At 45.0% G+C, this 121977-nt stretch overlaps 3 protein-coding genes and 1 long non-coding RNA gene across 5 annotated transcripts; 1 reads left to right on the top strand and 3 right to left on the bottom strand.

Annotated features, from left to right (window-relative positions):
* The first annotated feature begins 11426 nt into the window (after positions 1-11426).
* Positions 11427-11805, top strand: LOC135390160 (uncharacterized). The gene is made up of 3 exons (XR_010421739.1): positions 11427-11504; positions 11656-11717; positions 11785-11805. It is a non-coding gene; the product is annotated as an uncharacterized LOC135390160 (long non-coding RNA).
* A 43701-nt stretch (positions 11806-55506) lies between these two features.
* Positions 55507-67135, bottom strand: LOC135388390 (uncharacterized). 2 transcript variants are annotated; one of them, XM_064617943.1, is made up of 8 exons: positions 64951-67135; positions 64731-64803; positions 64476-64671; positions 63622-63800; positions 63292-63534; positions 63052-63223; positions 60214-60338; positions 55507-60082 (listed from the first exon to the last, which is right to left on the bottom strand). In XM_064617943.1, the coding sequence occupies exons 4-8, from the start codon at positions 63740-63742 to the stop codon at positions 59907-59909; spliced, it is 837 nt and encodes a 278-aa protein (XP_064474013.1). In that variant the 5' UTR covers positions 63743-63800; positions 64476-64671; positions 64731-64803; positions 64951-67135; the 3' UTR covers positions 55507-59906. The 2 variants fall into 2 exon arrangements, with proteins under 2 accessions (XP_064474013.1, XP_064474014.1); XM_064617944.1 differs by having other exon boundaries at positions 64567-64671.
* LOC135389270 (THAP domain-containing protein 1-like) lies at positions 64526-65256 on the bottom strand. The gene is made up of 3 exons (XM_064619335.1): positions 64951-65256; positions 64731-64803; positions 64526-64671 (listed from the first exon to the last, which is right to left on the bottom strand). The coding sequence occupies exons 1-3, from the start codon at positions 65254-65256 to the stop codon at positions 64526-64528; spliced, it is 525 nt and encodes a 174-aa protein (XP_064475405.1).
* An 804-nt stretch (positions 67136-67939) lies between the features above and the next one.
* Positions 67940-113447, bottom strand: LOC135388388 (fatty-acid amide hydrolase 2-like). The gene is made up of 7 exons (XM_064617942.1): positions 113006-113447; positions 95939-96152; positions 95045-95254; positions 84408-84527; positions 82421-82578; positions 70875-70970; positions 67940-68746 (listed from the first exon to the last, which is right to left on the bottom strand). Exons 1-7 carry the CDS (start codon positions 113192-113194, stop codon positions 68159-68161), a joined length of 1575 nt encoding a protein of 524 aa, XP_064474012.1. The 5' UTR covers positions 113195-113447; the 3' UTR covers positions 67940-68158.
* Positions 113448-121977: the final 8530 nt, after the last annotated feature.

Raw genomic sequence — 121977 nt, 5'->3', positions numbered from 1 at the left:
TACAGCTGGCAGAGGAGTACTGCGGCAGACTTACGTCCCAACCCCCCGACGGCTCAGCGTCAGCCCGTGACATCCCGGTTGTCCCGGAACCACCAACTGAGCCCTCTCTGGATCAACCGTTCTCGCTAATGGAACTGGAATCGGCTTTGCGTCGCTCACCAATGCACACATCCCCCGGGGCAGATCTCGTCACCTACAAGGCTCTCCACAACCTCCCGCTGCGTGGACGACAGCTGCTTTTGCAGATACTCAACGAGTCTTGGTGCGCCGGCGCTGTGCCCCAGGAGTGGAAGGTGGCGGTTGTTGTCCCCATCCTGAAACCCGGAAAATCCCCTCACGACATAGACTCCTTTCGGCCGATAGCCCTCACTAGCTGTGTGGCGAAGACCATGGAGCGCATCATTCACGCACGGTTGAGCTGGTACTTTGAAACCACGAGGTACTTCCCCGAAGCCATGGCGGGCTTTCGGCAGGGAAGATCGTCCATCGACAGCGTGGTTGATGTTGTGTCTAGCGTTCAACAAGCACAGTCTGAAGGCCAACTCACAGCCGCTGTTTTCCTGGACGTCATGAAAGCCTATGACAGCGTCCTCCACAGCGCAGTTGTCGCAACGCTGCAAGAGTCGGGTGTCGGGGCCCGCATGACGGCGTGGATCCGCGACTTCCTGTCAGATCGGTCTCTATTTGTGCGCACCACGCAAGGTGACACAGCCCCGTTCCCTGTCCATCGCGGCGTACCGCAAGGCAGTGTGTTAAGTCCGCTCCTATTCAACCTCATCATGGCTTCACTCCCGATGCACTTGTCTGAGCGTACCAACATTACAATTTACGCTGACGACATTTGCATATGGACCTCTGCCATGCGACGTGACGCCATTCAACATCGCCTACAAGACGCCCTCAACACCATCGTGTTATACCTTGCCGATAGGGGACTACGTGTCTCCCCGAGCAAGACAGTCGGTATGGCGTTTACCGGGCGGTCATTCGCCCGCTACCCTCTTCATGTCTCTGGAACCCCTCTCCAATTCGTGCCGCACTGCAAATATCTCGGCGTAATCATTGACAAACGCCTGTCATGGTCCCACCACATCAAGGCACTCTCGGCCAAGACGTCCAACTTTGCGAACGTCCTGCGACGGGTCTCTGGACTGTCGTGGGGTCCGTCTTGTGACGACCTGCGCCGAGTACACCACTCCCTCGTGTTAGGCCTGCTGCGCTACAGCCTCCCGGTGTTGCACGGCCTGAGTAGGACTGGCGAGCATGAGCTCCTAAATATCCAGGCCCGCAGCCTTCGAGTGTGTCTGGGCTTGCCTAAGACGACCGAAACATACTCAGTCCTCGCGGAGGCACGTGAACCACCTGCAAACATCCTGCGTGACAGGGAGACCCTCCGAGTCTACACGCGGATACTAACGCAGCACCCCTTCCACTATCTCCGACTCATAGGAAGTGACTGCCCCGACTCTGCCTTTGGTGGCGCTGTCGACCGCCTGCGGGTGGTTGTACCCCAGCCCTCTTCTACCGTGTCCTTTGCCCCTCCTCTGTGGGCCCTCGACCGGCCCTTCGTGTGCTCCACTATCCCCGGCCTTGGGCGAAAGAATGACACTCCTTCCGTTGTCGCACGTCAGCTTGCCCTGGAGCACCTCTCCACGCTACATGACCAGCGGCTAGCAGTTTACACCGACGGGTCGGTCGTACCTGACAGAGCGAGCGCAGCATTTTATGTGCCCCACGAGGACATCGAGCGCACCTTTAAACTTGCAAACGAGACGTCATCCACGGAGGCTGAACTCTTTGCCGTGTACGCGGCGCTTGAGCACATTTCCATCTCGCCACAGGGAAACTGGTCCATCTTTACAGATAGTAAGGCAGCGTTGGAGGTCATCAGCTCACACGGATCCCAGACGATCAACGACCTCCACGCAATGACTATCTCGTCATACAACTCCGTTCTCGCCTCCGGTCATACCGTCTGGCTCCAGTGGGTTCCCAGCCACATAGGCCTCCCTGGGAATACTCGTGCCGACGCTGCTGCAAGGCGCGCACATAGCTGTGACAGCCCCATCGCAAACCTACCGCTCACGGCATCAGCTTGCCACCTTAAAATCCGTCGATGGTCTGCCTCTGAAACCCGCCACTTCATTGCAGACGCTATTCGATGCAACACATTTCTCCGAGCCATCGACCCCGCGATGCAACTTTACCCCTCCCAACACCAGGGCCGAGGAAACCCTCCTTCATCGCCTCCGCCTTAACGTCGCCTACACTCCGTCACTCCTGCACAAGATGGGCAGACGCGGCAACGCAAACTGCGATGCCTGCGGCGCCATCGCTGACGTAGCCCACCTCCTGCTAACGTGCCCGACGTTCTCGGCGCCCCGTGCCGCCCTCGCCCGACGCCTCCAAGCCTTGGGCCACCACCCCCTCTCGCTCGCTACACTCCTCGGGCCTGTCCCGCGCCCTGGCCAACGGGATGTTACCAAGGCACTCTTCGAGTACCTCAAGGCCACAGAAATGATGACCGCCCTCTGAAGCACAGGCGGCAAGCCTCAGCGCCCGCAGCACATCGTTCCCATCGCGGCTTCTCCCGCACCTGTTTTTTCCTCTTTCTCTTTCTTTTTTAAGGAGTAGCAAGCCGGCACTTGCCTGGCTGACATCTCCTTTGTGTGAATAAACATATACCCCCCCCCAAAAAAAATGTAACTGCCGTTTACGTGCATTTGACAACCTGCATTTTTATTGCTGAGAGGCTCTCTTCGTAGCAAGAGGGAAAGGGTGCTGGCAATGTGGCACATGTTCATAAGATGTAGAACCAGAGACACAGAAAAAAATTGACAGCATATCATGATCTCAATCATGTCATTGTGTCCGTGTTTCTGTCTCCTGTTCTGCATTTGTTAATCTTTTTGTGTAGTTGCTGGATTTTAGCCCAACAGCAGGGGTCAGCAATTAGAGCACATCCAGAACATGCAAGGCCTACATTTCCTCATTCTCCGCATTCCTCATTCAAGTAACGTTGAAGAAGTAACCATGCAAAGAAACAATACAACAGTGAAGCTGGCTTCAGTGCACTACAACATGTAACAATATACAGTATGCCTCAGTGTTTCCCAGACCGTGTCAGGACCCCCATTGAGGCCGCGATAGCCCAAACGGGGCCCAACAGAAAGCAGATGAAGTGAGGGCAATATGCCACAAAACCAAGGAAACTATCTCTCTACGACTGCATTATATTGAAGTTGTTTTACAAAAATGCAAGTTCAGTTCAGCACACAATCAGTCGGGAAACAAGCTAACTCGCAGCAATGCTTTGAATCAAGTGTGCCGCAGTATTCCTCACTGTATCATGACGAGACCGTGGACCTACATCAGACGCTACTTGCACGCACTAGTATAACATTTATATTTATTTATTTATTTCGAGAACCCCAAGGGTCCGGAGGACATTACATGGGGGGTGGGAACTGGAGCGTAAGATACATTTACAGCAACTTGATAGAAACAAACAAGCAAGCAGAAAAGAACAACACAATTAGCAGTAAGTAAACAGGAAAATAAAGAAACGACGACAGTACAATCTTATATGAAAACAAGTATTAAAGCGTGGAACAGGGAGTTGGTTGACATAAGTACAGATAATTAACAAATATGATAAGGGGGAGGTGAAAAATTTCATAGCAACTGACATACAAGCGTGGTGGTCTTGTGGGTGGAGTGAACGGGAGAGGGTGTTACAAAATAGTGTATGGTAGATAATAGTTGCGAGAGGTGATATGAGTAGTAGTGTATCAGCTCAAGTATCCGGAAACTCACACAGTCGCCTGGACGCCATTAATTAGCAATTAGAGCAATTTGGGACCCCCCACAGTAATTAGGATCATTCAGGGAGTCATTACACTAATTGGGGATCATCTAAGACACGTCCAGACCACTGTGTGAGTTTCCGGCTACTTGAGCTGATAAAAAGATAAAAAATATAGGTAGAAAATAAAATAAAAAGATAGAGATAGAGTGGAGAGAAGGAGTTTAGTTGAAGATCAACGACGCCATCTTGTAGAAAGCGGTCCGGAACGGCCGCTGACTGTCGCTGGGCGACGGAGCACGGAGGCAGGTTGCAAAGCATCGCAGCACCAGTTCCGGACATCCTGTGACGTCAGCTGTGACGTCATCATGGCATGTCTGGGCAAGTTAGGACAGCTCTGGACATGCAAGGAGAAAAACACTCGTAATACAGAGGCGGGGAAAGCAAGAGTATGCAAACCATCAATAGCTAACAAGTTAGAACAGAACTAGTTACACAACAAATGATCCCACCACAACAGGAGCGCAGAACCATGCGACTGCTCCATCCGAGAGGCAGGCAGAAACTGACTCGTAATGCTTTTTTGTCCTGTATAAAGCCCCGCAGCTGCACCCCCTAGCGGCTACTTTCTCAACTAATCTCACAACAAAATTATTAAGAATCACGCCAGCGCTACTGCCGTTCCCAAGGCAGAAGATGATAGAAAATGCCGGGGATGCCCGGTCAACAGCAACCAGCACTGGCACGAAAATCGCAAACAAAGCGGGAACAAAGTTGACGAAAGCATTAGTTACGCAACAAATCACCTCACCACAGCAGGAGCGCAGACCGATGCGACTGCTCTCCGTGACAACCAGCCAGAAACTGAGCGAGCGCGGGGAGCGCACGTCTGCTCTCTGCGACAGCCGGAGAGAAACTGACTGGGGCGCCGCTCCGCGGCCGCTACGCATACGCGCTCCTAGCGCCCTCTGGGGCGACCACCTCCGAGAGGCTAAGAGTGAAGAGCATTCCTGCGCCCCCTGCTGGCAGTTCTCATTGGTCGTGAGGCTAAGAGAGAAGAGCATTCCTGCGCCCCCTGCTGGCCGTTCTCATTGGTCGTGACGTCATCCTATTGTCTCAGGGCTACCCTGTTTTTTTTCCACTAATGCTCCTTTGGTCAATCTACAATGAAGCCACAGTATGACGTCATCATGCACCTGCGTGGCTCAAGGACGCGTACACTGTAGACAGGGGACCTATTATTTATTGAATCACTATCCCATGATTATTTCCTTTATTCTTCTATAACGATTGCATAGGAAACTATTGCAGAAGAGCACCATGCATGAAAGCTGATCGTAGGAATTCCAAAGTCTTACTAAATGAGACTTGCAAAAGAACAAAATATCCTAACACGTAACTCCATCAACGACAAATAAGAGGACTAGACACTCAACAAATCAGCACAGAGTACGGGTAACCAGGAGCGCAGAACTCAGGGCAGCACTATCGTCAAGACAACAATGTTCCTTGTCAAAAGAGAAAAAAATACTAAGTGTCAACAAAGGAAAGCATGCATATCGGGGCATGTCAGGACACGTCAGGACAAATCGTACGACTGCTGGGCAACAGAGGAAAACAAACACTTGAACAGAGTGAAAAAGGCACTCACCATCATTTTTCCTGTTCACAGCATTCCCTCATTGTAAATCCGCTCGTCACAAAATCCACCTGCATCGTCGAACACCATTCACCAGTGACGAACCACATCCGCACCCCATCAGAGGCAGACAGAACCCCACCAAAGCTACGCTCTTCCACTGACGGCCAACGCCAGGAGCAGAATTTGCGTGTCGAGACCCGTCAGTGTCCAAGAGAGAAGTGAATCCTTGCGCCCCCTGCTGGCGGTTCTCATTGGTCGTGACGTCATCCTATTGTCTCAGGGCTACCCTGTTTTTTTCCACTAATGCTCCTTTGGTCAATCTGCAGTGAAGCCACGGTATGACGTCATCATGCACCTGCGTGGCTCAAGGACGCGTGCGCTCTAGACAGGGGACCTATTATTTATTGAATCATTATCCCAAGATTATTTCCTTTATTGTTCTATAACGATTGCATAGGAAACTATTGCAGAAGAGCACCATAGACAAGAGGAGATTGTAGCATTTCATTCCCAAAGTCTTACTGTACAGGAAAAAAAAATGGTTCAGCTAGACATAAAGTCACACACCTGTCCCCCTCGCGGTTACTCTCTGAACTAAATGAATCGCAAAATTATTAAGAATAGCTCTACTCCCATTCAAGGCAGCACTATCGTCAAGAATATGCCTTGTACAAAAAGAAAAAACTACATGTAGAAGGAAAGCATGTCAGAACAAGCCCAGGCATGTCAGCACATGTTTGTCAGACAAGGGGGGAAAAAGCGAAAAGAAACAAAGAAGGAAACCAGCATCAAACTATTTCTAAGCACACGCACTCCTCTTATTCAAAAACAGTGTTCATCATAAATCTGCCCGGGACAATACACACTATTTTTCTATTGCCACACTTTTTTCCAGTAACGGTCAATGCATTGCTACAGACTGCGTGACGTCATCACATCCTGTCTGAAGAAGACACCGACAAAGACTCCTATTATTTATTGAATCGCAAGATTATTTCCTTTGTCCTACTCTTAATGACATTGATTCTCTCATTAAAATTCAACAAAAAAGCACCCCGCATATTAACAATTTTCACCCCAAAGGCTCATCATGGTCATTAGAATTACAGTAAACTGCCACTGCTCTTTTAAAATAATAAGTGAGACCACTCAACATCACCTCCAGGCTTATGTAATACGTGACCCTTTCTATGCTCATACATTCGTTGTCTGAGGCTACACCTGCGAGCAAAAGAGTGGGCTCGGCAACGCGATGTTGTGCAAGTCTCGTCTAACTTGTACTCTCTTTGTTATCCAGTTGCTGATATACAGATCAGGCTTTGATGCTCCTTGTGAACCTATCCAGCTTCTGCAGTACATTGCCACTGATTACGATAACGCCAGTTTACCTGGTTGCACGTGGAACACAAGCCCTTTGGGACTCTCTGGAACTGAACTTCGAGCGACACCTACATCTGCCTTAAAAGAGCGGCACCGAGATGACAACATCAGTGGGCTCGGCAACGCGATGTTGTGCAAGTCTCGTCTAACTTGTACTCTCTTTGTTATCCAGATGCTGATATACAGATCAGGCTTTGATGCTCCTTGTGAACCTATCCAGCTTCTGCAGTACATTGCTACTGATTACGATAACGCCAGTTTACCTGGTTGCACGTGGAACACAAGCCCTTTGGGACTCTCTGGAACTGAACTTCGAGCGACACCTACATCTGCCTTAAAAGAGTGGCACCGAGATAACAACATCAGTGGGCTCGGCAACGCGATGTTGTGCAAGTCTCGTCTAACTTGTACTCTCTTTGTTATCCAGGTTAGTAAACGCAATACCACGTCTTGCACAAGCAATAGTCTAACCCTAGTAGTGTTGCCGAGCCCAGAGTGTTTAAAGAATGAGTTTTGTGAGTGCATTGATATATGTAACTCGTTATTGATGCTGGCTGGCGATGTGGAAACCAATCCAGGCCCTATAGATGACGTTATTAAGCAAATTGCGAGTGATGTTAAATCTATAAAAGTCTCCCAATCCAGTACCGACTCAGCACTGACGGCTATAGATAAACGGTTGTCTTGTATAGAAAACCAAATGGTTGAGTTCGGTTCCTGCATTACAGCTATCGAGGACTGTAAAGTTGAAATTGAGGCATTAAGAAAGACTGTTCTTAACCTGGAGCTGAAGATAGACGATCTAGAAAACCACTCACGGAGGAATAATTTGATTATTTACGGGATACCTGAGGAGGCAGGAGAAACTACGACTCAACTTCAAGCAACAGTGTCCCACAAATTGTTCTCAGAAAAGTTGGGACTGTCTCCCTTGTCGATCGAAAGGATACACAGAGTTGGGAAACCCACGCCCGCCAGGACCCGTCCTACCATTGTTAAATTTTATAATTACAACGAGAAATTAGAGGTGCTCAAACACTGCTCAAAACTGAAGGGTACAAACTTCTCTGTCTCAGAAGACTACTCAAAACGAGTAAGGGTTATTAGGAAAAAGCTATGGGACAGTGCAGCTGAAAACCGGAAAAACGGTGATAGTGTGCGGTTATCTTTTACACGACTCAAGGTAAACAACACTGTATTTGAGTGGGACCCACTGATCTCGATTGTAAAAGGCTGGATCGCGGATGGGGAGCGCGAGCGTGAGGAAACCGGCCGCCATCTTACTGTACCCACAACAGTCGCCGCAGCGATCATGGCAACTTCTTGCAATTACGGTCGTACCAACCGTACTGGCAAGGATACAGGGCCTAAATTTCTACAGGTGAGTAATTCTTTATCAAGGAATAAATAGGCGTCCATTCTGTATATTTAGTTGACCATTATGAAGTGTTTTTTTGTTCAAAACGAGCACTGGATGCAGGTTGTTTGATCGCTCTTCCGAGGTTCAATCGAGCACACTTGCATGTTACCTGGTGGCAAATACAGTTTGAGTGCATAATGTGCTTTAAAGAACATGTTATAGTACACTGATAGTGTTGTCATCAATATATGTGCGAGCACTCGAGCGCTTTTTTGCATGCATTGCTAGCATGGTACACTGTGTTCTCTACGGAAGCGAGTGCACATTCATTTCTTTGAATTACCTTCGCGCACAAGTTCGGTATTACGTCGTAACTAGACCAAGATTGTCACCTTTTTTCATGTATTGGTATTGTTTTGTGCCTTGGTTTGATTTGTGACACAGAATGCTACGTGACGGTGGTGTGGCGCGACTTGGATAACGCCTTGTGTCTCACCTGTACCGTCAGCTTGTTACGATAATAATAATTTGTAGCGTGCCGTGCTATTTGTAGCAGTTTTAAGGCAAAAGTGGTGTCTCGTCAATACAGGTTTCGTCATGTGGGCTACCCAGTGAATAATCTGTGCAGTGTGATACGACTGGGTGTACAGATGAGTATCAAGTTTCTCATCCACTGGTTTCTACTTTACAGGAAGGAACCACCTCAGTGCACGCACTGTGGTTAGCCTCTCTCAAATTTGCACATTTTCATACATGTTGACATCAGAAACACACCTTAGGCTCCTTCACCCAGCAATATAATAATTATAATTCTTTTTAGAAGAGTTCCCCATATTCTTTTTAGAATAGGTTTTAATATTTTCAATTTTTAGAAGATACAGGGATTGTAAGCCATGTTTTAAACTGATGTTTTAACATTTGTCCAATGCAGTTATTAAACAACATTCATTTTTAACTGGTTGCACCCAAACCAATGTTCTGATGTATTATATTGCCTTTGTTGTCGATGCACCATAAAAATTGAAATAATCATCAATACAGGTTACTTCACAGCTGCCTCGACGTACTCAAGAAATGGGTGCAGAACCTTCGTAATGCCCACAAACTTTGACTACCACAGCACCTCCAGAAAGTAAAAGCATATGTGTCACATGGGATTTTTAAAGGCATTCACAGTATATAATACCTTGTGTGAACTGTTGTAGATCTAAGCAGCCTCTACAGTACACTCTCAGAAATTAAAACATGTCAGGGAACTGTGATAATCGTTTCAGTTAATAGGCATGCACATATATGCTATAAGAAGAAATTTATTTATTGAGGATGCATTTCTCTGGTACTGATGTTCTTTACATCTACCGTTGATCACATTAAATTTAAAATTCAGCATATATGAGAAAATATCAGGAGGGAAGTTGCTATTCTTTGCTCATTCCAACCTAAAATTGAGTGCTACAAATTTAGAGGGTGTACCTGCCCATTGTCATCCCTAAAATATATATTGTCATTGTAGGAAGGTCACAAAACAATAAATGTAGTCTTTTGCGACCTCCCTGCACGTTCATTGTATCCTGAAATGCATAAGTGCAAGAAATAAATGTTGAACTTGAAAAATGTATACTCTCTTTACTCATCATCAGTGATCATCTTTACAAAAGCATATCGTGTTAGACTTTTTTGTTTACGCTTCACAGACAATATATACGAGGTCCAAAATGACAAAAGCACAACTGTTTCAAGCTCCAAATCGTTCTGTTGCAATTTGCAGACCATACATGTGTAGTGCAAGAGGGCCCCTGCACATCAAAGGGTAAGATGGGAGTCATTAATGAAAGTGGTTCCTATGAGAGACTTCGATGCTGAAGAAAATTGTGCAAACTGCGGAAAGTGCCATAGAAGATCTCCAGAAAGCGTGTCTGGTCTCACAACGGTGCCCCTTTTAGATGACGATGATACTGATTGGTGTTTCAGATGTGGAGCTGCATTTTTTTGTAACGTGCTTCACATAACAAACATGACAAAGCCAGTGCTGGATGGACATTCAGTTTGGCACAACCGCGCCTGCAAATACGCAGAACAAATGAAGGAAGCAACAAACAAACATAGAAGGGCTGTACTTCAAAAAGAGATAAGTCCTGTGTCTCAAGCAGGTGTCACCACTTCCTAAGTAAGTTAATTGATTAAGCTTACATCACAACCTGACTAACTGTTCTAACGAGCGCGAACGAATTGCGTGAAGTAATTATTTGAGCTGCTTGACGGTGTGTCCATATGCGCGAGGCATGGCACCCATGTCGTTCACTAAAAGACTCTTTCTGCGGCGATGCTTGATATAAATCATACTAAACGCATACACGGCTAAAACAACGGCTGAGAGTCTACAGAACGATATCTTTCTGTCATGCGAGTATATCTTTTCCCGGACCGTTCGTGACGGAAAAATATTTGTCCAGAACGCAGCACAGGATATTATATACATGGTTGTTGTTAACCTCACATCGTTTCTGATTGAAATATTGGCTGGGAAACGTGCTGTAGTAAAATTCCCAGCGCTGCACTGCAGTGACAGTCTAGTTTCGGAATGCAAAACATAACGTTATTAAGAATCGAAAAGCAGGGCACCTGCAAAACACTCCCAGTCAACACACATAGTTGACAGAATGTAAAATCCACGTTGAATATCGTTGAACAATGTGAAACGTGAATTGCGAACATCAATTTCACGCAGATTTTACGTAAAATTTCATCGTGCGAATTGTAATGCAGGAATTTAACGTTGATTCAACACTCATATACCAGCAGTTGAATGGAGCACGTTATGACAGCGTTGATACTTACGCTGGAATTTAACGTAACCGAAAACGTAGAACGAACAACGTTGTTTTTGCACAAGTTTAACTTTAGGATTTCACCTGCAAAGTGCACACGTAGAAATCACGTTGGTTTATCATACGTAAAGCAACTGCATTATCCAATCCAATCCCATCCAGGATCCAATTCAAGTCAGTTCCTTTCAAAGTGAGAATCGGGGAAGCCGCACCAGACGCCATTCTCCTCAGATTGTAATCGCCATTAACTGATGCTGGCGTTTCAAGTTTATTTCGCTTTTGCGGCTCCTTCTTCTTTGTTTCGTGGCTTGTTTTGGTTTCGAACCGGGTTGTGCGGTGACTGTAAGCACAGGTTTCACTGCTGGGATATACGAATCGGTTGTGACGGTTACAAGGGGCTCTCTATTACCAGGAAGCTGGCTCAGAGATTATCGCCGCCGCAAGCAAGTCCAGTGTGTGCGGTTTATGAGTGATTCGTAGAAAGCGCAGGTATGTGCACGTCAGATTTAAGTTCATAATTGTGTTTACATTTGTCGAGTGTGCAAATAGGGTCACTATTACATGGTGGGCTCCCGAATTCTTTTTCAGCGTTGTTGGCCGTTTCAAATTCGTGTGATAATTATCGTCACTTGTATTTCAGGACAGAGAGCGATGCGTGAAAGAAAGGCAGATGTTGAGCAAATGGCGAGCCTGTACACAGATGTAACGTAATTTTTGTCTTGGCTGTTCGAATTGATCTTTTGCTTTGTTTGTGTTCACTTTTACGCAGGCGTAGTCGCAAAGAAAGAAGACAGCCTGGATGCCGACACGACGTGGCTTCCCGCGAGGTTCTAGTGCATTTCAACAATTAGAACGGTCAGTTAACTGCCTTTATTGTTCACAAGGGAGAGTATTGAAAAATGTAGCAGTGCTAATCAAATGTAAGGAGAATAAAACCTTACGGCAAGCATATTCTTGTGTCATTATTTACGACTATTATCAGGACATTATGCCTATTTGTGAAATAAAAGCATCGAGAAATAACATGTATCAATAATAATTAAAAATGTAGTTACGTGTAATTTGCATTTTCATCGCATGTTAATTATATGTTGTCAGTTTGCTGTTGATTATTCCACTTTTTCAACATTGGTATACGTTGAATTCACGCGTAAACTACGTTTCAGTTACGTGGAATATGCGTTCTGGTCGCTGTTAATTTAACCCGTTTCTGGCTGTGACATTAGCCAGGTTGAATCAACGTTAATTGTTAACGTCGACCCTGCATTCACATGGTTGATTTTGAACGTGTTTTCAGCGTTGAATTTGCAATGTTGTGTTGACTGGGACTGTTAGGATACATCAGTATACTGGCACCTTACAAAATCGCGTGACGACAAACAATGATCAACGCCTGTAGCGCAATAAATACTCACAATCTCTGTTGCCTCCCATTGTTTCCAATGGGCACACACAGCGTTTTAGGGTCCACCAACATGGCGGCCCGAATGCGTACCTCTCTCCCACGAGCCCCTCTCCCATACGCGATCCAGCCTTTATACATAGAGATCAGCGGTGGGACCTGAAGACAGATAGGAGAGTGGAAGTCTCTTTGCACACGAACGACTGACGGTCGGCACGTGCAGAATCTTCTGTTGCTGCCACAAATGATCTATATAAAATCTTGCATGTCAATGCTAGAAGTATATTAAATAAGAAAACCGACTTAGAATGCCTATTAATTGAACACAAGCCTGACGTTTTAGCAATCACTGAGACATGGTTATCTTCTGACATATCTTCAACTGAGTTTGCCATTAACGACTATGACGTCCTTAGAAGGGACAGGGGGGCTCGTGGTGGCGGTGTTGCGCTTCTCATATCTAAGTCACTGTCGTATTCTGTAATCGCACCATCTTCATGTGATTGTGAAACACTGTGGTGTAAGTTACAGACTGACAGAGGGAACGTATATGTAGGTGTTGTCTACAGGCCACCGTCTTCAAATAAGAAAGTATTAGACAGTTTACGTCGATACATGTTCAGCTCACTTGGTGTGGATGCTAGAATTGTACTGTGTGGTGATTTTAATCTCGACGGTATTGATTGGGATGCTATGTTCACTGGAAGTTGTAGGGAAAGAGAGAGTGCGGACCTTCTGCTAAACATTATGTCAGATTTCAGCTTGACCCAGTTACTGAGAGAACCCACAAGAGTAACAGATAATTCATCGTCCCTTCTAGACCTCGTGTTTGTGAGCTGCCACTTAAATAATTATACCTGTGAACTTGTAGATGGCCTCGCTGATCACAAAATGACTATTCTATCCTTACAAGTAACACCAGTTTTGAACCAAAAAGGGAAATACCTGTTCTTTCCTAATTTTGCGCGTGCTGATGACGTAAGCATAATTGATTTCTTGGAGAGGGAATTTGACAGATTCAGATCTCTTTCGACAGACGTCAATATTAATGATCTCTGGTGTTCTTTTCGAAACACCGTTACGTTTTGCATAACCAACTATGTGCCCCTAAGTAAAAAGAGGACTCATCGAAAGAGTCCCTGGATTACCAGAGAAGTTATCCACATTAAGCGTCGTCTGAAACGACTCCACAAACGGCGTCCTGCTAGTCGCATGGCTATTGTGAGTCTACGGGCAGAATTGAAGGCAACAATAGCGAGAAATAAACAGCTTTTTTATAGAGTTACCTTACCAACTTTTATTCAGTCCTCTCCAAAAAAGTTCTGGAGGTACCTCACTCCTAAGAAAGCTCCGCAAACCCAAATTATGACAAGATCTGATGAGTACCTTCCAGATACTTTCAATGCCTATTTTTCTTCCGTCTTTTCGGTGGAGAACGGAATTGTCCCTTCCTTTGCAAGTCATGGTTTTCCTGCTATGAAGGACGTTTTGTTTTGCAGCGAGGGCATACTTTCTCTTCTCCGAAATTTGGATGTAAAGAAGAGTCCAGGCTATGATGGGATTGATAATCACTTCTTGAAAAGATACGCCGATTGGGTGTCCCTGTATCTCCAAATAATATTTACTAGAGCTTACACAACAGGTCAGATACCGTTTGATTGGAAGGTTGCAAAGGTAATACCAGTTCCCAAGAAAGAGACAGCAAGAGATGTTCAGTCTTATCGACCTATTTCTCTCTTGTCCACAAGCTGCAAAATATTCGAACACATTCTTAGTAAACACATGGCTTCGTACCTTGCGGAATACAGACTTCTTTCTCGTTATCAGTATGGTTTCAGATCTGGTTCAGGTACTGTAAACCAGTTAGTCGAATTTGTACACGACCTTTCTATTTCCGTTAATCGAAACAAACAAACTGATGTTATGTTTCTTGACCTTGAAAAAGCTTTCGACAAGGTGTCACATTCTAAACTTCTACTCAAGGTCAAGGCCATCTTTAAAAACGACAAGCTATGTGGTTGTTTGCAGTCTTATCTATCTGATCGTTTCAGTTTGTCAGTTTTGAAAACAGCCCTTCAGCTATGACGTCGGTCACTTCTGGGGTCCCTCAGGGTTCAGTTTTGGGTCCATTACTATTCATAACTTTTATTAACGACATTGCTGAAGGCATTAGTGCTAACATCAAGTTGTTCGCGGACGACTGTGTGTTATACCGTGAAATATCTTCAGGAGACGACCATGAAGCTCTGCAGTTATCATTAAATAAAATTTTGAGCTGGTGTGACTTATGGCAAATGAGCATTAATAGGAGCAAAAGCGTAGTTATGAGCGTGACTACAAAACGGTCTCGGTTGATACATGACTATACTATAAACGGTGCGGTAATGAATCGAGTATCAAATTATAAATATCTAGGTATAACATTTACCGACAGCTTGAACTGGAATAGTCATATAACAGAGACTGTTCGGAAGGCCGGTACCCGCCTCAATTATTTACGTAGGACCTTAAAAGACGCAGATTCTCACACGCGGCTAATTGCGTACAAAGCACCAGTACGATCAGTTATGGACTACGCTTCGGTGGTATGGTTCCCTGAGCAGCAGAATAAAATACATATGCTTGAAATGATCCAAAGAAGAGCTGTTAGATTTATTTATGGCAGATATTCGCGTTATGACTCCCCCTCGCAATTACTCCACCTCGCGGGACTGACACCATTGTATCAAAGGACTCGAATTCAGTGACTTAAGCTACTATGGCTCATAATAAATAACCATACCTGTATTAGGCCTTCTGATTATGTTACATTTAACACAACTGATAGCCACCGAACGAAACATAGCAAATCCATTAAACAATTATTTTCTAGGACTAACTGCCTTATGTACTCTTTCTTTCCGCTGTCCATTCAGGCATGGAACGAACTGACGGAAGAAATGGTACGGTGTGACACCTTGTCGAGTTTTATGCTGGCGATCGCAAATTTATAGGTAGAGTGTGCTGCTACGTTTGTTGTAATCTTATGTGAAGATTGTATGCGTGTGTAGATGGTTTTTGATATATGGTATATACATGTGTTCGAGGTTCATCTAAATTTTCTGTATTATCTTTTATTCCAGCGCCGGTAGAATGTATTCAGAAAAGGCTTCGGGTGTGTAAGGTCAGTCCAAGGCGTGTTGATAACAGCGCGCTGCTCTGTTGGGTACCCAAGGTTGCAGCCAGCGATGCTGGAATGATTATTTTATTTTATTTTATTTGGAGTCATTATCGGCTCACCTATTTAGTGAAGACCTATGAACACGGTTTGGTTTAAAAATGATGAGAGCTACAGTGTGTAGCGAATGATGTTCACATTTACGCGTCTGTATAATGATCGCTGCGTAGAAGCACGGCACCGTTTTCTTCGTAGCGAACATGCATTCCTTTCTTTCTTTATTGGTTCGCGCCGGCCGAGTGACGATATCCTATTACATCCGGAACGAGGACCGATTGTCTTGCGTAAGCATACATGTCTGTGCCGTCTTTTGACGATGGCAGGATAATTATTGACCTGAGGAATAATATGGATTTATGTGGTTGTGAAAATAGACTTTGTGTTTGTGAGTGTGAAAATGTTAGTGTGTGTGTGTGTGCCTGTGTGTGTGCGCGCGCGCGCACGCGCTGGGACCCCACTTGACAAGTAAGTGTTTGCCTTTTCGTGTGGCACGAGTGATACATTTATGTACTATTGCGTGAAATAGTGGTGTAAAAAATAAGAGCAGTCGCGTTTGCATTGCTATCTGTAGGATAGGACGAGCGTTTTTAATGGAATTGCCTCGCGAACCTTGCGAAGTCTTTGTTTTGGGCAGGGTATTTTATGAGTGCCCGACGACGGTCCTGCTGTTGTTTGTTTGTTTGTTAGTATGTATCTGTCACGTTCGTAGCGCTGTTCAAGCGCTAGCCGCGTAGCGATACGCGGTGATTCTCCGATTATTCCTGAGCGGTACGACTTAAGCCTTTTCCCTGCTCACTTAAGGAAATTTGTGTATCCCTGTCCTGTGACACAAATGCGTGTAATTTTTCGCGGTTCTTTTCTTCTGTCACTGCTTTTACTCAGAATGTAGGTGAGGGGGGAAAAAGTCAGCATCCAGGTAGAGCAGGAGAAAGCCGCTCGGCTGAGGAGAGTTCATGAGAATGGAATTTGTTTGTTTTTTGTTATATATCGTTGAGTGTCAGTATTCACTAGAGGTGTGCGAATATTCGAAATTTCGAATATTGCTCGAATATTGTTGATATTCGAACCCTATTCGCATTCGAAAATTTGATAATCGAGAAATTCGAATATTCGAAAATTTCGAATAATGAAGCACAAGCGCCAGCATTCCCGCTAAAATGAACAGAATTCCAGGTATTGGGATTAATGTTGCGAAAATTCCACGTTTGGCACGTCCTTAGCGCGATTTCCAATTGGAATCGGACTTCATGTGCATCCAGCAAAACCGCAAGTTGGCTTCACAGCATGCTTTCGCGCATTGCGTGCAGCCAACTTTAAGGCGCAACGTCTGGTAGGCTACCTAGCCGATTTGATTTTTTTTTATGTGTGCTTTCGTTATTTTTTAAAAGATAATACAGACTCGAAGAAGTGTTTGTTTGTTTGTTAGTATGTGTCTGTCACCTTCGTAGCGCTGTTCAGACTTTATTTTCTTTGCAAAAATTCAGACTTTATGGTATTAAGCTGTTCGAATAGAAGTGACTTCCTGCGCTCGCTTAAGATAGATCGTGTATCCCTGTCCTGTGCTTTCTTCACGCAGGGCCAATGCAAATGAGTATTTAGCATTATGCAATAATTATCTGATAGCAGAAAAGGGTGTCTCTGTCGCAGTTTATTAGCGTGTGCGTCGTTCTTTTATTTATTTTTTTTTCTCTTATAGCTATGCGAGCAAAGTAGTGCGTGTAATATTTCGCTGCTCTTTTCTTATTTTCTCTACTTTTTATGTAGAAGAAAGCCTCCTGCGTAAAAGCTGAATAGTGTTCTACCAGTGGAAGTGGGGTTGTTTGTTTGATTTTGTTGGGTGTTCGATATCTTGACGAAGTAAGCAGAGCTTAATTTTGCAGGTTTTTGAGCAGAAATGCTGGTATCTGAGCACGGAGTAGAAATTTATATATTTCTCTGCTCCCTAAGAAAATTTGTACGTCGTTTTCCAAGCAGACCGCGTTTAGTTTACGCAAAATAGAAAAATGAAGTTATGTATGCTCCATGATGATCCGCCGCAGGCTTAGGCCTTTTCCCCGATCACCAGTGTTTTCGCATTCGATGTCGCATATCTAGACTTGTTCAGTAGTGTTGCAATTTTTACCCTTCGCTAATATCTTGTTGCTGCCGTCTTGTGTTAGTCGTTGAGCTTCGTAGCGATGTGCGGTAACGCTACGATTATTCCAGAGCGCTCCGTGTGTTTAATGCGTTGTCCTCTGTGCGTGCGTGCGTGTGCTTTTTCCCCTGATTTGTGACGTCATCGTGGCATGTCTGGTCTTGTTTAGCAGTGCTGCAGTTCTTCCCGCTGCTAGTATGTTGTTGGTGTCATGTTGTGCTAGCCGCGTGGCGATGTGTGGTGACCTGAGGTCTTAAGCCTTTTCCCTGCTCACCTAAGGAAATTTGTGTATCCCTGTCCTGTGCTTTCTTTACGCAAGGGTAATGCGACTGTGTATGTGGCATTATGCAAGAATTATCTGGTGGCAGAAATAGGTGTCTTTTTCTCAGTGTATTGGCGTGCGCTACGGTTTCTTGCAGTTACAGCTATTGGAGCACACATGCGTGTAATTTTTCGCGGTTCTTTTCTCCTTTCACGGCTTTTACTCAGAATGTAGATGAGGGGAAACAGTCAGCATCCAGGTAGAGCAGGAGAAAGCCGCTCGGCAGAGGAGAGAGTTCATGAGAATGGAATTTGTTTGTTTTTTGTTATATGTTGAGTGTTAGTATTCGCTTTCCTCGATATGTTGAGGAAGTCAGCCGATATAGGTATTTGTGCAGAAATGCTGGTATCTGAGTGTGTGGAGTAGAAATTCCTATAAAGCACCTCTCCTTGTGCATTCCTGAGCTGCTGTGTGCGCGCGCGTGCTTCTTTTTCCTGGTTTGCGACGTCATGATGGCATGTTGGGGCTTGTTTAGCAGTGTTGCAATTTTACCCGCCGCTATTATCTTGTTGTTATCTTGTGTTAGCCGCGTAGCGATGTCCAGTGACTCTGCTATTATTCCTGAGGTCTTAAGCCTTTTCCCTGCTCACCTAAGGAAATTTGTGTATCCCTGTCCTGTGCTTTCTTTGCGACAATGCGTCTGTGTATGTGGCACTATCAGATACCAGACATGAGTGTCTTTTTCTTGGTTTATTGGCATATGCTTCAGGTTTTTTTAAGTCAAGCACAAGTGCGCGCAATTTTTCGCTGCTCTCTTCCTCAGATCACCGATTTTACGAAGAAGACAGTCGCATGGTACAGCTGAGAAGAGGGTTTCTCTGATTGTTTGTTTGATTTTGTTGGGTGTTCGATATGTTGAGGAAGTCAGCTGTTAAAGGTATCCGTGAAGAAATGCTTGCATCTGAGCGCAGGATAGGAATTCCTGAAGCACGGCACCCTCAGTGTAAATTAATTATTTTGGATATGAGTCTGCTTCCCTGCATGACAAGGCTGAAATGGGAAGAGAGAAAAAATTGGAGCGCTTCATTAGTAGCGATCCAAGTAATAGGGCAATTATAGTTTCCATAGAAAGTAGAATTTTAATGGGCTCCTAAAATTATAGTTTAGTTGTAGTTTTTCTAAACTGCAATGCAATAATCATTAATATAGTATAGGGATGCTATCGTGTTCCCGTAAAGGCGTTCTGTCTTGTGCTTTGGAATGCGCGAATAGAACTTTGCTCCCAGGCTTTCCCGCCTTTATGCTCGCAATGCGCGAATGGAACTTTGCCCACCCGGCTTCCGCGTCTTTTTTGCTCGCAGGTGTAGCCTCAGACAACGAATGTATGAGCATAGAAAGGGTCACGTATTACATAAGCCTGGAGGTGATGTTGAGTGGTCTCACTTATTATTTTAAAAGAGCAGTGGCAGTTTACTGTAATTCTAATGACCATGATGAGCCTTTGGGGTGAAAATCGTTAATATGCGGGGTGCTTTTTTGTTGAATTTTAATGAGAGAATCAATGTCATTAAGAGTAGGACAAAGGAAATAATCTTGCGATTCAATAAATAATAGGAGTCTTTGTCGGTGTCTTCTTCAGACAGGATGTGATGACGTCACGCAGTCTGTAGCAATGCATTGACCGTTACTGGAAAAAAGTGTGGCAATAGAAAAATAGTGTGTATTGTCCTGGGCAGATTTATGATGAACACTGTTTTTGAATAAGAGGAGTGCGTGTGCTTAGAAATAGTTTGATGCTGGTTTCCTTCTTTGTTTCTTTTCGCTTTTTCCCCCCTTGTCTGACAAACATGTGCTGACATGCCTGGGCTTGTTCTGACATGCTTTCCTTCTACATGTAGTTTTTTCTTTTTGTACAAGGCATATTCTTGACGATAGTGCTGCCTTGAATGGGAGTAGAGCTATTCTTAATAATTTTGCGATTCATTTAGTTCAGAGAGTAACCGCGAGGGGGACAGGTGTGTGACTTTATGTCTTGCTGAACCATTTTTTTTTCCTGTACAGTAAGACTTTGGGAATGAAATGCTACAATCTCCTCTTGTCTATGGTGCTCTTCTGCAATAGTTTCCTATGCAATCGTTATAGAAGAATAAAGGAAATAATCTTGGGATAGTGATTCAATAAATAATAGGTCCCCTGTCTAGAGCGCACGCGTCCTTGAGCCACGCAGGTGCATGATGACGTCATACCGTGGCTTCACTGCAGATTGACCAAAGGAGCATTAGTGGAAAAAAACAGGGTAGCCCTGAGACAATAGGATGACGTCACGACCAATGAGAACCGCCAGCAGGGGGCGCAAGGATTCACTTCTCTCTTGGACACTGACGGGTCTCGACACGCAAATTCTGCTCCTGGCGTTGGCCGTCAGTGGAAGAGCGTAGCTTCGGTGGGGTTCTGTCTGCCTCTGATGGGGTGCGGATGTGGTTCGTCACTGGTGAATGGTGTTCGACGATGCAGGTGGATTTTGTGACGAGCGGATTTACAATGAGGGAATGCTGTGAACAGGAAAAATGATGGTGAGTGCCTTTTTCACTCTGTTCAAGTGTTTGTTTTCCTCTGTTGCCCAGCAGTCGTACGATTTGTCCTGACGTGTCCTGACATGCCCCGATATGCATGCTTTCCTTTGTTGACACTTAGTATTTTTTTCTCTTTTGACAAGGAACATTGTTGTCTTGACGATAGTGCTGCCCTGAGTTCTGCGCTCCTGGTTACCCGTACTCTGTGCTGATTTGTTGAGTGTCTAGTCCTCTTATTTGTCGTTGATGGAGTTACGTGTTAGGATATTTTGTTCTTTTGCAAGTCTCATTTAGTAAGACTTTGGAATTCCTACGATCAGCTTTCATGCATGGTGCTCTTCTGCAATAGTTTCCTATGCAATCGTTATAGAAGAATAAAGGAAATAATCATGGGATAGTGATTCAATAAATAATAGGTCCCCTGTCTACAGTGTACGCGTCCTTGAGCCACGCAGGTGCATGATGACGTCATACTGTGGCTTCATTGTAGATTGACCAAAGGAGCATTAGTGGAAAAAAAACAGGGTAGCCCTGAGACAATAGGATGACGTCACGACCAATGAGAACGGCCAGCAGGGGGCGCAGGAATGCTCCTCTCTCTTAGCCTCACGACCAATGAGAACTGCCAGCAGGGGGCGCAGGAATGCTCTTCACTCTTAGCCTCTCAGAGGTGGTCGCCCCAGAGGGCGCTAGGAGCGCGTATGCGTAGCGGCCGCGGAGCGGCGCCCCAGTCAGTTTCTCTCCGGCTGTCGCAGAGAGCAGACGTGCGCTCCCCGCGCTCGCTCAGTTTCTGGCTGGTTGTCACGGAGAGCAGTCGCATCGGTCTGCGCTCCTGCTGTGGTGAGGTGATTTGTTGCGTAACTAATGCTTTCGTCAACTTTGTTCCCGCTTTGTTTGCGATTTTCGTGCCAGTGCTGGTTGCTGTTGACCGGGCATCCCCGGCATTTTCTATCATCTTCTGCCTTGGGAACGGCAGTAGCGCTGGCGTGATTCTTAATAATTTTGTTGTGAGATTAGTTGAGAAAGTAACCGCTAGGGGGTGCAGCTGCGGGGCTTTATACAGGACAAAAAAGCATTACGAGTCAGTTTCTGCCTCCCTCTCGGATGGAGCAGAGTCGCATGGTTCTGCGCTCCTGTTGTGGTGGGATCATTTGTTGTGTAACTAGTTCTATTTTCTTGTTAGCTATTGATGGTTTGCATACTCTTGCTTTCCCAGCCTCTGTATTACGAGTGTTTTTCTCCTTGCATGTCCAGTGCTGTCCTAACTTGCCCAGACATGCCATGATGACGTCACAGCTGACGTCGCAGGATGTCCGGAACTGGTGCTGCGATGCTTTGCAACCTGCCTCCGTGCTCCGTCGCCCAGCGACAGTCAGCGGCCGTTCCGGACCGCTTTCTACAAGATGGCGTCGTTGATCTTCAACTAAACTCCTTCTCTCCACTCTATCTCTATCTTTTTATTTTATTTTCTACCTATTTTTTTATTTTTTATCAGCTCAAGTAGCCGGAAACTCACACAGTGGTCTGGACGTGTCTTAGATGATCCCCAATTAGTGTAATGACTCCCTGAATGATCCTAATTACTGTGGGGGGTCCCAAATTGCTGTAATTGCTAATTAATGGCGTCCAGGCGACTGTGTGAGTTTCCGGATACTTGAGCTGATACACTACTACTGATATGAGGTTGTTCCATTCGATGGCAGTTGAACAAAAGAATGACCTGGATAATGCATTGGTATGACAATGAAAGCATGTGACCTTATTAGTGTGGTGGATGCGAGGAAAAATGACACTCGGGCGGGTGATGGGCGGTTGGTGCGGTGGCAAGATGAAAAAGAACTAATGGAAGAGGGCTAACTTCGCAAGACGGCGACGATGTTCGAGTGAGTCGAGATTAAGGTTTGATTTTAACGCGGTTACAAGGGATCGAATTTGTAGTCGTTGGAAATGAAACGGGCAGCCCGATTCTGGATGGCTTCTAGGGCGTCGCAGAGATACTTTTGGGGAGGGTCCCAAAAAAGAGCCGTGAAGGTTAGGAGCTTAAGATGGAGCCCGCCAACCTGAGGGTGTGTCTAACAAAGCCTAGGGAGCGAGAAGCGTTAGTTATTATGTGGTTGATGTGCTCGTTCCAAGTTAGGTTGGAGGAAAGGTGGATTCCAAGATATTTGTAAGAATCTGCTCGGGTTAATGTGATATCACTTAGAGTGTAGGGGAAGGGAGGAAGGCAGGAGACCCGTCTTCGAGAAAACGACAAAATGCGACACTGTGCAATGTTCAGAGGCATTTGCCACTCATTGCACCAACGCCGGATTAGTTAAAGGTCGCTTTAAAATTAGTTGGTCAGAAGGAGAGAGGATTTGCCTGTACACTACACAGTTGTCAGCAAAGAGACGAATCGCCGAAGATATGCCTGAAGGAAGGTCATTTATATAGATAAGGAAAAGGAGAGGGCCGAGGACTGAACCCTGAGGGACACCAGAAAGCACAGGTACATCTGGGGATAGGTGGTTGTTGCAAGTAACAAATAACGTACGATTAGTCAGAAATTGAGCTATCCAATGGACGACATACGGGTCTAGGTTAAGCAGATAGAGTTTGTATAGAAGCTTAGAGTGCGGCACCATATCGAAGGCCTTGCGAAAGTCTAAGAAAGCGGCGTCAGTCTGATGATTATTGTCCGCGTGGAGAAATATGTCGTGAACAAAACTGACTACTTGAGTTTCACATGAAAAGAGGTTTCGAAACCCGTGCTGCAAGTGATAGAAGAAGCATTTTTCTTCAAGGTACTTAACTACGTTGGAGTATGCGTTCGAGAATTTTACATACTATAGATGTGAGTGAAATGGGGCGGTAGTTATTAACGATGTGGCAGCTGCCTGATTTGTGAATAGGGACAATCTTCGCCATCTTCCAGTCCTGCGGTATGGCAGAATCTTGGATTGACTGAGTAAATATGCAAGATAGAATCTTGCTGGGAATAGATCTCGTGTTGTATAGAACCTTCGGGTTAATAGAGTCCGGACCAGCACTCGACGACAGCTTAAGTGACTCAGTGATTTTACAAATGCCACGAGTGCTGATATGAATGGGGACCATAGGTGACAAGGCGATTACTGATAATGGAGTTTGGGTGTACCCGTTATCGGTGCCGAAAACGGATGAAAACAAGGAAGCGAAAGCGTTGGCGCAGTCGCTGTCGGCGGGTGTCAGTTAGACTGATACGGTGGGATTTTGGTGGAGATAAGATTTTCCAAAATTGTTTTGGTTTATTCGTCAAGAGGGACAGGAGGTCGATGATAAAGAACTTATGTTTCACTTCCTTGATCGAGCGCCTGTATTCCCATTCACAGTAGTGAAATTTAGCCCATGATACATTGTCGCCAAGACTCTTTGCTTTCCTGAATAAGCGCTGTTTCTTGGTTAGCAAGATTTTAAGACTTTTCGTGAACCAAGGATTGTGATCATTAGATTTCACTCTTATCTTTGGAACATTGTAAGGTAGTTTATGTTGTCACGAAAGAGGGACCAGTTATCCTCAATGGAGTGAGGCAAGGTGCCATGAAATGAATTTTCATACAGAGCTTCAAGACCCTCGTTGATGGCTTGGAAGTTAGCTCGAGCATAGTCGTATATGGTTTTATCGTTGATTATGAACATTTGGACTACTTGAAGAGATATCTTAGAAAATGGCCTTGTGGTCACTGAGACCATCAGTGACATGCAAAGAAGTGATGTGCTCAGGATGGGAGGTTAAAACCAAGTCAAGGGTTGACTGCGTGGCATGAGTTATTCGGGTAGGATGTGGAACGACATGCGATAGATTAAATGTAAGGCATAAATCCACAAACAGTGATTGCCGTGGAGCAAGTCCCAATTTATTGACCGTATATGTATCAGCGTATATTGAAGGTGTACATTACTGTATATGTATCAGGGCAGATTTCAAGCTTCCTGAGCGCGCACAGACGGTGATCTCAGTTGTCTCGCGACGTAACAGACGGAGAAAGACACCGGCTGTCACACACACAGACATCCCGACGGCTATGCCCATCTTTGTTGATGCACCCACGAATCCACAGGAAGACTGCCGAAGCTCTCCCACTCGTATTAAGTACCTGTAGCTTGAACTACAAACAGTTTAGTGCACACTCCACAAAACGAGAACAGCTGATTGCTGCTTTCATGGGCGCGGCCATGCGAGCGGCCATGCGAGCCGAGAAGGACCGTTCAACAGAGGAGCAATTTTAGGTAAGTTTGAACGTGGCGCCAGTCGTCGGTGCAACAATTTCCAGAGTGAACCGAGTTCGATCAGCTCAGATAACGCTTTTTTCATTCTTTTTCTTTCTAGTCATATATATCATTCTTTTTGATTCATTTCCAATTCTAATTCCAATTCCAACTCAACCGCTCAGCGCGCTGACACTAGTGCAACGTAGAGTCAATAAATCTTTCGCTTCCCTAAGGAGAAGAGTACTAGAAGTATATTCCTGTTGTGTGATTCCTTTTTTCCGTCTTTACGTTCCAGAAACATACGGTTTCTGAGCCAAGACAATATAGTTGCGAGCTCAGTTGACTTACAGAAGTATCCCATACTGATCCCGTACCGTGAAGACCACCACCCCAAACGTGGTTGCCACAGTTTCGGTTTTGGCCATTTGCATGGCAAAATTCAGGGATTGATATTTTAATACACGTACGCGTTTCAAAATTTTTAAACGTGGATTTTAACTAGGACAGTGTCTCTCATATCGGTATCTGGCTTTTGTTCAAGACGTCCTTATTAGAGTTAATTAATGAATTTAATTGATTAGTCATCCTTATTAGTCATTATATAGTCTCTCTTGGAAAAGATACGCGCCCGTAGAACTCAACTGTGAAAATGACGTGCTATCGTGACTAAGTTTGTCCCCCCAAGCTGAAACACACACACACACACAAAATAAACGGGGTGCCACAAACGCATACTCCGTGGTCGTAGCCATTTTAATGGAGATTTTAGGACTATGTGTACATTAGTTTCGCACGTACGCGTACGCGAGTGGAGGAAAACCTTATCTGCGAGGTATTTTGGCATTCTAATTTGCATAATTCACTAAGATGTATTTTTTTTTTTGTGTGTGTGTGTGTGTGTGAAGCTCTTTTTCTTTCTTCGAGAAACAGAAAGAGCAGAATTGCAATCGGTTTAGATATGAGATGAATCCTTCATCTATATCCTTCAAATTATTATCCCCAGAGGTGACATTTGTTTTTAGTGCACCGTTTCAGATTTTCCATTATTGAGATACTTCGCTCGCACTAACTCGGAAGTCGCCAAGGGGGAGCGAGCCCTAACCTAACCTAACCCAACCTAACCTAACCTAACCTAACCTGAAGGAGAGCACTGCTGGACATGGAGTTAGAGATTGAGAAGTACGGCATTTTCAAAGAGGTCCTCGGAGGGAAAATTCGGGGGAGGGGGGGTAAGAGCCCAGTAAACCATATATGTCTCAGAAACGTCCACACGATATCCCACTTGGGATTTTGGGATATCCCAGGGACTAGGCTCTGGGACAGACAGAGGACCCGTATTTCTTCCACATTTGCTGATCCAGGGAAGGTTCCAGGAATGTCTCTCAGGGATATTTGGACATATAGAGGACATATACAGGACGTATTATTATTATTGTAATTTGTAGCTTTTTTTGCAGTTTTTACTTATTCTACGGAAAATACTACTCTGCAACAGAGAACATCGTACCAACGAACTCTTGTTTATTGAACACAAACCAAGTACAGTGATGTTACATGCACTGTAAGAAACGCTCTTTCTAATAGTACAAAATATGATATTACAACATAAATAGGCTAATTATTAACCATATAGGGTGACACGGATATGACACATAATAAGACAATAATGGTCATAATAATAATAATCACGTGATTGCTACGCCACTTCGCAACCGTCATCCCTGAAAGATAACCAATAACATAGTTAATTCCATCTATTGGGATAGCAGCTCAAACACTGCCATAAATAGGCGTAAAGAACAGCCACTCTGCAAAAAGTGGGAACAAATACAAGACAGTGACTTACCGCAGTTTCTCTCGCAGTATAGATGGTTACATGCGGAAGCAGCCTAATCACTGGCAGACCCAAGCGACGTCTTCCGGTTTATGCCTGGCTCTTCAGTGTTGTAGAGACACCAGTAACTTTACACATGTGTGAGGCTATCCATGGTTGTGTGTGGATACTGTAAAACAGTCATGTTTTATTAATCTAGAGTCATATCGCGTCCATGTGACATTTAAGAAAGATAAGCGGTCATGCAAAAAACAAGGAACTTTGAAAAACAGTGCAGTCAAACGTGAAAACATAACTGCTATCCTTTATATGAAAGACAACTGTAGCTGAGCCAAGCTTATCTACTAGCAGGCTGCGCATAGCTAATAGCATTTTCTTCACCATTGCTTTCATCATCCCCAATCAAATCCTGAATCAAAGAGATGTGAAGAATTGGACTTGCACTTTGTACCTGTACACACACAATCTCACACAGTTCCGCCGTTCGCATGAGTTCGTCAGTGATACGCACCAGACTCCGCAGGTAAAGCAAACTACAGCTGTTTACTCAGATACAAAGCTGTCATTGCTCCACACCTCTACCACATGTGATTGTTGAAAAAACAACAACGCACAAATCTTAAGTGAGGCAAAAGGAAGAACGAACTCACCTTAACTGCAACGCCGGAGAACAAAGGAACGCTAGCTCTCGCACACCACGGCAATCGTTGTTATGCACAACGTTGTTGTTCGACGTACTGGCCAGTACTGCCTCGATGCTCCCGAGATTCCAGTACAAAATACGCATGATGCTGAGGTTCCAAAGACCCTTTCGTGTAACATGTCATATCCTACCGAACCGCTACCAGGCTCCAACAGCTCCCCATAGAGCCCATAGTTTGAGATAATTCACACAACACTGGGCACACGACCAATGAGAGTGCAACGTTGTAGAAATTATGCAATGCCAGTCGGGCAATCAGGAGCCTTAACTTTGGCTGGGCTTTCGGCCGGTTCTGGCTACCATCGGCTTCTACCGGATTTCATGCCTATCGCCGTTACCCGATATTCAAAATAACTGAAGCTTCTTTTGGCTAAAATAAATATTTATTTGACACAAACCACTGATTCAAAGATCTGATACATGGGTTCGCTATGAATACAAAGTCCACTGTGTTGTTGATGCACTGTAACTAAGTTCGAACTTGAAGCAAAACGAACAGCCCTCGAAATCCCACACGGCCCGAGCGTGTTCTTCACTCTCCAACCGCTCCAACTCATGAAGCATTCCAGTTCCGGAGTTGATAGAATGTTCGTGGAATAATAGTTGTGTCCAGGAACAGCACAACACAGGTTGAATCACATCGACGCATGAATAAACCAGCGAACACTTCCACAAACTTCTGCCCATTTGACATCACTGAAACACGGAACACAAGAGGACGCCGTTCCGGCCAATTTTATGATGAGCATCTTCTTTCGTTGCTTTCAGAGCGGAAGGCACTTGTGTGGCACGTAATCGTAATCCTGTCTTTGTTGTCAGCCCTCAAAATCCAACGGCGCACGAACGCGTTCTTCACTCTCCAACTCACGAAGCATTCCAGTTCCGTAGTTGATAGACTGTACGTGGGATAATAGTCGCGTCCAGGAACAGCACAACACGCGTAGAATCACGAACTGTTCTGCCGATTGACAAAACATGGAACACAAGACGACAAACTCTGTGCCGGCCGATGCGAGTTATTTCGAAACTATGCTGAAACCGCTGAAACGGTCGCCGGGACGCTGCACGCACATGCGCGCGTAGAAAATGCGATTGCAAAACATTGTCGACCAATCGGAGCGCGCGCACAGTCTAGGCCAATGAGCTTGCAACGTTGTAGATTGGCGTAGTGGTACATACTCTACAGCCGCATCCTCGGTTACCTGAGGAGGACTGCCGCTACGACGACGCGCCTCGCCTGAAACGGCGGTTGGAGAATGTCGATGGCGATGAGGCAGACGTCGTTACGCTTCGGCTCGCGCTTGTTGGGAACTTCATTCTTGTTATATCCCTCAACATACGTGACCGATCATTATAATTCCCGTGGAAAAGGTAAAATATGTTTTTTTTCTCTCTCTCTGTTTTGTTTATCGACTATGGTGCGATACGTGATGAGTCGTTACAAATATGATTAGGAAAGGTATGGATATGAGGGCATAAATTCAATGCATAATGTAAAAAACCCCGAGACTAGGGAACACGAAGAGACAGACACAACACGAAGTCTCTTCGTGTTGTGTCTGTCCCTTCGTGTTCCCTAGTCTTGGAGTTTTTTACATTATGCATCATCTTCACCAGCTCGCTTGCTTCCTAGCCATTTTTTCATTATAAAATCAATATTATTATTATGAGGAAAGAGTGAGATAAGTACCACATCAAACAGGCCTTCCTCTACATGCGAACGGCACATGAACAAATTGGGTGCGCAGTATGTTGAGTAAAGACGCAACGACTTTTCCGTTCGTGATAAAAGTTGACAATATGTTGGAGGTGCAATGCAGAACCCACGCAAATATTTGCTGCGTAAATCTTTAGTTGAGTGACTCTTGAAAATCAACGTTGTTCTTTATGTTCACAATCCACCATTGACCAGGTACAGTTGAAATAGCGTTGATTCAGCACTATCTATCTACATACAACATTGCTCAACATTAGTCAACATTAGACAACGTGCATTCTACGTTACACCAACAGTCGGTGTTGACTAGCAGCTTATTCTGTGAAAGCTTTTTTATTTGTTCTGTTGTACCTGTCTGAAGTGAGAAGTGATTTATTTAAGGATAGTTTATAACCTTTTTATGCAAAAAATGAAATTGCCACGTCTGAGAATGCTGGAAATGGATGTTATCGACACAATAAATCCTTGTAAGGTAAAGAAATGTCATTGTTGTGATATTCGTAGTATATCCACAGAATATTCACTGGGGGATATTTGTGACGTGTCATGGTGGATATACAGCGGACGTTGTGAGGATACGCGTGACATCTGTGATGTGTGAGACCAATTTGGGAGGTCTGTGGGATATTGATGGTTTGCTGGGAGCCAGCACTGTGAAAACTCGAGGAGCGGTGGACTGTTCCCCCCTGCCCCCACATTCCGATTTATACCGAAACTAAACAGGAGCAGCTTTCCAAGCTAGGGCTCCAGAACGAACCGACAACAGTAAAAAACAATAAAAGAAAAAGAAAAAAAACAAGAGAGAAAAAAGAGGAAGGAAGCACAAAAAAGATATATTCGCTTGAACCGCAACGGGTCAAAAAACATTGCAAACTCGTTTTTCTTGTGCCAGTCATCGGCATTTTTAGCAGCTTTTCTGAACCGTGATGTGGATTACAGGCCCAAATAATCACAAATGAGCAAGCACGCATCCTCGCTGCTTAATTTGTGGTCACTTTACGTCGTATGAAGTGCAAATTGTTGCGCCTACCACTAGCGCCACATTCGCATTCAAATTGCTCCTCTGTTGAACTGTCCTTGTCGGCTCGCATGGCCGTGCCCATGAAATCGGCAATCAGCTGTTCTCGTTTTCTGGAGTGTACACCAAACTGTTCACAGTTCAAGGTACAGATACTTAATCCGAGTGGGAAAGCCTCGGCGGTCTTCCTGTGGATTCGTGGGTGCATCAACGAAGATGGGCATAGTTTTCGGGATGGCTGTGTGTTCGACAGCTGATTATCTGTGCGCTGAACTAACTTCTATTTTTTTAAAAACAACTTCAATATATTGCAGTTGTAGCGTGATAGTTTCCTTGGTTTTGCCGCATATTGTGTCCATTTCATCTGCTTTTTCTTTTCGCCAACTGGTGTAACCCCCGCTTTGACTATTGCGGCCTACCTAAGGTTTATGTGTCAGTTTTGGAAACACTGATATTGTTACATGTGACACATTGTAGTGTACTGCAGCCAGCTTCACTGTTTGTCTGATAATTTGCACGGTTACTTCTTTAATATTATTTGGATTACTTTCATCTGCTACTGTACCAATAAATAGGATAGAAATCCATTATGGTTCAGAATTATTTTTCCTTTGCAATGTTCCCACACTGATCTTGATGACAAGTTGTCTCTCATTAAATTCCTTTTGGGTTGTATTTCACACTGCTTACAGCATAATGTGAGAATGAGAAAACCTATGCTTCACATGTTCTCAGCATCCTCTACAGCAACTGCTCCTGTGCTTAAAATCCAGAAACTACACACGAAAAAAAAAATTAAAAAACTGTAGAACAGACGACACATCAAAAAGGACACGACAAAATGATTGGGACTGTGTTATGCTATACTTTTTTTTGTGTGTGTGTGTCTCTGGTTCTGCATTTTTGTGAACATGTGCCATGTTGCCGGCACCCTTGCCCTCTTGTCACAAAAACACCCTCAGACATAAAAATGCAGACAAAAAAGTAGAGAACTCCAACTTAACAAAACAAGAGAGAACAAAGATGGGGACACAGGAAGCTTCTAGAGTCTCGGAACATACGCAGTGACCCCTCGGTTTTTAAGAAAAACCGTGGCCCTTCCCCAAACAATACTCCCATCTCCTTAAATAATGACCGGTTGTGCAATCGCTCATTCAGTTTGGCACTGATGATGTCCGTCGCATGACGGATGAAACGTCTGAGTAAACCTTGTTATTTTGTTATGTTAAGTTGGAGTTCTCTACTTTTTTGTCTAGTTATGTCGTCTCCCGGCTTTTGGAGTACTTTTGCATAAAGATGCAGGTTGTGAGAGGCACGTAAACACTGCTTACATTGCTAACCTGTCTATCACAAGACATGTGAAAGGATTGCCAAATTAAAATTCAGTAATACAAAAATGATTCTGAAATACATAATTCCAATAGAAGGGAGAGTAAACATTGGAATAACAGGTAAAGGTAAAGCACTGAAGTGTTGGCATTCTTCTGATGTGTATGATATACTGCTCTATTGAACCCATGACATATATGTTGTCAAACATTAACTTCTTGCATTCAACATCAAGATGCTGTACCTATTCCATCTAAGCGACTCGTCTTTACACGGACACGTGGCACACCATTTTGGCACAAAGATTTGATATCTCTGCATGTTGGACATATCAAGCAAATACTGTGCCAAAATTGTGTTACCTACATGACATACTGCTTTGCTGAGATATGTTACGGAAGAAATACTCCTGAAGCGATTATAGGAAGTGCATACGAGTACATATGCTTTGCAAAGTTGTTCCAAAGTTCCAAGTGTTGAATTGGCAGAGCATTAGTCATCTCATAACAAAGTGATGAAAGAAACTAGTGAGAAATGCGAAGCCGCAAGCACTGTTGCATGGCCATGTTCACAATGGGCAATAACGCTTTTCACTTTGCGTACCGCGGACTGACTATGCTCAATGAGTGGTTTGCAGTATCTATGATTGATGTAGGCCATGGCAACTACCGATGCACTTTGCAGAGTGTGCAATGATGTCTTTTTGTGAACGAGACAAACCTCAATATATTCCCACGTAATTTTTATCCTACAATTAATTGAGTTGAGGGTTTCAGGTATTTAAGTGTGCACCTCTCTTCTGATATTTAGTGGGAATCACACATTAGTTACGCATCCTCTAAGCCTCTTAAAAAAAAATTGTTCTTGAAGTGGACACGGAAACTACCTTTCGCAGACAGTACACTGCTGGCATACAAAACCCTTGTACAAAGTGCCTTAAAAACGGTACAAATGACATCATACTGTCCATCATAAAAACAAATGACATCATACTGTTCAACAGTGCCATCAATTTGGTGCAGTTGAGCTACGCTCAAAGCTAGGGGGGACGAGTTCGCATCAAAAAGGCACGGTCTTGAGGGGATTATGGTGGTCTTTGACAGAGCACGCGACTTTCGGTCCTACTTTTCTTTCAAGAGGAGGCAGTGAACAAGTGCCCATTCGTGGAACCCAGCCCTCCCCTTCCGATTTGTTTCGGTATCAGTCTGTCTACCAATGTCATGATGACATTTATATTCTGTTGAGTTTCTTACATGCTGTCCAGGACATATATGTAGGTAGGTAGGTATGCCAAGAATTTTTTTTATTACTAACCTTTTTTTGTAGTTCGAATCCCTCGAAAAACCATTGCACAGCACCAGAACACAAAGGCTACATGATGACCCAGTTTCACCAACCTTTTCAGCATCTGAACTAAGATGAACGGTCATTAAACTATCTGCTTCACCACATAACCGATGGAAAAAAAGAAGTGTCTGTTAAGTGTCTGTTTGAGGATTGGCAACCCTTGATATTGGTTCAGTTAACCAGAGTTGGTGAAACCGGGCCTATGGAAGTCACTGAAACATTCATCACATCACAAACCAAAGTTTGTAAAAAGAATTGAGTGCTAGCATGAAGTTTTGGCAATTCTGAGTAGCATTTTAACTGCTGCCTATGTAGCTGCTGCATAATTACAAGTAATTCAGAAAAAGTAGTACAAAATTTGAGGGTACTCTACTCTACTCTACTACTCTGCATGGTATTGAAAACTGTGATGATTCCAAGTGCTCATTATCTTGGCCCACATTCTGTAGCAGATTTATCAGCCATTTGTGTTCCTATTTGTGGTACTGTGGCAAACTAGTCACTCCACCCACATACCAGCATTCCTAGGTTACACATACCTGTGGTTGATATACGAAGAGGGGAGTCAAGTCCTGTAGATCGCATAAACAAAATACAGAAACCGACACTGAAGATTTTTGTTTAAGTTTAATTTGTACAAGGTTTCGCATGGAGGTCCACGCTTCCTTAGGTCCTACCTGAGGAAGTGTCGGTTTCTGTATTTTGTCTGTATCATGTAGTTATAAGAGTGGTTGAAACCACCTCACAGAAGTTGCAGATGCTGTTCATCAACTTTATTTTGAGATGGACAGAGTTTCATTGCCTGGGGCGGTACTCTACCCCATAGCTGCTTGTGGTGTGAGGAAGGAAATAATGTCCCATGGAGTCCAAAATTGCCAAAAGAGCTTCGAGAGCAGGCATTCGTTGGCTCGATTTAGCTATAGGCCAAGAAATTTTAGAGAGAGGGGCAGGAGTTCAGATTATTGAGATCTCAAAATGGCAGTTTGGAAAGCTCAGTAGTGTGGGCAATGACAAAGAATATACTCTGGATCTTCTACAGCACTGCAGTGACAGCACCTGAGAGAGCCAACTTGCCTCATGTGGTAATGACACTGAGCTGTAAATGCCCCATTGAGTCACAGTGCACCACATTGGCGAGAAGTGTTTTGTAGCATCCAGAAACCAAGCTCTGGGCCAACATTTCTCAGTATAGACGGGACGAAAACGTCAGTTGTCCATTGACAGGAACACTATTTAAACAATCCATTGATATGTTGGTGAACGAGATCTGCTTTCTACATGACCAGTAACATTCCTTTGCTATCTTTCACTGTGATTTAATTAAACACATCCCTCATGTGACGGCGTTCCCGGCACAGTTTTACCTTGCTAAACCACTTTTCGCGGCGCTTATCAAACATAACATTAGCGGTTCTTCGTAGGCCGAGGCCGAGGAAAGCAAGAGACGTTTCCATGATGTTTACCGTGATGTACGTGATTACCGTCGTGACAAATGGTCGACACAGCAGTTTTGCGGTACGTTTTCCTATCGTGGACATTTTTCGCTACCAGATTGCCTGTCCAAAACAGCTACGACTGCATCAATGTCACTTTACCAATGAATTTCTTCATAAGTTACACGCGCGTGTTAGCACACCAAGTCGTTACACGTCTGAAAAATACCTGACGAAATCGGCAGAAGAAACATATGCTTTATTAGAGCTTGCAGTGATTATCCTTTTCATGCAGCACATCACGCAACACCATACAGCTCCGTCGTTACTCCATTTTCTCTAATAGCCTCGTCCCCAATAGTAGCCGAACGGCCGAACCTCTGAAGCGTTGTTTTCCTAGTATTCATAAGCGTAGTTATTTACGCCTCTAACTTAATTAAATTAATGAATAATTGAGAGATACATGCTGAATACCACACAGAATTGCATAAAGACTCGTTATTCTGGAGTGTGACCTTCTTAAACACTGATTTTCTCACGTAAAACCATGCTTAACACTGGACTGCATAGACCCATTGTGATTTATTTTGACAGTTTGAATTTGAAAGGATTGGAATTTGAAGGGTGGATTTCTTAGCGTGGATTTCAAAAGTTTTATTATTAAGAGTGGGTAACAGGGTACACCAGACATTCTGAAATTGTATTTCTTACAGATGAATCTCGTACGAAGCGACAGTTGGCGAGAACCGAAGGTGATGAGAACCCAATCTCGCCAGTTAGTTGGCGTATTACGCAAGCAAGGGAAACTAGACGGTGCATCGCGAGTCCCCAAGTATACGTAAAACAGACGAACTTGATCACCGAGAAGCAGAGTTCTTCAAGAATATTTTTCAGCGCCGCTGTACGGACATTGCGAATATGTGTCCCATGAGTTCACGCTTTGTGGAATACCAGAGTACGTGTTGATGATGACTTCTATGCCTTCGTAGACATGTAAGTGCTAAATCTAGTTTTTGTTGCTGCTAGTTACCGTTTCGTGTAGTTTCTTGCGAGCGATCCTTCAACAAATATTAGATATTCACAATTCTGCAAGACGTTTGAAATAACTGTTAGATAATCTGATAGCAGTGTGCATGCCTTAATTGAGTGTATCTGTACAATCGAAGGAACTCAATATATGTGGAGTTTTGTGACATGCACTTATCTGTATCTATCTCTGGTGTATCATAGCACTGTATGATTGTACCTCTCCGACGACAGGTGCAGCGTAGACGGCGAAATTGAACATTGATGTTCCGATGTCAGATCTGGGCATTAGCTTCTGAGAGGTCTTGAGAGGTCCTGTCAATCTGAGAGGTCCTCCCAGCTTGAGAGATCCTCTCAGTCCCATAACATAATACACCTGAGAGGCCACTCAGATACATTTTCACTAGTTCCAATGTAGACTTGTAAAGTAAGGGATCTTACTCAGTATTTTCAATACAATTAGTCAGTGCATGTGTACTTATACTATTAATGCTATCAATAAGCAACAGTAATTTATATTATATTTTATATATATTAATAGTATTTTATATTTTAAGGATTAGTTCGTCCCCCGGAGAGCGAGATTTTTCGGTACAAATAGCAGAAAATGCGTAAATTAGGGTTCATAGCCACAACTGGATAGAATATAAAATGATAGCGGCAAAGAAAGTTCGTGGTTCTACATCGCACGAGTAAAGCTTTCGCTATCTTCACTTCAGCTTGAAACCGAAACTTTGATGCTATCATCGTCATGTCTGACGCAGCGCATCGGCATCACCCCAGAATCTGTTTGAACAAGTTTCCGTTGGCGTTCGTCGCGTCGATTGTGCAGCTCCGTGAATGAAGCGTTTCGTCTGGTTTTTCAAGCCGTGTAAGAACGCGAACATAATTGTATCTGTGTCGTGAGCTGCTGTGTTATGCGTAGAACTTTCTCTTCGCACCCGTGCACCAGCTGAGTTATGAGAAAGGACACGCGGCCCGTGTATGACAGTTGTGAATTTCCTGAACTCTCAAATCCGAGCTAAGGTGGGTGATAGTAACTCGATAGATATGTATGTTTATCTGAACCTCCCTTATGACGTGTCATCGCCTTGCGCCAGATAGCTAATAGCTTTTTAATGAAAACCTGTTGTATTGTTTTCGTTTGGAAATGACCATTGTAAAGTACTTTGTTCTGAGCAGTTCTAATCAACAAGACTAGTCCGAAACGTACAATAAACAACAAGTTGTTACCTCCTGTTCGTGTATGATATTCTCTGATGAAACCGTAGCTGTAGCCCTATGTGGCAGACCCGGTAGGGCTACTTGTTTCCAATTGGAGACCCTATTGAGTCTACCTGGACCATTTGGTTAACCATTGGGATTCACTTGGTTAGCTAGTATGGGACCAATTGGTAAGCCTGAGTATTCCAGTTCTTTGTGATGGGGGGACCAATTGATTTCAAATGGTTTCACCCCAATGGGTGACAAAAACACAACTGGAATTCCAATTGATTTGAATGGGAAAATGTCCGATTGAACCAATTCCTTTTTTTCGACTGGGTAGTGTACTAGACTCGTGCAAAAGCCTGACTCATTGGCCCCGTCTGACGCGCTCATTAAGCATCAAGATAGAGGTGGACTCTTCTACCCGTCTCAACAACTACATGTGGTGCTGCATTGCTTGAAAATCTACATTCAAGTGATGCTAGCAAAGAGGAGGAACCTGAAACATCCTTTTAAAGCAGCTGTGGAACATGCTACTGCAATATTAAGCGAGCGGGAAGTATTAAAATGCTCGGTTCCCGAACATCACCGGTAGTTTCTGGAAGTGTTGCTTACCAAGTTTTTCCGCCCACTGTTCACAAATTTTGCTCTAAGAGTAACTGACAAGAATGACATGGCAAAATTTTTCGCCTCCAAGCCACTCTCACGGGAGGCACTAAAACTATATGAAGAAATGCGATAACAAGAGTGGCAGAACATAACCCGAATATATATATAACCGAATAAATAATTTGTCTGTTTTGTTTTTTTGTATTTTTAGTGTAATTTTTGCGTCGCACGTACGTTCTGTGCGTATTATCTACACGGCTGCACTATGATGATCTGTGCATTGGTGAAGCTCGCTCAGGTCTTGGAGCATCTATACTAAACATCGTCATCATCAGCCCTTTTCACTCCCTAGTCACAATACAACATGTCCGCATAACCTCCGTGCTTCATAACGTCTGCTACAATTCGACATAAAACATCTTACTCCGGGCAAATGCATATTTTTTTGCGGCTCCGACGTTTGCACCTTTTATCACTAAACACCCTCGAAAATAACGTGACGCTTATTTTGTTCTATTATCAACTTCTCAACTAATTATCATACGCCCTAGTTCGCGTTGCAGGATTAAAATGTCGAGAATATGCCACATAAAATTAGTTTCGCAATGCAATATCGCTCATATAGAGAAGCATGGCAATCGCAGCGCAGTATATCCCAGGGAGGCAGCGCCTCCTGCGGTGGGCGCCGGAAACAGATTGGGCGGGCGGTGCTCTTTGAGTTCGGCGCCGTTGAACAGGCATTCTCAAATATAGGAGTTATGGCCTAACATAAGACGCACTTCATTTTTATTGTTACTTACAACAACACACCTGTGGAGCGTTATGCCCAAGGTGTCACTGATACACTGTGTGCCCGTAGTTATTTCCAACAGAATGTTGTAGAATAGAGAATTTATAGTTTTGATAAGTAATTTGCAACAGTAGTCTTTTTCGCGTCTCCAAAAATCAGGAATTTAAGCACGCGCGTGTTGAATAACGATGTTCTCCACATCAGTTGCGAATTCAAGTTTTCTATTGTCGGCTGTTGTGATCACGCGTGAGTCACCAATCAAATGGGAACTTATCTTCCTTCAGAATTTCAGATTTAAGCTCTCCACAATTTATTATTGTTCTCTTATGGCACAAACTAGAGACCCGCCCTGCCCAAATCAGCTTGGCTGTACTGATGACGCATATTTCCAGCACATTGTGGATGAAATTGCGCGTTTGTGACGTCTTTCTCTCTCTCTCTCTCTCTCTCTGCACCATATGGTCTTATACTTGTTGCATGCTGGATCACCTCGGTCACCTCGATCGTTCTCTCCCCTGATTTGATGAAAACGGGACGCATCCCATTTCTGTGGCTATTATGAACTGCATAACACTACAAACATGGCGTACGCCCCCGATTTCAGCGAAGCAAGGGAAAGCACGAAAGAAAAACGGAGAACGAAGAACATAAGCCTAACCCAATCAAATAGAACCTTGTCTCACCTGATCTGAGTCAATAACCTAACCAAATCTAACTTAACATGTCATTTGGGGATCTTTTCCCCGGGGAGATGCCAAAATTCGATGAAACGGCTTTGGGTGAAATGGACGACAACTCCGAAGCATACTGCAAGAGGAGGAGGCCCACTTTAACTCTTGACCCGTGCTCTTTGAACTTCGCTTCTCAGGGTTCAGGTGGGTTTCTCTCTCTCTCTCTTTTCTTTTCAGAGTCTGGAATAGGTATTTCTCAACGCGTTCTTGAACTTTATGAAAGTTAACTAATTCATTATGCCCAATTAGGTAATTATCAGAGATGGGCAGTAATTACTTTTTGTTTGTATTTTCACTACAGCTTCTAACTACCCTTTGAAATTGTAGTTTAGAAAAAAGAACAAACCCCAAAAAATAAGGTCTTGATCTTTCGCATTCTAGAAAGCGCCAACCACAAACGGCAGATTTAAAAAAAAAAAAACATGTATTTGATGTTACGATGTCGCGTGACATTGCAACAAGCTTCCACAATTTTATTAGAACCTGTCGATTTCGCCAAAAGGCATTCACGCGGAAGCTTTTTCGTACTACTAGCAAACTGTGAAAACAGACACCCGATATTTAATGTCTCTGACGGAATTGCGTGCAGATACATGCACACCGTGTCGTTACATCGAACGAGCCATTACATCCAATGCGCCGTTGCATCTATCGATGGATGTAACGTCACGCTTTATGTAATGGCTCTTTGGATGTAGTGGCCCGTTACCGTTGTCCGGGTGGTCTAAAAAAAATTAATGAATTACAAACAATTTGACTAAAATATTTCAGATATCGATTCGACATTCGGCAGAGCACAAATTTCTCTGAGTTCAGCTTTAACAGCAGCTAAAAATGACAGTTTATGATTAGACAATCATGAAAGGCCCAGGTCAGTGATGTATCCTTGAACAGACGCATCTGATTGGCATTTGGTGACATTTTCTAGTCCCTCGTTGTGACAAGTGTTCCCACTAGTTCTGGATATTTCCTCCCCCCCTCGCAACTACTTCTTTTTTTTTTCAACGAACTGCAGGTAAGTGGTCCGGGGTTGCCAGTCTGAGTTCGTCGTGACTTCCGCCCCCATTTTTTCTTCGTCTCACCGCATCACCAGACCACACACAATGTCGCCGACATCCCCCCCCCAAATGTTTGGCAACATCCCCCAATTTATTTTTCCTGTGTACCACCGTTACAATGTCACTGCACCCAATTTTTTTCACAACCTCGTCGGAACAGTGGAAGAAATGAAGCATCATTTTTTTAAAGAGTGCGAATTCCACGCTGTCACATGCAAGCTCTGCAGGGCTAAGGTGCTTCGTCGGGATATCGCGAATCATTACACGCACCGCTGTCAACACAGAGGGTCTTCCCCTGGTGCATATTATTCCTGTGGTGATCGTGTGGAGCTCGAGACGACACCCGACGCCTCAGTGAGGAAATATGAACAGAAGATAACTTCGGTGGAACGGCAGATAACTTCGGAAGAACTGCTCAAGAGAATTCTCGAAAAACTGGAACGCTTTGATACTGTAGTGAGCAACGCTGGAAACGAATTTCACGAGCAAGTGAAAGAGCAAACGAGATTCTTGGGAGACGCTGTGAACAGAACAGTTGTGACATAGGCGCCGAGTGCGGGGGGGGGGGGGGGCATCTTGCAATTTGTAAAATATGTATCCGCCCACCATACTCATTATCATAGAAGGTGAGGCGAAGAAACACAGAGAATGACACAACACATAGCCTGAATTTCGCCCAAAGCAATCAGATCAATAAAACGAAGCAGTCGAAAAGGTACCAGTAGCTGCCAGTGAGGCCAGCTGCCATCTTCGAAACGCATATCCGTTGGGAGCGGGTTCAACTCCCGCTGCTCCATTTCATTGACCATATTCATTACATTGCGCGCATTTCGGGTAAAACACCGAGGATTCAATGCATTTTGTTCCTTTGCACTCAGTTTTCAAGGGCGTAATGCCTTCAGCTGTGCACATGTTCACTGTTTACGTTCTCTCTGTTTTTTCTTCTTTTTTTTCTGTTCTTCCTTCCTCTTATCTCTATACCAGTTCTGCATACATCATAGTATCCCGCCAGAGAGTGTGATTCTTCAGCTTTAGTTTTGTGGTCTTCATTTTTCTTTTCCTTCCTTTTTGTTTTCTTTTGCTTTCTTCCACCCTTTGCCTTTTTTGTCTTCCCCCTTTCACTTTTTTTGAGTAACAAGCCGACATCCATCTGGCTTACCTTTCCTTTCTTTGTTTTCTTAATAAACATATCCCCCCCCCCGCCAGAGTACTTACTTCACGGTCCGCCCTTGCCCCCCCCCCCCCCCCCCCCCCCCCGGGAAAATGAAAACTCTCCGCCTCTGACTGGAGAGATCGCTGGGAGATACGAACAGGAACATGTCGGCGATAAAAGAAGAGACAGAGAGGATACAGAGGAACGTGGAACAGCCGGAAGTCGTTCACGGAGGCTTGAATGGTTTGATCGAAAAGCAATTTAATGAACAAGCAGGCGCGATAAGAAAGAACGAAGAGTTGCTAAAGAAAGTTCTTGAGAAACAGGTCGATGCAACTGCTGATGTGAATAGTGTTGCAAGCCAGTTGCAGGATCGTCAAGAGGAGCAAGCGAAAGTTTACGGTGAGGCCTTAAAAATCGAAGTGCTGCTAGAACAATCCGTGCAAGGTAACAGTAAGAACGTGTCTGATATACTGGATAAGATAAGCTGCCAATCAGAGGAGATTTTCAGTACAAGGGAGTCAATGGCGTCGAATGGAAAATATGCCTCAGGACAACTTCAGACACTTACAGGCAGCATAGCTGACATGAGCTGCCACTTGATAAATGTGGACGCCACTCCGGAAGATCTGAAAAAAGGTGTCAAACGAGACCTGAATACGTTATTGAAGCAATCAAAAGAAGGAATGAAATTTATTAAAGGTCAGCTACGCCGATTTCCCGATGTGTTGAAACGGTTGTGATATTCAGAACGAGCACATCCAACTGCCCCCGAAACGCACCTTCGTTTCTCAATTTTGTGTTCCTATTACGAAAATTAATTCATCAAAGAAACCAAAACAAGCCATGGGCGCAGCCATTTTTGTGACGTAGATGGGATAAACCTGCTCCATCTACGTAGATAGAGAATCGTGCGTCTGATTGGATGAAAGCTGAGGCTTTCTCTGACTTCCCTGCAGTCTTCTCCCGTTTGCGAGGAAATCCAGTTATGGCCGCCGGCTACGATGAGCGTTTCGTCCGACGTAATCCCGAGAACTATTGAACGATGGAAACAACAACCGCGAACTCACCTCAACATCATTTTCGGCGTGAAATTGTGATTATGTGCTCGAGAACTTCGCAGTTCAACCGTTCGGCTGCCATTCACGTCAACCCGTTGGCTGCTTTTACTACAAGTACGGGAATGGGAGCGATTGAGCAACAACGTGAGACTTGGTGGTCGTTTGAGCATATACCTGCAGAGGACTGGTCTTCAAATAAAGAAGGCCGTATTTCTGCCCATGCACATCGTGCGATTGCCAGGCTTGTTACACGAGATACATATTGTGCAGCATCATAGCGCGACTGCAATGAACGACGTAGGAATGTATCGTGACCACTCGAACTGCATTCGTTGAACCATTCGTCGGTTATATGAAAGTGTTCATTAGAGTTGCCCCGAACAAAAAGTGTTGGATGTAGTTTTGTGGTGTGTTGTTTATCTCGTAGAGCGCATCGCGGCATGTAGGTCAAGAGCCCTTATACGTATTTTTGCATGTTTACTTTAGTGTGCGCATTGTTCTATACCACACAGGCCATATTTCATTCATAATAGTTTAGCAAATAAACACGTACGGGTAGATCTCGTATTGCTTTTGAGTTAGGCATAGTGTCTTCAGATCAGGGTATGTGTACCCTGTTTGCTGGGCCCAACAGATGTTATTAAGGGTAGTGCAACATTTCCCACTTCTTGAACCATGCTAACATTGCCAGAATCAGGAACATTACACTGTGCTGTGTATTCCACACTCAGTTGTCTCGCGACGTAGACCCCCAATTATTATATTTGGTACTCCACATGTTCAACCAGTCAGCACTTCCCATATCCTATTTTTTTTTAAACATGTGCTTAAAATTGCACAACTGCCACTCAAGTAACTTTGCCACCAAATTAGTCAGTGACAAAAGGTATATGTATTGTATCACAAATTTAATAACCTTAGTGGAAATAGTTGATGTTGTCCTCTGCCTTGTACGGTGCACTTCATAGCAAAATACACAATAGTCCAAATGTTTTCCTTGTCCCCAAATGCCCTGTCAAAGCTGAAAGACTCTTATCAAAATGGGGAAGCGGGCTTGCTTGTCCAGAGAAACAAATATGAAACTGCAGTGCTCACGTAAATAACTGCATGCTCAGTAACTAAGGCTGGTGATGCCGAAGACCTAATATTTCTAGGTTAAAAGTAAAAAAGACCACTGCAGCGTATTAATGTTGTTTCAAAAGTATAACACCACAAAATTTGTGAGAGTCAGTTGGTGTATTTAGTTATGTTGGTCACCTCCTGCACCAATTTTTAATAAAATTCAAATGCGTTGCTACCAACCAGGACCTAAGCCTGACCTATGATCTAATAATAATAATAGTATCTATCTATGACCTATATGGACCTTCACCACTAGTTTGGTCTAGGTTTCACACGTGGCTTCTAGTGAAATTCGAAGCTGCTCTGTAGAGCTGACAGGAGACTTGCAGAGTAGAGAATTTTTTATTCATATTTTCCAAAGAACATGTAAAAAACAATGTGCTGTACCAACTGTATTCAAAGAAATACAAATATACTTTGTTTTAGCTCTGTGCATATTAGCAGCTTATAGGTGACCGATGACACACAATGGGCGTCAAGGGTGAGAACACAAGAATACTACCACTGCAGGCACTGTCCTGAAATTCGAAGTCACCATTTGTCAGAAAGCAATGACCACGCACAGCCTAAGGATCATCTTGAGCTCCTTCCATTATTCTTTTTATTGACAGCATGTTGGCTGCCATCCAGTCCATGAAAGTGACCCTTATCGTTGAAAGAACGGTTCAACAGCAAGCTAGCTGGTGATAGTGTCCATGGTGGCGAGACCTGAAGAGGAGATACAAGAAGGGACATAAACAAGCTATGTTAAGACATTGTGTATGTCCCTTCCTATCCCTCGTCTCAGGGTTTTTCGCTATGGACCTTCATGATATTTCCTTCGGCAAACTTTACATATTTTTATGTAGAATTGTGAAGGTACAGCCAGGCGCTGTTAGCAAATCACACAGTACATTTCTTGAATCAAGAATCCATAGAAGGTACACAGTCATCTTCAGCATTGCACACATCTATGGGACATGTTAATCACTTTGGAATGTCACAGACATGTCATGGAGGCCGGCACATGATTAGTGGTGCTGAACAGACAACTATGTATTTGTCATAGTTTAGGCATAAAAAGCAGTTTTGTCACCTGCATGTTGAGACAGATGTATCTCTACATACTTTGCCATGACACAAATATATGAAGCAACAAATGTACCCTCTACTTTATTACGGTTATTAGTCAACACTGCCAAGAACGTGGGAACACAGTCTTGTACCACCTACACTCTTCAAAATGACCTTCACACACGACACATTGTAGGTCAACGAGACTCCAGAATGATGTCCTCCCCCTTCCCATTGGCTGAAAACATTTTTCTACTACTTTGCATAAGGGGAAGTTAGTACAAGAAACGCACAAATTCCTTTTTTGAGCAAATCAGTATTCAGAGCGTTACCATACTGTGGTAGGCCTGCAGTGCATTACGTGGTGCAGCACACACTGTAAAAAATTTCACCGTAGAATATGTCCCCCGTTCTAATGACAGTCTTCTCCAGTTTTTCAAACTGCCATTACCCATAGTGCTTTATGGTATGACACAGTATTTCTAAATCTTTACTGTAATTTACTGGTTGTAGCAGAAAAAAGACACCACTGTTTCCGATCACAGGACGCAAGCCATAAGTGCTATACGGAAACAGCACATGCTGCTCTCTAGCAGTTGTTAGTGTTTGGACATGGTATGGTGCATGCAGGGTGAATTCCTTGGTTAAAATATCCAAACGTGAACAACTGTTAGATTACATGATGTAGAATGCTCTATAGTACAGTAAAACCTTCAAAGTCGGACACCTCCCTACCTCGGACAACTCCCCATGATTTCATTGCACGGGCAGGCTCCCATTGAAACTACATGGGGACGAAATTCTCTATGTCGGACACCTCCCTATCTTGGAAGTAAGATAGGGTTTTCCCTGCAAAGTCAGACAAAACCCTGGCCAAATTACCTCAATATCGGCCCATCTTTGCACCAAAAGGCCCAAAATGAGCCAGTGGCCTTGACTTTTGCTCCTTTTTTCCCCTATACTGGTCTCAGCATTTTGTTGCTTTAGTTTTTAGAGTCCAAAACAAGTGCTGTCAGTCTACATTGTAATTCTTTATGGGAGCACTTGTCTTCAGTTTGTCTAGAGCCTTTTAACGAGCACTGCACCAAAGCTATGAGAAGTAGGCTGACGCTTCAGAGACAAGTCCTTGCTGCTCGAAAGGCTCCAGAGGTAATGCCATTGAGTAGAATCTGAACGGAATTGAATATACCAAAATCAGTAATAATTATCAGTGAGTGGGTAGAGGTACCACTACCAGGCACCACCACCAAGTACCACTAAGGACCTTAAATTGAAGAAGGGGGACATTTCTCACAGCTGTGATCTCTTCCATTTTTTGTTGCCGTCATAATCTGTAACTCGGACACCTCTATAAGTAGGAGACGCTTCGGCTGCACCGCGGGTGTCCAACATAGGAAGGTTTCACTGTATTTATGTTCCGTGTCATGTGACCACAAACAATATATGCTTTTGCTCATGCTGCACAGCACAGGCGAATTGAGCTGCATGTGAGGATAATAACATGAAACCCGAGGCACGGAGGAAAAGGCATGACTTTACGGTCCCTGTGTCAGTTGTTTCATGTTGTAATTGCGTACCAGCTGGCCTGTACCTGAGAAATAGGTTTGATGCATTGTACACGCAGCATAGACATTCAGTATGTGGTGTGTTGTAGTGCTCCATGTGGATTGTTTCGGTACAATCTTGAACTATGCATACCAAGGGGTAGGGCATCTGTGACAGGTTTACCTGGAAGTAAGAATGTAAATATTAGCTGAAGTCATTGAATAATTAACATTATCAATATACTGCTGCAGATCATACCAACAATAGCACACAAGATGCTCCGATATGTTATGCAGGAATGTCTCTGTACTCACAATATTAGTACAGCAGCTACAGAAAGGCATAAAACAAGTTTTTGTATACATGATACCACTTGAATGCAACACAAGCTTCTGCTGCACTGCCAGAACACTACGGCGGACAGATTTACCTTACTTCACCTGAGAAAAAGTATGTACTGTTGCACATATGATGCTGTTTGAATGTCTCGAAACACATAATTTATGACCGAAAGACATCAACTGGAAGATTTCGATTTACCTTAGTCAAAACTGAGAAAAAGTATGTGCTGTTGCACACATGAAACTGCTTGAACTGCCCTTGAGCGCTATGGAATAACACCTTATTGGTGACCAAAATACAACAGCTGAGTCAACATTGAATTTATACCTTACTCAAAATACACAAGGTGTGCTGCTATGCATATGATACGATGATACTGCTTAAATGTACTCTGAAAGCGCTGGCACCTCAGGCATGGTTGCTCTAAGCTGGCGAGCAACAGCAAGGGTATACGAACACAAGAAGTCGAGCACAAGTGATGGAATGCACTTGATTAATCAGAAAATGAAATGTCTCAGTACCAGGTGTCACTGTTCCGTCAACAAAAACATATGAACTTTGAAGGGGCGTCTAGTTGGCACTGGTGAAAGCCTTCAGCTTGAAACCCAGACGGCGATAGTTGAGACGTGGAGTGCAAGCTTTTCGGTGGTGCCAGAATGCCTGCGAAATTATTTAACAAATAAGGCAATTCCAAATCTGTACTGAGAATACACCCGCTGGGGCGTAATCTCTAAAGGATGAAGCAGTAACTGACAGATAGCGTATTTTTCTCTTCTACGCGATGCAATTTACACCGCATGACTGACTTGTCTAACATTACGCGTCTTACCTTTATCTGCTGCCTAGTCCTGCCCCTGCAATCTCCTGCTGCAGATAAGGTTGGCACAGCATCCCGGACGAGACATCTTCAGCTTCTTGTGAAACAAGTTGCGCATTGCTTCCGTAACATTCGTATGAGCCAGATGAACAGATCAAATCACTGCTTTCGAAGGTGGCACCCAGTCGGAGTTGTAACCGATTGTTGCACTCAATAGATTTCCCTTTCGCCTTTCGGAAAATTGTGGTTTGAAACATTGGAACTTCATGCTGAAGTGTTCTTGCAGACGGGAGCAAAACGCTCACGCATTCTCGGCACGCAGCGCAAAACACGAATGACACCAGGAAGTCTGTACTGGCCTAGCAAATGCTTAGCAGTCGAAGGAAGCAAAACTCACGTTCCTCGTGGGTTTAGTGAAGTCCAGAAATATATTGGCTCCCTAATAGCGAACTGTTTATCACTTCCCCAATGTGAATCTGCGCAGCAGACGGCTCGGCAGAAGAAACTGGCCGGCTTGGCGGAAGAAACCAAGGCAAAAGTCATGCCAAGCCGGAGCGCGGGCAGACCACGAATGTGTCGTCGACACAGGGTTTGCGTGCCACAAGACGGGATGTCAGTGAAACTAAAAATTCACTTTTTCGGAAAACCACGAGGAGTTTGGGATAACTATTTTGCATACATAATCAGTGTTCCCTTATGAACACATCGTGTGAGTACCATTCCATTCTGTAACACTCGAAAATCGGCGTAGCTGAGCTTTAACGTGGTAAAGGGCAAGGAAACTGAAATTAAACCCATCGCAATTTTTGACATCAGTCAGAAAACGGAATCCCTGGAAGAAGCTGTAAATAACGTGCACCTCGCAGTGTTTTCAGATTTTAACCAAGTATTCTGTCACATTCAAGGGTTTTCAAAGTCTCGAAGGGAAGGGGAAGGAAAAATAACGTTTCGCTATCCTGATGTGTTCGTTTTCTGTGAATACTCTGGGAAGTTGATATTACAAATCTGCAAAATTGATGATGTCATGTACCTCGGTGAATTTTTCAGTGATTCAGTTGATTCAGTTGATTCCGTTTCTAGCAACTGCATTGGCAGCTAGTGGAAAAGCGTAGCCTCAGTGGGATTCACTTTGCCTCTGACGGGGTACCGATGTGTGGCTCGTTACTGGTCGATGGTGTGCGATTTCGTGAACGGATTTACTATGAGAGCTGTTTTTGAATAAGAGGAGTGCGTATGTTTAGAAATAGTTGGATGCTGTAGAGAGTCTTTTCTGCTTTGTTCAAGTGCTTTCTCTGTGCTTGCTTTCTTTTGTTGTCTAGCAGTCATGCAATTTTTCCTCGTGTGACAGTGCATGTTGAGCAATGTCCTGACGTGCCCAGGCCTGTTCTGTCTGATGTATGCTTTATTTTTGTTGATTGTCTGTATTTTTTCTTTTTTGACAAGAAAGATTCTTGTTGATAATTCTTGTCTTGACGATGACGATAGTGCTGCCGAACCCTTGATCTGGACGTAAGTAGCACTGGCATGATTCTTAATAATTTTGCAATTAAATAAGTTCCAAAAGTAACCGCAAGGCAGATAGATGTGTCACTTTCTTCAAGGGGAAGAAAGCATCATTATTCATTTCTCTGCGTGACTTTCGAATGGAACGGACACATCGTTCTGCGCTCCTTGTTACCCATGCTCTGTGTTGATTTGTTGTGTACCTAGTCCTCGTTATTATTCACTGATGGTCTTCCTTGTTGGGATATTTTGTTCTTTCTTGATTTTGGTAAGTCGCATTTAGTAAGTCATTTGAATAAGAATGCTTGCTATGATCAAGTTTCATGCATGGTGCTCTTGTGCAGTAGGTTTTCTGTTTTTCTATGCAATCATTATAGTTGTATAAAGCGATCTTAATAATCTAGCGACAGTGATTAAATAAATAATAGGTCTCCTGTATAGAGCGCAGCCGTACGCGTCCTTGAATCATGCAGCAGCATGCCTGAGTGATGACGTCATGCCATGGCTTCATTGCAGGTGGACCTTGTTCCGACGAGTTGCGTTGGCAGTTAGTGAAAAAAAAGGCACTGCAGGCTTGTGACATTGGGATGACATCACGACCAATCAGCAAGGCCTACAGAGAGCGCAGGGGTTCACTTCTCCCTTAGCCTCTCGCAGGTACGGTTGTTATTTTTCACTGGTGGTCGCCGCAGGTGGCGCTAGGAGCGCGCGTCAGCGCAGAGGGCGCTAGGAGCGTCCGTACATGCGTAGCACACGTAGAGTGGCGCTTGCGTCAGTCCAGCGCTGGCTGTGGTGGGTAAAAGACGTGTCGGTCGGTCGCGCCGCTGTCGGCGCGCCACGTCAATTGAGCCCAGAGCCATTTATAGGGAGAGTTTGGCCATTCTTTGATCTTTTGCTGCCTCATGGGAGGAGCTTATTTTGACGTCAGAGTCGTCGTTGCGCCGCCAAAAAAGCCTGAATCCGAGCGGAATCTGCTTATCAGCCATCTAGTCCGCGCCATATTGATGCTGTCCGCCAGCTGGTCGACAACTTCGTGCTCGCGTTGAATGTAATCTACAGGGATAACCGGCTTATGACCCACTGGCGCCAGTGATAAGGGGGTTTTGTTGCCAAACTGAAAGAGTTCAAGGACGAAAGGCTTTCGAAGCAAGAAGTATGCACGTGTCTTCTCTCCTTGGATTGTAAACCACGATCAGCATCAATATGGCGTCGGCGACCGCTTGACGACTGCATAACAATGGAGCAGGACGAGGGAGGTCGTTCAGCCGTGACGTCGCATGACGCACTTTAAGTTAGGCTCCTCCTAATGGCCAAACTCTCTCTATAAATGGCTCTGGCTGGAGGAGCGAAGCGATACGTGCAAGTGGCCGTGACAGTGCGCTCTGGATTCCACTGCTAAGCTGCCGTGTCGCACTGAGTCACGCTCAGACATACTGTGGTATTGTAACTTCAGATCAGATGTGAGGCTACGGCTGAGGGAACAACAGGCGTCGAAGGAAACGGCTCTTTATTCTACGACTTACATTCGCCAAGATGGCGTGGCTTGCATTGCGCTTTGTTCTATCACGCGCTCGTCTTCTCGAGTCGTCGTCTTCTACGCTTGCGCTGCTTCCATACTCACATCCTACCCTTCTTGAAAAATTGACGAGCCCTCTCGGCATAAAACAAAATAAACCCTTTAAAATTACGAAAACTAACACAAGTTAGTCACACAAAGTCACAGTAGAGTTCTCGTTTATGAGATTGGTTGGTGTCGTCCACTTATACGATGTCCCTTTCGTGGAGGTTGCCGGCGGTGTTCATGAAGGTGCCGGGTACTTCGTCGCTTTCGTGTGGTTGGCTTGTGTGGCGGAACAAGAAGGGGTCTTGATAGGGTGCCTTGTAAGGCTTGATTTGGCTGATATGGACTATACGCTGTTCCGACTTGCTTCTTGGTGAGCTTGGGTTTATGCGTACCACCTTGTAGGTGTATGGTGTTTTCCTTTCGAGAACTGTGTAGAGGCCCTTAAATCGGGGAGCCATCTTCGAGCAAATGTCTTTGACTGGTTCTTGTCGTTGTATCCAGACGATATCTCCAATGGAGATTTCCTTGTGACGGTGTTCGCGGTTGTATCGTCTCTTCCGATCTTCACGGGCTGTTTCAGACGTTGTCTGAGCTTCGCGGCGGTCCTCGCAAAGCTGTAGGAGGCGATCTTCGAGTGTGCGTTGGTCTTTTTGGCATATCTTTTGCTGTGGTAGCTTCGGTGTGTAGTCATGTAATAACTGGAATGGCGAAAATCCGAGTGAAGCATTGGTCGACGTGTTCACTGCGAACGCTGCCTCTTGAAGGTACTTTTCCCATCTTTGAGGGTGATTTTGGCATATTTTCCTAAGCACTGTGATGAGCGTGGCATTACTGCGTTCAATCATGCCGTTGCTAGCTGCGCGATATGGGATTGAGTGATGTGAACTTATGCCGTGATGTCGCATGAAGTTCGTGAACTCTGTTGCTCCAAAACATTTTGCGTTGTCTGTGAGGCAATGGTCTGGCGTTCCGTAGAGGTAGAATACGTTGTGGAGGTGTGAAAGTACTGCTTTGGTCGATGTGTTTGGCACTGCTGCTGGCACGATGTATCTCGTAGTGAAGTCTATTACATTCAGAATATACCGTGCTTTGTTGTCTTCTGACATTGTGATGTGGTCCATCGCGATAATGCTGAAGGGAATGTCGGACATTGGCATTTGCCCCATATGTCCCACTGACTTCGTTATTGGGCGATTGTTGCTTTGGCATGTTTCGCAAGCTGTGACGTAGTCTTTTACAGTTTTCTTCATTTGGTGCCACCAGTAGCGATCTTGTACTTTCGCTAATGTGCGGTCATAATCCATGTGACCGTTTTCATCGTGGGATAGTTCAAGTGCGGATTGTCGCATACTTCTTGGCAGAACGATGACTAGAATTCCTGAGCCTGTTTTGCGGTACTGTGTGCTGTCGATGAGTGTGAAAGCGTCATCGCTTTCTTCAGTGCTTTGGACATCTGAAATGATGCGCTCAATTTCCGGATCTCCTTGTTGAGCCTTACTTAGTGTCGATGAGCTTAAGGTTGTGTACGACAGCCTGGAAAGCATGTCTGCTATATTGTTTAAACGGCCAGGGCGGTGCTGAACTGTGAAATCAAACTCTGTGAGGTCCATTAGCATTCCAGTGAATCTTCTGGACGGCTTCATGCTTGACGTTAGACATGCAACTGTCCAGTTGTCAGTCAAGATGCAGAATTTGATTGTTAATAGGTATGGTCTGAATTTCACGGATACTGCCCAGTGCACCGCTAGGCATTCGAGTACGTTGCTATGGAGGTTCTTTTCGTGTGATGTCAGCGAACGGCTGGCGTACTCCAGTACTACTTCTTTGCCTTTTTGCTGCTGCGATAATACGGCTCCGAGTGCAACGCCTGAGGCATCTGTGGCTACCGTGGTTGAAGCCTGAGGGTTGAAGTGACCTAAGATGGGTACATTTGTCAAACACTTCCGAATCGTTTGGAAAGCTTGCTCGCATTCGTCGGTCCAAACGTATTGTCCTGATTTCACGATGAGTTGGAGAGGAGCACCAATTTTAGCAAATCCTTGGATAAATTTTCTGTAGAATCCTGCTGTTTGGATCCAAGTGGGGACAGCTTTGGCTGTTGATGGGGCTGGCATCTTCACTAGTACCTCTACTTTCGCAGGATCTGGAGATTTTCCTGTCCCTGATGTGATGTATCCGAGGAACTTGATGGTTGTGACTGCGAGACAGCATTTTGTTGTAGATATCTTGAGTCCACTCTGTTCTACAAGTGTTAGCACGTCTTGAAGAAGCTGTAGAAATTCTTGAAAGTTTTCGGTGAACAGCAGAATATCATGGAGGTACACTCTAACGCCACATTTTCGATGTCGTGCTGGAAGATCTTCAAATATTTTGTACATGACTTTTTGAAACGTTGCAGGCGCGTTGCGCAGGCCGAAGGGCATTCTTGTCCATTGGTACGTTCCAGTGTGAGTTATGAAGGACGTTTTGTGCTGATCCTCTACTTTTAGAGGTATTTGCCAGTAGGCGGATTTTAGATCCAGCGTTCCAAATAGTGTGCAACCGCAGACGTCTTCCATGAGATCCTCGGCTCTTGGTAATGGCTGTGCGACCGGAATCGTAAGGCGATTCAATGGAATGTAATTGACGCAGAGCCTCTTCTTCTTATTTCGCGTAACAACTACGGCCGGAAAAGCCCATGCACTTGTTGAGCGCTCGATGATACTGCTTGCTAGAAGTCTGGTTGTCTCCACTTCAAGGTATCGTCGATAATCTTGAGAATAGCGGTAAGGTTGTCGGCTGTAGGGCTGGTGTCCTGCTACGAGCTGAATTTCGTGCTTCGCGCCCGTGTAGCAACCGAGGTCGTCGTTGTTTTTAGCGAAAGCATTTGTATGCTTGATCAGAACTGCTTTGAGCTTGTCTTGCTCGTCTGTTGACAACTGTGGTCCCAATTTGACTTCAGAGAGCGGTAGACTGTCTTCTGTAGCTAACTCATTTGACTCAGCTGGCCCGTGTACTGAACAGTTTAGTTTTGTCCACTCTGTCTTCTCCGCTGGGAAAATGCGTTCGGAGCGGAGTCCTTTGCCCTGGCTAGGTGATTCAGTGAATATGCCCAAAGCTGGTAGCTGTAAAACAACTGCGTTGAGCATTTTTGGGGACTAGTTTCTCCTCGCAGAGGATGGCAGTTCCAGACGGCGGGTGACGTATTTCTGAAGGGTGGGGCGGTTTGACGTGAAGTTCTGCTTGGGCGGCTAGGAACCAATCTTTACCCAGAATGAAGGGCAAGATGTTGCGGTGAAGGATAGCTGCTTCTACGGTTCCTGATATTCCTGCAATGGTTACCGTGATGGGCGCAGTCCCTACAGGAGTAACGTGTCCACCACCAACTACAGACAAGGGGGGGTCCATTCCATGGAGTTACTGGTCTGTTAGTGGCGATGATGTCTGAAATGATGGTCAACTTGGAGCCACTGTCCGGGAAGGCATGAACGGAACCATATCCTTCTATGTTGGTTGGTACCGCCGGACACAAGACTTGTGATCCTTCCAGCATATGAGTGTGACAAGCTGGTAACGTTGGGGCTGGGGAGTTTGTGCCGTCTTGTGCTGTTGCTTGTTGCTGTCGGCAATGTGCCGCCAAGTGCCCTTTCTGTTTGCATTTATAGCGAACTGCTTCATTAATGTCTTGTCCTCGGCGAAAAGCTGGTGCTCCATACTTCTCCGAGATAGCTGCATAACGTGATTCTTGTTGTGTCGCAGGTAATGCTGTGATGCAGCGCCTAGCGTCTGGCTGGGCCTGTTGTTGTCCTTCAGGACGTGGAGTTACTTGTCTACCCGGCGCGCTAGCTGTACTAACTGTACCTGTCGAAGTTCGAGGCATTTGATGCGTCGCGGTATGTCCACTGCGTGGTTTCACGTGAGCTAAAGTGTTATCGAGCTCCGTGACGATTTCGATAAAGTCATCGATAGTCTTTGGTCGTTGCGCACATATTGATGCTACTAACATTGGGTCATTAACTCCTTGCAATAAGTAGTCGATCTTGTGCTTGTCTGAGAGGGTTACCGGACTTCGTGCCAGAAGCCGCAACTTTGAAAAACTATACTGGTGGAGCGTTTCTTGCGGTCCTTGCTTCCTATCTGCAACTCTAGTTTGCCACTCTACAATCGTGAGTGTGTCGTCAAACTGCTTAAAGGTCAGAAACGCCGATTTCCCGATGTGTTTAAACGGTTGTGATATTCTGAAAGAGCACATCAAACTATCCCCGAAAAGGATCTTCGTTTCTCAATTTTGTCTTCCTAGTACGCAAATTAATTAATCAAAGAAATCGAAACAAGCCATGGGCGCAGCCATTTTTGTGACGTAGATGGGATAAACCTGCTCCATCTACGTAGATGAAGTGTCCTGCTTCTGATTGGACGAAAGCTGAGGCTTTCTCCGGCTTCCAGCGTGTGCGAGAAAATCCAGTTATGGCTGTCGGCGAGGCAACCACAACAGAGCTGTGGAACGATGGAATCGGTGTTACTACAACTGCGAATTCGTCTCAACAACGTTTTCGACGCCAAATTGTGAATATGCGCTCGAGAAGTTCGCACCTCAACCGGCTTGTTACTTTTACAAATTGGTGCAAGTACGGGAGCGATTGAGAAACTGCGTGAGCAGTGGTGGTCGTTTGAGCATATTACATGTAGAGGACTGTTCTTCAAAGAAAGAAGATTGTAATTGTGCAAATCGTGCGATTGCCAGACCAAAATTCCATGAAAAATATATACGTTCTGCGGAATCCTTGCAGGACGGCAATGAACGACGTATGGGTGTATTGTGACCATTCGAAGTGCAGTGTCTGTTATATGGAAGTGAAAGTTATACAAAAGGTGTGCACAGTCTACTAGCGCGTTGTGCCATGTTCATTGGGAGCCCTTATCAAGTTTTGCTTGTTTACTTAGATGTACGTACGGCTCAACCCACACATAAATTCATTCACAATGCTTTCGCAAATAGATAGGGTTCCACGACGTTGAAAACTGCTCTTGCGTCAGTTTTCAGACCAGATATTCTGTTTGCTGAGCCACGGATGTAATCAAGGGCAGTGACACACTTTACACCCAGTATAAGGAAATGCACAGTGTGCTGTACTACAAATGTTCAGCCTGGCAACACTTCCCGTAGCAAGTAACACTTCAATGCAGTTTTGCGACCGAATTTGTCCGCGCAAACATATAACCTTTGTGTCAAAACCAGTAACCGTGGTGGAAATGCCTCCGCTGTTCTCTGCCTTGTATGATATGCTTTGTTGCAGAGTACAAATATTCTCCCGGTGCCGCAAAGGCAACCTTACCAAAATAGGGAAGTCAGACCTTAGTTGTCCAGAGAAGCAAATATAAAACCACACCACTCTATGCAAATAATGGCATGCTCAGTAAAACTGGTCATGCTGAAGACCTAATAGTTTCAAGTTACAGCGGATGAAGGAGAAAATGGCCTTTGCATGGAAGGATCAATGCGGTGTATAAACATTTATTGAAAAGCATAATATCATGAATTTTGGTGAGAGTCAGCTGGTGTCTTTAGTTATGTTGGTCACTTATTGTACCCCTCAGTTTTGACGAGCATCATTTATGTTTCCATGGAGCAGGAGGTAAGCCAAACGAACGATAACACGTATGTAAACCTATCACATACTGATGTAATGTATTAACTTCTATAACCTGTAAGAACCTTTAGCATCGGTTTTGCAAGCTCTTACCCATGGCTTTTGATGAAAATCAAAGTAGTTCTGTGCAGTTGACAAGAGTGTTGCTGAGTGGTGAATTTGTTTATTTATATTTTCTACAGAACACATATAGTAGCCAAGAACAATGCACTGCACCAAATATATGCAAAAAAATACAACTATCATAATTTATTTTTATCATATACGTGTTACAACACTACAGGTGACACAATGAGCGACGGGATGAAGACACAAGTATACAATATAGCTATGGGTGTAAGATTTTTCATGTAGCTACTGTCCCGCAATTCTGAATTACTGTTCCTTGGAAAGCAATCATAACACAGAGCATAGAAATCACATTGGGCTTCTTCCAGTTTGGCTTTCGTCCGGTTCTTGAAAGTAACCTTTATCATGTTCTCTTTTGGAACAACAACAACTTTATTTCGAGACGATGAATGATGAATGCGGAGTTCCATCGCCAGGGCCGTTACTCTACCCCATTGCAGGTGGTGATGCGGGGAATGAAATAATAAGCCCCTTCACAATATTGACCACAATGATATGGTCTTATGTAGAACTGTGAAGGCACAGCCAGGCACTACACCCTTCACAAATCACACAGCACTTTTAACTACAACAACAATCACGAAAGTTCTCTCTCTCCAGCATCGAACACAGGCAATTGTATACCATTAGACCCTAATAATGTAAAAACAAAAAAAAATCTGTCTTTGGCACATGTCATAGGCATAACAAATTCAATTTGGGCAATAAAAATGGCACTACAGGCACTATAAATTAATTCACTTTTTCGGTATTGCCAGTTCTAAAAGCACAAAAACAAGTGTCTGTCCTTTTTATTCTTTTTTTCAATCAAGGATGAGCCCAAGTCTGTGGGATATGTAACACCTACACAATGCTACATGGTAAAACTTCTCTGCAGGTGTTGCAGAATTTGATATCGTCATGTTTTTCGTCATCGGTATAGTGGACGGTTTTTGAAAACCCCATATTTTTTAATGATCCATAGACGTTCTTAATGTTCCAAGCACTGAGACTGATAAAGATTATTTAATTCGTTGTTTGGCATGTGGCATGTGACATGGCTGGCAAAAGCAAACTGCAGCAATGAGGGGAGCCTGTAGTAAGAGATGTGTTGAGCTCAGTGCCATTCACTTGTAGAGTCCTTTTGCACAGACATCACCTTTGTTCCATACAGTGCTGAAGACAGCTGTAGCAGGTTTATTGACTGCATTTGAATGCTTCTACTAATATTTTGACATATGACCCTCATGATTGCCATTCTAATGAGCCGTGGAATTCTATTGATGAGCAGTGCAACACAAATGCAATCGTCAGCACACAGTGCAGCCAGCCCTGTTTGGTCGCCACACTATCAAACATTACTCGAAACTGTTTTCAGTCGGAGCAATTGATGCCTAAAAAAAATACATTGCCTGTAAGTACTCGTTCTTGCTACTTTTTCTTTCCTTTTTTTTACCCATTTTAAGAATGTACCACTTTTGCAAAACTCCTAAGAACCGCCTGTTCTCAGTTTCTGTACGTTAGAATGCAGGCTAAACACGAGTGCTGCCATTGGTTATCTTTTCTCAAACCCCAGCAGTGTAATATTTCTTCCAGCGGTCTTCTTTACAATGTTTGCTCACCCGAGATCTCTCAACGGTCTTGGTCTCCTGTGACGCTCCGACTGTACATCGCTTCCTTTTATATTTTCTTTTTCGAGCCCTCTGTCCTCTCTAACAAGAATTTGTATTTCCTCCTCACCACCTTCGTTGTCCCCTTTCTCTGATGTACATTAGTATAAATATCTCTATACCAAGTGTTCAATGTATCGCACCTGATGAAGGACTGACTCCGTCCGAAAGCTTGTTTTTTAGTAAAATAAATGTTGTAACCTCTTTACATATTTATTTTATTCATTTGCGAGTGCTAGACTTCTCCCATTTTTGCCTGTAAGATTACCTCTACTAAGATTACTCTATTCTCTAAGATTCTGTATCCTCTAACAGTACTACTCCTTCGGTTTAAGTTTAACAGGGAAAACGCTAAATATGAAAAGCAAAACTTACTATTTAGTGGAAACGAATAAAAAAACCTGAGTGCAAGGGAAACAAATAACAGGGTGGACAAACTGAAATGAACGTGGCACTGAAGTGTCAACGAAGCGTTTGTATTTGGGACATCATTTCATTTTAAAGCTAGTCACACTCTTCCGTGATGCTCAGAGATTCCTTTCACCTATCTGGAACCCCTGTACTTTTGCGTGAGGAATTTATCTATCTTGTCTGATAGGCAAACAAATGGCTTACTTATGAACGTTTCACCTCCTTTTTTTTTCTTTCTGACTTCTAGGTATAATAATGCGCCCTGCTTTCTGCTCCTGTGCAATACCTTTGTTTTTCAAAAAATGGATTTGTATATATTACAGGGTTTCAAAGGATATCCTAAAGTGGTATATACACTACAGCTATTCTTGTGCTTCCTCAATTGAATTTTCACACATTGAGATATTCGATCCAATCTGGCCAATTTTTAATCATCTTCAGTGTATTATTAAACTGCCAGCTAATATTCCATTACTTTTCTGAAGTGATAACTGGTTCTGAAAAGGACGTGCGTCACAATACTGATTCCAGCTACAAGGTTAACTCTAGTCAGTCATCAAAGTGCTATTTTGGGCAATGTTCCAAGTATAAATGTGTCACGATTAAAAACAGTAAAGTCATTTACGGAACCTTTAGTAAAATGACACGGAGACACACAGCATGGGTAAAAATGTGATTTGCAGCATTAAGGTAAAATAGGCAGTAATGCCAAAATAGACATTTCCAGGCACAATAGAATCCATGCATCTGGTTTACCCATCTCCCAATTTGGCCCAATACTCTTATATTGAAAGGCACTTTTAGTACTCAGGAAAAAAAGAAGGGATTAGTCTGGCATCCGGGGTCTACATATCATTGCTGTTCCTTCTCCGCACTTGAAACTCTGCAGAGGTACCGTTCAATTCTGTCCATTTGTTTTGTTCTGCATGGGTTGCTCAGTTTTGTTTGTAGGCTTTAGCAATGACAGTAGCACAGAGAACAAGAAATGTGTGAAGAATGTGCTTGAGAATTTCTACTATGGGTAATGTCCACTGGGAAAATCTGGCAGGGTCCAAAGCCTCAGGTTTCATAGCTCATCACAGTTTTGCATGTTACATGACACGCTTATCATTTGCCTAAAATGAACTGCATTAAACTATTTGCATCATGCACTGAACAAGATAAGCGCCCTACATACGTATAGAGTGTATTGCAAATTGAACCACTTGTAATGTTCAAGAATATACAAATTCATGTAAAATTGACACTGCTTACAAGGTGCACTTGGAGCTACTTTGTTATGCTGTTATGCTGCATGAATACAGTGGGACTTCATTAACCATACCACACGTGATATCACAGGTAATGGACATAAATTTCAAGACTTATATGTATTGTATCAGTATCATCAGTGTCATACAGCGCATATATGGAGGCCTTCTTCAGTGTGGACAAAATCCTGATGCACAAAACAGGCTGCACCATTACTCAGTAAAAGAGGAGACATTGGTAAATTACATTTAGGAGTTCATGTGATTGAGGAGGTAGGTAGAAGCATAGCCGGAAATTTTTTTCGGGGAGGTGGACCTCTATGTGGGGGAGGGGTTATCGGAGGTGGCACATAAAAATAATTTGCCAATCCGTGCACATTTACCAGGCAAAACGAGCATTACCTGCCAGTCGTGATCACATTTCCTGAGCGCTTGAGCGAGGGGGAGGGTGTCTATCCCCCCCCCTAACTTTGACCCTTTGCTGCCGCTTTGGCGAAACTGCAGCTCAACATAGCACAAGTGAGTCCGTGCAGCTAGGGCTATTGTTTGTGAGCATAGTTGTGACAAAAAGAATTACGGGTCTTCCTTAAAATGTACATCGAACTTCAATATGTAATTAGAAAAGACAGGAAGGCATTTGCAAGTCCAGAGTATTACGGGGTGAGGGACTGGCAGCCACATTATCAAGTACACGATACATGTGATCAGCTCGTTTGTACGAAAAGTCTATACACTGCTGGACAAGTGAATCGTCATATGAAAAAGGCAGATTTACATTGTGAGGAACTGATTCCAGAGCAAAATGATCGCAGAGCAAGAATGTCAGATTAACAAGTGTCCTGTGAAGTACGATTGTCTGACACTCATCTTAAATAAAAAAAATTGTACGTAGTTCAGCTTGACAAACTTATTGCACACTTACTGCTTTGTACTCACTTTCCACCGCAAAAAATATTCCTTTTGACACAACAGAGGTACGTGAGTAACCTTGTGAAGTATGCAGACTTGACGCTACTTGTATGTTCTGTTAAGGCTGTGTGCTGTCAGTGGGAGAACCTTTCCTTGTGGGCGTCCAAGGCTTCTTGAAGCGGAGGCCTCGGACCTGCCCTGCTGCACAGAGTTTCGTAGCTCGTAGGAGCTGAAGCAGCAGCAGCAGAGGCATAGCTTGGCCATTGTTCGCAGAGGTCCAGCACGCAGTCGATGAGCTTTGTGACATACTCTGAAGTTACAAATTGGAATTGGAGAATTGAATACATAGAAACAATTCCCTGTTACCAATACTATCTTTCTTTCTGTGACATTACTAAACAGGTTCATCCACTACAATCTTATGCATAATGTTGTACTTACCAAGAGTGGGCTTGGTTCTGACCCCAGCAACTGCCCAAGTTTTCCGCGCTTTGGAAAACTTTAGTATGTAGTCAGCAATCTCCCTGTCCGCGTTGTGATTGAAGTGGAGAGCTGCCAACTTTGTCCTACAGCAAAGAAAAGTGAAACAACAAGAAAACACACTGCTATTACTTTGAGAGAAATTCTGTCATCCCAGGACGTTGCACAACTAACCAATACAAGTTAATTTTTCTGCATCATATCTTGTTTTTCCTATGCTAATGTGTGTAATGCATTGGCAAGTGTCAACCACAACTTCATCGCAAGCACAACGAAAAGAATACAAAATATAAGTAGAGAAAAAGGGAGAAGAAATTTACCAAAATCGAGTTTAGCAAGCATATATGCCTAGCTCAGTGTATCAGACATCTCGAACAATGCGCGGTGGCGCACCCCTAATGCGCAGAATATGTTTAGCACGTGCAATTATTAATAGTGAGTTTTAGTATGTACGGTCGCGTTTGCGTACGTATGCGATTGCGTGGTGGATTATTTGCGCAATGCGCAAAGCACTGCTTGTGTCTTGAGTGTATACGTCCGCAGAACCACCAACACTGTTCTTTACGTGCGTAAGGACGATAGTGTACGATATACTGAAACTCAGTATTGTTGCCCTACCCAAAAACTTAGTTATTGGAGGCAGTCCGCTGTCATGAGGCAGTTCGCGACCCGTTAGCAAAGAAATAAAATACGTTATTGCAATGGGGCGCCGGTGGAAATATTTACACTGGCATCGTTTCGTGTACAGACACCACGAAACACACGAAATTTGCGACCATGTATAAATAAAACTGTACGCCAATAACATAAGCATCGCGAAAATCGCAAAATTCCCATACCGCACACTGATTGCGTAAGTCAGCGCAATGCGACGTTTCGAAAGTAGCGAGGCGAGGCGCGATATGGAAGGAGCTGTTACGCCAGAACAATATACGGATGGTTCATCAAGTGAAGAAACTGTCGAGGACGATTTTGAAAGTGCGTGGTTCTTAGACGACGATCCCGAAGATGGTCCATTCCACATGGACCCCAGACCGATCGCGAACCAGCAGCACCTACCTGCCTCACCAGATATTGATCCTCCTCCTTCAGAGGATGAACTGCGCACCGCTTTCAGGTATCTTCAAGTGCTGTCAGGTATAATTTCTTATGCTTTTATCTGCAAAGCATTCACGACACGTTTACAGGTGCCACTGCGGCTGCTGCAACCCCGCGAACCCAGATGAGTATATGTGCTGCAGTGAGATAGAGAAAATGCGAAATGCGTGCAGCGACGCTGGTGTAAGTTGCTTAACGTTGCAGCCTCTTTTCCATCCGTTATGTCTGCATCCAGAACTGCTGGAGGTTCACATGAGGTATATCACTTATTACACACCATCGTACATGGAGTGCTGCACTGATAATAACAGGTACTGGTACCGCTCGCAAAACAGAGCACAACCCTATATTTTATACAAGCAACATTACTGCTTATAGTAAGCTACGCTTCACAGCATATTCCAACTTTACATTTTGGATGTGGGGTCGCCTTGGACGAGGAAGGCGCAAAAAGATTCCTGGATGCTGTGTTTCCAAAATACGGTGCACATTTCCATCACCATCTTATCGAGGGTTCATTGGTCTGTATACCTCCTGATATTGTGCGCCTTATGATATAATATTTTCTTCCTTTTCAATTTAGATGTTCCGCTGCAGTCCCAGCTACTAAGGGGCATCCTGCTTGGCTAATGCCCCTGTACTTGTTCCTTGTTGATGCACCTTGTTCTTCCACTTGGCTTCAATGTTATGATTATAAAAATAAATTCTTCCGTCAATGACTTACTCATCATATAAGCTACACCCTTGAGATAAAGCTAGGTTTCAAGTTATGATTCATTGAGAAATTTGCACTATTTTAATACTCCTCTCACTGCTGCACATGCAATTCCTTGTTCTATGAACCTTGCCAGCAATTCTGCTTACAAACATAGAAAACTGGTAGCTTTTTAGGCTAGCGAAACGGAAAGGTGTGACACATGAGTGTTACCATTCCCTGCTGAAATGTATAAGGTACCAGACTTGTACCTATAGCACATTTTGCAAACATAAATGATCTTTGCAGCAGCAACAGCATTACAGTGCAGGAAAAGGCACAATGTAAAAAACAGGTATTCTTTTTCATTTCCTATGTCAAAAAGCAATATTAAGATGTAACTTTCGATAATTTCATAGACAATAAGCCCGTCTCAATAGGTAGGATGTAACACCACTTCGCTCGGTGTGATCTGATGTGTGTTACAACTTTGTCTTTGTTGACAATAAATGATGATCACAAGTAGGAAGAAATCGTTGAATGCAGGCAGATTCACCAGGAAGGCAGGTTGAAGGCAGGAAGCGCATCTGCACTACAACCTTCATCTGCCCCAGCTGCCAATACATCAGTTCTCTCATGCTGTATTCGTCTATTAATTTTGTCATGCCAGACAAAGCTGCGCTTTTTTTTTTCTCCTTTTTTTCTGCTATCTCAACTTTTATATGACACGATTCAAAAAGGCAGGAATGCATTACACTGAAAGGATAAAACTTTATGAACTTACATACTTAAAAATCATTACTTTGCTGCTGTGCATTTCTCGAATTTTGTACAACCATAGTGGGTGGGGTAAATGTTTTAGTGCGCAAATATTGTATGCAATATTGTACAAGAGCAGTCACTCCAGAGGGTAGCAATCCTTAATTGCCTTCATTTGTGAAGTCATCTTTTACCAGTTTAAGGAGCGCAGAACTATCATCACAAGAACGAAAGTTAATTATGCTTACCGAGTACACATGCCATCAATCGAGAACTTTGATGCCTTTGGCGCAAAGTGGATGATGACCGAGTGGAAGGCCTCCAGTCCAAATGTTTGCTTATGTGGTGAAAGCTTTGGGACGTCTTTGAGAAGGTAGGGAGATGCAATAACTTTCTCCAACCTTTTGAAAGTCTCTGTTCCTGTTGTATCGAATCAGAAAATTGAGTACCGTTGTACATCGTATCCAACAAGAAGCTTCACCTCGTACCTTCGTGCAGCCAAAGCCTTTCACCAATGTCCCCGTGTGCGCACCTTTCATGTAGGCTGCCTGGGTGTTCATGAATGTCAATGACATGGCGGAGGATAGTCTGCCACTTTGCCAGAACTAGCTCGCCATCGTCATCACTCGTTCGTGCACACCAGTACAGGTGATTGATTATGGTTGGTGACCACTTTTGAAGAACCTGGTGCTGCTTTGAGTGAGATGCAGCAATGATCTTTTTTCGGATACCTGGATGTACATAAAGAAACATGGAATAACTCCCAGTGGATGGTACAAAATGTGATACACCAGTGAAAAGTAGCATAATAGTGGCACCTTTTGTTACATGCCACACATCGAAACGGTGCTGCACGTCTGGATGTGACGTCATCATGAAGGCCTTGATTTCCGTGTGCCTGTCGGTGATCAAGGTCTTCACCTTCATCTGCAAGTGCATTTAGTGCCCGCTCCAGTCCCTCCTTCTCCATTTTGTTGCTGGAGGACACTTCAGTAGACTGAAACAACAAAAGCAAGACTTCAGGTTATTACAACTGTAAAACATTGCCACTGCAGCACTGTCAAAAGAAAATGAAACTTGGAGTTATAGTTGCTATTGGTAATTAATATAAGTTTCATGCACCTTTTTATTTGTATAACGCAAATATACACAAATCTATACGTGGACACATTATGCTGCAATTTATGTGGGGAAAGTAGGGTCTGGACAACCGCAGGGTTAAACAGTGATCACAATTATCAAGCAAAGACAGAAACTGGGAAAAAACTAAAAAAAGATTTGTATGAGATTGGGAGCTACCAATTGGGAGTCATTGAGTTAATATCTATGTTAGGCAGAATCTCTAGATATTTTGCCATGCCACAAATATATGCTGCAATAAATATAATCTGCTATATTGTGGTTACTAGTCGATAGTGCCAAGAATCTGGAAACACTCTCTTGCACCACATACACACTTCAAAACAGTCTTCATGGCACAATACACTCTAGGCGAAACATAGTCCAGTACGATATCCCTCTCTCACCCCACTGAGTGGAAACATTTTTATACAACTTTGCGTAAGTACAAGGAAAGGTTATGTTCCCCTTTTCAGATCATTGGGATACATAACTATATTATTCAGAACTGACTGCCTGCAGTACATAGTGAAGGACATTTTTAATTGCGTACTTTCTGCTTTTGGGGAATCTGCACAAGCACTTCTGAAGCAGAACCGCCATTTAAGCGGGTGTCACTGGCTTGTAAGGCAAAGTACACAAACTTGGAGGGAGCAGCTGACCACAGTGGTGGCAGTACTCTCCAGAGTGAAGTACAGGAGGACGAATTTCAGATGTGGATGGCAAATTTTCCATCGGTGCCAGGGTGCCTGCGCAGTCATTTAACAAATGTGAGAGGCACTAAACTGGTTATAACATCCAAATATACCTGTTGTGGTCTGAACGTCACTTTCTTTCTGCAAAGGAGGCATTCCAGCTTCACTCCCACCTTCAGCTTGTGTCTGCAACCATAGAACAAATGGGTTATCATTGCTTCGGTAATCAAGACGAGTCTATAAAGTAAAGCAGAAACTGACACATTTCTTCTGCTCTATCAATGCGATGGCATTTGCACAGCATGAGTGCAAGGGAACATTACTTCGACTTACCTCCATGCGCTGTCTTTTCCTGCCTCCGCAATTTGCAGCTGCAGATATCGTCGGCACAGCATCCCGGTTGAGATACCTTCGTCTGGAGACTCCAAATTGCGCTTCTAGTTCCGCGTTGCTTCCGTAGCATTCAGGGGCGAAATGATCGGAGCAAATCGTTGCTCTCGATGGTGGCACCCAATCGGAGCTATAACCGATCGCTGCAATCCACAAGCTTCCCCTTTCGTCTTGCGGAAACTTGTGGAACGAGACATCGGAATTGCATGCCGAATTGTTCTTGCAGCCGGGAGCGAAACACTCACGCATTTTCAGTTCGCAGCACGAAACACGAAATGCGCCAGAGGAAGACGTTTGTGCTGACGGCCAAGCAAATGCTTTCACCAAGCCACTGACTGCGATGGGAAAACGAGGAGGAAAGGTGATAGCACTGCCTGTCACTAGTAGAAGCCTAAACCTTCTTGTTCTATCGTTGTTTTGTTCGCCCACGGTGCTCTCAGACGCAAGGAGATGTCTCCCTTGGATCTTAAAACCAGCAAGGTCAGAGCAAGACATTTCGCTCTGTAGAGAAATATTCACAGGGATAGCGTGCTCACAATAGGTACACCGGTAAGTCACTCTCCAAGGTGAAGGTCGTGAAAGGCACTTGCATCTACAGCCTTGACACGCATTTGTCGGAACCGAAATATCCACTTCTCCGTGGGAACAAATACACAGCAGATGTCTGGCGTCGAATCGCAATTTCCTTTTATGTTCTCAACTGAGCGGCCCAATCGAAGGAAGCTAAAATTGCGTTCCTCGTTGGTTCAATAAAGCCACAGAAATATAATTGCTCACGAATCCCACATCACTGTTACATCACTGTTTCGGTCTCCGGAGCAGACATCACGGCTCGGTGGAAGAAGCCAAGCCAAATGTCATGCCAAGTGAAAAAATCCCGGACCTCGAGTGTGACGTCCACCCAGGGTTTGCGAGCCTCAAGGCGGAATCGTGGTGAAACTAAAAATTCACTTTTCTCAAAAACCGCGAAGAGTTTGGGGTAATTATTTCGCACACATAATCAGTGTTCCCTAATGAACACGTCGTATGAGTACCGTTCTGTTCTGTAACAGTCGAAAATCGGCGTAGCTGAGCTTTAAGAAAGGCGGCTTTCCATTGGGTCCACGTGTCGAAGTTTTGTCCCGTCGAGAAATGCCAATCTTTTGCTGTTCCACGAAGTTTACTAATTGCGATTGCTCGCGCCGTTGAATCCTGCCATGCCGCTAATTGTTGCGTCTTTTCCATTTCCTCAATCCACCGCTTAGGAGACGTGTGTTTGCAATCTTCGAAGGTAGGGACAGAGGCTGATAAGTCTGGCAGTGTTGCTACCTGCAGTGGTTGCTGCGGTCGGGAAGCTTGTAACATTTGTATAAGTTGGGCATTCTGCTGGATGCAAGCTGCCAGCAACGCGGTAGTATCCGAAGGCGCCTGTGACGTGCCGGCGGGCAACGACGGCGTTTCTGTACTGTCGGCAAGCTGTGTTCTTTCAGATAAAATAGCTTCATGAAGGCGCTGCACTATTTCATCGTTTAGGCCAGTAGTTTCCAATCCACGGCGGTCAAGCTCAGCTCTGAGAAAGTCGATTGTCAAGGCATGTAACTCACTGGGCGTTGCGTCGGTCCAGTTGAATAACGGCATGCTGTAGGTCTGCATGACGGCATGCTGTCTGGTCGAGGGAGTCCATTGTCGACTGCGCCAGATGTAAGGCTACGGCTGGGGGAACAACAGGCGTCGAAGGAAACGGCTCTTTATTCTACGACTTACATTCGCCAAGATGGCGTGGCTTGCATTGCGCTTGGTTCTATCACGCGCTCGTCTTCTCGAGTCGTCGTCTTCTACGCTTGCGCTGCTTCCATACTCACACAGAAGAACAGTCTCTATTCGAAATATCGGCGGCTCTCATCCTGAGGCAATTCCCTTCATACTTTCCTTTCCGGTTCGCTAGACTTCTACCAGTCTAACGTCGGATAAGTTTCCTTGATGATTGCACTCCACGGTATATGCGGACCAAACCTGTTGTCCGCCAACCAAATTGTCATATTGGCCTCTGTCAGCCACAAGAGAGTTTACGACCTGCTAGGATGGCAGAAGAAGACATTGAGAAAGAATTATTCATAAAAGTCAACCAAAGTGTCGTTCAGCTGTGACGTCGCATGACGCGCTTTAAGTTAGGCTCCTCCTAATGGCCAAACTCTCTCTATAAAGGGCTCTGGTTGAGCCCTGGCTGTCGACGGAAGCTGACGCTCCGTCGCCGCGGGAGAAAGGCGAGTGATTTGCCGCAGCGGTTAGGCTTTTTCCCCCGATGTGTCTCGTCTTGACACACTTCTACTTAAGCTTTTCCCCCACATGACCAGTTTTTTGTATGAGCTCCCGCATGTTTAGACTCGATTAGCCAACGACGCCATCTTGAAGATGGGGTCGTTGATTTTCAAATAAATTTTCTCTCTGTCTGCTCCCTTTCTATTTAGTTTTTTCCTACAACCCAGTTTTAAAATCCACGACAAGTATTGGATTGAGTCAGATTTTGCACTATTTAAAAATAATTTAAAGTAATTTTAAAATAAAAAATGCAATACTTGCTGTGGATTTTGTGTAAAACTTGGGTTGAATGATTACTACTCATTTCCATAGTAAGTATTAAGCTTCTATTTCACGCCATCGGGGAGGAAATACATACGAGAAAAATTGGAATGGAACGAACATAGATTCTTCGGGCCCATGCAGTTTACGCATCTGTGTTACCCATCCTTTCCAGTGTTAGATTTTTCAAGCAAGAGCACAGTTGAAAACTATTCTGAAAGGCTCCGCCAATGCAAAGTAAGCAAAACTTCATCTTCTCCACCACCTTTTCTGTAATTCTAATCTAATCTATCTTCATCTTCAGAGCTGCTGAGAGCCAGACGATGTCCATACACAATACACACAAACCTTGTCAACACACTTGGTTCTACAATTGCAAGATATCAACACTGCTTTATTAGGCAATTCTCTGCGATTAGAATCTGTGTGGAATAGATTCCACGCATATTCCATTAGTGACGGTTTCCGTGTCAGTTTCATGAACGTTCTGGTGCGTTACACAGTCTCGTTTCTTTAGCTATCCGTGTCGCACGCTTAAGCGGTAGCAGGCAGATTCTTGGAGTATTCCTGTATCGTAACAAATCATGGGTATTTACTGTGTGCTCGGCATCTTCCATCCACCGAAGCCTTTCGCTAATTCTTTGGCAACAGCAACGCAAAGTCGATCCTGGTTCTTAGATGCCACCACCTGAACCGCGATTGGAAGTCCTTCCTTGCTTGTTGCAACAGGCACGGCTGTCACCGGCATGCCAAGCGCATTGAAGAGACACGTAAAATTGATGAAATAACCAAGCCTGGTAAGCCACTCGTGGTGATAGGGTGCAGGTGCAGAGTTAGCAGGGATGATCAAGACACCGTCATCACGCAGGATGTCCTCTAGCTTTTCGCTGATTGATCTGCTCTTCGCTTCGTACTTTTGAATACGTCTCTTGGCTTTGAAGTATCGTCGATTCTCGCGGTATGCGAACATAACTGATGCCAAATTATGCTTCGATCTACCGAGGGCTGTCAGCAGGAATTCCTTTGCTGGACGCAAGCGACCTTTTCCTGCTTTAAAGCTGACGGCGATAGGAGGGCAATGAGACGATTTTGCCATCCAGATCATGAATGCGTGCTGCATTTCAGGGAGGCTGAGTCGACGTGATTTGGATCCGGTTGCCTCTTCAAGGTAGGCAACAACCTGAAGGACGATGTGTACAATCAAGTAAATTTACGTGTTGTCCGCGAGGAAATAGAAACTATAACCGTGTTCAAGTTAAGAAGGAAAAGAAATGTAGTCCTTCAGCTCTATACGCCGCTGGAGATAAGGAGAAGCAATAGCGCACCAGGAGAAATACAGCAGCGCCACCACTGGCCACCAGTGTCATGTGGCCAGTCTTGACAGCCAATGCGAAAGCAGAGGGAATATGGTGGGTTAGATTACCTGGCGGAGGAACGAGCGGGGCGTCTCTATGTCTAGCCATCCTATCTGGTGCGCAGTAATATTTTGAGAGCGAACAGACCAGATTTCTTTTCCTTCTTAAATTGAATACAACTATACTTTGAAATGAGTCTTTCTGTCGTTCTTTATTACAAGACGCTTATGTTTTGTTCACACCGTGAAGCTTTTGCAGGGCATAAACATGAAGGCAGCCCTGAAGCAAACTACGCATTATGATTAGGGTTTCTCTTTTCTAGTCGTATACAGGATGTTCCACGAGAGGAAGTCACTAAATTCATCAAAATAGGTTTTACTTCAAAAAATTATAAAACTACGTAGGGTACACTCATACAGTCTTTTGTCACAGATTGGGGCTATTTGCATTCTTGTCAGGTATTATGCTAATTCGCATAATTAAACTCGAAAAATTTTCAAACAAATGCAGCATTTGTTGGGAAATTGCATGCAGCATTGGTGCACGTGTTTTTTCACAAGATTTCTATAAAAATTTGACAGCCGAAAATCACTCGGTGGACAGACACAACCAGACACAGACACCACAGCGCTGTGACCCGCACAATGCTAGGTGTAGAAATGGTGGTACAAAACTAGTCGACGTCACCCCGAAATGTCGACTCGTTCTGTACCGCAGCAAGTACCACCATTCTTGCCTCTAGAATTATATAATTCAAACACCCCATTAACATGTAACTGATTACTCATACACATGACAATTAATGTCATCTCCTCCTTAATTGTGTAATATACAGGGTATTTCTTTTTAGCTGCAACAAATTTTCGTGAAAAGGGGAGCTGCCTTAGGACGCTCTTACTTTTGTCATTGGATTAGTCGACGGGGCTACTACTAGGAAACCGTATTTTTTACTCAATCAAGGGACAAATTAGCATGGATATTTTGATCAACTTTCTAATGACTTACTTTAGGGAGCACATTGCAATTGCGATACTAAAGCCTGATCTCACACGATGCGCTCAAACCACTGATTAAGCACAAAAGTAATCACACCGCGCGTTATAAACCTAAGTATTTTACTTCCGTCGTCTGCTGTGAACAGCAAGTAATCTGCGAACGAGCGACAGTGAAGTCGATATCTCCGCCCTCACTTAACGTCACAGAAAGACGTCACACGCAATTTACACAAACCCTTTTCGCCGTACGTTTCACGGTCTGTCTTTTCTTGTTTTATTTTTTGCTTGCAAGGAGCTTTGGGCATCACCGCTAGATATCAGCGCTTATCGTACCGGGGAAGGGTAAGAGCAGTGCCCAGCAGAAAGAGGAGTGACACGGCGAGCGACTCCAAACAAAACGAGGAAGAAAAGAAATCAAGAAAGAAATACCAAACAAAGAAGGAAGAAGAGAAATCAAGAAAGAAATACCAAACAAAGATACTGAAACATACCCCGATAAGGGTTCCCTACATCACGTATGACGTTTTTCTGTGACGTTAAGTCAGGGCGGAGATATCAACGTCGCTGACGCTCTCTTGCCGACCACTTGCGGTTTCGAAAGCGGTGAAATACTTAGGTCCGTAGTGCGTGCTGTGATTACTTTTGTGCTTCATCAGACGTGAATATCGCAATTGCAATGCGCTCCCTAAAGTCAATAATTAAAAAGTTGATTGAAATACATCTGCTAATTAGTCCCCTAATTAAGAAAAAGTATGGTTTCCGAGTAGCACCCCCGTCGAGTAATCCAACGACGAAATTAAAACGCCCTAAGGCAACTCCCCTTTTTATGAAAATGTGTTGCAGATAAAAAGAAACACCCTGTATAACACACTTCCAGAGTAACTTCTAAAGAAAAGCGTTTTACGCGGCCCTCCCCAAGTGCACGAGTAAATTGACAGAGAAACGTAATCAGGCTCACCTTGTGGACAGTTGAAGTAACCTCCGGTCTTACGCGGCTGATGAACTTGGCGCCGTCGTCCGGAATGTAATGCAGCCGTACCTTCTTCAGGGTCACCTGCTCATAAAATGTCGTTTGAGCAAATTATTACGTTACCAACAGTTGTTGTTGAAGGAGCAAGGTAACGGCATTGAGGTTTGCTCGAATTTGCGCTTAAGTCACAAAGCAGTCTCATACAGTAACTGAGAAAATGGCGTAGATGCAGTTTAGCTCATGGATGAATTTCATAATGTAAAAGCCTGAGTCTGGGCACACAGAGGGAGGACACAACATACGACTCAGTAACTTCCTCAGAAAGCGACTCGGGGGGGGGGGGGGTAGCCTCTCAGGGGACGGGGCTATGTGTTCGCAGGGACACGTTCATGGGTAAATGTATTGGCAACCAAGCTGTATTGGGCAATCTCCGAAATTCAAAGGGAGGGGGAGGTGTTGAGAAAAACCAGGGCGCGTGTATGTAGGTCCTTGGTCGCATATTACATTCTCATGACAGAACCGTTAGCAGAATGATATTAATTATCACTCATGATTTTTGAAAAGCGTGGCGCACCTGAGAGATTCATAACTTACCATACCATACGTTACATAATTCATGTAAAAGATAGTGCAAACACCGGTCATGTGCAATACTGCAACGGCACTGCAACAATACAGAATGCATAACTTCGAAAAGGGTTTCGGAGCCAGTTCGGGCTCCATAATCAGAATTCTAGTTCAACTCTGGCAACTCGGAGTTGCTCTAAGCGGGCGAGAAATAGGCAGAGTAGGGGGGAATGGAGTCATAACTTTGCTTTGAAAAATACCCAGAGTTAACCCAGGGAACAGCACTTTTCTTTTTTTTATTCGGTGTTAGCACCGCGAAGCAACGGTGGCTATGAGCGGCGTACAGATGTGGACAGATGGGGAGAGGACAGGTGGTTTCTATGCGTCCTGGGTCGACTTCAGGGGGAACTGTGCCGACATTCGTCTGAAAAGTCTTCGGAGTGCCCAGGCAAAACCTGAGACAGCAAAGCCGGTGGTAGGATTCGAACCCACCACCTCCCAGTCTTCAGCACAACCTTGGCTACGACCAACGAGCGGGACACCTTAACCCGCTTGGTCATGCCGCTTGCGGAGGTGGGGAAATTACTTTTATTTTGTAATGCATTACCATTACTCATTACTTGTATAAAGAGCTAATGCATTACATTACTCATAACTTTTTCGATGTTAGTAATGCATTTGTACTGCCACTACTTTAACGAAGTAATTGCATTACTCTGGCATTACATTTACGTTTTAGGCCATAAGCCTCAAAGATTCTATGCACAAGTTTTCTTCCTTGCTTTTATTGTTATAGGCAATAGCCACCCGTGTATCCCCCAAATCGGTGCCACTAAATCCCCGCAGAAGCGAGGCTGATAGGCAAAAACTATAGATAACATTTGTTGCAGCATAGTAGGAGTTGATTCTCAAAGTTGTCATCCGCTAGCCTTGCTCGCTTCGGCGAGCCATCTTTTGCCGTACCGTCGTTCAGCGGGAGCGGATGACGGAATTTCCGTGTTGTACTGCACAAACAGTCTCTTGGTTTTCGGGAACTCATCTAGCGATTCTAGGCTGCGATCCTTATAGCTTGCACCCAACCGTGAAAGGTCTCTCATCGCACCTAACTGGCTTGATATACGCACTAAATTCGACCCACGAATGGGACAAGTCTTCACCCGCCGGCTCTATGATGGCTTTGTTTATAGAGGCATTGTTTCTATTTCGTTCATTATCCTTTACTCCAAATGGGTACGGGACAAAATCGGTGATATCATAATGCGGACACTTGTGAGACACACCGCCAACTGTTGAACTCTTGCAGAATTCCCCAGGCTGGGCCTTTCTCTTTCTTTGTTGCCCTGAGCTCATTGTTAAAGGCGGGTTGAAAAAAACCCGGATGTTCCCATTGTTCACGTGGCGCAATGAACATTCGACAAAAGTAATGAGTAATGCAACCCTGCATTACTCAGTCGAAATATAATGCATTACCATTACCCATTACTTGCTGGCAAAATTAATTCATTACCATTACTCAAAAGTAATGTACCAATAAACGTAAGTTACCGGTAACGCATTACTGTGTAATGCATTACTCCCCATCTCTTGCCGCTGGTCTTCTCTACTCTGCTCTGCTCCTAAGCAGTGTAAGCTGACAAACATGCGCGTGTTGCTTTGTTGTCTGCTATTACTGATGTCCCTGGATTGGGAAAGGTAGCGACATCTCTTGATCTTGCCGCCACGACATTGGATCTTTAATGGCGGCCGCACCTTGCAAGCCTATGCTGTGGCCGCCATGAAAATTCCAAGGTTGCGGTGGCAAAGGGAAAAAGATGTCGCATGACAGTTGGCCTTTTTCTGCTCCGCCTTGACAGAGCTTTGAAGGCGATGATTCGGGTTTTTATGGCGCACGGACAACTAAGGTCATAGTGGGCCAAATCTATGGTGAAATTGTGACTAGTTAAAATTGTGCAGGCAGAGTTTTGATATTTTTATGTTTAGAGTTATCGGAAATTGTTCCAGAGTTCTCTGTGTGGCCTACCTAAAAGATTTCTGCCTAGAGAAAAGATTGGACCAGAACCGTAGAGCAGTTTCAAAACGTGCACAGCGTGACCGCGTCGACATTAAATATGGTATGATTTTTTATTCAATTGGACAGTAATCATTTAGGATTAAACGCAAGCCAGGTTACACAGAACGTGGTTCTTATTCATATGCTCTGGTCTCCCAAATCTGCGTACGCGGTGGAGGGAAAAGCCGGTCGTTCATATATTGGAGAAGGGCCCATTGATAACACGGTCCGCCCCCGAGTGAGCCGTATCCTTGATTGCGCGGCCTTGTAAAACAGTCGTTGGGGCAGTATCCTTTGCGGTGCTATTCCCGGGAAGATGTTTTCTAAAATCTTATTTATAGTGTATATTTACTTATGAGTGCCCGGATATTCCCGGTTGCAAAATTACTTTTGTTTCATTTTCTTTCGTGATAGTGCCGCGAATCAACTGTGGCTATGAGCTGCGTACAGACGTGGACAGCACTTTCTTTGAATTGGTACTGCTCACAGAGTAATTAACGTCTCGTAGATCTTGAGAACCTAAAAAGTTTGGTTTTTCTCCCGTTACTTTTCATCTGCCACTTATTACGCCAGTTATGAATAATATTTAAGTCGTACTGCAATGGCCCAAGGAGTGGCCCAAGAACCGACCCCTCAGGCACTCCTGATATGGCCTTGGAATGACCTGATAATAATTCTCCCCACTTTACACACTGCGTCCTATTTCGAAGAAATGACCTTTACTACGATACTACCAATTTACTACGCTATAGTTAGGGCTCCGCGTTTTCGGTTTTAATCGAAAAACATCGAAAAACATACGCCGAGTAAATTTTCCCTCATTCGGTTTTAATCGAAAAACCTCGAATACAGAGGAACGTTCCAGGAGCCATGACGGATAAATTGCTGCCCAGCTTGAGAGTCCAACATGCCGAAGCAGGCTTTCCTTTATTACTCTTTTTTTTTCTCATTATTTGCTATGGTTGGATGACCTGCGACCACATTGAGTGTTCCAGGGTCAATCCTTTTGTCCCGGATCGGGTGCGCTGGTCGGAATCTCAATTCTTCTGCCATTGTAGGTGGCCTACCGCGCTTGTGAACCTTTTAGGGACGAGACATCAAAGCTAGAATCTCGGTTACCGGCCTTTAGGTGTTTAGTAGAGAGGTTACGAGAGTACATACACCTCCACTTTCCACGTACGGCGGTCCTGTCTTTCCGCGGCACCCGAGATGGGAAGAAAAAGGAAGAGGGCCTCAGACTACATTTGCGAAATCAATATTTTGAACTTTCTGGCAAGGAAGATGTTGTCGTATGCAAATATTGTTGCGTGACACTTAATGTGAGCTGTAGAAGAGGTGCGATGTGCATATCGGAGCACGTGGAATCGTGCGCCACGTGAATCTGAAGAATCCTCGTGAAGAACACGGTGAGTAAACGTTTTCCGGTCATTTCTTGCAGCACTTATGGATCTCGCGAACTAAAGAGCGCGCAGCAATGTCTGAGTAGAACCTCGACAAGTATGCTTGCATCTATTACAATAAGCTTAAGTGAGGTGTGCTTTCGTTGGTTTCGTCAATGCGGCATCACCTCGCTGTGGAGCAATAAAGTTTCATTTTGTGACGTCACAAAACTGGTAATTCGCATTGGTTGTTGTTGTTGTTGTTGTTGTTGTTGCTAAAGCAGACGTTACGGCTGCGTAGACGCGCACAGCACTGAAATTACATTGCTATCCACCGATAACTGTAGGGTAAACCATGTACACGCAAGGAAAAACATCGAAACATACGCCGAATCCACCCAGAAATAAACATCGAAAACGCGGAACCGGGCTATAGTGTCGACTCATAGCATCAAAATGGCCGTAAGCAGGTATACAAGGTGTGCATTTCTCGGTGTTATATTATTGCAACTTAGGCAGTGAAAGCTCGTTGCAATTACTAGCGCTGAAAACCAAAATGCGCTTGTATACGGATGAAATATTCACTACACTCTAACTTTACGTTATTTTGACGTTCAAGGGTTCCACGTACGATTTTATTTGACTTGCGGAAATGAACTAGACGAATGTGAGTCTTATTCTATTCAAAACCTAAACAGCTACAGCCTCAAACTGAAAAAGAAATACATGCAATTTACATATCACACGCTCACTACGTTTTCCGCGCAGTAGCCCACGGAACACCGCGAGCGCGAATGAATATCCGGCGCTACAGTTCCGGAATCTTAGCGAATTCAGCTGGTCGCTTGAGTGCAGGCCAGTGCCGTGCGCCGGTGTATGGCGCGTGCAGGAAAATCGCGCCTGTGCCGTTTACAACGAGCCGCACTTGCAAATTGTTCCGACGACTGGGATACCGTACTTTGGTTCGAGCCACGCGGCATCGCGTCATCCGCTCGCGTAGCACAGTGGTTAGCTTGCTGGGCATGTCGCGTCGTGACTGGGAGGCATCCGGGTTCGAATCTCGTCATATCATAGCAGCCCAACTGTTGACGTTTGCGCCAGCCGAAGATGTTGGGGATGTCATGACGCTGAATTTCGGAACCACGGAGCGCAAAATGTAGTTCCACACAAACAAACGGAGCACTGCGCCTCACAGCTGATAATGAAGCCTGTTTATTGGCTGGTAATTTGAAACGTCATGTTTGGAGCTCGTCCCCCCGATTGGACGGCAAAAGGCTACGTAGCCAAGCGACGTATGCGTGAGGCCGACAACGGCAAGCCCTTTCACCATCACCATCACCACCACCACCGACGTATGCGTTGTGGAGAGAGGCGCGCTGGTTATCCATCTTTGAAAGCATTTATACGGGTCACCGAGCTGGCACGAGCCGAACGAAATCTATATTTGGTTATTATGAACAGCGTTCTTTCATAGGGGACCATTATTTCAGAAACGTTTGGCGGCCTATTTACGGCCCCTTTAAGTTTAGTAATAAGACGACGATGAGGGCAACAACAAGAGCTATAAATGAAGGAGAAGTGATGATGACGTGGGATGTTTCCCCGTGGTAGCCACAGGACCCTACCCCATTGCACAGAGGTTAATACGAGAGGATGAATTATGGTGAACGCGAAGCGACGACAGGTCGGAGGTGTGTTTAGAGCTTTTCGAGGAGTCCAGTGGCTTGCATTGAAACAAAAAAGGGAGCGAAAAACCCGGCATTGATGCGCAGAGGAACTCCAGTGGGCCAAGTACTTTGGATAAGTTAAATTGTCTATGGTCAAGGAGCTCAAGCTGGCGTCGAAACACCTTCACACGTGTACCGGTCACAGTCCTCAATGATATGGAGGATCGTAGCTTAGATGTGGCAAGCTGGGCACAACGCGGTGTTACTGTCCCCCAACTTAACCCGGAACACTGGGGTGAAGGCGACGTTGAGTCGGAGAAACCGCAGAAGTGACGTAAAGCTACGAGGGAAGCCACCTGTCATCTTAAATGATAATGGCAGGTACACTGCATGGAGGAGTGACCGTTGAGTGATGTCAGAGCCATTGCTGGCGGGTCAAGGGTGACAAGGCTGACGGGTCAAGAGGTCCTCTCCGTTGGAGAGGATAATGGGCACGGTTCTGGAGAAACGATGGGCCGCAGCCACCACCAAATCGACCTCCTCGTTTCCCTGAATGCCTGTGTGGCCGGGGACCCACTATAGGGTCAACCGTGTGCCTGTTCCCCAAGAACCTTGAGCGCCGTCAGGATACTCACTACCACCGGGGTCAAAGAGCCGCGGATGCCCATGCTTCCTACACATTGCAGGGCTGTCAGGAGTCATTACAGTAGTCAGTGTACAGGGTTCGCCTAGATAAAATTCGGGGTTTGTAACGGAGGTAAAACGAAGAGAAACACTTCAGAGGAAGTTAAAGCAGATGTTAGAGGACGTATTATGGCCCAAAGTTCTATGTGGATAATGCCACTTTAGTCCGTTTCTCTGCGGATAAATCGTGAAAATTAGAAAAACCGCCGCTGCCTAACATTTCCAGTCTGCTGTACCTGTGTTCAGTTCCTTCAGTCAGATGACGAAACGGTCGAACGTGGCGTTACAGACGATATCGAAATCAAGTGTACAAGTGGAACTGAATGCAGATGACGAAGTACTCTGCAACGCCACGTTCGACCGTGTCTCCATCTGACGGAAAGAGCTGAAACGCAGGTATAGCCGATTTGAAATGTTAGGTAGCGGCGTTTTTTTTTTTTAATTTTCACGATTTATCCGCAGAGAAACGGACCAAGTGCCAGTATCGACATAAAATTTTGGGCATAATACGTCCTCTAACATCTACTTTAGCTTCCCGACACTGTTTCTATTTGTTTTACCTTCGATACAAACCCCAAAATTTATCTTCGCGAACCCTGTATATCACTCAGGAGTGAGGAGGGTATAGCTCAAGACAGAATTTATAGATAGCAAGATGGCATACAGCTCCGCAGAGAGACGAAGTGCAATGTGAAAGGCGAAACCCACATGATATTGACTCGTCCGGTATGATAAAGGCAGCGGAGGAGTCATCCGCATAGATTGAGATGTTACTGGTCAAAAAACAACTCGTTACAAGTTAAGTTACTGTGTGCAAAATGTAACTAAGTTAATAACGAACTTCTTCAGCCTGAAATGTAACTCGCAGTTACAGAGTTACTTAAAAAAAGAACGAGTTACTTCCAAGTTACTTCCAAGTTACTTCGGACAGAAAATAGCGTTACGCAGGTGCAGCGTGCGTGAGCAGTTGAGTTAGACCTTGAGTTGCCTGCGGAGGAGTGCAACACGCTTAGAACGTTTTAGTTTATGTCCAACAATAGACCTCTCCCTGTTTGTAAACAAATGAAGCCATAGTGTTCGACAGCGCCACAAATTCGGCAGAATTGAACTACGCTCGAAGCTAGAGGCAAACAAGGTCGCGGCCGAAAGACACAGTCTTGAGGGGATTACGATATGGTCCCTTAAAGGGACGTGACCCTCGGTCCTGCTCGGTCCCGTTCGTGGAACCCAGCCCTCTCCTTCCGATTTGTTTCGGTCTGTTTACCAAGGTCACGATGACATTTCTCTGGTAGAGGCCTATTAGAACGCTTTGCATCTTACTCCCTGTGGGCGCACAATGGTTCAGCTTCATTTCAATGGCAGCGGTTCTTACTTCGTGAATAAAATAGTGTCATTGATTGAATATCACGTTTTATGAAAAAAAATGCCATGAAGAAATCGGAGAGAAAGCAAGAAAATATGTGGACGTGACTGAAAAGAGAGTTAAAACTAACTTGGAACTGAACTGAAGTTACTTTGGCTAAGTTACCTGAAAAAGGAACGAGTTCCTCTGAAAGTTACCACGGCAAAAGTACCGAGTTACGTTACAAGTTACCAAAAAAAAAGAAACATGGTTACAGTAACGAGTTACTTGTAACGAGGCCCCTCGAACTCTGGTCATCCGACATAGATGCACCATCTGTGAACACAGCCGTGCTGCATCTGCACGTTGTATCCATCATTTCCAAACGAGGTTGCTTGAGAACCGGAACGGGGATCTGGCTCTTCGGCCTCAAGAGGCCAGGGATGTGTGTCGAGAGGGCTCGGCAGTGTCCATGGTACCACTTTAGGGGCGGTCGGGGCAACAGTAAAGCAAGGGTTGTTACCAGATCAGTGGCGTAGCCACGGGGGGGCTAGGGGGGGCTCGAGCCTCCCCTACCTGCCACGGACCGACCCACGGAATTCGTGCAAATCCGAGGAGAAAATAATATATATATATATATGGGGGGGGGGTGACAGTGTGACGATCGCGAAAGTTCTTACAGTTCATGGCGTCTAAGCAGCACTCTTGAATGGTTTTCAAAGTATGAGCTTTTCAAAGTAGGGCGAGTTTTCGTGTCGAGCCCCCCCCCTACCTTGGAGGTCTGGCTACGCCACTGTACCAGATGCTGCTGTAACACATAGCGAGAGTTTACTGTTCTTCCGCCTACGTAGCTTTGAACCAGAAGGTGGCGCCGGTGGTGAGCGAGCAACCGTAAATAGTGTCTGATAGTTTCCCTTCGGCGGAGGATATCAATAGGTATCTCTCCGGCGTCGGCGATCACCATCCGCGTCTCAGCGCTGCGCGGGAAACCAAGGCACGTCCGCAGGCTGCGTGCCAGTGTACACCGAAGCTTGTATTGAGACGTGGCTGATATACCGTGCAATACGGGCAAGCTGTATAGCAGGGAGCCGCCCACCAGAGTTTTGTGGAACACAATAAGATCCCACCCAGTGCAGCCCCAGCGCACACTCGCAAAGTGGAGAATGACATTGCCCCAGCGCTGAGCCTCACAATCAATGTGCCTTCTCCACGAGAGGTTGCGGTTCAGGATAACACCCAGGAACCTGTGAAACTTGACCTGTATGAGGAGGAAGTTCCAGTACTCATTGCAACCGATGTTGAATCGCAATTCAACTGGGACTTTCCGACAGTGCAAATACACACATCGTTCGCGTATACTCCTCCGAGATTTTATGCTCCTCGGTAGACATTCCTTGAGGTCAACCACGACAATATTATATACGATGGGTGTTCAAGTCAAACCGGGACTTTTAATTTTTCGCAAAAGTAAAATGAGCTTAGAGGCGAGAAATTAGTTTTATTTTTCAACGTAATCTCCAACTGCACTAATGCACTTGTCCCAGCGTTTCACGAGGGCTTGGATGCGCGCAGCGTAGAAATCCTTACCGGCGCGTAGCAGCCATGATCGGACCGCATTCTTGACCTCGCCGTCGCAGGTGAAGTCGCAGCCTCCAAGGACCGCCTTCAGTGGCCCGAGGAGATGGAAATCGCTGGGGGTGAGGTCAGGGCTGTAAGGGGGATGTGGCAGCAACTCCCAGTCAAGTTCTGTGAGGGGCGTGTCGTGAGATGCGCGGTATGCGGGTGTGCGTTGACCTGTAGGAGGAGGACGCCTTTGGTGATGAGGCCCTGCCGCCTTTCCTTCAGCGCCTTATGCACATCCCTGAGAACCTGGCAGTAATATAGATGGGTAGAAATCCAGCGAACCGGTAGAGATGTAGGAAGGGGGTTGCCTCAGGACAGAAGCCGCCGATATTTCGAACAGAGACTGTTCTTCTTCTGGGCACCGTCCTCATCATTGGCATGGTATTTAAAGGGTTAGGCGTGACGTGTTTAAAGGTTCATGCGAATTGTGGGTCAACAGCCCGGAGGGAAGAAAGGTTCCGTACGGGCTTCTACGGCCGGAGTGAATGGCTGCTTTGTTAGAGTGTGGGGGGGATTATGTGAACGTTGTGATCTAGGCTACAGACCGGTTACAGAAAAATGGAAGGTTCACGAACACGTGGACGAAACGGGACAACAGGCAAGAATTGGCAAGCATAGCGAAAGATAAGGAGTACCGTGGGGAAAATTCCAGAACGAGCATATATTTTTTTTTTAATACAAAGTTGTGGCATGCAATAAAGAAAGCAGAAAGCAGTGGCCCTGCAGAACATAACAGATGATAGTGGAGGTAGAAGGAAAAATGATATTTTATTTGTGAAGTGTTTCTAGGGTGCCTTGTGATTTGTTGATACCGGACGGGCAGTAATATGCACTATTGATGGTGGTACCACTGGGCAGAAAATCAACATGAACAATGCCAGCATTGTCTCAGAAAACCGTGGCCATGACCTTACCCGGAGACGGGGTGCTTCGGAACTCCTTGGAAGCTGGCGAGCCCAGATGCTTCCACTGTTTTGATGCGCGTTTAGACTCAGGAGTGGAATGGTGCACCCACGTTTCATCGCGCGTGATGATCCGATCAAGGAACGGCTGTCCTTCAGTGTCGAAACGGTACCTTAGCTCTTGGGAGATTTCCAGTCTTCTCTGTCAGTAAAACACGGAGAGCTGCCTCGGGACCCAACGGGCACCAACTTTCCGAAACTGGAGGTGTTCATGAATGATAGTGTTCAACGTTCCCATAGAAAGGTCCGTCTTTTGAGCCAGTTCGAGACATGTTATCCGTCGGTCCTTGAGGATAAGGCGTTCCACAAGTTGGATGTTCTCTGGAACTCTGACACTGGGCTCTGAGCCGCCCCGGCCGGGATCGTCCTGCACTGCTGTACGGCCGTCTCGGAACCGTGTGCACCACTCAAACGCTTTGCTGCGGCTAAGTGTATCGTGGCCATACTGGGCCTGAAGTCTTCTGTGAATTTCAGATGACTTTACGCCTTCATTCACGAGAAACTTCATGACAATTCGCTGTTCGATGGGCGCGCTCACCTCGTTGTCGGCCATCTTGTCCAGCACGTGTCTTCTGTTTTGCACAAACTTTGGGCCACCAGATGGTGAACGCGGAGGCCTCTCGCGTGTGAAAATGACGAAAAAGAAGTAGCGCGAGACATCTGTACACTCAGGAGACAAAGTCTCGGTTTAACTTGAACACCCCTCGTAATAACGGGCTTTAGGACACTTCCTTTAGGGACACCCTGCGGTACAGCAATCTTCTGTGTGTCATCTTCTCCTGTTCTATGGTACCCGTTCTGACAATTTTTTTTTTCTTTTCAGAGAAGCGCAATGAGGGACACGATCAAATGCTCTTGCAAAATCAATGAAAATATCTACCTGCTCATGTCTATTAACAGAAGTGAAAATGTCTTACAAATCTGAGAAGTCGTGTTTTGCTTCACAATTTTAATTTTGGTAAATTAAAAACAGATAGATGTTAGCAAGCATCCGTGCCCCTACCGGAGTGTCACTGGCCCTTAATAAATAGTTAGCTCAACCCTGCCACGTCGTTCTTAATGATGCAACCAGGGTTACTTCCGGAACGTGAGGTATTTATGCTGTTCTTAATGTTGCAATTACGGTTTGACCTTTTAGCAATAAACATAATTTATGGTCTCAGTGGGTTTTCAAATGAAACCATTGAAAAGGACGTACTATCACTCTTCTCTTCATGGGTCATTTATTGCATGAAAAGCACTGAAAGCTCGGGCACATACCTCGACATCTAGACGAAGTCGATCTGAGTTCTGCCTTCCAGCCATAGCTTTCAGCATCGGTAGTAGATCGTCCACGTACCGCACCATTGGCCCTGCTGTGTTCATCTCGGCGAGAGCGTCGGGGAGCTTAGGGTCGATGCCATCCAGCGACACTATTCCTGAAAAGGAGAAGAGAGAAACTATGTTTCACGTTCTGTCTCTGCGCAGGTCAAATTAGAGTCAGTGTATCACAAGTCATAATCCGTAGCACACTGTTCCACAACACGACGCCGGCTTCGTCGGTGCTCATCAGCCTTGCCTGCGTGCACGTTGAACATATACGTATGGGACAAGAGAGACTGTAGAATCGTAAAAGGTCGTGCAAAAGGCAGTACTTTCTGACAGGCTACCAGGCAATTAGTATGCCAATGACGACATAGCAACATCCACAGCAGGCCTTCGTGTGTGACGCTGGGTCACGTCGGGCGCAGGCCTGAGGCTATTTAGGTGTTGTTGCCTCAGCACTCTTTCGATAATGTCACGCACCGGCTCGACCAGCTGCCAAACATTTTCAATCAGGGATCTTTTCTCTTCTTCCCTCTTTCGGTGACGTCACATCTTATCCCCAGCAGCCACAGTAGGGGCGCGTGACGTCAGTTGAAAGAGTGTCCATGCCTTCTATTACCTAGGTGGCATTGGCCACGACGGTCCGAAACCACAGCCTATCGCAAACGTTAGAAACATGTCCAAGCTTCTTATACAGAAAGTTCTCCGCTAACTCTGCGTTTGCCAATGCAAAGCTCCAACGGACGCCCATCCGTTTCAAGTACACACGTTTATGTGTTAAGTCGGGCCTGTTGGTACATATCGATTCTGTCAGGCACTAGAGGAACGAACACGAAGGACACAACAACAGCACATGCGCAACTTTGAACAACAGTTGAATGAACCAAGCTGCGGTTTTTAAACACTCCCTCAAAAAATGCACGATGACGCTGGGTACCTTACTCGGTCCCCATTCTTCAGCCGACAAAGTGGGCCGTCACCAGAGCGCTCCTCCGCTTTAATAATAGTTAATAATTGGGTGTTTACGTCGCGAGACAACTGAGATCATGAGCGACGCCACAGCGGTCGGTTGTGGATTGCTTTTGCCCACCTGAGGGTTCTTTAACGTGCAATGAAAGCTCATCACACGGCACCCCGTATTTAACGTCCCTCGCGGAAGACGGCGTGTCTAAGCAACTTGTACCCTGCCACCAAGTTGCTGGCGTCCTCGGCCGGGTTCGAACCCGCGATCTCGGGATCAGAAGGCGAACACGCTACCGACTGAGCCACCGAGGCCGGTGCTCCTCCGCTTTCTCCACGTTTCGAACGTTATCAACACTTTGTGATTGTGTGACCGTGTGTGTGATTTTTCAGTTTTAGTTTTGTGTTCTTCCTTTTCGTTTCTTCTTTTTCTTTTCTCTCCTTTTCTTTTCTTTCCTTTTTTTGGAATAGCAAGCCGACCTCCGTCTGGCTGACCTTTCCTTTATTTTTTCTTAATAAACATATCCCCCCCCCCCCTGTCACATGAACAGTCTTCAGTAATGACTGAACACAACGGCTAGGGATCATTGGATCCAATAGTCTTTGAGAAGTTAATACGTTGCATGCTCGTGAACGTGCATGTTCAATGGCCGTTGGGTTCAAGCATCATTGAAAACTGTACATGTGACAGGGGTATTGGCCTTGAGCATGCTACGCGATGAAGTTCTGCTTTTCGAATGTGGTTCGGAGCACGGCACACATCATTTGGAAGTACTTTTCTTACTCAATGCGTTTGGAGTTCAGGTTAGGAAAGAGAAATATGGAGATGGTTGCTCGTACAAAACACAGGAGCCGAATACTCCAAAACACTTGAAAATAAAAATCATTAAATATCCCATTTTTTCCGCGGCACTCTGAAACGTCCACAAATGAGTCTTCATTATGAGGGTTATCGGACGCATAAAAAAAAAAATGTGACTACCTGCAGTTGGCTTGTGAGCAAAGATGCCGCAGCACGAAGCTGGAATTCTGACACTTCCTCCCAGATCTGTCCCAACACCGATGACCGAAGCTGCTGAGGCCAGCAACGCTGCTTCACCTCCTGAAGGGAAAAATTGACTCATTATGCTAGATTATAAATCCAACCAGATAATTACGTAGTGTGGCTGCCATTTTTGGCTCCACTTTCACAAATATTTTTCCGTTTGAGTAGTCTCGTGGATCGTCTTGACATGGCAAGTACACATGAAAACAAGGAATTTTAGTGCATCGAGAGATGTTCACGATAATGGTCCTGAATGGTAAGCCAACCGCTCTCGTTGTTTAAAACGGGTGGCATCACATTGCTGAGATGGGATTTGCTAACTTTCTTTATCGTGTCGGTTTCGTAGAGTGCTTCCGATGTACTAAAGCTTGCAAATGAAGTTAAGGGGGCGCAACACCCTCCGCGTTTCGTCAATTCCACTCAATAGATGGAGCACAGGACGATCTACTTGGTTACCTAGCGTTCACTGCGGAGGCTCCCGGTACTACGGCGGCAGACGGTTACATGTTACATTACGCGACTGATCCACCATATCAGCGGAAAGGATTACAAGGCACTCTTTTCCTCTTGCTTTGTTATTTTACCTTCGACCTCTAGCTTGCCTTTATCACCTTGAGAACAGCGTCCGCGTGTTATGTTATTTGTGCGTGTGATAGCAGACGGATTCATTCAACAGAACCTCACGAACACACCAAATGTGTCCAACAATCGTTGTGGAACCGCGGAGAAACAAGAAAAAGGGAAGAAGAAAGAACAGTAGCCTGATGCGCAGACCTTCTACATTAATTTGAAAAACAGTTGGTGGCCTATAGACCCTTTTCACTGACCTCATTCCGTCCGCCATACTTTTGTTTTCGCACGCGCTCGCACCACAGTTAAAGCTGGTAGCGTGCACGCGCCATGCACAAAAGTATGGCTGCCACAAGCACGGGGAAAGGCTATGCCGTCTGCGACAGTGACGTCAGATGAAAAGAGTCTATTGAGAAAGCAATGGAGTGGTATGGCTTGAGGGAATCCAATGACTTCATGAAATTCATGACAAGATCACATGTACTTCTGTGTATTCGGAATCGTCGGGATCATTTCGTGAACAGCAAAATTACTGCACCATCGCCAGCCCCAGATTATCAGTGCGCTGTCCTGTAAAATTATTGTGGACTGTTCTGCCATATCACGGTGCTTTGACACTGGCACATACAGGGTGTCCCAGAAAACGTGTCATTGAATTATAATAAAAAAAACTACACCACCTAGAGTCATGCGGTCAACGGTATTTGCTCTTACTGGGTTTTTGCCACCTCCTCATGTGAATGTCGTGTAACGTAAGTTTCATTATGTAAATTTTTGCGAGCTTAAGTAGGAAATTTGCCTAGTAAAGGTCACTTTTTTACCCCACCAATGTGAACGTGTCTAATTTACTCAAATTAATCATAATTGACAGGGATATTCAGGAGCTATCCCATCGGAAAAAATAGCCGAACATCATGCTCTACGGAGGTCGGACAGAATAGCGCACGATGATTTTTTCAGCGCAATCTTTGTCAGTCCGACGAAAGGAGGTTGGAGGAGAAGGAGGAGTGTCGTTGGGAGGAACCCGAGAGGGTTGCCTGCCGGATTAGGCGGCATGTTTCTCGGGAAGGGAAAGGTGGTGGAGAGGAGGAGATGAAAGAGTGAAGTGGAAGACCGAGCGGAATCCGCTCGGGGGGAGGATAGCTGCGTCCATGGGCAGACTTCAGGGGAACTGTGCCGGCATATGCCTATTACACATCTGAGGGAAACCCTGGAAAAACCCCAGTCGGCACAGCCGGCCCGCGGATTCGAACCGCGGACCTCCCAGTCTCCAAGCGCACGCGTTACCGCTGCGCCACCGGAGCTGGTAGGTTGTAAACCCAGCCCACCCTGGCATCGCAGAAAGAGATAACGCAGACATGGCTTATCACGTCCGACTTTCGCTGGGATAATGCTTTCCCTCTGCCAATTTTAGGAACTGTTACTTTTTCTACTATCACCCTGTGGGCTGGCTTCGGAACCTCCTTTCGTCGGACTGCGAGCGATTGCGCTCAGAAAGATATCGCGCGTTATGGTCCGGTGCTCCGAAAAGCATGATATTCCGCTATTTTTTCCGATGGGATAGCTCGTGAATATCACTGTCAATTATCATGAATTTGAGTGAATTCGGCACGCTCTTCATATTGGTGGGGTAAAAAAGTGACCTTCCCTTGGCAAATTTGAGTTCAGTTCGCAAATATTTGCATAATTAAACTTGGGGTACATGACATTAACTTTACAAGGTGGCAAAAACCTAATAAGAACAAATGCCGTTGACCGCATGATTCTAGGTGGCGTAGTTTTTTTATTATAATTCAATGACACGTTTTCTGAGACACCTTGTATAATGCTGTATTTTTCGTTCAGTGTGATCGGTAAAGACGAGCCAAGTTTTGTAGTCGGCAGTGCGGTCTTACATGGCGTTCATTCTCAGTTTTGACGGCATCTGATCACCTGAACAGTGATGGGTGTCTCAGTATAGTTGACAGTGCTGTTGTCGACTCATTTACGCAGACGCCACAAGTTCGCCACTGATATTTGTACACAAAGTCTAAAAAGAAGGGAATGAAGCTGCATATGACAGCGGCGCCAGTTATCTTCACGAGCACAGTGCCAGCGGCACAGTGCTTGTGGTGGATTGTACAGCGTACGGGGGCGTCGGCGGGTTGCTGATCGTCATTGGTGGGCATCAAGGGTAGGCTGTAACAACCGATTGACTTGATACCCAGATGCTTTTGTATTGAGGTGGCATGTATCAACAGTTGTGCACTGGAATTTCTAAGGCGAGCTCAGTGCACAAATTGTGACCAATGAGACGTGAACGCTGACCATCTGCCATCGTGCTTGCAACATGTCCTTCCGTTCCCTGACCTGAAGAAGGGCGATCTGGCGTACGCGAAGTTCTATACCTAGTTCTAGGCCACGTTCTACACCAATGTTTTAACTGTCAGCCAAACTGCTCGCTGCCAGATGTTTTAGTACACAGAATGCAGAACATCGAAATTGTCACCTGTGGCACATTAGTGTTACCGTTCCCTGTACCATATTACCCCATGAAAAGAAAACTAAGCAGGCATGTGAACGCTGCGTTATTTCACTGAAATTCACGCATTCCTTATGCAGCACGTCGTAATCCACAAGGACAGTTCAGGACAACGTAACGTTTGAGTGTTGTCTATAACAGGATGCGACTGCCGCACACAAATGGGATTGGGCAATAAGCTGACCAACTACAGCGTTGTGCAGGATGCGCATATTTCAGTTAAGCGCCATACAGACTAACAGCTCAAATATGTGTAGTAAAAAAAACGAACAGCGCATTATGAGAATCGGAGTGTGACACCTGTGACTGAACTGAGTTTGTTCGCACAAGGGTTCTAATGCCAGTCTAAAAGGTGAATACAAGAGATAAGCTTCCACTATAAACAGTACCCGATGGACACCAGGAGCACCACGGACACAAACATACACGAATCAAGCTTCCTGTGATAATGATAAGTCAGCTAGAGTACAGTGTCCCTCTGTGTGACGCAGTCCACGATCCACGGGAATGTGCTCGTGTTCGTCATGACACCGCAGGCGGAGCACAGGCTTCGGCCACTGGGTCCGGTAACTTGGATTAGACGATGAAGGTCACATTGGGGTCAACTGCAAGCACAGCAACGCAGAGCTGTGTGACGAAAAGGAAACTGTAGTGCATATACCATGCACAGCAGTATGAATACACAGTATGACTAAATGGTTGCACTACGAAGACCTCTCCTGCGTGTTGTATTTCTTCTTGTAGTCATGGTCCCTGATCGGCATACTGCGTGGTATGCGTGGGTCAACAAGCTCTGGATGGAGCTAATCATTATAGAACCGCTCACAGTATACCCAGCCCCAGTAGATAGCACATTGGATACAGCTACACTGTTCACGTTCATACGATCTGACATGTTATCTGGTTGGCCCTCAGTAGCTGCAACGGCCTTCAGCAAGCACATTTTGCATTGCAGCGTAATTGTGCTCCGCAATCCATTTATGTTCCCTGACGTTATCTTTATGGCAGCAAGTGTGCAGTTGAACGGACTGTGGATTCTCAGAGCTTGAAATTAGTTGAACAAGTGCATATTGTCCACAATGCTTCGCCCTTCAACAACACAGGGTCCGTTTCCAGACATTCCTGCAGACATGTCTTGCGTACTCTCGCTTCTGCTAGCTCTCGATGAAAGATTGCTTGATTCGTGAGAGTCTGGTGCTACTTAAAGACTATCCAGATGCCTTCTCTTGTAGAATATCATGGCTTGTTCTTTGAGTCTCTTCCGTTTTCCGCAGACAGGTTTCCTGCTATACGAAAAACCGTGACTTGCACGCACAGCACAACCACGGAGCGAAGGATTCCGAGATAACGAGCGACAGCTGCGCGTCCACACTCCATTTATTATCACGTGCTAAACGAAAGATTGTGACAATTCATCCGGCTTTTCCCACTTGTGCAGATTTCTGTGGCATGCCGATAGATGGCACCACCGCGCACAGCCAAAATCCCAGCGGGTCAGCATTCGCTAACCACTGCTCACAAGAATCCGTGTAGCAACTCTATGCTTCGACATAAACAAATTCTTTTGGGACATATTGATTTTTGACATATTTTTCTAGTACTTAATGGAATTAAAATTCTCACCTTAGGTCTATTTATTTTGTGACCAGCCAACAAATTTGAAGGAAGCGCGAAACGCAATTTCTGACGTCTGCGAAAAAATTTCCAACATAAAACATGAATTTCTGCCACCATTAAGTACTAGAACCCATTGAGAACTTCAATTCAAGACTTATTTTATGCAAATTGAGCAATTCCTTGCGGGGTTATGCGGTTTGAAAAATGCACGAGGAATGCTATTGGGTCAAGAGGGTGTTGCACACCCTAAATACACTGCTATGCTACTAGAAGAGCCGCTACCGTATTGGGTACGTTTCTACAATTGCAACACTTCAAGGAGCCACGTGCTTTGGAGCGTTGGAGATGATTGGACTAGGTACTGATATGATACAGTTCACTTAGAAGTTGGCCCAGGACGCACATTCCCCCGGGGCGACAGTCGTGACGTTGCCCACCTCTGTGAGGCCAACAACGGCAAGCCTTTTCACCAGCACGAGCACGGTGGCGGTGGTGTTAAAAGGGGTCGCCGTTGTCGGCCTCACAGAGGTGGACAACGGCACGACTGACGCCCTGGGGGAATGTGCGTCCTTGGCCGACTTCTAAGGGAACTGTGCCGACATGTGTCTGAAAGCGTCTGAGAAAAACCCAGGAAAATCCCCAAACAGTACAGCCGGCACCGGGATTCGAACCCAGGTACCTCCCAGTCTCGATGTGACATGGCCAGTTCGCTAACCACTGAGCGAGCTGGTCCAGCAAGAGCACGTGGTGGTGGTGGTGCTGGTGAAAGGGCTTACCGTTGTCGGCCTTACAGAGGTGGTAAACGGCACGACTGACGCCCTGGGGGAATGTGCGTCCTGGGCCGACTTCTTTAGTAGCGTGCTAAATGTTTGGCAGTCAATCCTTGGACTCAACAGTAACCGCATTTGTTTCCATTTCTTTCAATTTTTCAGGAAAAAAATCCAAAAGACACTTTTTTTTTTCGAGCGATTCAAAATTAATTCCGGAAATTTTACATCTTTAGGTCTGCGCCGAAAACTCCGCTCAGACGGCAGATGGCGCCGTGAGAACCATGTGCGCAGGCAGAAGCTTTATGGGTTTATGGTAGGATATTCAACCTGGCTCCTCCTCCCCTTCAGATCATGGGACTGTGGCACGACCAGTGCCTAGTAAAGCGAAGCATAGCACCGAGCATGTTTGCTAGGTGAGGTTATCACTAGCTGCGGGCATCGAAATGCTACGTTGTATTACGCAGGGTGTCAACGGAACACGGACCCGAACCTAAAACCGTACCCGAACCGTTATTTTTGCCGGAATCGAACCCGAACCGAAATTTTCATGACACTGTTGAACCCGAAACGGTGCAGAACCGGAAATAGCGGTAACCAGTTTGAAACAAAACGGTTCGCTAAAGAAAGAAGGGAGATGGTGCAGGTAAGCTGGTATAGACAAGAAGGACGGACGACAAACTGTCGTCCGTGCTTCTTGTTCCGTGTCTCTCGGTCCCCTACCATGAGAAAACGGTTCGGACATAAGAGAAGCCAGTAGAAGAGTTCAAGTGACTCTCAGTCACCGAGCTGGGACACACTAGTCTCCATATAATCGATTTGCTAATTTTCACCTATCCGTGAAACAAGGACGTATAGTAAGTATGCTTTCAGCGTCCTTCTTAACACGTTGAAGCTCAGTTGTTCTTGTGAGTGCCGAAGCTAGCGGCTCGCGCCTCTCAGACATTCGGTGCTGTGTCTGCTGTCAGAACGGAAGCGTCACGCGGACGCTTGTCAAACGCTGGGTTTCCAAGCAAACGACGGCGCCGCCCTCTGCTAGGAACTGCTGTATTTTCTGAAAGGTGAGTGGCCTGCCACTGTCCACCGAATGAAGCAGGAATGGAGTAGACCAGTTGTGTAGCTCTATACTATAAGGGGAATATGTGATTAAGCAAGCGCCCAACATTTCCCTTTACATGTGAGCAGTAAAAATTAATCAAGTCAGAAACACGAGAAGTGGAGAAGGATCGTACGCAGAACGATGCATGTATGATTGGTGGTGGTTTGAAAAATAAATGTAGTCCTGCTTACTGGCAGTGCAATTGTGTTGTGACACATTGCCTGTGTATTGTGGATTAACAAGATCTTTTCCAGGGGGGGGGGGGGCAGGGTAGAATGTTTGGTACCCTAGCAGAATTTTTGCACCTCCAAGTACATTGCCTTGGCTCAGAAACTCTACGTTTCTGGAAGCCGGGGGGGGGGGGGAACGGGGCACGGCCCCCTTGTTCCTCGTGACGGCGCCCGTGCATGACGAAGTACGGTTTCAGGTCAATTCACACTGCGAATGCAGTGTGCCGGCTAAGTACTGTCGTCTATGTAAAATGCTGTCTATCATATTTGGCGTCCTTTAAGTAGATATATCTTGCTGGCACTGTACGTGTGAAAAAAGAAAATTTTGGGACGACAATAGCAGGACTACACGGCTTCATCAACGTGGACGCTATTTGCAAGTGTTCATCCATTTCTCCTTTCTCTCGCTAAAGGGGTTACCTGGCCACTAAGAACGTCAATGAAGACAACAGCAGTAAGCTATTAGCCACGCATTCCCTTATAAAAGCAGTTCTATGGGAGATGCAAACTGAAGCGTTGAACAGTTGTTTGCGAACCGGTTTGATTTTCGGCGTGGCCGAACCGAAACTGAAGCCGAACGAAATCCAAGCAACGCGACACGAACCGAACCCGTATTTTTTGCGGTTAGACGCCCTGGTATGTACATTCATGCTGGTGGCCGTTGTCCACGCGCTGTAGTAAATCCAGTTGTGCCTGTCGTCGTCACCACAGGTTTCATGTGAATACTCCAGATCATTAAAATCGATGGCTTTCGAAATATACGGCAAGAAATCTAGTCTTACTTATGCATCATCCACTTGAGGTGTCTGCCACCGGCAACGGCACAGCTGTCGACTTTGCGTAATTCGGGTCAGTGGATCTTATGCCTACACCCCAAACCCAATAGCGCGACATCCTCACTAGCATTACGTCATAACTCATAACAGTTACGCTCCTACATTTGATCCATTCCTGGAAACCATTACGCGCGCTATAAAATTACCCCCGCATCTTCTTAGCAGTTCAGCGATTGCTATCGCTTTTTACTCCACTCTAGTCTCAATTATTCAACGCATGAATCCAGAGTAGCAGGTTCTAATTTTCTGCAACAAACCTGTCCGCATAACTATAATACAGATCCTCCTCCAGTCACATGCAGTCCATCGACCCCTCGGTTGCCTACTTCATTGCGTGTCACTACAGTCGCCGCGAGGAGTCACTTCTGCATCGCCTCCGTCTGCACGTTGCCACACTCCGTTGTTGCTATACAAAATGGGCCAATGCAGCTCTCCGTTGTGTTCCAGCTGTGGCGAGGTCTACCATATTCCTCATTATCTTCTGCACTACCAGCAGCACCTTCCCCAACGGCAAACCCTCCGTCGTCGTCTAATGCTGCTTGGGTGCAGCACGATGCCCATGGCTACCCTCCTTGGTCCTGCCCCTCGGCCTACCCAGTGGGCCGTCACCACAGCCCTGCTCCGCTTCCTGCAAGACTCGGGCCTTGCGTCCGCCCTCTGAGCGGGCTTTCTCGCGCCATGTCGTACCTGTGCTGCACTGACTGTTTTTCTCTTTCTTCTTTTTAATGTTTATTTAGGGTTTTCGTACATTTTTTTGTAGAATAGCAAGCCGGCATCAGCACGGCTGACATTTCCTCTTTTCTTTCGATTAAACAATACCCCCTCCCTGTAAAGTCTCTGAGATCGAAACGAATACGTTGACAAAAACGTTATTGGCGCCGAGAAGTTTCGGAGTCGCCCCCTGGTGTTCACTGAACGGACCCTGTTGTGGTGATATTCCCGGGCAGTATTCGCACATTGCATTGCATATCAAGGCATTGCCGGTGATTTCCCCAGAAATTCACTGCTGGGGGGGGGGGGTGCGAGCTCTCAAGAGGGGGTGCGAATAATCCAGACGCATTTTTCTTTTGTTGCTTCGTTTGCACAGCCTTCGCTCTCCTTGTACCCCAAACGCGTGCGCTCACGTGCGAGCGCCGGCCACTTGCCAAAGAGGGGAAAGCATTTGATACCTTCATCGCAGCATTCGCCGACCAACGGTGAAAATCTTAGACGAAGCAAGCAGAACACCTCGCTTGATTGAGTTGGGCACAAATGGTTCCGATTATCTTCCGGTTCTTGATTATCCACATTGAGTTTGCGTGCCCGCACGCATTTTTGCTCGTATATGCGCGCAATAGATGTATTGAACAGTCACTTTCAAATGATTTTGGACAAATGCATCGTGCGATCATCTGCGTGACTGTGGTCCTACAGCCAAAGTTTGACAGTACAGATGTAATTCGCTACGCCGGGCTCTCTACCAGAACGTGTTAGTGGTCGAGCTGGGGGGGGTATCGGGGGGGGGTGCAAAAATGCAGGGGGGGGGTGTAGGGAACTCCCTGGGCATTGCACGTGTAAAAGGCTGTCCAGTGTTGATATTTCGTGGCGATTCGTCACGAAAATGACATACGTGTTCCAAGTAAATCGCATTTCCATTCCAATATGACCGTTTTTAAGAGGCTAAGTAGCAGAAACGAAACCGAAACGAAGATCCCCACGAAGAGGCGGCACACTGGCGTCCCTATAGTGAGGGTCTCGGCGCCAACAGCCTAGATTCACGCTTCTTATCTGATCGCATACAGTATGTCGTTACGAACAGTGGGAATTCAAACATAACTTCTGTGTTATTTGGTGTACCGCTGGCTCTGCTCTCGGCACCTTACTTTTGCTGATCTATATACCCAACCTTCCTAATCTCTTATCTTCTGTTCGTTCTCTACGCGGACGATTGTGCTAAGTAACTACCGCTTCTGACTCGGACTTACTACAGACAGATCTCGATACGCTACTAACCAGGTGCTCCACGTGGCACATGGAACTAAACATTGGAAAGCATAAGCACATGATAATATGCTGCTACAAAGAAACTTGTCCCACGTATATGATTAAGAACATTTCATTGGAACATGTTTATACATATAAATATATTGGCATTTATATATCTTCGAACTCTTAAAAGAACACATCGAGTACATTACCAAAAACGCCCAGGCACCCTAGGGTACATCTGCCGTAATTGGTCCACAGCCTTGGTCCACTAAACTTAAAACTTATGCTGTACCGAACCCCCGTGCTTCCGAAGCCGCTTTCGTGTGGGACACGCGAGAGGCGTCACTCATTGCTCAAGTGGAAGGTGTAACGGTTCATTCTTTGTAATCACGCCCGGACAGCCATTGAAAGCTAGCCTTAACCTAGCTCTCTTTCACTCCGACGCAGTGTTACTCGTCTTTGTTTGTTTCACAATTTTTTTTACATCACAACGATATCCTTCGACAATCTTTAATTTCTCGTCAATCACATATATCTTCACGGCAGGACCGTTTAGAGAAGGTTGGCATTCCCTTTTGCACCACTAACACATACTTTCAGTCATTTCTGGCCAAAACTACCTTCGAGCGGAACCACCTTCCCGGCTCTATATTTCATTCATTGCTGACCCTTCATTATTTAAGAATGCTCTTTGTGTTCATTTTATTGCCACATAGTGATTGTTTCGCGTAACTTTTCACTTTTGTTTTGTATCTTCTTTATGGATCCACTTATGTTTGTAGTTGCGGTTACTGCCCCTTCCCTCTCTAATGCTCGAAGCTCTGAGGGTATCATAAATAGATCAATAAATAAATGCAACCTTTGAATTGCCCGCAACAATAATAACGAAATATGGAAACTACAACAAACCCGTAAAAGAAATATGATCTTGCAGAAGTAGCAGTAACGGCTTCTGCTGTGTCTTACCTGAACTCCCTCCAGGAATCCTATTCGTGTCGTAGGGATTATTTGTGCGACCATACACTCTGTTGTCGCAGTCCGCAGACATACACATTTCTGGAACATTCGACGTCGCCACTGGGATAGCACCAGCCTCCCTGAGGAGCTCGACCACTTTTGCGTCTTCCTTCGCCTTGCGGTCCTTTAGATACCACGAGCCCCAGTCTTGAACGCAGTCTGGTTGGTATACATTGGAAAATTTTACTCTGTAATGAGTCTCACATGTGGACAGTGCATTATTAGAACGGCGGAAAAATTCCTGCGGAATGCCTGCTTATTGGCAAGAGCTTTCCAGGAAACGTCGGAAGTGCGACAGCTCGTAAGAGCTACTACAGTTTTCTGTTTCTTGATCATTTTTTTTTTTTTTTTTTATTTAAGAAAACGAACTCGTTGCAAAGATGAAACAAAGTTCGTAACGGCGTAGCAAGTGACGAGATGAAAGTAATGGAGAAACCTACTGGTCGATCCAGATCGACATTTTTTGCTCCCCAGCAGAGATGCGTGTCCCACTGGTCGATCCCGACTGGATCGCTTCAGCACGGAGCTCGCTTGCTTGCTCCGCTCGTGTTCGTACGGAACTCTAAAGGTGCGTCCTCACGCATAGTGAGCACGCATCTTAACAAAGTTCCGTCGTTTCTTCCATATCTCGCAAGTCATATAGCAACAGCGAGTATTGGGAGGTACGACTCCCGCCAGGGTCTTGGCAAGAATGAGATTGTTTTAGCTAGTGGATCCGACTTCAGTTCCTCCGTGAAGGATTTTTTTTCTTCTGTGTAGCCGATTCGGGTGCTCGCTCGAGATCGACCAGTGGAATTCGCTACCTATTACGTCCGGTGCATTTTACAAGTGGTTTATCTGTACCTTCTATTCCAACGCTGTTTTTCGCCGTGAAGGGAACACCAAGAAATGGCTTGGACAGGAACTGTGGATCCATCGTGCCAGACTTGATTTTCCTGTCAATGTCCTCAGCTTCGGCGACGGCATCTTGGAAACGTTCGTCCACAATGGTGTTGAGCATTGGTTGTACTTGCCTGATACGCTTGATGTAGGCCTTCACCACGTCGACGCTCTTCACCTGCATTAAAGTGAACGCATTAAGCAGGGTGCATGGCGCGTTCGCTAGCGGCATCAAGTGATCTGTTCTTCAAAAACACTGAAGGTTACTCCGACCTCCCTGTGGTTATACGCCGGCGGATTCACTCATGATCACCATCGTGGCTACCATTCATCATCACAACGTGGCTAATGAGCTGTGTTAGAGGAAATTTTAATATGGCGTGACATTAACATGCACACAAGGGTAGGAACGAGAACACAAAACCAGTATGACTTTTTGTTATCTATAAGCGCCCTGAAGCGACGTGTGATTATGAGCGGCATACAAACATGGACAGACGGCGAGCGGACACCAGGAAGGAGAAGGAGACAAGGGGTTAGTATGCTTCCTGGGCCTACTTCAATGGGAAACCTGCGGCCATTTGTCTGAAAAGTCTGCCGGAAAACTCAAAACCAGTATGAATATGGATATGAACTGTTCAGTACGAATAAGACTAGTACAGTTCAGGACACGTAACCTCTCCGCCGACGAAGCACAATTCCAAAACGTTCAGCCAAATATTTACAGCAAAACTAACAACTATGAAGAACACAAGCCAGTATGAATCAGACTGTATACAGTTCAGGATATACAACCTATCCGCCAGCGAAATACAGCAGTAAGACATTCAGTCAAGTATTTACAACAAAAACAACAACAACAGGAGGGTACACTGTGTGCAGCAGCAAGACATCCACCCATGCATGTGAAAAAAAAAAGAAAAGAACAGAACTCAACAGCAATGTACAATACGTAGCAAAGTAACAGAGTCAGAAAACATTGGCTGATTTTCCAACAAAACACCTTATGAGGCACAAAATGTGCAGCAAGGGAAAGGCGCCTGCCACAATGACATCCGTCAACGACGTGAACGGAGGAATATGAACACCACAGCCGCTCGAAGGTGACCTGTCCCAACGCAAACAGGTCCAACCTGTCCCAAAAAGTCCCGCTGCAGGATGTTGACGAGGTTAACACGCAACCCTCGCAACCATATGAATAACGGTGTGCTACGCCGTCGGTGCGCGGCAGCGTGATGGTGTGCTGCCGTCCGCAGCATATCCGCGCCGCAGTCTGTGACAAGAACGCCGTGCCGGTGACCTGACCAAAGGCGATCGAAGGTCACTGCCACTCTAAGAAAAAAAGGTTGAAAACGGGTAGAAGCGCAACAGTTCTCCCCGACCTATTTTCCTTCTACCAACTGCAGGTTGAAGCTGTGCTGTTTCTGCCCTTTTACTCAGCTCTCTCCCCTTAACCGTAGAACCACTGTGGCAATCTTATCACTACTAGGGTTCAAGTGAATCTTTTTTCTTTTTGTGTGTTTCATAGCAGGGTCACTAATGGAAGTGTAACTGGAGTCACTCAAGAGACAATAGTTGAGGTTTACTAATCCTGTGTACAAAGGAGTTTGGTCCAGCTTCGAGGTCACTGTTCAAGAGATTAGCCAGAGCGACCAAACACAGAGTGTCTGCGCTTGCGCGGAATCGCTGGTTGTGTAAAAGGGGTCAGTATAGAGACGAACGCTGAAAGTGACAGACTGTCGGTTTGCACGTTTGCGGCCTAATGGCTATGCTGAGTCGGGTATTCGCATCTCCGTGGTGGAAGGTGTTATCGGTTCAGCTGCAATGATATAAACATAAGCAAGGTGGAGTTAGGACAGAACCAGGTGAGTAATTTTGATATTCGAGAATTTTCTTCCCGACCGTCTTATGTGCAGTGATCAGCTGTGTTTTGCGTGTTCGGGTTGATCGGCATGTCGTCTGACACTTTTTCAGCATCTTATGAAACTGCAATATCACCAAATGCGTTTGTGTAGTACACGCAGGTCACCATGACAACTTTAGCACGGCACCTTATCAGCGCCCGCCGAATGTGATTACAGCATCCACTTCGAAAATGAAGAAACGGGGCCATAACATACGCTGAGCACTGTTTTGATGGGAGAAGGCACTCATCGCTCGAGTCTTGGTTTTTTGGATGTGCTCTGTGTTATTTATTTATTTTTATTTATTTATTTTTGCTTGGCTTTTGTGCACTGCCGGGATAGCCTTTTTGTATGCTTATTTCTGAGGGAATCATACAAGTAATTATATTTCTGAGGCGTGAAACATGTACCGTCGTTATTATTTATCGCTTATTTTAAATGCTCTATTAATGCCATTTACATTTCAGTTTAATTCATCCGTCCTGCCACGTGTTCCTCCGGGCAGATATTACACACCGAGCGAAGATCCGTGTGTATTTAGAGTGACACAGTAGTGTGAAACGTCAAGCCCTCAGAAGTTATCCCGATGCCCTTGTTATGGTGAACTCATGTGGAATTTATGTGCAAGACAGTCCATGCAAGTGCTGTGCAGTCTGATCGATGCAACAATGGAGTCGGCTGTGTTGTGCCGTGTTTTCTTTGGTGTCTACGTGCTCAGGCTTCTTCAATATGGATGTACCTTTCCCATTGGTAAGCGCAAGTGCACGATTCCAATTGTGACGTGGTAATAAAATGCTGTGACCAGTAACAGTTGTCTATATATTCTATCTCATATAGTAAATCTCATATATATGTATGTATCTCATATATATAAATACTGTACGTCAAGTTCTTCTCAAAAGGGTAGACGTCCTTCATGAAAGGCGGAGTAAATATTTCCCTACAAGGTCTACATGCCCCGTCATTACGGGTAGAGGTATGCCACCAGTAGGCACAGCACCAATAGTTCTACTCGCGGTAGAGCTGCCTTCCGGGAATGGTAGAATATTTAGCGTCAAGATGGGGACATAGTTCTCATCCTTGGGGTAGAGGTGTCTTCCATATCGAGAGAAAAGAGAGACCCCCCCCCCCCCAGAGGAATAACAGTTCACCATGTAGGGGCAGAAGTTTGCCACTAACAGGGTAGAATTCTCTTCACACTCAGGGGTGGAACTGTTCTACCACTGTGGTAGAAGTGTTTCTACCCCTCACTTTCTACCTCAAAAGGGTTGAGAATCTGTAACAAGTGAGTGCCATTCGCATGTACCGTAATTTCACTCGTGTAAACCGCCCCGCAGATAAGCCGCAGGACCCGTTTTTAGGAGCATTTTGGAAATTTTCTGGCGGATAGGCCGCGGCCAGTACGACCTGACTAATTTGTGGCACAAAGGAGACCATAGAGGAGGCCATAAACCCTGTGGTCCATACTCCGGGGTCAGCATGGTGTACAACAAAGGAGGTTAGTTCTAGTATTCTACCAAGATCGGACTGCCCTTGTCGTGTGTCTTTCATGGATCGACGGGTCAGTGGCCTTCCAGAAGACATGAATCACTGTCACCACTTTCGTTAAAGCTGCTTGGAGGAAGGCACCAGGACGGTCAGTCTACTCGAATGTTGACGCGCCCCTGTTACACATTGTTTGTGCATTGGAAGGGCGGCGCTGTTCCAGAGACACTGTCGGCCCTTTCGTGAAATCCGGCGTATGGGGGAAAATAGTCATCAGATAAGCCGCACCGGTGGATAAGCTGCAGAGGGCCAGTGAGAAAAAAAATCGCGCATAAGCCGCGGCTAATACGCGTGAAATTACGGTATTGCCATTTAGTGGTGCCATTCACCCTGTGACACGTAACGCATGCCACTCAGTGGGGATGACATTCAATTTGACTGATTGACTGATGATCAATACGACTGATTTAAAGTTAAAAGCGCACTACATTGCAAAACAACTTGGTCTCAAATGAAAGTCCGTGTTGCAATTAGTACAGTTAAAAAAAAATTAGTTCACACAGCGCTACAGTTCAGAAGAAAAACTCAATGAAAGCAGAGCCGTCTGTGGCGGCAACGAATGGTTTACCCAGGAGGCCAAGATTGGCGGCATCCAATGAGACAACAGGATAAGCGAGCGCATACCTATCGTGGCTATATGGATTTGGAACGGGTCCGATCGTAGTGTTCCGTATATGCGCGGCATAATGCGCATTGGTGCATTTTTCAATAGCAGTTCACTGAATTGTAGCCCACAACAGTTTTCGCGAATGTTCGACTGACAACATATATCTTCACGTCCTTTGGACAGCGACGCCAGTCCGCTTCGTAACGCGCACTATGTTTTTAACCGGGACTGCTCCACGGCGTGGCATGCGCATCTTGGACTAAAAACCCCGTTGCACGAGCTGAAGCATCGTTGACTGCTTAGCGCCGAAGCACAAAAGTGTCCGGTGTAATTTTGATTCTTAGAAATAGGTCTTCTATCGTGCCAGGGCTGGGCAGTATTACAAATACATTGTATTATAATACCGTTACTGTAATACTTTAGAGTATTTGTATTACGTATTATAATACCCATCTGATAAATGTATTTGTATTACGTATTATAATACAAAAAATTCGAGTATTACTTGCATTGTATTACTGCAAAACTCGTAATACTTATGACATGTCCTGCCTGAGGTGATGGGTCTTACACGTGTATGCTTTCGGTACCATTCCAGTCCTACGAACACGACCTAGTTCTACCAACAGAGGATCACACTTCAACGTGCAACAAAGGGACGATTACAGGAGCTGACTGACTCAAATTTCTGAGAAACTTCTCCACTCTGGGTGAACAACCCGGAGCCCTTAGAGGGTCATATCATAGAATGGAGCCAGGGTCGGTGCGTCAGAAAATAAGGCAGAAAAAAGGGGATTATAGACACACACACCTGCGTCCCGCGAGAGAATGCCCTGAGAGCTGTGTACTGTGCCGTGCGAAGTTGGAAGTCCTCAGGTACCTCGATCACAAGCGCGTAGACTTGTCCATGTTGGACGACTACCCATCAGTTAAGAGTGCTTTCTTAAAGTTCAATACTAATTTATGTTCGTCCGTGCCGGTTGAACGATTGTTTTCGTTTGCGAATCTGCTACTCAGACCAAACAAACGATCGTTAGAAGATAGAGTATTTGAAAAGATGTTTCTTCTTAAGTGCAGTCAACTGAAATAAACATGCGTTGACCGGACGGGTGGCTTCAGAAATGTGTCTGGGATTCCTTTTCTAATAAATGTCTGCCACGGCACAAAAGTATTACTAGTATTACTTGAGTAATACAGGGAAGTAATAGTATTATGTATTATAATACTTGAGAATAAAATGTATTAGTATTATAATACAAATTTTGAGTATTCCGTGTCTTCTAGATTCACGCTCAAGGCCGAAGTTTTAGACGACAGATGCCCACGTGACCCGGGAGAAAAGAAAATACCATAAAAAATTGTCTTGCTTTTTTTTTTTTTTTTGGCGCGTACACCGTGTAGAAGACACGTTTATCACGTGACCAGGAATCTGACGTTGTGACGTCTATTTCGTGTTGTCTAAATGTTTGCCGTGGTTTGCCGGAGTGATCACCTGACTGGCGTCGAGGACCGGAGTCACGTGAACTATGCGACGGGGCCAGACATGCTGGTGGCGCAGCACTGGTCACACCTCTTCTTCGATGCCTTGCCGCCAGCGTTTCCTCGCTTTGCTGATTCTGGGATTCTTTGACAGGTAAGACACCTCCGTTTAATAAATTTTATTGCGATAACTATGCTAGCAGCACTACTTCTGTAGTGGCTACCTGTTACTTCCCCACGCTTCTAACCAGCATTTGGAAGGTGCAGGTGCGAATGGAAGTGTCATGGCGGTCGTGACAGAACGTCAACGAAAGTTATGTGGTGATGCTTGAGAAGTTGAGTAGTGAAGGTATTCGAGAGACGCTAATCTGTTATCAGCTGTATCCAGTTTGTAGCTCTGCTAGAATTGCCTCTAAACGTGGACTTCACGAGCGCTAACGTTTGTGTATGGCGCAGGATGTTTTTGTCTTTCGGGGGCTCGTTTCGACCGTGGTTTGAGTAACCATTCTCTGTCTCAGCTGGCCGCAGTGGGTATATGGACGTCACCAACGAAGACTTCACTGGTGTTCAACGTGCCGCCTGAAGGAAATGTGCGTGCGATTCATACCGAAGACGACAGATATTAGCCATTACACGGCACAAGTGTTACCCGGAACATGCGTCCAATGCTCACACTCAGCTGTCGACAATGTGCAAGGTAATACAAGTGGCCGCGTCATTCGCCTTGCATGCGAGGCGAGTTGATTGTCGTGGATAGCTCGTCCTGACTGGCGTGTTGATATCAGCCGCATTCAGTAAGATACCTTTTTGATCTCTCCTCCTACGTATACTTCGTACTGCTGTGGTACCAATGTACCATTTTTCTCTCCTCCCTGCCTCACCTATCATCGTTTTAGTATAAGCAATAGTTCGTACCCTTTTACTGTTGTCGATAGTGACTTTTATTACACTTGATGTTGTTCATATCCACTTTGTAATGCGTCTTTGTCGTCGTTTACTTTGTCACAGTTTGCCTTGAAGCACAATTCCTAACACTGGGTAAACACTGGTGGCTCACGCCGCTGACACCGCCGCCGGTCAAAGTTCCTTCGGCACAGACGCCTACTCTAGAGTCATGAGCCCGTACCGACTGCCGCGACTTGCTGTCTTCCCTCATATGCCTGGCGGAATCGCAACGAAAACGAACACGGTCAATAACACTGATCTCGATTGTAAAAGGCTGGATCGTGGATAGGGAGCGCGAGCGTGCGGCAACCTGCCGCCATCTTACTGTACCCAAAACACTCGCCGCAGCCATCATGGCAACTTCTTGCAATTACGGTCGTACCAACAGTACCGGCAAGGATACAGGGCCTAAATTTCTACAGGTGAGTCAAGGAATAAATATAGGCGTCCATTCTGTGCATTTATTTTACAATGATGAAGTGTTTTTTTGCCCAAAACCAGCACCGGATGAAAGTTGTTTGACCGTTCTTCCGAGGTTCAATCGAACACACTTGCATTTTACCCGGCGGCAAATACAGTTTGAGTGCATAATATGCTAGAGAGAACGTGTTACACTACACTGGTAGCAATGTCATCAGTATATGTGCGAGCACTCGAGCGTTCCTGCATACATTGCTAGCACGGTAAACGGTGTTCTCTACCGAAGAAAGTGCACAGTCATTTCTTCAAATCACCTTCGCGCACAAGTTCAGTATTACGTCGTAATGAGACCAAGAGAGTCACCTTTTTCGTGTATTGGTATTGCTTTGTGCCTTGCACAAAGGTCTGATTTGTGACAAAGGATCCTACGTAACGGTGGTGTGCTGTGACTTGGATACCGCCGTTGTGTCTGAGCTATGTCGTCAGCTTGTTGCGATAATAATAATTTGCAGCATGTCGTGTTATTTGTAGCAGTGTTTAAGGTAAAAGTGCTCTCTCAATACAGGTTTCGTCATAAGGGCTACCCAGAAAATCGTCTGTGATGCGATCGAGCTTACAGATAAGTATCATGTTCCTCATCAACCGGTCCCTACTTCACGGGGAGGAACCACCTCAGTGCACGCAGTGTGGTGAGCCTCTCTCATTTTTGCACATTCTCTTTACATGTTTTGTTTGTGAGGGAAAAATTATCTTTACATGTTCACAACACTTCAGAGAGTTTCGAGTGTATATACAACTTAGGCCCCTTCACCCGGCGTTATTGCTTGGTGATGAAGCTACAATTTTTTAGAAGAGTTTTTAAACTTTTAAATTTTTAAAAGATATCGGGATTGTAAACTCCGTTTACAACATATTTATTTTTAACTAGCTGCATCCTAACAGATGTTCTGATGTATTATGACCATTGTTGTCGATGCACCATAAAAACTGGAATCATCATCAATAGAGGTTCCTTCGCAGCTGCCTCAACATACTCAAGAAATGGGTGCAGAACCTGCGCAGTGCCCACAAACATCGATTACCAATGTATCTTCAAAAAGTAAAAGCACATGTGTCACATGAGATTTTTAAAGGTATTCATAGTATGTAATACCTTGTATTAACTGTTGTAGATCTATCTCACCTCTACAGTATACACTCCCAGTAATTAAAACTTGTCGGGAAAGTGTGAACATTGTTTCAGTACATACAGAGTGTCCCGGAAAACGTGTAATTGAATTTAAAAAAAAAAACTACACAACCTAGAATCATGCGGTCAACGGCAGTTGTTCTTACTAGGTTTTTGACAACTTCTGACGTCAATGTCGTGTAACGGAAGCTTAATTATGTAAGTTTTTGCGAGCTTAAGTCCGGAATTTGCCAAGTAAAGGTCACTTTTTTACCCCACCAATGTGAAGAGCGTGTCTATATAATTTACTCAAATTAATGATAATTGACAGGGATATTCAGGAGCTATCCCATCGAAAAAAACGGCGCTCCCACAGGATAGCGCTCGAATTTTTCAGCTCAATCTTTGTCAGTCCGACGAAAGGAGGTTGGAAACCCAGCCCATCCTGGCATCGTAGAAAGAGATAACACAGGCATCGCGTCCGACTTTCGCTAGGATAATGCTTTCTCTCTCCCAATTTTAGGAACTGTTATTTTTTGTACTATCACTCTGTGGGCTGGCTTTGAAACCCCCTTTCGCCGGACTGAGTGCGATTGCGCACAAAAAGTAATCGCGCGTTATGGTCCGCTGCTCCGAAAAGCATGATGTTCGGCTATTTTTTTCCAATTGCATAGCTCGTGAATATCACTGTCAGTTATCATGAATTTGAGTGAGTTCGGCACTCTCTTCGTATTGGTGGGGTAAAAAAATGACCTTCACTTGGCAAATTTCCGAGTTCAGTTCGCAAATATTTACATAATTAAACTTACGATATATGACATTCACATCAGGAGGTGGCACAAACCTAATAAGAACAAATGCCGTTGACCGCATGATTCTAGGTGGCGTAGTTTTTTTTATTATAATTCAATGACCAGTTTTCTGGGACACCCTGTATATGCTATAAGAAGAGAATTATTTCTTGAGAATGCATTTCTCTGGCTGCGGATGATGTTTACATCTACTGTTGATCACATTCATGCCGCTCTACGTTTATCTTCGGCCCCTTGGAACTCTCTGTAGTTGCCTTAGCTGCAGGAGGAGCGCCCTCCGGCATGTCAACTAGTTGCAAAAATATTGACGTATTTAAGAATATGAGATAGTTTGAAGGATTTCAATGCAGGAGATTTGCAGTGGTACTGAATATTTTATGGTGTCGAAGTGGCGGTTCCTTCAGGATACGAATACTTAGATGGGAGCAAAAAACTTGAAATTAACAAAGTGTTGTTTGCATTAAACACTCTGCAGTATACTGAACACATACGCAGCAAAACAAAAATTTTAAATTCAGCATGTATGAGAAAATAAAAGCAGGGCAGTTGCCATTCATTGCTCATTCCACCCTAAAATTGGGTGTGATAAATTTACATAGTGTACCTGTACATTGTCACCTCCGAAATATATATTGTCATTGGAAGAAGGTCACAAAGCAATAAACGTATTGTTTTGTGACCTCCCTGCACATTCACTGTATCTTGAGACGCATATGTGCGAGAAGTAAACGTTGAACTTGAAAAGTTTATATTTTTTTATTCATAGAGCATAACATCACTTATCTTCTTTACAAAAGCATATCGTGTTACATCTTTGTCACGCAGAATGCACAACCAAGGAAGCCATCTTCCACTAAACATCACGTTTGACATGATTCAATTGGTATCATTTCACAGACAGGGTATACCATGGCCATAATCACTACTGTTTCAAGCTCCAAATCGTCCTGTTGCAGTTTGCAGACCGTACCTGTGTGGTGCAAGAGAGCCCTCACACATTAAAATGTAAGATGGGAGTCACAGTTAATGAAAAGTGACTCCTGTGAGAGACTTTGACGCTGAAGAAAAGTGTGCTAACTGCGGAAAGTGTCATAGAAGATGTTCAGAAATCGTGACTGGTTTCATGGCAGTGCTACGACGCTCCATTTTAGATTACGATGATAATGATTGGAGTTTCAGATGGGCAGCTGCACTTTTTGCAACGTGCTCCACATAACAAACATGACTAGGTCAGCAGTGGATGGCAGGCCCTCGACCCTATGCAGCTTTGCTCACTCTGCAGTTCTATTCAGCAAAAGCATGTGAGTACGCGAGAAGGACCGAAGAAAGAAACAAACAAAAATGTGCTGTACTTCAAAAGGAGATAAATCTTGTGTCTCAAGGAGGTGTTGCCACTTTCTAAGTAATTTGATTAAGAAAAGACGACGACGGAAAAATAGGCGATGTCAAGTTGCCAGTGATGAGTAGATCAAAGAGTGATATTAAACGGAAGGAGCAACTTATTTATTTACACATGGTAACAAGGGAAGCCTATCGAAAGGCCGAAAGCCAGAAGGCCGAAAAATAATAAAGCCGAGCAATGAGAAGGCCGAAAGTCAAAAGGCCGAAGATCAGAACACCGAACCGAACACCGAAATAAAACGGCCAAAGAAATAGAAGACCTAGTGTAAGCGGTTAGGCCTCATATCCTCCAAATGCCCATTTCCACCGACGTCCCAAATCAACCAAAAGCTCATTTTATCCGAAAAAATGTTCGGAGGTTCTGGGCTCTCGGTAGATCTGGGCACGCGGGTGGCAGTGACCCATATCCCCCAAATGCTCTTTTCATCCGAGCGCCCAGAACCACCGAAAGCGGGATACTTGAAAGGACACGCTTCCCCCGTTTGTCAGGGAGAGGAGGAAGGCTGAGCGGTTTTTGGGTGTGCGGGAATCCAATCCTGCAACTGAGTCACAAGTGAAGTTTGCAAAGGAAAGACTATTGATGTTGATCGTGTTCAAGAAATGATCCGATCCGAACAGAGAGATATTTTCCATGTGAGTGACCGGGCTCCAGGCCCTGTGTAGGTCATCATAGTGGAAAGCAAATAGTAACAAAGCGCCCCCTTCACAGGTCTCGAAGAAGGTTACAAAACGGACCTCCTTCTTTACTTTTCTTTTATGCGTTCTGTTAATACAGTTCAGACGTCCAGAAAACACGCTATTAACCGGCTGAAATAACCCCTAGAAAAAGCTTGCAAACAGTATGAATGCATGAAACCAACATATCGTCTGAACTGTCGATCTCCTCTGAAGGCGCTTGAGGTTTGTGTGTTTTCCGCCGTCCCGCTAAATGTTCCAGCCACAGAACATACCACTCCCACCATGCCCTTTTTCCGTGAATCGTGACGCGGACTTCCATGACCTTCCGAAGATAGTGCTTCTCCCGTCAGCAACGTGCATACCAATAAAATTTATTTTCGGGATACCTCTCCGTTGATACCTTCTTGAACGGGATCTCATTTGTACACACCGAGTGTCGTGTCATTTCTATCCAACTACGCTCAAGCTTTTTTAATATAGATCTCGTGCATCAGCTCTCATATTTATATTAGTCATATATGTTACATCTCTAAGGAGAACTATTAGTAAGCAGGGGAACAAAGGAAGCTGTGCAAATCAACGGACAGCATACCTCACGCTACAGAACATTTCGAGCACCGGATGAGCAGCAGTCAGGAACCCACGTGACCCTCTCTGGCGAGTTGAAGGAAGTACAGCTCGAAGCAGAGTTAACTGGAACGCCACTTCGACCGCTGAATCGGGAAGAAAATCGCCCTAGCGGCGCTTAGGAGAAATAAAGGGAAATAATGTTTCCACTGTCTTACTTATGGCGAATTGGGGTGGCCATTTAATTACAACACCGCCTGGCGCTCGGAAATTGCTAGGTCGGCTCCGGAGCTGGATCATGTGACAGTTGCCACCCGAACATGAGTGCCAGGGATCTGGCGGTTAGGATCAGGATCAGGCTCGCCTCATCCCTTTTGAATTAGGGCAGAGTTCGTACACTTGGATCACGCTAGGGCCATCGCGGTCGCCTGTCTTCGGGTTCCGTCGTCTGCTAAATCACGTGAACTTCGACGTGCGGTCTAATGAGAGCACTCGCCACTGTTGCAGTGCGGATTTGACGACACCGGATATAGTTGGGCAACCCGCTGCTCGATCGTTTCGAGACCTGACGAAATCAGCAAAAGCTGGGAAATTCTGGGCGCACGGAAAGTGCCACGCGAACATGCAAGATTGCTTGACTGCTCGAGATCTGTCAAAAAAAAAAAAAAAAAAGAAAGAAAGGAAAAGTTGCCACCAAATGACCACCACTCGCCATCATGCTGCGAGGGTGTCCGCCTTGGCATGAGTTGTTGACTCGGCATTACTCTCAACGGTGGTTATCATCGCGATGTTTGTTTGGGTTTTAGACGATTCTGTAAAGGTGTATGCTGGCCGATATCACGCGGATACGATGCTGTTATCTCATTGATACGCGCAAAGGTGGACAGCAACTCCAATAAATTTTCCACTAGACCCTGTGCATCTTCATTTGCTTTATCACAAATCTGAAAATGCCCCACTGAGCGAACGCGACCACTTTCGCGTGTATCAATGAGATAAAGGCATCGTATCCGTGGGATATCAGCCGGCATACACCTTTACATAGTCGCCGCAAACACAAAAAAAACATCGCGACGATAACCACAGCTAAGGGCAATGCCGAGTCAATAGCTCACGGCAAGACTTACACCTCCACGGGACAGTCGGAACACTATTTGCCTTTATTTCTCGTAAGAGCCGCTAGGGTTGCTCTCTCCCCGAGTTTAGCTCCGCCAGTCGAAGTGGCGTTCCAGTTAACTCTGCCTCGAGCTGTACATCGCATTCCTGCATAATTATGAACCGCTCACCCTTCCTCCTCTGCCTGTTAAACGGTGGACGCGTGTCCTTTGAAGTATCCCGCTTTCGGTGGTTCTGTGCGCTTGCATGAAAAGATCATTTGGGGGATATGGGTCACTGCCACTCGCATGCTCAGATCAACCGAAAGCCCAGAACCTCCGAATATTTTTTTGGAGGAAATGAGCTTTTGGTTGAATTGGGACGTCGGTGGAAATGGGCGTTTGGAGGATATGATCTGCTACCGTATTGCCAACCTAATCTAGCAATAATCTATAACATGCTTACTACAAAAAGAAAGTGTGTGGTATGTGAATGCCAGTGAATGACTTGTATCACCCACTGAATGAATTGTAGAGGAGATGGTGTTTCTCTACATAACCCAAACCTGATTGCCACCGTGTACAATAAACACACAATGACACAGTGGTTCATATCTCTACTTTTCCTTTTTGTTTTCCCCTAAGTTATCGAAAGTACTTTATTAATGCGATGTTCGGTGAAACGATTTATTAGCTGTATTAATTCCCAACAAGTTTATTCTATTTAATCTGTAGACCTAATTTTTTTATCGCACTTGGAATACCAGTTCTCGTATCCCGGGTTCCTCATTTGTCGGCGTTTCGATAATTCGGTCTTGTGACTTTTCGGCCTTGTGATTTTTCAGTGTTTTGATTTTTCGGCCTTCTGGTTTTCGGCCTTATGATTGTTCGATGTTTTGATTTTTCGGCCTTTTGAGTTTCGGCCTCTTGATAATTCGGCCTTGTTAGTTTCGGCCTTCTGATTGCCGCCCTGTTGAGATGGCGGGTGAAGATGGATCCTGCGCCACTGAGTGCTTTGTTATAGGCGGTAACGAAGGATAAGGGATTTTGTTGCTGCCGCATATGTGAAAGTAATTTATTTCGATCTAGAGATTTGCACTTGGAGAGAGCATTGTTTAAAAAGTTGGGAGGGTAATTTCGTTTTCTAAAATCGTTCGACATTTCTGCAGCGCACGCCTCAAAATCTGATTTAGCTCAATATCAGCTTTAAGCTTACATCAATACCTAGATTAACTGGCCAAACGAGTTTGATCTAATTGCGTGAAGTAATTATTTGGGCTGCTTCGGTGTGTCCATATTTGCGAGGCATTACGTCGAAGACAGCACTGTCGTTCACTAAAGCACTCTGCGGCGATGCTTGATATAAATCAGACTAAACGTATCTGAAACAACGGCTGTGATTCTACAGGACGATTTCTTTGTACCATGCGAGTATATCTCTTCCGGGACCGTTCTTTCTGGAACAATTTCTGTCCAGAACGCAGCATGGGCGATTATACACGTGGTTGCTGTTAACTCACATCGCTTCTTATTGAAATATTGGCTGTGAAACGTGCTGTAGCACAAGCCCCGGCTCTGCACTGCAGTGACGGTCTAAGTTTCGGAAAACAAAACATAACGTAATTTTAGGATCGAACAGCAGGACACCGGTGAAACACTGTTAGGATACATCAGTGTACTCGCATCTTGCAAAATTGCGTGATTACAAACAACGATTAACGCTTGCAGCGCAATAAATACTTACAACCTCTGTGGTCTCCCATTGTTTTCTATGGGCACACATAGCGCTTTAGGGCCCACCAACATGGCGGCCCGCGTTCGTGCCTCTCTCCCATGAGCCCCTCTCCCATGAGCGATCCAGCCTTTGTATATAGAGATCAGTGGTCAATAAATATATTGTTGTACTTCACTATTACTGTTTTCCCCTCTCCTTTCATTAGCAGTATGTCCCAGAGTAGTTTACGAACATTCCACGTGTGCTTCGAGAAATCCTTAGTAATAGATATGAGTGTTTTAGACTCTATACCAAGACGTAGTGTGGATGGTTTTGCCTTAAAATCAGTAAGCCTAAAGTTATTGGTCGTGCCTTGTTCGGTCTGACCTGACCTAATCTTTTGCAGCGTTCAAAGCAAGACATGTCATCCCATCACGAGACTCCGTTGACACATCTTCAAGACTCCGTTGACTACAGATTCTTCTACATCAACAGGGATATAGTTGAAATAATGGACGCATGAAATGAATATGACTGAATGCATATTGGGACAATGCCATGTCATAGTCAACGAAAGTACTCTGACATTATAACTTATTCATCTACTGTCTCTGTGTGATACGTGAAGTACCTCATTCATTCAACAAAATCGTAATGGCATCGGCTAAGAGACATTGCATGACCAGGCTTGAAAAGCTTTTAGCTGGCAAAATACGAGAGGCGTTGCGTGTCCATATGTGTGCCTTTTCCGCTTAGCACTTTCTCAGTATGCGTGATAGGAATGAATGGTGTCGTTAAACGTCAGCGACAACAAAAGGATTACACTGACTTGGCGTCATCGCTTCTCAGCTTTTTTCGCTCCTCGCACTCTTGTTCAAGGAGAATTCCAACAAGCAGAATGTAATTTTTCAACATGTTACGTGTGCTTGAGATTACGTAGCGCACGTGTTTTAGAAAAAAAAATGTTTGTCGTCGGTAAAAAGCTATCCAAAGAATTAAACGCAAAATTGTTTTGAAGGTAATAGACAGTTGTGGTACGTGTATCTGAAGAATTCTACGAAAGCGATACGATAAAAGAAGTTGCCAAATCCAAGCTTAGCAGTGTGATGTCAACCGCTTTAACGAAAGAGGGCGATTGACTTATCTGTTCGGACATGTTATCGTCAACATCCCTCGGTCTGATAAAAGTCGCTAATAACATGGGGACTTGTGGATGCGGACCCTCCTCTATACAGGATGTTTCACCTAAGGTGATAAACAATTATAACTGGCGACGTACTCGCCGGAAGATTGCCGGACTTCCGTCATTTACCTTCTGGAAACTTTTGCCATCATTCAGGAAGCTTTTGGACAATTTTTAATTGCGGTAAATTTATTTCAAATCAACTTTGAAAATTGCCAAGCGAACCTCACTTTTTTTTTTTACAGAAATATGTCCTCCACGGATAACCGCACACCCAACAAAAACTATGCACAGTATCGAAACAGAAATAGTCGAAAAACATTATTAAAAATTACGCTTTGACCCCGCCTGCTTGTTTTTCGCAGAAAAGCGCGCGCGAAATCTGCGTTTCCGAGAAAATGTCCCCGCCTTCGTTTGTCTTGGCTTCTTTGTGATAAAACGGCTGTTTTGTTTTCTTTGTGCTAAGTCGGTTGTCACCAGCATCGAGGTCAACTCGGCGCAGAGAAAGGTAAAACAAGAGCAGGGACAATTCCTCCTCTCCTCGCATATACGGTGCGCTTTTCTTTGCGACAATCACGCAGTCCGGGCTAAAGCCAAATTTTTACTAATTTTTTAAGACTATTTCCGTAGCGATGCTGTGCATAGTTTCGGTCGGATGTGTTGTCACCCGTGGACGATTTGATTTGATTTGATTTGCGATTTTCTGGCGCAAAGATATCAAACCGTGGACGACTTCATACTTGTGTAAAAAAAAAGTGAGGGTCGCTTGGCAATTTTCAAAGTTCAATTGAAAAAATAAGTTTCCCGTAATTAAAAAAGGCCCAAAGCCTTCCTCAATGGTGGCAAAAGTCTCCAGAAGGTAATTTCAGAAAGTCCGACAATCCTCCGGCGAGTACGTAGCCAGTTAGAAGTTATCACCTTAGGTGAAACACCCTGTATACGGCGCGCTTTGCTGTTCTCCTTGTAAGACAAAAAACTAAAGATTCCGCGCAGGGATTTTTCCAGCATCCCACCCCCACGAACATACAGTTAATGCTCTCTCCAGAAATCCCCCCCTCCCATACATGCCTGCGGAAGTGGCATAACAGCCACAAAACCAGCAACTATGCGTGTCACACCCCGCTATGGGACACAGACACCCCTGAGACGAAAATCTTGGAAGTGTCCCTGTTTCTGCGGTTCGTAGGTGTCAGCCATAAACGAATTGCTTCGCACTCCTATTTTTCGGATAAAGCTTTGGGCTCAGTGTTTAAAATCGCAACTGGTTGAGCGAAAGCATTCCTGAACGTGTACTATAAAAATACGGTATCATGTGCTGCCGGCAACAACGTTTACGTGCATATCAATTGCTTGCGCATTATTTTTGCACGTGTTATGCGTACGTTTTACATTGTGCGACCTCAACGCGTCACCACAGCGCAACAAAAATTTCAACCCCAACGTGCATCGTTTCCTACCACGGCGTGTGAAGAACGCCGTGAATTCACCCGTATATGAACACATAGAAGTCTCACCTTTCCGAGCCTTATATTGACCGCCAAACAAGTTGCCGGCTCCAACAAGAGCGAGCTATCCACCGGAGGCAAGACGGCCTTGGCAACATTTCCGTACCACAAGCCGAACAGAAAATGAATCACCCGGTCGCAAGCGAAATAATACAGTTCTTGCAGGAAGATCCACACGTCAAGAAGTAGACGTAACATAGCTCCCGCACAGTGACACAAGACCAATGCACGTACGGGTCGAGAAACATCCAAGAACGCTGTGCTTCTAACAAGAATACCCGTTTTCGAGGCCTGCGGCGAATGGCAGATAGCGTCCTTTGGAGGAAAACAAGTAGCGTTGTCTAGTCAGGGGCGGTTTCGCAACACGTGGGATTCCGCGTCCGTTACGCGGAGAAGGGAAACAGAGAATAATAAGAGCGATTAGGCAGACGCACGCCTGACGCGACCGTCTTGCGCACAAACACACGCAGTGTAGATTATGATGTCGGAAGGAACATTTGGTGTGCGCGTTGCACCGTGCTGTCAGTTGACCTTGTCGGCACTGCGTAGGTGAACAACGTTTAATCAGAAGGTTACGTGGGACATTTCCAGTTGTAAACCCGCACATTGCGTGCAGCCTTCGGTTTTGGTTCGTTCCATAGCAGAAACAAACGGAATTGTTATTGGTTGCAATGAGCAAGTTACTTAGCGAAATAGGGATGTTCGGCTATGGTGAGCTAGAATGAATGGTGTGCTGAACGGCGACTGAAACCGGGTCACGACGATGGGCCTGCCGATAGGTGGCTTAGAGCCCTGCACGGGCCCGGGCCCCCGACTCGGCCCGCGGGCAGAGCCGAGCTTGTTATTGGCTGTGTGCTCCGGGCCGGGCCGAGCCCGGGCCGACAAAATACGCTATCACCGCGGGCCGGGCCGGGCCCGGGCCGTTAAAATACGCCACCACCGCGGGCCGGACCGGGTCCGGGCCGACAAATATGTTTCCGAGAGTAAGGCCCGGCCGGGCCACGCAGCTAATTCCACACATTGGAGATGCATTAGTTCATATCATCATGCGCTTGCGTCATTCCTGTGCATATTTTGCAAAGACGAGCAAGGGATACTGCATTAGGCATATGATTCGACCCTCTCGAACATTCTGAAAGCCACTTTACATTGCTCGTCACTCCTCACGTATTTCACAATCACTTGGCAAAGCTTGGTGACAGGGGTATGGACTGGAAGAAGGAGTTTGTCGACAGCATCCTCTACCTTTTCAAAATCTTGACCGTGTAACGAAAACGGCCATGCCCACGAACGTTCTGGATTTAATTTGGTCTGGTGCGGTTATGGTGTTAAACCGCCATCACTTGTATGTTTGTCTTCTCTCCTCATAAATTTACTGATAAATTTGTTTGATAATCGCCAGAAACGCGTACGTCGCGGTTGGAAATACTATGCCGGGATCTACTCGCCGGGTCACCGGGCCGGGCCGTGCCGGGTTCTAGTCACTGGGTCACCGGGCTGGGCCGGGTCTGGCCGCATAAAAATATGAAGGCCCGTGTCGGGCCGGGCCATTTTTCGATGCGACCGGGCCGGGTCGGGCCCGGAAAAGTCGGCCCGTGCAGGGCTCTAAGGTGGCTACCAAGGGCTCGGTTCGCTGCCGCTTCCCGCGCCCTTGCGGCCACGTGACCCCATGTGCACAGTGCACCTGAGAGCGCCTGGGAGTTCCCCCGATGGGCGAAATCGAAGCAATCCAGGGGCAGATACAGGAGGAAAGAAAAAAATGCGGGCGTGCTGATACAGGTGGGAGTAAGTCACCATCTTCCCATGCATTTCTCCCTATTCAACCCGTCAAACGGCGGCGGCAGCCATCAGACGTCCCACAGTTATTAGCACAGAAATTTCTCTCCCCATACTTGGCGCAAAGTATAAAGTGTCTGGACACACCGAGCCTAAAGTTGGATGATTGTTTGGGTCCAAGTGGATTACAGATTCAATCCAAGCCATCCAACTGGCAACTTGTCCAAGCCAAGCCTAAATGCTCCTAAATGTCAACAATAAGCAGTGCGAAGGCGAAGATAATGCGAAATCGTCGGTTTGTGAATTGAGGAAACGTATTTTGAAGTTATTGATCTACAATATGCTGCACAGTTCTGTGAAATTGGTGATTTGTGGCTTCCGGGGTTCAAGCCCTGTTTACGTCGTCGCGCGTGTTGGAGTAGTGTTGTCGGTGCTGTGGTCTTTAGATTTGCGTGCCATTTAGCACTTCTATCATGAACAATTACCTGCGTTTTTGTGTTCGTTTCAAGTTTAGCGAAGTGAAGTACGCAGCATATGGATCATCGTGCTAGCTGCATCATGCAATTGAACTATGTATTAGCAGACGCATCAAGTTGTTTGCATCGAATGAGTTGCGCATGTTGATGGTACTTGGCACAGAGCTCTGTAGGTCGATGTGCGATATCACAATCTGCCGTGATTCAGGCAGAATAGCTATTCGAATGCACGAAGTAGAGGGAAACGTGTAGGTGAATGAGAGAGCAACACACAACTTAACTTTGTTGCAACAAAGAAAATCTGTGATTAAAGCGAGTCACAATTTCATTAGAGCACAGTACAGTAAAATTAAGCTGTTTTACTGGGTAGTCAACAGACATGTAGCTGCTGCTGCCAAGGTGCATGTCAAAACGTAGTTGTGGATGGGATGCTGTTCTACAGCGACACGTCTGAACAAACTATACTTGAGTCTGTCTTTTTTTTAAGTATGCTCCCTAGAAAAGGGGAAAAAAATGTGGAGGTACAGTCTTTCAGTTTCCCATCTGCAAATCAGGATGACATCAGGTGCTGTTGATGCATTTGGGTGTTATAAGCTTCGTAATTTTTCTCTTTTCTCTGTGTAACTGGACCTCAGATAAAGGAAGTCAAATATACAGTTCTCACAATTAATCGCCACAAATACCGAATGTTGTGATATCAAACGTGTCTTGCATAGTTTATTTTTGCACTAAAATAATTTTATATCATACATACGCATTCATATTGCCACTAATTAGTAGATATAATACATGATTGGAGTTCAGACAGAGATCATGTTCAACCAAAATTGGGGCTCCAATGATTCAGGGTAATAATCAGTAGATGAGTTTAACTTGAAAAAGTCAGACCGTAAATATAATGTTGTAGGTACACAGGCTGTTCGACACAGGTACACTTTATATTAAAAGAATGGATGATGATCATGAGGGGTCTACTTTATTGTATCGAATACAATTAACACACAATTTATGAATGGTCAATATTCCTGCGAAATATTATAATTAATTGAGATTAATAAAGCGAGGGTTGTGATTTTGCATTAAATAAGGAAATGGGTTTAGTTTGAGAGGGCACTGTTAATAAAATAAAGGAATTTGTAAATTCCAATTTCATCAATCAAGAGATGATTCTGTTTTGTTTCAGTGAAAATACCATTGCATTGACTTTCTCTGTAACAAGCTGTGACTGTATTACACAGACGCACCACGCCAGGCCACGCTGCACTGTCAGTGTCGGTACTCCCCATATAAAAGAGGTGATCGACTGAGCAGCCACGATGTAGAACATGTTGTAGCACATAGCTGTTTGATGAAGACAGTTGTAGTGCCCGCGCACTTTGCTGGAGGTTCTTCCTTGGTTTTGGTATAATTGCACAAAAATCTAAGCCATAGTTTCGTGGTTAGTAAATGAATTATAGTCATGTAACATGTGCTAGATGAATATGCCTCGCACAAACTATCTGGCCCCCCATGTAAAACACTTTTAAAAATTATGTGTATGCAGCGATCTTGTACTTTTAATTAGTACTTTACTTTTTAAAGGATTTAAAAAACCCTTGCTCAAGCAAAGAGTACGCCACAAGCAGACTTTCAACTGAATGGCCCATGTGAAGCCCCTCCTCTGTCATGGCTTCATGGCAAATGCTTGAAGGGGTTTGCATCTGAGACACACTTTGCTGTGGGTATACTCTTGCATGACCTGCACACAAGCACAAGCAGGATAAAATTGAGAAAATTCACAGAGAAGTACAGAGGCACATTGACACTAAAAGGAATGAAACAGTGTAAGCTCCATCACGTGAACATGTATACTTTGTTGACCTGGTGCCGGAAAGCCAGGGCATGCACCAGGCTTCATTACAGCTGGACTGTGTCCACCATAAAAGGAGCATTGCTGAAAATGAGTGTAGCACATGAGGTCGTGCTTGCAGTCAGTGTAGGATTTCACATGAAGTTCCTCAAGTCACTGGACCCATTTCGAATATCGTTCCGTATGTTGTTGGGGGAGCCTGTGAGGGCGACAAATTTTGATTAACAATATTACAGAAACAACAGAAGTAGTGTCCTCTTTATCTTTATATAGCACATGCATAATACACCTTCAAATGTGTCAGAAAAAGCTATAGGATCTCCAGCTACAGGTGCATGCATCCCCATCGCAACAGAGCCTTCCCGTGTGGAGCTCTTCATGGGATGGTGCAGCATCTGCTTGGCATATTCCCAGAGTGAAAATATCTGAGTGCTTGTATTATGTGTATGTTAAGAAAAATACAAGGTGCTCCTATATGTGTTTGTACTTGTACCTGAAATGCAATTATTTTCTTAGTAACTTGCACTGCATCTTTCGGTACCTTTTCTCGGATGGTTGAACAAAAACATGGCAGATGGGATCAAACAAATATAAGTAACTGGGATAAGGTGGGTGCTGAGCGGCATTCTACATTGCCGCATGTGCCCTCTAGTCAATGCTGTGTTAGTAAAATATTTCTGATGTTGAAATTTATAAGTTTGGGTAAATGTTACAAAAATAAAGCTATGTTTGTATATATTGGCACTCTGATGCACCAAGCTGCACAGCCAGGGAAAGACAAACTTAATTCACTCAAAAACATAGTGGAAGAATTTCACACACATGAAAGTAGGAAAAGTAGGCTACTTACTTTACTTAACTCCTGATCCACCCTCTCTGCACTGCTTGCGGTTCTCTTTTCTGCATTTATTGGGCAACAAATATAGCAACTTTATTTTAAGATGATGAATCAGGAGTTCCATCGCCAGAGGCCAATGGGGAGTTTCATGTTTATGTTTCTTGCTTCCGAAACTGAACGTCGAAGCTCTCGGATTTCGGCTCCATTTAAAGGCATCGGTAACCAAGATATCTTTGAAATCGCCAATAAACTCACTAATTAAAGATACGTTCACGCGTTTTATGGCTTGACATGTTTGAAAACCACGGAATAGAAACCGAAATCTAAGTAGGCTCGAGTCAGAAAGCTAGCTGGAGTCCAGTCTAAAAGAATACATCGGAACAATAAAACACAAAAGATACGACCCCACTCTAGATTTATCGCTTTTTATCACGTTTCACACGTCTTTGTTTGGTACACACAGTGAAAAAACGACAAACATGAACCAAGACCATTGTTCAGATTTATTCCGCCAAAACTAGCGGGCTCCGCCAGTTCTGGCCGGGCAACACGGGGACGCCTAATGGCGGCTTCCTTAGTTTAACGGGAGTTTTGGATGAGCTCCGGTGAACTGTGCTGATATGTCACGCTTCGCAGGTATGGTTACGACAGACGGACGAGGTTCGCATTTTGGAATGTTCTAGTAAAGGCAGCGTCTCAATGCGTTCCAACGAAAGGTCACTCGGCTTATCTTCCGTTTTGGGACACTCTAGGAGGTTGCTAAAATTTGGGCTGCAGGATCTTTTTACACCCCATTATTGTACAACCCAACATAATTGTGTTTGACGCATGGTGCAGTGATACACTGGTGCACTATGTATAAAGTTTTCCGCGCGAAAGATTGACCATCGTGATATACGCCCTGAGAGTCACACAAATCCTTTACTTATTCATGCAGAAATTTCGTTTTAGTCGCCATTTCCGAAAACAGCGACATGTACTAATACATGCAGAGTATTTGGGAAATAAATCACATACCTAAGTCAATTCTTGACAACAAATTATGCAAGCTGAACACCTCCTTATTTACCTCATAACATGTAATCGCGTCATTTGCCAAGCAAAAGTCGTAGTGTGCTACGTATGTGTCGCGAACATCTTACTAGAGGTAGTGGAAGGTGACATCCTGCTCAGCCAGAAAGTCGCATCCGGTAGGAACACTCTATCTCTTTTATACGTTCATCGTACAAGCAAACGCTTTCGCTTACGATTTCAGAACAGGGTTTATACATTTAGTCACTGCTCCCCTCCTTTCCCGGCTTTTCGCGATGCCACAAGCTTTCTATTGAAGAGTATGAACACCAATGCACAAAACTGACGCTGAAGTTTTATTAGGCATTATTATATATATATTATATATATATATTAGGCGTTATTATATATATTAGGCGTTATTAATATATAATCAGAATGAATCAGCTGGACTAGCAAGCATCGTACCAAAGGGGAAGAACAAAAACACGTCCCAGCATAAGCGACTCTTCCTAATGGCTGAAATGAGCGTTTCTCAAAATGAGGGCGAACTCTCAATGCAGCAGCTTATAGTGCTCGCTCCATACTGAGCAGTGACCTGTACTTTGTTTTCATCGACGCTACCGCAGAGAAGCCAAGTTCGCAAAAGTACGTCATGAGAAAGAAAAAGAAATAGAACTTTCATGACTTAAGTGCTCAGGAGCTAGTACCCTTCTACCAAAGCCGTCCAAATTTTCGAAGATGGCTTGAGCAGAACCAGCAGCCCCAAACGGGGTCAAATCCGAGTCACTTCGCGAACGCTGCTGAACCTGCGGTGACCCTCCTGGGGCTGAGGGTCACTGTGTTAGCATAGATTGAGAAGTTACCTGTCAAAAAGAACTCGTTACAAGTTAAGTTACCGTGTGCAAAATGTAACTAAGCTAATAACGAAGGTCTTCAGCCTGAAATGTAACTCACAGTTACTGAGTTACTTAACAAAAAGAAGTTACTTTTAAGTTACTTCGGGCACAAAATAGCATTACGCAGGTGCAGCGCGCGTGAGCAGTTAAGTTAGACGTTGAGTTGCCTGCGGAAGACTGCAACACGCTTAGATCGTTTTCGTTTATGTCCAACAATGGACCTCTCTCTGTTTGTAAACAAATGACGTCATAGTGATCGACAGCGACAAAATTTGGTAGAGTTGAACTACGCTCGAAGCTACAGGTGAACAAGGTCGCGCCCGAAAGCCACAGTCTTAAGGAGATTACGATATGGTCCCTTAAAGTAGCACAGAAGTCATTTTTAACACCCAGTTTTCTTCCTATAAAACTGTTAAGTTTGCCAGTAAGATGCACCATGCGAAGTAATTTACACCACAGAGTAATAATTATCGCAGAAATTGAATTTAAAATACGCCGCAAAAAGCGACCGTGCGCAACGGTGGTGAAGAGCAGTACCAGCCTGTGATCTGCCTGGAACCTCGCGCTGACGCTATAAGGAGAACGGTTGCTGATTGGCCTAGAGAAATGTTGTCTGCTACTCCGCTGTCGTCTGCTACTCGGCTGTTCGAGGTTCTGATAAAGCCTTTCTCCTTGCTCGGTAATGCTTCGGCCGCTCCTTCTATCCCCAATAGGCGATTTCAGATATTGCCCTTGTGCTCCGCACGGGGGCCCTCCGTCGCCCAAGTCACGCCCATCGCGCAATGCGTCGTGGGAAATAGTTTACATTCGTGCTCGTCTGCCTGTTGCTCGAAGGTGCGGGAGGTGAAGGAGAGAGAAAACTGAAACCGGTTGCGCTCTCCTTCTTCTCTCTGACTCATGAAAACTAAATCCCAAGGTGCAGCGGGGCTTTCGCAACACGGCGCTCTATGGTGGGCCATCCATGCAATTTCTGAAATCGTCTATTCTAAGAGAAAACTGGCAAAACAGGTTTACGGCGGCAAAGGGACAATGCGCTGACCCCCACTGACCGGCAAACCAGAACGAGTCTCCTTATGCTGTCATCGGTGACGTGGCATCATACCTCCTCATCCTCGTTATAGCTGGAGTGGCGAGTTAAGGGTGAAGGCGCGGAGCTATGTGTATGTCAGTTTTTATCTCGGAAACAAATTGCATACATCAAAACCTTTCGCGCTATTCGGTATAATGACACACACACTTTCATCAGATGTCTTAATCTGAAATTTTTTTGGATGGCCCTCTGTACTCCTTTAAAGGGACGCGACCTTCGGTCCTACTTTTCTTTCAATGGGAGGCGGCGAACAAGTGCCCGTGCGTGAAACCCAGCCCTCTCCTTCCGATTTGTTTCAGTTTCAGTCTGTCTAGAGGTCTATTCGAACGTTTTGCATCTTACTCCTTGTGGGCGCACAATGGTTCAGCTTCATTTCAATGGCAGCGGTTCTTACTTCCTGAATAAAATACTGTGATTGATTGGATATCACGTTTTATGGCAAAAAATGCCATGAAGGAACGGAGAGAAAGCAAGAAAATATGTGGACGTGAGTGAAAAGCGAGTGAAAAGCGAGTTAAAAGTAACTTGGAACTTAACTTAAGTTACCTTGGCAAAATTGCCTGAAAAAGGAACGAGTTCCTCTGAAAGTTACCACGGCACAAAAGTACCGAGTTACGTTACAAGTTACCAAAAAGAGGAACTTAGTTACAGTAACGAGTTACTTGTAACGAGTTACCTTGAACTCTATTTGTTAGAATATGAGGTGCCCATTTATGCTGGCATACCATGCTGAGACTGGCAGGTGACCCGGTTTAATTATGTTCGAATCCGTGCGCAGGCTGTGCTGTCTGAGGCTGGGCTTTCCTCAAACACTAAGACAAGTGTCAGCACACTTCCCTGTGAAGTCGGTCCAGGACGTTCCCTCCCCCCATCCCACCCATGTGCTGCCAGACACACTATTGGTGTGTACAATTTAAACCAGTGCGAGATGTACACACACAGGCTACAGCAAATAGTGAGTTTCCGAAACCCACTTCCTTCAGTTCTTACATTTCTCATTTCTTGCCTCTAGTCTCATTTCCTGAAAATAACGAGCAATAAG

This window comes from Ornithodoros turicata, chromosome 3, assembly GCF_037126465.1.
Source record: "Ornithodoros turicata isolate Travis chromosome 3, ASM3712646v1, whole genome shotgun sequence".
In the NCBI taxonomy this organism is placed as follows: domain Eukaryota; kingdom Metazoa; phylum Arthropoda; class Arachnida; order Ixodida; family Argasidae; genus Ornithodoros; species Ornithodoros turicata.
Note: the sequence above shows the minus strand (reverse complement) of the source record. Positions and strands in the feature narration are given on the sequence as shown.

Coding starts and splice junctions, on each gene's coding strand:
- LOC135388390 (XM_064617943.1), bottom strand. CDS start 63,742: ATGCACTTGCAGATGAAGGTGAAGACCTTGATCACCGACAGGCACACG. Junction 63,224..63,291: donor AAGGCTTTGGCTGCACGAAG/GTACGAGGTGAA, acceptor TCGATACAACAG/GAACAGAGACTTTCAAAAGG. Junction 60,083..60,213: donor CAGAACCAAGCCCACTCTTG/GTAAGTACAACA, acceptor TTGTAACTTCAG/AGTATGTCACAAAGCTCATC.
- LOC135389270 (XM_064619335.1), bottom strand. CDS start 65,256: ATGCGTGAGTGTTTCGCTCCCGGCTGCAAGAACAATTCGGCATGCAAT. Junction 64,804..64,950: donor GGAAAAGACAGCGCATGGAG/GTAAGTCGAAGT, acceptor CTATGGTTGCAG/ACACAAGCTGAAGGTGGGAG. Junction 64,672..64,730: donor TGACGTTCAGACCACAACAG/GTATATTTGGAT, acceptor ATGACTGCGCAG/GCACCCTGGCACCGATGGAA.
- LOC135388388 (XM_064617942.1), bottom strand. CDS start 113,194: ATGTTACGTCTACTTCTTGACGTGTGGATCTTCCTGCAAGAACTGTAT. Junction 96,153..113,005: donor TCAATATAAGGCTCGGAAAG/GTGAGACTTCTA, acceptor ACTTTAATGCAG/GTGAAGAGCGTCGACGTGGT. Junction 95,255..95,938: donor AAACAGCGTTGGAATAGAAG/GTACAGATAAAC, acceptor TATACCAACCAG/ACTGCGTTCAAGACTGGGGC.